General features: G+C 43.9%; 3 protein-coding genes and 1 long non-coding RNA gene across 10 annotated transcripts; 3 read left to right on the forward strand and 1 right to left on the reverse strand.

The window, feature by feature from the left end:
* The first annotated feature begins 868 nt into the window (after positions 1-868).
* LOC119652825 (COP9 signalosome complex subunit 2) lies at positions 869-20,701 on the forward strand. The gene is made up of 8 exons (XM_038057154.1): positions 869-1,018; positions 1,076-1,270; positions 1,331-1,456; positions 1,756-1,923; positions 2,039-2,352; positions 13,382-13,572; positions 20,060-20,201; positions 20,260-20,701. The coding sequence occupies exons 1-8, from the start codon at positions 965-967 to the stop codon at positions 20,402-20,404; spliced, it is 1,335 nt and encodes a 444-aa protein (XP_037913082.1). The 5' UTR covers positions 869-964; the 3' UTR covers positions 20,405-20,701.
* An 893-nt stretch (positions 20,702-21,594) lies between these two features.
* LOC119650968 (very long-chain-fatty-acid--CoA ligase bubblegum) lies at positions 21,595-103,567 on the forward strand. Of its 5 annotated transcripts, XM_038054224.1 has the most exons (10): positions 21,595-22,012; positions 29,639-29,854; positions 100,641-100,896; positions 100,981-101,326; positions 101,408-101,509; positions 101,572-101,972; positions 102,037-102,337; positions 102,407-102,697; positions 102,863-103,112; positions 103,186-103,567. In XM_038054224.1, exons 2-10 carry the CDS (start codon positions 29,689-29,691, stop codon positions 103,260-103,262), a joined length of 2,190 nt encoding a protein of 729 aa, XP_037910152.1. In that variant the 5' UTR covers positions 21,595-22,012; positions 29,639-29,688; the 3' UTR covers positions 103,263-103,567. The 5 variants fall into 5 exon arrangements, with proteins under 5 accessions (XP_037910152.1, XP_037910155.1, XP_037910154.1 ...); XM_038054227.1 differs by lacking the exons at positions 21,595-22,012; positions 29,639-29,854 and adding an exon at positions 52,360-52,492; XM_038054226.1 differs by lacking the exons at positions 21,595-22,012; positions 29,639-29,854 and adding an exon at positions 53,227-53,459.
* A 13,864-nt stretch (positions 103,568-117,431) lies between these two features.
* LOC119651695 (very long-chain-fatty-acid--CoA ligase bubblegum-like) lies at positions 117,432-131,984 on the reverse strand. 3 transcript variants are annotated; one of them, XM_038055407.1, is made up of 9 exons: positions 131,861-131,984; positions 120,005-120,266; positions 119,574-119,919; positions 119,395-119,496; positions 118,786-119,186; positions 118,345-118,645; positions 117,966-118,256; positions 117,658-117,907; positions 117,432-117,596 (listed from the first exon to the last, which is right to left on the reverse strand). In XM_038055407.1, the coding sequence occupies exons 2-9, from the start codon at positions 120,229-120,231 to the stop codon at positions 117,520-117,522; spliced, it is 1,995 nt and encodes a 664-aa protein (XP_037911335.1). In that variant the 5' UTR covers positions 120,232-120,266; positions 131,861-131,984; the 3' UTR covers positions 117,432-117,519. The 3 variants fall into 3 exon arrangements, with proteins under 3 accessions (XP_037911335.1, XP_037911333.1, XP_037911334.1); XM_038055405.1 differs by lacking the exon at positions 131,861-131,984 and adding an exon at positions 130,871-131,342; XM_038055406.1 differs by lacking the exon at positions 131,861-131,984 and adding an exon at positions 130,804-130,823.
* On the forward strand, positions 130,417-130,951 carry LOC119651696. Its single transcript, XR_005249479.1, has 3 exons — positions 130,417-130,493; positions 130,560-130,775; positions 130,829-130,951. It is a non-coding gene; the product is annotated as an uncharacterized LOC119651696 (long non-coding RNA).
* Positions 131,985-144,179: the final 12,195 nt, after the last annotated feature.

Raw genomic sequence — 144,179 nt, forward strand, 5'->3', positions numbered from 1 at the left:
TGAAAGTCACACGGAAGAGGCTCAGGTTGGTGTCATTGGCTCGTGACCACTGGGTGGAAAGTCTAGTTACTCGGACAGGTGTGATCTGCGTTAGCTCCTTGATTTCCGAAGCCACGTCTTCGGAAGTGAACTCATGGGGGGGGGGGGGGATTCCTCTGAGGATGAGGGTTGGGTTCCTCTCTTCTTTCAGCGTGAAGGAATGGCCTTCCAATTTGGTGATCTTAATTAAATGTATTAGTTTCCTATGGGTATTGGGACAAGTGAGGCAGACTTTGAGCCCGTCGGCCGGTAGTTTGGTAATTTCAAATGTGACATTTTTGTCTATGTTCTTGATTACAAGGTTCAGTGCCCTGGCAGTCAATCCATACAAAAAAATCAGGGGGAGAAAGCTTATTCTATTCTTATCTTTAACTGGAATGGCCGTGTCAGCGGATTCGAGGTTCCGGGATGTGCGTGCGTCGCATCAGGGCGATGCTCGTTGTCAGAGATGAGATGTTCGCTGGGGCCTCGTTGTCCGAGATACCCGAGTACTCTTTCTTGCCACATAAGCTTGGATAGAAATTAAATTCCATTCCAAAGGGCGGTTAATTCAAATTTGGTTTCAACTTCCGTTTGAAACTTGAAAACAAATAAATAGATTTGATATTACTATGGGGCTATGATGGCGTTCACCCAGGTCGAAGACAAGATATATCGTTCGAAATTAGGCATAACAAAAACCGTAAAAGATTCTTTATTTTTACTTTCAAACTTCAAAATTTTTTTCCTTCCAATAAGACCGGCAACTATTGAATAGCGAACGAAGCCATTTGACTCACCGCATTCAACCGCTTGTCAACGGGTTACAACGCATGCCGGTCTTCGCGGATTACTTCCAATTGACAGCTGTCACCGCGAGTGTTCTTACGATTTACATCAGCATCTGATTCTATTTTCGCTCGAAAGCACAACAAAGACTTGAGAAATGTCCGACAACGATGATGATTTCATGTGCGAAGATGATGAGGATTATGGATTGGTAACTCCACATTTAATTTATGCAGCAAATTGGCTACAAAGTGTCCAAATCTTGCAGGAATACTCCGAGGACAGCAACTCCGAGCCGGACGTCGACTTGGAGAATCAGTACTACAACAGCAAAGCCCTAAAGGAGGATGAACCCGTGGCCGCTTTGCAATCTTTCCAGAAGGTCCTTGATCTGGAGAATGGCGAGAAGGGCGAATGGGGCTTCAAGGCCTTGAAGCAGATGATCAAAATCAACTTCCGTTTGGTAAGAGGTTGGAAGGTGCCACCGGCCTGAGATGTCTCATCAGGAATTTTCCATTTACAGACAAACTACGAGGAAATGATGGTTCGCTACAAGCAGTTGCTGACCTATATCAAAAGTGCAGTTACTAGGAATCATTCGGAGAAATCTATTAATTCGATTTTGGATTATATTTCGACCTCGAAGAATGTAAGTAAGGTGGAAGGGTTATGTGGGGAGTAGTTTGGCGGAAATTCATTTTAAATGATGATTTGTTCGATAATTGCCTGTGATTTGATGTTACATTATTATCTTAAAGTCCTGAGACACGTACTATAGCCTCATGACCCGAGTTGCTCCAAGAATTAACCCGAAAAGACTTATTTTTGCAGTTCGGGGAATACTCCAAACGTAGCTTTACTTTCCGACCTGATTTTCTTGAAAACTCATTTAAAATTCCGTTTTATTCAACGAATTTCACTGAAAAAGTTGATTTGTTTCCTTTCCAGATGGAGCTCCTCCAAAACTTCTATGAAACAACTTTGGAAGCGCTCAAAGATGCCAAGAACGATCGCCTTTGGTTCAAGACAAATACAAAGCTCGGAAAATTGTACTTCGACCGCAATGATTTCGGTAAATTGCAGAAAATCCTGAAGCAACTGCATCAATCATGTCAGGTAAGCGGTTAATATCTAAAACTCCTCAAAAACCATTTCCCAAAAATGTCTTTCATCGGACATTTTCCCAATTTTTCTCTAACTCTTTTGACTTTCGTTTCTGTATTCCTTCCAGACCGATGATGGCGAAGATGATCTTAAAAAAGGAACGCAATTGCTCGAAATCTACGCGCTTGAAATTCAAATGTACACCGTCCAAAAGAACAACAAGAAGCTGAAGGCCCTTTACGAGCAGTCGTTGCACATCAAATCGGCCATTCCGCATCCTTTGATTATGGGCGTGATTCGCGAGTGCGGCGGCAAAATGCACTTGCGTGAGGGTGAATTCGAGAAGGCTCACACGGACTTCTTTGAGGCGTTCAAAAATTACGATGAGTCCGGATCGCCGAGGAGAACGACGTGCTTGAAGTATTTGGTGCTGGCTAATATGTAAGTTGGGAGTTTGTTGGAATAAGTTTTAGGTTTTGAAGGAATGAGATTGGAAGCGTGAGAACGTAAGTAAATTAATCCGAGTAAAACCCTGACCCTGGTACTCTGACTTGTAAGACGGAGGAACTCACAAGAGCCCTTTGGAAAAGGCGCATTGAAATCTGCGCTTTACAAGAAATCTGATCGTCTGGTGCTAAAAATTGCAACATAAAACGCGAATGTGTTAAAAATGGCTATAAAATTCTCTATTTTGGTAGCCCATGTACTCAATATGGTGGGTTTTCGCAATGTAATCAAAGAAGTTGAGCGACTTGATGTCCGGCTGATCACTTGACTTCTTCACCGCATACGTATCACAGATAGGTGCGCTTGATGTGCGAGAAAGTTGCCTTTCCGCAATTTCTCGATGCAAAGATCTGCAACGAGCCTGTTGTCATTGCAGTCGGCCTTAGTGGGCATCTCGGTGAAAAGACAAACGGCAACAGGTGCCATGGAGAAGGGTTTGGAGCACGTAATGAGGGCGACGAGAATATAATTGATTTTGTGGACACTCACGACCTTTCATATGACTTGCGGTTTCGTCCAGGACAAAGGCAACTCATTAGAGGCTGCCCTGGAAGCAGCGTGACGGAAGCGGTTACAACGTGGCATTTACTCCCTTTTATTAATTCAAAAACACGAGATGTGCATGAATAATAACGAGGACAAAAATGGTCTTGTAAAATTCAGGCCTAAGCCGGCCGAGGCTAAACTAGACTTTTGTTTGAGAATCATGAAATTCCTAAGTTCGCCATGCACGAAAATCATATACCTTTTGTAACTTGGGTGCTTGCCCAAAAATAACGGGTGAACCACAACTGTGGAAGTATATTGCTTTCCAATTAGTCCATCAAGTGGATGGCGGATTTAAGAATCTTTCGATTCTCAAACAAAAGTCTAGATTATCTTATCTTCCTACATTTTATAGCGGGAATAGTAAGACGCAATCGACTACATCCTCATAAGGCACCCGCAGTTTATCAGCGTCAATGGCTGATAGGGAGCGCCTATCAGACCACTACGCCTCAACATCGTTTGTTGGTTGCTGTCATCAATCAATCATCAATCAAGGCACTGATAAAAGGGGAGAAATGATCTTAAGCGATTATCAAAGAAGAAGAATCGTGGAACCGAGTTAAAAACACGATCCATAAAGCGATCTATGCAACCTTCGGGGTCAGCAAGACTGGTAACCGGTTCATCAATCGAATGATGATGTCCAAACAGAAACACTCCTATCACTAGTCTGTCGATGACAAAACGCTAGCCAATTGGAAAGTTTACAAGAATGCCAAGCAGAAACAAAAAAAGTCATTGTTGTTACGCGAGCGGTGCATAGCAAAGATTTTTACGATAAACTGGACACTTGCGATAACCGGAAAGCTCTGCAGCAACTTGTGAAAAGGATATCGAAAACTTCTGTTGCGATAATGATGAGAATAGTACTTTGCTTACCGATTGACGATCCGCGACGGATAAATACCAAGAATATTTCCGGCAGATTTCAACCGAAAAATTTATACATTCACCATTTCTACATGCACTAAAGACATTTGGAGCAATTTCACTTGTCAGCCCGAGTGAAGTCGAGGAAGCAATAAAACGAATGAATTTGGGGAAAGTAACAGGACTCGACGACATCGCATCTGAGCTCTGGAAAGCAAAGAATTGGAACCCAACACTGTATCTCAGTGGGTTCTTCAATCGGATTATTGAGGAAGGTAGAATACCTTCTGATTGGCAAGAAAGTACGACCGTTTCAATATGGACAAAAGGTAGCCCAGCAGAGTGTTCAAATTACCGCCCGATCCGGTTACTATCCCACCCGACAACAACTACTACCGGGAGAACTCGTGCGCTGAGCTAAACTGCTCGAAGGGTGGCGGGTATATCAAAACCGCTTCTTGTCTCTGTCGGTGTTCATCATGAAAGTGCCTTCTAACCACTCCTTTTTGCTCTTGTTATGGACACTGTCACACGGGATATTCAACGTCGAGCGTTACAGCTTTATGCAGATGATCTTTTCCTAGCGTCTTATAGCAAAGTCGATCTCGTGGAACTTTTTAATGATCCCCATGAAACAGACAATATCACTATCAACTTTTCGATAATCCACATGAAACAGACAATATTACTGTCAGTGACCTGCCCAGAACTGAGCGATTTAAATACCTCGGATCACTGCTAGCAACCGCTGTTATAAAATTGCTTCACACATTAGCACAATCTGGCTGAAGTGGCGTTCCACAACTGATGTTTTTTGTGACCGACGTATCAACGAGCGTCTCAAATCCAAATTTTACCGTTCTGAGTATTGGCCGACTATATAAGACAATGAACGGCGCCTCGTGGTAATGGAGACCGCGATTAGTTGCTTTGTATCAGTGGCGTAACACATTCGAAATGAGAATATCCGCGATCGTCATGGGATTGCACCGATCGTTGGAAAATTTCGAGAGGCTCAATCTATATTCATGTAATTCGTGCTAATAAGAGTTCATTTGCCAAGATTGGTCTGAACAAAGAAGTCGTTGGGTTGATACATTGGGTTGTAATTCAATATAAGCAAACTCCGTTTCTGAACTAGACAAAGACTGAGGAAGAAGTCAAATTACATGGCCACCGGAAACTTACAAAATGTGTGGTTTTCAAAAAAATAAAATAAAGGAACAAACGCACGCGTCTAAGTCGGGGTCTAGTCTAGTCTTCTAAACCCTAGAAAAGCAAAGAAAAATAATGGTAGTTTCCTTGTATTTGCAGATAGTCGTAAGTTTGACAATGTTTCATTAAATAATGGTAACTATAAACTGTTCATCAAGGATGATACATATCTGAAGAGACGAAAGAAAAACTTCACTGTGATTTCCGACAGTTCGAATTGAATCCTTCTTTGTTTAGGTTTGTCGTGTTTGGTAGTCGGACCGTCTGTCTGGATTGCAATATCGCTCGCGAATGTCTCATGTGGATCAGATATGCCATTGACCAAACGCAACATCTTCGCAATTAGTTTGAAATCGGCAGTGGTTTCGGGCGCTTGGAGAAGATAATTTCTTAATAATATTTGCTCGAAGTGTTCTGTCAAGGTTGGCCGCTCACGAAGCAAGTTAGCGTCCTCACCAGAAGAGCCCGATAACTTTGGTACATTTGTCGTTATATGGTTGTCATGAATCCCTACCTGGGGTATAGTGCGTCAACCAAAAGTGTGTACCTTCGTTGTCGGTGATTCGGCTTCCCCCAGGACTTCTCGACAAACATACACTTTTCCTCTACTGTTCGGCGTAATATATCTATAGGGTGACCCGTTCGTCGACTATTTTGGGATAGTCGATTCCATTGCATAACATACTCCACAACGGAGTTTTCGTCCTTTTTCAGTGTGTGGTCTATCCACTGCCACTGTTTTTTGGACAATATGTCCACGAGTATCTGGCCTTGGATTTTATATTATTTCAGAATAAAGTTTTTCGACGCTATGACGTAGATAAAAGTTCCTCAAAGATCAGAACTTCTAAGTAACGTTTACTCCATGTAAAGGTCTCAACTTGATTTTGATGTTGAAGCTCTTGCATTTTGGTTCTTTCATCAGCACGCTATCCAGATATATAAAATGCCACGATCTGTTAGACTGAGAAACTTGGTTTTGTTGGTGATTAATTTCAGTCCGACTCTACTTGCATCCTTTCTTAAATTCAGAGCGCCTTCCCGAGAATCTTAAGACTCCACATTGTTCCACAATTATCTGCAAAGTGCTGATGTAGCCAGCGCAGGGAGATCTAGAGTACTTCTGATCGATATACGAAATCCTCACTCAATGGCAAGCCCGAGAATCACGGAACCACGGTATAGTGTCTATCATGGTAAAAAGTTTAATATTTGGATTGACTAGAGAAGCAAATTACCGGAGAGCATTGTTGGTGGTTCTGCGTATCACATCGCAAAAGGATTTGCAAGTGATTGGAAATTGGTCGATGTTTCCATTAAGGAGTTATTCTAAGTTGCTTATCCATGATGATAGGCAACTTGAGTGGTGGAGAAAACTTCACGATGCTTCGATCCTTTTTCTTTTGTCTTTATTACGTCTAATGAGATAGCCTGAATATGATTTGTAACTTTTCTCGCTCGTTTGGTCCGGAAAGAGTTGAAACTTTTGTAAATCGGCTCGGCAGGAAAGTTTACCATTGGTTGGGGGCACCGATCCGAAGATTTAAATGCTGTTTAGTTCTACTTTCCTCAGATTTAGCCGTGAACCGCGCGTCAGTAGTGTCATAATTCTGTGACCTGGTTGACGGTAATTTCAACGATATCGTTGCCTGTGCTTGCGATAATTTTAGTGAAAACGATATCTGACATCATCATGGTCTTAGGTTGGCGTCGAACAGGCCAGCAGCTTGCACATTCCGCATGATGCCGGAAAAGTCCACAGTGCACTCGGCCGCCAGTCGAACTGAAAGCACCACAATATCTCAAATTCAATTTGAGATATTGTGGTGTGAGAGCATTTATAAAGTATGTTTACTAGCGATGAAGATGCGGTTAACTGCGGACTGTTCAAGCATAACTAACTGGGCGAACTGAACACCGATCTCGTGTATTGAGAGATGGGTCGAGCGCCAATATAGGGAATTGAACTACCACCTAACGCAGTTCCCTACGGGACACGATGGATATAGGAAGTACTTGCGTCGCACCGCTTCAGATTGGATGAGTCCCCAGACTGTCCTGAATGCGCCGCTACACCCGGAGCATGTTATGTTCCACTGTCCAAGATTCGTGAGTGAAAGAGGGAGGTGAAACGACGTTCTCAACGCAGTTATCGGACCCCATAATTTCGTGGAGGAGATGCTGAGGTCCGCAGCAAATTGGAGTGCGATAAACGCAACAGTAACTGCGATACAAGAACTGGAACGAGTCCGGAAAGCGCGACGGATGCGCAACTTAGTTGTGCTGATGTAAACCAGAGCCCTCCTCGCGAAGTTATACTTCACGGTGGTCCCGCGGGGATATGGACGGAGAAGTGGGGGCAGTTTTAGTGGGTGAAAATCCTATACAGTGTTGCAATCTGGCGCAGCAGCGTCTTTTTAAGATTTCCACCTCCACCCAGAAAAAATAGAATCTTTTACGGAGAATACTATTATGTCAGGAGTGCCGGAATACGTGCAATTCCATGATGAGATCGATCTATTGGAAACTGTGGAAGCAGAGGAGATCAGGAAAGCGCGGTTAGGGACGCCGAGAGAGTCGGTCCCTAGTCCTAGTTTGTATGTCGCGTCAACGCATATTCGCTAGTGAGAAGGAGGAGAATTGTCTTTTTGATCGGACTACAGACGTCTTGAACACTCCACTGGAACACTTTTATGTGGTCTGTGTGGGCACCAAAGTGAACTTTTCTCTGGTGCTACCACAAGTTTTCCATCACGTACCCCCAAGCGGTAGAAGAATCTCTTGCGAAAGAATCAAAGGCAAGTTTAGGTGGCTTGTTCGACTGTATTTAAAAGGAGATTCAATTTGTGCCAAGCCAAGTGGAATTGAAGACCAATGTTTGAAGATTCGTCCTTAATATAACTTACTTCGGGGCAGTCATCAATTAGCAGCACGTGCGGGTGACTTAGTTTACCTCAGGATTTCTGTATTATATCAACCAACTATCCTTTTTCCATGATATCAAAAATGTTCCACCGTGAGGTTACAAATTCACCCCAATTCAAAGTTTAGTAAAAGTTTGCAATTTTTCGATACTTATCAATAGTCGAATATTTACCATCATCATGCCCGTACCTGGAGCTACTGACTAGACACTATCTTCCCTTACATGAGACATGAGGCTTACGCTGTTTCTTTATCTTCCCTGTTTTCTATTATCTAAATTTTACCGTGTGTTGTTTGTATGATCAATGCGGTTGTGCAAATAAGGAAGGATCGATACTGATGTATTAAGCTCCACGTTACAAGTAAAAAATTACTGTAGATGTTTAAGTAGCCATTTAATTTCATTTAGTTGGGATAACAGGCATTTTACCAGGAGAGATGGCTAGAGTTATAGTTGGATAATTACGAATATTAATATTTTTTTGTCCCTCGAAAAACCTTCTTGGCAGCGCTACATACAGCCTGTTTTAAGTCCATGGTTTCCCTTTAAAAAAAACCTTTGGAATCCCATAATCGCGTATTAAGTGTTGATAATTAAAGACCCTTTAAGCGCTGTTAGCATTTTAAGTGACTATTGAACAAATCTCGGCAAATTTATTGTTTTTGATTTGAGAAAAAGCAGGTGAAAAACATTGAATGTCTGTTAAACATATTGTCAGCGATATAGGAGAAGAACAACAGAGGGGGAATGTGGGAATATTTTGATGGGTTCTGCGTCAAAAATGAAAGAAATCATCAGAAAGTTTAACGAACAGATAATAAAAACCTCAAATTGCGGATCAATGGCTGGCGCAGTATTCCATTTAAAGTAGAGTTTAGCTATTTTTTTGTAAACAGCGAAAATATGTCCTGAATAGTATAGAGACTAATTTTATAAAAAAGTTTGCTCATAGGTAAGTTTAATTTTAAGATTGATACATATAAATATATTGAATATTTTACAACTATTTGCATCGTGGAAAATATTACATTTTCCAAATTCATTCCATCTAAATAACTGCCAGTTTCCTGGTCTGGTTCAATTTGCAGCTTTTTTTTTAGTAGGTGACAGCGATAATCAGAGCTCATCAGTCAGCGATCGTGGAGGAAGTCACTCATAAAAGTGCCTTCAAAATTGGGTTTTAGTTTTTGGTGGTGCGATCTCATGTTTTGGTTGCTATTCTTAGCTCACATCTTTTGATTCGGGTGTATAGTTCTTATCACAGTAGGTTATATAGGTTTTGAAAGTCTAATTCAGAATGTTCCAAACTATTTCAGACGTTTCCAAATGAATTTCAGAATTTTCCATTTCAGACTCACTTTTTGCACTTCCAATTCTGATTTTTTTTCAATATTATATTTAGTGTGGTCCCTGAGTTTTTAGCCTAACATGGAAGGTGTTTCGTACGCAAAAACTGGGGCTCCACATTAGGCGCCAACTCTGTTGGAGTACCGCGTTGCATCACCGTGGCACCAACACGGTCACCAAAGCTGTTAACCAACCAAACTCCCCTAACAGGTTTGCCAGTCGTGAACATCGACTGCGCGAGATAATATAGGGAACCGGATGGTAAGTCCTTACCCAAATGTTACCAGTCCGGCGAGATGAGGACCAAGGTTCCTAATTCTCAAATATTATCTCCCTGTCAAGACACAGAGATTTTATCATATGCCTTGACTCGATAATAAAAAAATCTAAACCCACCCGGGGTAAACAACTACTATACGAGGCTAGACAATTAAATAATGAGATGGATTTCATAAACACCGTATATTTAAAAATTATTCTACAACTTTGCCAACCCCTTCAAAGTAGTCCCCTTGGGCAGCTATACAGCGATTCCTGCGCGTTTGCCACTATTCGTAACATTTCTGGAACGCTTCGGCTGGAATGTCCGCGAGTACCCACGTCACGGCCGCTTGGATGTCCGTAATTGACCACCGATTTTATTCTAGGGAACAAAAAAAGTCACAGGGTGACATATATCGATCAAGCAGCGTACGATCGTTTTCCACTTGTTCCAAACAACCTTCTGCGTCGGTGATTCAATGCTGCTTTTCCTCAAAAAGGTTTTTTGGAATCATCTTCGCGCACAACTTTTTCATCCCGAAATAGTCCCGAATTTGTCTGACTGCTTCACGTTTCATACCCAGTTCCGAGGCCAATATTCGAACTGCTAAACGCCGATCTTCATGGTTAGAGTGCGTACACACTGCGCATTCGCGTCAGTCCGCACCTCGACTGGTTTCCCGCTCCGCGCCTCGTTGCTCACGCTTTTACGCCCCTCCTTATGCCATGGAAACACCTGGGCACGACTAAGAGCACTATCACCATGCACTTTTACAATTTTAGCATACGCTTCCGAAGCTGTTTTGCCCAATCTGGCGCAAAATTTTATCGCGACGCGTTGCTCGTTTCTCCATTTTCGTGACGAGCACCACCAACATACGTCTACTCAACACGATACAGCAGGCGAACTAAACAAGCTAGAGCGATGGTGAATATATCAATGGAGAGGGGAAGGATGCCGGGGAAGAGGAAGGGAATTTGAAGGCTGCAGGTTTACCACAAGCGCGGTAATAAAATCAGTCTAATTACTTAATTGTCTAACCTCGTAATAGAGACATGAAATCTCGAGGTGGGTTGATCCCGAAGGAACTAAACTTCCAAACGACCCAATAAGGGTGGGAACGAAATTACAAAGAAACCTAATGCGCGCGGAATGAACGGGGAAGGACCAGCCTTGAGCCGATTCTGGCGCCTGCGCGGTATTTTCCTTAAGTTGGCATATCTTTCCTAATTGCAAAGAAATGAGCGCGATTTGTCAGCTTGTATGTTTACAGCAGGTGTCAGTGTCAGTCTACCTAAAAAGTGCTCTGCTAATTTTACTATGGATCAAAAAGTTGAACAAAGAGTTTGCCTCAAATTTTGTGTTACACACGAAATTTCTTGTGCTGATTCTTTGAAAATGTTGAACAAGGCCTTCGATGACTTATCTATGTCGAAAACGCAACCACACGAGTGGTACAATTCGTTCAAAGAACAATTGGTGGAAGATTTGCCTCGTTCCAAACGGCCTTCAACCTAGTGCTAGAAAATCGTCATTTTAGTCTTAGCGGGTTGGCACGCGGGTTGAGCATTGATAAAATGACCGTTCATGGAATTTTAACCAACGTTTTGGGTATGAGACGCGTCGCTATAAGACTAGTTCCAAAAGAGCTCAATTTTTTGTAAAAAGAGTACCGGAGAAAGGTCGCTGAAGACATGATTTCCCGTGGACCACCACTGTATTCACCTGATCTAGCTCCATGCGACTTTTTTCTCTTTCCCAAACTGAAATTGTCACTCCGTGGAATCCCATTGAACACATCAAACAGAATTCGCAGTGTGAATTAAAGACTATACCTTCTTCGCTTTACGCTAAGTGTGTGGAATATTGGGTTAGCTGTGATCACAACTATATTTTACACAATGTTGACTAGTTTGAAAGAAACCAAATAAGTTTCTATGAAGAAATTGAAATTTATGTGTTTTTCAATCAATACTTTTTATACAAAGTAGAGGGTACCGGAAAATGTTAAATAAAAAATATTAACTAATCAAAATTTATTGGATTACCATCAAAATAAACTCCATTTGAAATAACGCACATATGCCAAACTTTATTTCCAATCTTGGAAAAACTTGCTATATATAGTCACTTTCCGGAATGACTACCATAAATATTGCCCTTATAGACTTTGCTGGCTGCATCTTCTTCATCGATACGGATTAGGTGACCCGCCCAGATTTTATCCACAATCAGACGTTCTACACTATGAGCTTGGAGACGTTTCGAGCGAAACATTTTTTGTAAGCTGAAATACGGTCTGGATGCTGCAGTTGTTGAACTGTGTGCGGATTTCATCGTCATAACTATTATCGGTTGTGGTTTTCGACCCTAGATAGGAGAAATTTTCAACGGTCTCAAAGTTGCAGACTCCTATCTTTATTAGTCTCGTTTGACAATTTTTGGTTCTTTGGCGCTGACGTTGCGATTAAGTTCCACGTCTTGCCGTCATTGATGCGAAGACTGAGATCTGCTCGTTCTGGATGCAGATAGATCGCACATCTCGAGTTGTCCTTCCCATAATGTCAATATCGTCAGCGTAGGTCAGTAGTTGGGTGAATTTCAAGAGGATGGTGTTTCGTGTGTTAACATCTGCATCGCGAATCACTTTCTCAACATACCTCACAAGCTCTTGGTTAAACCGCGAAACAACTTCGTGCTTCAACATTTTTAATATTATTTGGTATTTGCTACCATACCTAGAATTCCGCTAGATCAAAAACAGATCCTCAAATACCAATATATGTATATTATTTTAGAGTATCAGAAATGGAAATTATATGGTCAAGAAATATCAACAGGATTAATTGAACAATACACTGGTTACGTTAGAATGATAGTCCCAGCTGTTATCCTGAATCAAAAAGGAAAAGTTGTATTGATATTTAAAATTCACATGATTCTTCTGTGGCGAAAGTTTCTCTGCCCGTACCGAACTGTTAGGCAAAATGCTTCCGATGGCATACAATTAGGAATAGATGGTATCCGTAGACATGGAATAGATGGTAGCCGTAGACACTACATGCAGTGAGAGATATTGACGGTGGAAGGCGGCCAGATCTGTCGCGCCTCTAAACATCGGAGGCCTGAAAATGCAATTCCTTATGAATTTTTCTCCCTCGATCGCGGTTCTTAGTCTACGAGTGATCCTTTATTTTCTTGTTATTCCAAGTTTCACATCGTTTTAAAGAATTTTTCGCGATTTTTCTCATTTTTGTAGTTTTTTAGATTTGGATGTGATTCGAACGCACCATGTATAAGACAAAGTATTGTCCATGACCCCCACCCACATTTCGAAGGCGGCTTGCACGGAGACGTGTTAGTGCATGTTAATAGGACATTTTAGTGAAGCTGCAATTGCTGACAGACTTGTACGATTAACTTTTGCTATTTTTTCTTTTGGGTTTTGGGATAGCCCTACCTTCATAGTTGGCCATAGTTAATCTGGATTCTCATTCTGGCCATCCTTAATATTAAGGTTTATAACGATCAGTTTTCCTTTCAATGGTCGGCTTGTCATTTTTGGGTAGGATAGTGCATGTTTAGCAAAAGTGTTCAGTTCCACCCTTTTAGTAATCGTACTTGTAGGTGCTGTGGGATCTTGGCCCCTTGAATTTTACTTTGTACCTTGATCTCCCGATAAAAAGGAACTCTTATATATTATACATACATTGATATACTCGTAATAGTAATTTTAAGTAGTGCACAAACTCAGGGTTTTTGTACACATTTCCTTCTTTTTCTTTCAATTACAGGCTAATGAAATCTGGTATTAATCCTTTCGATTCTCAAGAAGCTAAACCATACAAAAATGATCCTGAAATCTTAGCAATGACGAATTTAGTGGTATCTTATCAAAATAATGATATTAATGAATTCGAATCAATTCTAAGGCACAATAGAAACAATATTATGGCGGATCCTTTCATTCGTGAACATATTGAAGGTAGGACTGTGTTTGTGGAGTTGATTTTGTTTTGTATAAATTAGTAATTCTTATAATTAGTTAACTTATTTTCCTTTTGCCTGATTACTTGATAATTTTTTGATTGATTTAAAATAGGAGGTAGTTAGTTAGCCGGAATTTTAAGTGAAAGATTTGCATTTGAAGATATTTTCCTTTTTATTGGCTACGAGTATTTAGTAATGTATACAAAGACGTATTTCGGAGACCAATGTGTCCTCTTCTTCATTGTTTTATCTTCTGAAAATTTTCTTTATAGTTTGTTTTTTTTGTGGAAATTTTGGGAAGGACTAGGAGAAGAATAGAAGCATAGTTAAGGGATCATCCCGTGTGTCGGATCCGAGGAATCGATTTTTTTTGCATCAATTGTATCTAGATATAGTATAGAATATACTAAATTACAGTGTTGAACAGGTAATACGTCACATGTAAGATTTATATCGATCGCCGTAATACAGCGTGTATTTATCGGTCCGAATGACATTCGCATGACAAGGACTAGAATTGAAGCCAAGGCTGTACATGTGCTTCTTGAAGTAACCAGCGTTTTTCTTGAAACTGCATGTTGAAAACCTGGTGCCCCACCCAAAATCTACCCAAGGAAATTCTTTGAAATTTTCACGACTTATTCAGAACATATTTCTACGGTCCGCAAACTAGAATAATTGCGATTCGTTCAGTAGTTTTTAGTGAAGAGGATCGTGAAATTCTAAAGTGGCGACCGATCCAAGTTCGATAGAGACACCGAAAACATCCCGTAGTAGTGATTCTTTTTTTTTTTTTAGATAGATAGATAGCTTTATTAGTGTAAATCAATTCATGTTCAGATACAATCAATATTTAAGTGATACAGACTAAGTCTTTTCAACTATGGTAAGTTGTGCAGTATAAACAATCTTAATAAGTGCAATCGCTTCAATTCTCAAAATTCCCTAGGAAAATTTAAAAAAAAAACCTAGCTTGCAACTTACGACCTAAACTTATACCTATTACTAGCCTAAACTAACTCTAATAATGTATACCTTAGCAATAACAATTTTAGTGAAGACATTAACCGTACAGGAATTTTACTGATAAGTCGACAATAACATTAAACTGATCAGCTCTGGAATTACACTGTGCAAGTTTTACAATTAATTCGTTAGTAAGCTCCATTATTTCTTGAGGAGAAAATAAGTCTGTTTGTACATTGATGTTAGCATTGTTACAATTTGAGTTCAGATTATTTCTAACTACACTACTATATGAAGGCAAGGGTCTAGAAAATTGATTTGATCGATTATGAGGAGCTACAGCTGTAGATACTAACTGTGGAAAATTAGCTTGCGAGAGATTATAATCAGCACCTGGTTGTCGTTTATTCGGTTGCGAACGGTTAGAAATTCGATTTTTTAACGCAATGTATTCTTTTCGCTTAGGACAGTCATATTCGTCTGCCAAATGTTGTTGCTTACAATTCGCACACTGTACTCGATTCGATTCAGTTTCCTTAACCTCGCACTCTGAGACTAAGTGATCGCCACTGCAGATAGAGACAAAAATTAAATACGTGATACAATACGCCGACCCGTAGATCCTGCCGCACGTAATTTCAATTGCACGCAATCCTCCTGCAACCTTATTGATTGCAGATTGAAGCTGTGAAAGACCGAATGCTAGCAGCTTTTGCAGAGTCTGTTGAGTCGAAACTGAGACGTCTTTTCCAAGACAGATATCTGGAAGGGAAGAAGCCATCACACTATTTGCAAGGCATCCGTAATACCAGCGGAGAACAGGTGACGGATGCTATGTTACGGTCGTTGCTGTTGGAGCAGTTGCCCGAGATTATCCGAGTTGTACTGGCCATCTCAAATGAACCGCACATCGATAAGCTGGTCAAGATGGTGGATTTAATGATGGAAATGCAACAATCATCTGGCGTCGCATCAATTCAGAGGGCTTCTGAGGAAAATAGCGTACTAACGCAAATTTTCAACCGCGTTAATCCACTGTAAGTTGGAATGCGTACCCGATCCCGATCGCAATCTCGCAATAAACACCGTTCCAGGTCGAGAGATCGACGATTATGTTTTCTCCACCAACGTTTTGGGAAGCGAGTACGTAATTGCCGATCGCCATATCAGTGGAAAAGTGAAGTTAAACCAAGTTCGGGAAACTGAACGCATCGTCCCGAATTTCTGCGGTCGAGGACGACCTACACCGGCATCAAACTAGCCAACTATTAGCTTATGATCGGAGGAGTGGATTGCGATTCCTGGTGGATGCCAAAGGATAAAAATCAGCAGATGCCTGCATGATTTCACCTTTATCGACATCATCATTCCGTCTGACATGAAAAAAGTCATGACTCATGGTGACGAAAGGACCACCAATTGCTAAAAGCGCAAGGCGGTTAACACCTGAAAAGTTCCGCAAAGCGAAAGCCGAATTTAATTACATGCTTCAGGAGGGCATATGTCAATCCTCTAGTAGCCCATGGGCAAGTCGGAATGGAAGAAGACCGGACAATGGAGGCCATACGGAGACTAATGCCCCCTATTGCCGCGAACACTATTCCTGACAGATATCCTATCGTTCATTTAAGTGACTTTGCATACAAGCTGAGCGGATGTCGAATATTTTCAACAATTGATTTAACGAAGGCGTATCGTCAGATTCCCGTCGAGCCGGAGATTGTTCCAAAGACAGCAGTCATCATCCCGTTTGGACTCTTCGAGTTTAAGGTGATGCCAGGGCCAGGGGGCAAAAAATTCTTCGGAGGATTCTTTTCTCGAACGCGGCCAAGAGTCGAAATTTTTCTTGCTAAGAACCCAAATCTCCGAGGAATACATGAGGACTGGCAAGATCATAGTCTTGTGCAGTAAGAGCTTTCACTCTATGGTGAGATGTTTCAAGCGAAACAGTTTTTGTAAGCTGGAATAGACTCTGGTGGCGGCCAACAACCGTGCGCGGATGTCATTGTCGTAGCTGTTATCGGTTATGATTATCGACCCTAGATAGGAGAAATTATCAACCGTCTCAAAGTTGCAATCTCCTATCTTTATTCTTCCCGTTTGACCAGTGCCGTTTGATGTTGTTGGTTGGTTGGATTTCGGTGCTGACGTTGCCACCATATATTTCGTCTTGTCTTCTTGATGTGCCGCCCAAGATCTTGTGGCGCAGCGGGGTTAATAACATTCGAAATTTATTTCGAATGTTGTTAACTCGATTGACACTGGCCACCATCGGTGTTCTCTGTGGCGGAGCAGGCCGTGAAATGAAAAAATTATTGAATTAAAAAAATGAATTGAGTGACAATTGATTTTCGAATTAAGTATGAAAACGATTAAAAATTGTGAAGTTTTTTGTTAGCATTATATTTTAAATTATGAGATAAAATAAAGTTTTTTTACCTGCCCAAGGTCGCCCAACACCAGTCCGTTTTAAACGTGTACTTGTCTGTCCCCAAAACAAAGGACACATGAGAGATTGTGTGGTCTGAAGAGGCCGTCCGCGCGTTCGATAAATCCCGACAGCAACTGGCTGATGCTACACTCTTGGCATTTCCTCTACAAGATGCACCGTTGAGTTTCTTCTCCAGACAGTTAAACCCCGCTCAACGAAACTACAGCACGTACGATCGAGAACTGCTCGCCGCGTACTAGAGCATTAAGTACTTCCGCTTCTCCCTAGAACGCACACCGTTTACAGTGTTCACGGACCATAAACCTTTCACGTATGCTTTGTAACAAAAGCCCGACAAAGCGTCCCCTTCAGCCAGCCAGTTAACGTCAGACATACAGCACGTGTCCGGCAATGACAACATAGTTGCTGACACTTTGTCACGTGTCACCGAGGTTAACATCCCCGCCTCACTCGACTTCGCGGCTATCGCCAAGGCGCAGGAGGATGACGCAGTGCTTCTGAGCCTCAAATCCAACCCCAAATACAAATTTCGGCTCGAACCTCTCTCTCTGCTGCGAAGACTCGGAAAAGGGACCTCGGCCATACATTTCGGCCACCTTTCGCAAGGAAGTGTTCCACGTGGTTCAAGACTTAGGGCATCCAGGCATCAGAACAACAAATCGGGTATTCACCTAAAAATACAAGGTGTCTCAAAAGAAATTTTATATTTAGTGGATCGATTAAAAAAAAAGTAAGCCGTATATACTTTTTGGGGATTTATTTCTTAAAAATAATATCGTCTAAATGTAGACTCTCGTGTTCTCGGCACTCATTTAATCGAACAGTAAAATTACTTATGACGTCTCGGCAGGTGGACTCAGGGATAGCTGTCATTTCGTGACGGATATTTTCTTTCAAATGCGCCAGTGAAGTTGATTTATTGGCGTAAACTTTAGATTTAAGATAACCCCATAGGAAAAAGTCTATAGGAGTTAAATCTAGACTGCGTGGAGGCCAATTTATGTCACCTCTCCCGGAGATCAATTGCCTGAGAAAATTCCACGAACACGTGACAGAGACATATTGGACGTGTGTGAAGTTGTTCCGTCCTGTTGGAACCATGTTCTTTGGTTATAATCAGGAGAGTTTTGCAGTTCAGGTACCAAGAAGTTGTCTAACATCTCCACATAACGCTCTGAATTCACTGTAACTGCATGCCCCCTTTCGTCTTCAAAAAAGTAAGGGCCGATAATTCCTAGCGCCGATATCGCATCCCATACGGTCACTTTAGGCGAATGTAGGGGTTTCTGATGTTTGCGTTTCGGATTCGTTGCACTCCAGTAGCGGCAGTTCTGCTTATTTACGTGGCCATTAAGATGAAAATGGGCTTCATTCGAAAACAAAATGTTGATAAACGTTGAAAATCGCTCAATCACCTGATTTACGAAATTAAGCCTCTGACTGGAATCTTGGGGCTTTAATTCTTGCACCAATTGAATTTTGTAGAGGTGCAACTTTAGGTCTTTGTGCATAATGCGATGTAATGATGATCTATGCTCGCTTTAAATGTGCATAGATGCGCGCTTTCAAATTAAAAGGTTCGGGTCGTCACGAACAGACTGATTAACATTCTCCACGTTTTCTATCATTCTTGATGACCTAGGTCGCCCGGATTTTGATTTATCTAGCGTTGTACCAGTCACTTCAAACTTTTTAACCCAATGTAGAATGAGAGGAATGCTTGGTGCATCATTTAAGTGGCGGAAACCTCGAATACTGCAAAATTTTCTACGCGCTACAGTTGCCGAATCGTCGTTTTTTTGTAAAACTCTCGCACGCACAACGCGCGGTCTGCTCCCGAGAAACGCTCCATAGCGACTGAATTCCCAAGAGCCAGGCTACCGATTGACATAACCCCCCCCTTGGATACGTTGCGTTCACGCAGTAAGCTAAATAAATATAAAATTTCTTTTGAGACACCTTGTACTTCTGGCCCTCCATGAATAAGGACGTAAACTCCTCTTCGGTCAGAGAGTGCATCGCATGCCAGAAGTGTGAAGTCACTAGGCATGTAAAGAAAGAAGTGGGCTCATTCCCGGCACTACCAATCCCGATAGACATTCTGGTAAGTGAGACACGCTGCCTGTACGAGAAAAGGAAAATGAATCCTCCTAAGAAGGATGCAGAATACCGAAAGACGGCAAGGGGAGAGCCGCTGGAATAGTGGCAGCAACGGTAGGATGACTCGCAAAGGGGTCGCTGGACTCACATTTTGATTCCCCGTATTGAGGAGTGGATCCAGCGACGACACGGCGGGGTAAAGTATCATCTGACGCAATTCCTGTCAGGTCATGGTAGTTACAAGAAGTATCTGCACCAATTCAGGCTGGATGATTCTCCCTTTTGTCCTGAATGTGTTTGTACACCTGAGCATGTTATCTTCCACTGTCCACGATTTTTCTCAGAGAGGAAGAGTCTAAAAGACTCCCTGAAAACCAACCTAAGCCCGCAGAATATCGTCGGGGAAATGTTGAAGTCGGAGGGAAACTGGTGTACGGTGAACTCCGCAATCAAAAGTAACATATACAGGAGGAAATTGGAAAAGCGGAGCGCCCAAGGAGGACGCGAAGAACGGAGGGCTTAGTCACTTAAAGTGCAGTCCATCCCGCGAAGTAATGCTTTGGCGCCGTTCCGCGGGGAAGGAAGAAGGTGAAAGTGGGTGTGGTTTTAGTGGGTGAGAATCCCACACCCTGCTGCAACCTGGCGTGGCGAGTTTTACACAAAACCTTAAGAACCCAAATTGTAAAGAAAATTTTCAGAAGATAAAACATTGAAGAAGGGGACAGTTGGTCCCCGAAATACGTTGCCAATAAAAAGGAAAGTATCTTCAAAGGCAAATCTTTCACTTTTTAATTTTATTGAGACACTTGTCGGTTAGTTAGGTACATTTAGTAGGACTTTGGAATGGTCTCATTAGCAAGAGTGTGTGAAAAAGTAGTTTAATTTCGACTTCTGTTGTTGCTTTCTTTTGTTGTCCTTGCCAATTGCATCTAATTGAAATATTGTTGTGGTTTGTAACCTATAGATTTACTGCGTAACATCCGAACACAAGTTCTTATCAAATTAATTCGACCCTACACGCGCATCGCGATCCCCTTCATCTCGAACGAGCTGAACATCGAGCCAGCCGAAGTGGAAAGTCTGTTGGTTTCCTGTATTTTGGATAGGTGAGTTGTAAATTTCCCATAATTAAGTGAATAATTAATTAAATATCATCATTTCAAGTACGATACAAGGGCGAATCGACCAAGTGAATCAGGTACTTGAGCTGGATAAGGAGGCGCGCTGTGCAGCCCGTTACAACGCAATGGATAAATGGTCAAACCAAATCTACACCCTCCAATTGGCGGTTATTAATAAGATGGCATAGATGCGTGCAGTTTTTTTATTTGATTCCTACTTTTATCGCTTGCTGATCACGTAATTATAGCAAATTTGTCATTAATTGAAATGAGATTTTGTAAATTGGCTAATAACTTGGATCCTCCCTTTAAGTCAGCGCCAGTAATTATAGATTTGAGACCAGAAATCAGAATCAGAGTGAAGATACAATGAAAAGATGACATAATTAGTAGAGGCGAGCATGTGTAGGGACAAGAAGATATGTATGAGTTAAATTGAAGATAAATAATAATAAATGACAATGTATTGTCTCGTCTGAACGAAATCAAGTGCTTTTTTTTGTTGTTGGATCAAACTTTAATTGATACGATGTTGCGTAAGATTGATGTGTTGCGTGAGACGAACGCAAAGGCTCTTGTTGTTGAGATGATGTATCTTTTTGTGCCTTAAATTATAAACAGAAAGTAGCATCTAGATTGGGAAATCTATGTTCATTATTACTTTTATGTAATCGAATAGATACAATAATTACGCGCATTGATTGCGTGGGGAATCGGCCTTGAACGGGGAAAGGCCGTTTAGATTGTCTTGAAAGACTGCTTAGTTAGCTGGAAAACTAAGGGTAACTAAATCAGGCCAACTGTGACGCGTTTGTGACGAAGATATTTGTAGGAATTATAGGGGAAAGTTGCGCACTTATTTCTGTAAAAAAAAATCTAGTGGAATTTGATTTATATTTTGATCTCTGCACACGACTGCAGCGTAGTCTGATGTACTTTGATACCGGTCCACTGTTCGCACTCTAAAATACCGGTCGCAGTCGTTCGACTCCTCCACATAAACGACACCGACCAGCCGCAAAGTGCATACCGGCTAAAATAAAAACAGCGTTGGGAGCAATGAACACTGTCAACTCAAACCAAATCCATTCAGGTTTTCAAAAAAGAGCTGAAGTCAAAAAGAAAAGATACAATATCTTCTCCGATCCCACTTGACATTGAATCTGCATTGGGTGTTGAGAGGAGAAATTAAGACAATGAGCTTTCGCACGATCAGACCAGACCCATATAGTAGAGTATGGATAAAAATAGCATTTTATTGGTGCTTCGGCGCAATAGGGTAGACCTAGCTCAACTAGTGTCGTCATCGTTGGCGGAGGTATATCGAACGGCCAATGCCGAGGTCTCTTCAAATTGAATTGGTCAACTGTAAACCATGTCAAGCTGGGGGGCTTTCCCTGTGTTTACACTTGATCTAGTGCAGTGTTTCATGTGTTTTTAGTTTTTATCGGAACTTTTAAGATTTCGGACTGAATTGCACTAGCTCGATATCTAGTGGCGCTTAGACTTCTTTCTTGGTTTCTTTCGTGTAAAGGAACAGAGAAAAAAACGTTGAATATTACATAACCGGCCATCAAGTGGTTTTCTTAAAGACGTTCATTGAACGCGTCTGGAGAAAATCGTTACGTACATCTCGCTTTCGTCGTGGAAAGCGCGATTGTGGAGTATCTGGAGACCTGTTGGATATCATTAAAGTCGCCGCTGATTTTCACTAGTTTGTTTACTATCAGTCCGTGTGCGAGTCTAGTGGACACTATTTGTTACGTGATACTGCCTTCCTACACTATCTAGACAAGGTATTGAGCTTCTATGGATTTTACTGCAAATTTGATTAGTCCATTATGCATTCTCGCTTAAAATTCTGCCAATAAATTGATTCTAATTATGTAAATAATCATGCCATGCATTTGTGCATTTGATACCTTATTCAGTCGATGTGTGTTGGATGTGTGTCGTGTTGTACTATGACCCCCGGGTTCCTCTTGGCTGTATCTGAATCTAAAAAACCGGAAAGTTACAAAATCATGATGAGATGCGGTGCACGCAATGCTTCATGTGTGATGAGAAACCTCTAGTGTTATCTGTTTATCATCTGTGATAAATTTGTTGCTAATAGAACTGCTTGCAGTAGGAAATAGATACAAAGGTGAAGGTGCATTCATACGAGTCTGTGGCCCGTGCATATTGTTAATTCGGATTTATGCCTTTATTCTCATCCAGATTGCACTCACGTGGACGCTCTTCTGTGATTGAATTTATGATGGAATGTAGAGAATCATTCAAATGAGAGCTTACGTAAATCTATTGTGGGCGGGCAAGGTTGAATATTTTTAAATCCACACGCTTGAAGGGCTCTCATGTGTTTTTGTGTAAATATAGTTGGAACAAGATGAACTTTGCCTCGATTCTGCGGAACTATAGCCCAAATTAAGTGAAATTAGTGCATGAATTTGTGATATAATTTCATAATATATTAGTAAGAGTTACTTGTTACATGCAATTGTAACGGTTGCCCAATGTCAGAAAAAGTATGAACCCCATGACCGGCATTGAAACCAAACGATACGGTGTAATGGAACTGTAAGCCAGTTTGCTATAATTTCATTTTCTAGAGGAGAAAAGACTGCTTAATAGTCGGGGGCTTGATCACTATGGCGCTTTCAAAGGGCTACTAATACTAGTTTTCAGCTGAATCAGGTTTAGCTCCGCCCACTCGCTTTTGAGTGTAACTAGATCAATTTACTTTGCATGAGTAATTGGAATCGATTGTTATTCTCAAGCGGTCTGTAATACGTGCAATATCTCGACTGTATAGACGGCCGAGCGTAGACCTATGATATCAGAAGGCATTTTGAAAATGTACTGGAAAATTAAAATTTTCATAGCAATATCGGATGTGTATCAAAATTGCACTTGATACTGGTATATTTATGCATCTCAAAAATTGCTACTTTGTTGAAATGAATCATAAGGTTGAGCAATCAAAAATTATGTCCACTTTGAAGTTTTTCTCCTTTTGTAAGCGTCCTCCGGTGTTTCTCGAATTTGAGTCCGAGAGTAGTCCGTCAACATACGAGGGTTCCATTTTCCCGCGTATCTGTTCTTCATTTGGGCAATCTGTTGATGAAATCTTTCACCAGGCTCGTCTGAAAAGGCTCCATAATTTTCCTGGAGGTGGGAGTGGAGACGGTTGTTGTCAGCCAACAGAGCCTATTTCATCTTACAAAGACTGCTCCGCTCGAAACGTTTCACCGAAGGGTCAAAGCTCTTACTGTACAAGACTATGATCTTGCCAGTCCTCATTTATTGCTCAGAAACTTGGGTTCTTAGCAAGAAAAATTGCGAACTCTTGGCTACGTTCGAGAGAAGAATCTTCCGAAGAATTTTTGGCCCCCTACATGAGGATGGACGATTCCGTAGCCTACACAATGACGAAATCTATGAGCGATACCATGACCGTCCGGTTGTGGATAAAATCCGGCTCAATAGGTTACGGTGGCGGGTCACTTAATCCGTATGGATGAGGGTGATCCCACCCGGAAAGTCTATAAGGGCAATATCTATGGTAGAAAAAGAAGACGAGGCAGACCCTGCCTAAGATGGAGCGATGGCGTAGGTCAGGACGCCAGACAGCTTTTAGGGATATCGAATTGGTGGACCTCGGCGCAAAACCGGGATGTCTGGAGTTCCTTATTAAGGCAGGCCTAGACCGGGTACCGGTTGTTGCGCCGTTGATGATGATGGTAGTGGAGAAAATGAACTTTCAATGACATATTGCAACCTAAAGCCTTGTAAGATTTAAGTAACTCATCAATTCGTTGTTGATATAGACTTTTATTTTATTTTGAAGAAAAATGCGGCAAACAAATATAAAAGATTCTCAGGCTCTTTTCTTGACAAACTGTTGGAGAAAGCATGGTCATCAAAGAACTGTTTAATCTGAGGTCCCATAAATACGCCTTTTTTGATTTTGGCTTTATTTGGACGCGGAAATTTTTGCTTGAGGTATAAGAATCCTTTACCTTTCTTATTCAGATACTTAGCTAATTAAATCTTTGTCATCATCGTCTCGCGAAAAAATAGAAATTAAGGCGGAATTTCTTTTTCTAAAAAACATAATATTGACACCTTTCTGCAGGAGATTTTTCTACTGCAGTCGTGAACCAAGAAGCTCAGCTTTTACTTTAGGCATGTCTAAATCCAGGACTAAGTCGTCCAAGTCTTCTTGTGTGAAAAGCTTTGGTTCGTTCGAATCGTTAGGCGTGAAATCTTCATCTTAGCTGCTATGTGACACCTCCTCTTGCGGCCAAAGCATAGTCTATTTAGTTGTTGGGATTTTTGCGAAAATCCAGATATCCATAATCCAGTCCTCAGCATGAGAGGTGGGCTCACGCCAGACCATTGATACCGCGAATGATACCGTGCGTGATTCCCCACGTAACCACGAACTAAATTAGTGTAACAACTTTTGCAACATAATTTTGGGGCCCACGACTTTGTAACCGAAATAAAACTCATAAGCTTTCATAACCAACGTATTCAATGGTCTCCTCTGATTCTTAAAACTCAGCATGCGCATACTTTTTCGTGTTATATTAACGAGAAATGCGACATTTAAGAAACAGAGCTAGTCCTTGGATTCATTTCAACCCCTCCCCTTCTCCCTCTATGCTTTTTTAGAGGCAATACCACTTAAGAGTTTGTTTCAAATAATAACTTCATTTAAAAAAAAAATAAAACATTTTTATTTATACATCCATACTGTCGAAACCTGAGATTTTAAACAACTTCGACAAAAGTGCCGAAAGGTCGGGGACTTTCCTTACTGTTGCCGTTCATGAACTGGTAACAAACGGGTTAGCAACTTTCCCACTGACTTGGAAGCGTCACGCTAAAAATGGTGGTTCGCAATGTCTATGAAGGGGAGGTGCAGCCCATGGCACTTTCATCTAAAGTTTAGAGGAGGTGTGGCGCGGCAGGATCCTTGCATCATTTGAGATAATTAGACGTTTTTAAGGTTTTGTGTGGAACAAAACCTCACTAAAATCGGTTTAACGTCTATCTATCCGTCTGCCTATTTGCCTGTTTGTCTGTCTCCCTGTCCGCCTTCTTACTTTTCTTTAGCCTTTGTCCAGTTCACAAGTAGAGCCGGCTCGTCCTGATTGGTTTTGCCATTTGGCCCTATCAAATGCCTGATCTGGAGGCAATCTCGATGCTTTTAAATCCCCATCCAATGTATCAAGCCCTTGTTGTTTCGACCTGCCTTTTGGTCGTTCGACTTCGATGTTCAGACCAATCTTGGCAAGTGAATTCTCGTTAGTACGAACTACATGACCATACCATCGAAGACGCCTCTCTCGCAATTTTTCCACGATCGGTGCCATCCCATAACGATCGCGGATCGTCCTCATTTCGGATGTGATGAAAACGTGGCATGCCAAAAGTCCAATGCAACATCTTCGTCTCCATTACCGCAAGACGCGGTTGTTAGTCGGCCAAAACTAACAACCATAGAGAACGACAAGACAGACGACATTTCGACTTCAGTTACGCTGACAAGTGGACCTGATCCAAATGTCGACATGATTGTGGAGGCGGGGGATGAACAAATTTTTCAGTTGAAATCTGCTCGAAATATTCTCGTCATCTATCCACCGCAGCTCGACCGTCGGTAAGCAAAGTACCGTTCTTGTCATTAACGCAACAGAAGTGTTCGATATTTTGTGTGCGTTTGTTTCGGATTTTGGCAAGTCAACACAGATCTCTCTCACTTTCCCGAGTGTCCAGTTTATCGTAAAGGTTTTTGTAATGGGCCGCTCGATTTTTGTAATGGCGCCTCGGGTGTCATTCTTATAAATTGCCAATTGGCGAGGGTTTAGTCGTCGAGAAACATGTGATAGAGGCATTTCTGGCTGTTATGGTGTTGTCATCACATAGGTCGTTAACCAAGATCATCAGATAGGATGGTTGTTCCGGGCACCAAGCTACTCAAGAGTGTCAGCGCCATTGAGCTCTGGAAGTCAAAAAAGCACTTATTGAACGTTGTTAGCTGATAGACCCTCTTCAGAATTAGCCCAGTGTCCCACAAATCGCCGAGGGAGCAGCAGGCAGACTTGAGTCAATCGTTCGTACTTTCGTCAGCAAAGTTTAGATATACCATTTTACGATGTATACTTATCGAATCTACGTGAAGCTTGATGTATGATGGTACATTCCTCATAACTAGGAGGAGTTTAAATCTGAAACGTTCAGAATGCTCACTATCGTAACTCGATGAACGGTGTCGCCACTCGGGATTCGTCCATTGCTTTCGATAACCTTCGCTGTAAATGAAGACTTAGTCGTTACCGGCCGCACTTTCTTTGCTGCCACGTGGTTTAACAAGCTAGAATTGTCAGAGGACCGCTGCTGCTTCGATTTATTTCTAGTTGTCGATGCCCGGAACGATCAATTCTCCTCGATTTTGATGCAATACGAAGGTTGTGGTTTACTCGGTGTAGATAAATGCTTTCCCGTGGGTAAGACCTTGGGCTCAGCAGGTGGCGCCGAGTGCAGACCAGGATTTGAGGTGGTAAAAGAAGAAGGCCTGTTTCGCCTCCATTAGGGACTTTAAGCAAAGGATCGCTGGTGGTTGCCTTGCGCTAATGTTGTTAAATCCTTACGTTAGGTGATGTACCCAATGGATTGTGCTTCTTTTCAACTTTTCTTACACACCCTGTGGCCCTAATACTTGGAACCTCAACTCTAAACTCCATGCTGATAGCTTCTTTATTTTGGTGGGTTCTATGAACTTATAAGGTCAGTTTAGTTTCAGATTCATTTTACAATTTTGCAGACTAACAACATAAAAGCGCATCTCTTCAAGCGCTGCACAACATATTAGTGACTGAAATTGCAGTCGACTCATATTAGCGTGCAGCCGAAATGCAATCTCATATTTCTTATAAGATAGAATTTTTGAAGTTGCTGGAGATGTACAGAGCCTGAGAATGACAGCTTTTGGCGGTCCGGTATTGTTGATCACATTGCTTTTTATTTTGCTTGCGTGAAGTACGGCGTTCCCAGTGAAACGCCTTATTATTTCGTAAGGACTTGTATCTACCCTGGTCGGTTCTTTTCGAAATTCACGGAATGCAGACTAAACGGCCAAAAAATACTGTAGAATGCTTAACCTCTGGTAGGCGTATGAAATCCGTTGCCAGAATTATGGATGTTACCCAGATGCAAAGAGGTTCAGAGAACTTTGAAACAGAGCATAAGGCAAGCATGAAGATGCTTTTGAGAAGAGATTCTTTAATTTGAGTCGACCTCGAAGTTAAAGCTTATTCTTGTCAAAAAGTTTGGTCAGCAAACGGGTGATCCATGTTTACAGGGCGGAGGGTATGCTGAAAATGATGAGGAAGCAGTAATCTATCTGCTTGAAGTGCACTTCCCGAAATTACAGCTCTAGGTCGATAGTGATATATAGCCCTTTAAATAGAGATTAGACGTTGGTAATTAAAATAGTTCCGAATTAAATAGGAATTTACTGTCCATCTGGCACATTAGGACTACTACCATGATACCTTGACTCGAGTTCTCTCAAAAACTCGTCCAACGCTCTGTGTCTGTCATGTCTGTTCATTCTCTATAGACCTAAAATAATTAATTTATGAGCTGATATCTTTGCACATTACCACATAAAGCGTAGAAGCCGGTCGGGGCAAAAGTCATTCTATCTTCGTCACTCCACGTTTGTTCCAAAGAAGCTTTTTATCCAGAATAATTCCCAAATATTTCACCTCGTAGAGTTAAAACGTTATCCTTCTCCTCTTTGGAAGGCAAAGTTAAGAACCAATCGTCCATTGAAGCTAAACTTGGGAATATATTTGCAGAGTTTGAAGTCCACATAACAGTGAGTTGACGAACATACTCCACAGATACGGCGATAGCACACTTCCTTGGAGGCAGTCTTTGGTTACTTAGGTGTCAAATAGTGGTCAGCACAGCTAGTCGGGTATACCGCAAATGTGTCGCTCAAATGGTCTCTTCAGACGTTTGGGAAAGAATGATGCAGTGGCTTCCTCTGCTATCGGGCAGGAGATTTCCAGTTTACGCTATTCGATCCGTGTGGTTCTCTTTCCAAATACTCGCATTAGGCAAGTTATATCCACATGACTAGCTTCCCTTTCATCCGCTTCTCCCGGTAGGGGCGTAGGTGAAGGGTGTGACATGCGTGACCCTGTTTGTAGTCTCCCTTTTGTAGTTCCTGTAGGATAACTTAAATGTCTCCAAAATGCGTCCCTCGGGGGCGACTTGACTGGCCATAATCATCTTACTACTTGAAGATTCCATATTCCTTGATTGCATGCTAACATATGTTTTGACACCATCAGTGTAGTAGCAAGCATACTAACTTTGCCTTTAGGCTAATACTGCCCAAGTAATTTAGATGAAGTTATCGTTATTTTTCTGGGCGGATTTAGAGGTTGCAGCAGGATCAAGAGAGCTTATTGCTTTTCATGTTAGGAGGAGAGATAAAAGTACTGGCGGTCGGTGCTCCGGGAACCCATTTAAAGATAGACCTGCCTGTGATAACTAAAATCCGGATGTTTAAATGTAAGCTCCCTTTTGATCTACCATAATTAAAAATTTGGGCCTTGCAAGATCACTTGTTCCATTTTTAAGGTTTTGTGTAAACACAAAACCTTATTAAAATCGGTTTACTGTCTGTCTGTCAGTCTGTCCGTCCGTCTGTCTGTCTGTCTGTCCGTCACACGGATTTTTCTCGGAGGCGGTTACAGCGATTGACACCAAATTTGGTAGAAAGGTGGGAACTGTGGACGCACGCATACAGGGAGTTACATCTTTTTACGACGAATTTAAGGGGAGATCCCCATACATGCAAAAGGGGGTGTAATTTTTTTTTCATCAAATATAGTCATGTGGGGTATCAAATTAATGGTCTCGGTTAGTACTTTTCGAAGTCGTTCTTAGTTTTGATATTTGTTAGAAAGGTGGGGAGTGGCGGGGGGTTGAAAGTGATCATTCCTTTACGGGGGCCATTCTCAGAAAGTACCAAACCGAAAAATCTGAAAACAATCAGGAAACTGCCACTATATGGTGCCTGGGCTACGAAATACCTTCCACACTGATATCTGTACAAATAAAGTTAATAATAGTATATTACTATAATTTTTAATAATTGGCTTCAAAACCTCTCACATAATATATGGATATATTACATGCTCCGTACTAAGAAATACACAAAACCTTTCGTACCTGAAGCGTCCAGCTTCCGGTTGCCCGACTTGTTACTTTTACACCTATACCTATAAACTATACCTGTTTAAATTTCACTAATAACTAACTCAATATTATTTATCATATCAAATGAACACAAATGATAAAAATTCAACTAATCATTCTTTCTTTCTTTCTAGCTCTTCCATTTTACCTGTGATCATTTTAGTTCCAACCCGTATACGTCAAAATGTTTTTATCAAAATCAACGAAAAGCCTTTCGGCAATTTTAAATTGTAAAAATAAATATTCCGTCGCCCTAGCAAAATTATTTAATGATCTGACAAAAAATGAGGAGAAATCTTTTAAACAACGAACTTTCATGTTGGCTGTGAGTAGACGTAGTACTTTTCAAAGTAAGTTTTAGTAATTTAAGTGCTTTTCTAAATAAGCCATTTCGAACAACGAAAGATACTCCATTATTACCATACTATGCCCTACTGTATAATATTTTCCGCGTGGCAAAACACACAGAATTGCTTGACTTCAGGCGTTTATTCTTATGGTTTCTAAGCTTTTGGGTACAATTAATGCAAACAATAGTTGTCGGAGTATGCATGGAGCGAATTTAATTACTGATGAGTTTTGCTTACTCATTTTATTTTTGAAAATATAAACAAAATCACTTGATAAACAATAATTAATTGGGTACATGTATGATGTCGTGTCAAAAATAATTTCGGTCATTTACGATCAGTTACTATTCATTTTTTTTAAAATTATTATTTGTTGGTCATTATGTTATTATATAACATTAAAAAATAGATAATCTCTTAGTCAGAGCAGATTGAAAAATAAATTATCGGCAATCTTATTAAAAGATATCATTAAAGCTGGAATGTTTTGAGCTTATCTTACAACTGAGCTTATGCTTTTTTGGTCAACCAGATACCTTTTTTCTTATCACCTCTTACCAAAAAAATAGAAATAAAAAAAAGACTATTCTGTTATCAATTTTCCTACCAAGGTAACTACTGAAACTGAAAGTTTAATTGCTAAGTGAGATTCCCGCTATCGAAACGAAAAGTAAAATTATTTCCAGACTGCATGATTAACACTCTTGTGCGGAACGACAATTTCAGATAAGATATGGTATATTTCTTATCTATATACATTTTGATTTTGACTGGCGTGGCAAAGACGTTTGACGAGAAATATTTGATAATGAGGACCCCCCATGGATTCGTTGATAATATTTAATTTAAGAAAATATTTAAGAAATCTATTTTATTTCTGTCAATTTAAATTATTAAAATTTATTTTATTAATTGGTCAGCGGTTAATTGAGAGCACAAAATGACAACTGACCACTGAAGTAACCTGAAAACAATCACTTTTATTTTGGACTTCTGCAGGGGTAGGTCTTCCTTATTTGTGCTTATGCAGAGGGATCGAGAAAATATCGTTGAATTAAATTGTGAATATCGTAAACTCTTAGCATAACTACAAATCTCGGGTTGGTATTGATACATAGAACGGCAAAATTTCCCCCTCCTCTTTTGCCTTTGTCCCGTTCGGTACTGAGGTCGGTTTATCTTGACAACAGGTGCCACTTTTCTCGGCTATAGACTCAATCCGGGTGGAGCCGAGGTGCTCTTAAATAACCATCTACCGCTGCATGGTCTATGCGGTCCGTCTTTAGGTCGTCTCCCATCAACTTGGATATTCAGGCCAATCTTAGTAAGTTACCCTTAACGCAAATCACATGACCATATCCTCGAAGACGACTCTCTGATAATCTTTCCACGATAGGTGCAACCCCATTACGATGGCGGATGATGTTATTTTGGACGTGATTATAAGGTATCATGCTGCTCCAATATACAAATTTCGCTTCAATTAGCGTAAGGCAGCGTTCATTGTCTTTGGTAGTCGGCCAGCACTCAGAATCGTCGAGCGCGGCAGGACGATACTGGGCTAGATTTTACATTTGCGACGTTTGTTGATGTTTTGATAACATTGAACGCGACTTAAGGAACGTTACTTCATCCAAGTTGCGCCTTCGATGGCTATAATTCTACTTTGAATGTAAGAAGAATACAGTGGGTCGGCTGGAGGGCTCTTCCTTCATGACCACCTGCAGTGCATATCAGATGAGTTTATCTAGTGGAAGGTCAAACCCTTTTTCGAGATTTAGCAATGCGATGTAAAGAGGATGATGTATTTAAGGCGTTTCTCCATGGGCACAGTGTGTATCACGTCAGTAGTTCCGTAATTTCTGACGAACCCTGCTTAGATCACGGTAACTTGAACGATGTTGCGAATCAAGAAGAGTCAAGAATGTGTTCAGAAATCTGCATGGTATGGGATAACATTGGACTGTAATTGGAATGCAATTTAAACTTTATGCTGAACTGAACTTCTTTTTTTGAGTGCTCTTTTTTGACAATAAGATGTTGCTTTACCTTCTACAATGAGTGAATGATGGCTGGTTTTGATACTTTCAATCTGTGTAAGCATATCCTGGTCAGCTGCAGCTTCGCTAAATAGCCAGGGTGTTTTAGCTTGACGGGGCGTTCCTTGTGAAATTGGCTTTTGATGCTCTGTATATATCGATTTACTAAGGAACAGTTCAGGGCAATATGCCTAAAATTTTGATATTGCTAAGGCTGTACCTGTCCCTTGCTTTTGAGTTTGGCATTTTATGATGAAATTCGTACTGTTTAAAACCTTTCTTTAACTCAAGAGCGAGCTCAAACCTGGTTATGAAAAGTTACAACTGTGACTTGGATTGGGACTGATTGAATTTCCTCTTGAAGGATCTAGTCTTTTTTCGTCACAAAGTTTGTGGTTTAGCGCTCGTTCTGGTTTATCTTGTTAGGTCTTCGAGAATTCCTTTGTTCGTTGGGTTATTTTTAAAAAAAGAACGTTGCGAAAAAACGGCCGAGCTCTCCCGATGAGGTAGCAATTTCCAAAATGGTGGAAACACTGCGAATGGAAGAGACTTTCACGTTGCCGTACGAGGTAAGACCAGTCAAAGAATACTGCAATTTTTTACCTCGGATGTCGATGTCGAGTAGAGAAATGATAGAACCTGAGTCGATCAGAAGTTTGTCGGGGGTATTGCGGCCAGATACATGCAAGCAGTTTTTTGCAGAAATAGATGCGCCAGCCTCCGTTGCCTGAATTGCTGTTGTTAAAGGAGTAAGGTGATATCAAGTGGGGTTGGATGAAAACTTAGGGTAGCTTCTTTGTTCGACTACATCTCCTTTGTCTCGAATGTCCTCACTATTGCTTGTCGATGGCGGAGGCAGCGGTTTGGCTTTCTATAGGTTGTCTGGTCATAAATATCAGGTGGGCGATGCTGAGCCGAAGTGCTTCTAACTCCTTTGCGAAAGAGTGACGTCTTTTGGAGATACTCATGGATAGTGTTTTCCCGCGCGTACCGACTGCGGAGACGGGAGGTTCCGAGGAAACGAAATCATATGCGAGAATTGATTACTTTTTGAAAATATAGCTATAGTCTAGTCACGTTGGATGTAGCAGGTTACCCGTAGCGTGTCGTCACTAATAGCCGACCCTGCGAGCTCACACATCTGTCTTATAAGCTGCGAGGGCTTCCTATCGCCAAGTGGCAATTTGAGGAATCGGTGAGGACGTCGGATATTGCTGCCTTCAGCTGCGCATACCTGTTAATATCTGGCGAGTTTAGAAGAATGTCGACTACTTTCTGGACAATGTCGGGATCGAGGGGAAAAACGAGCAAATCCTATTCACTTTCCGCTGAACCTGGAATTCATCTTCCAGAAGGACGGAAGAGGACAATGCACTTCTTTGACGGCTCCAGGTTTTTTTTTCTTTCTTCTGTTCGGGAACTGTTCTCCGCCGTCGATGCATTGAGCCCTTCCTATACCTCCTAATAAGCTTTTTTTCAACACGAGCAATGCAGGTTCCGGGACATTGGATTTCCCGGAACTTTGCTTGTGTTTTTACACCAACAAATACCCTGGGCGCAGTTGACACTATCGTAAATTTAGTTGTAAACTTGGTAATGACAATCGGTGGGTCTTCCATACGCTAGATGAAACTTGACCCTCACAAGCCTTCTAGGTATTGGTGGATAGCGCAATTGTTGAACTGGGAAAGTATCATAAGTTTCGCCATTCGTCACAAAATTTAAATGATCGAGAAGAGGCATCCTCATCCCATTCATTATGTTCAAAATGTCAGATTCCCTATGAGGTCATCTTATCAAAAGAGTTTGGTTAAGAAGTATAGTGAAAGTGTTGGTGATGGCATTAACCAATTTTTCCTATATTGTCCGGAAAATATCGTCGTGATCCTTTATGAGTACGGCGGAAATGAGAGTTCGTTCTGCCTTTAGATTTTGAAGCGAGGCTTTCAGTCCTCTTTTTTCAAGGGTCGTCGTGGCATTGTTTCATTTTCGGAACTTGATAATGATGTCAACCCTTGCTATATTAGGACAATGGGGGCAGAATCTAGTCCGCTTAGAGCACCCCGCAATCAGTTATCTTTTAGAGGTCGATAAAGAAATTGATATCTAGTATCCGCAGCCTAGGTGTAATAAGAGCTGGGCAATCACAGAAGAGTATCTGAGGCCTTCACTCCCTTTCCGCAACTTTGAGATTCCTGGTCTGATGCCATTGTCCTCTTTAGGGTAGTGCGGAAAAAGCTCTTGCGATCAAGCTTTTTTCTGTAGGAGGGCTAGATTCTGCTTGACTTGGACTGGTGAGCCATCGCAGCCGCTGCATCGACTGGAAGTGTAAAAAACGGAGCCCCCTCGTTGGTTTTCTCATCCTCCTCTTCGTTCTTGTGAGCGGAAGCTCAGAGGAATGTGCATGTCGCCTAATTTGTTTAGTGTATCTTTGCACTGCCCCACTAGTTTAGAGGATCTTACCACCGAGTATAGAGCTTTAATGGCGCCTTGGTCGGCGGTCAGAATAACTTTATTACGCTTAGGGCTTGGACCATGCAACCTAGTATTTAGGTCAGAGGAGGAGGTGTTAATGTACTCCATTAAGGGCAGGACTTAAGAGCGTAGCACCTTCACATACAGATCTTATCGAGTTTGGTCCTATTGTATCTCTTGCTCAGCGTCGACAACCCTTTATTGTTTCTTTGTTTTCTTGCACCTAGTTGGTGGAGAAATTCATTTAATTAATTGTACGAGGGGTTGCTTTTTTCTCTTTATGTATGATTAGTCATTGCATTCATCATCTTGTCTCCAATTTCCTCATTCATCGTGACTTTATGTTATCCAAAATAAACGTCTCTAAAATATTCATTTCAAACGATGAAATTAATTTTGCCTTGAAATTTTTACCAAAAACTCATCAATTTTGATAAAGATAATTGACTTTCTTTTAATAGTTAATCTGACAATGCTATACACATGAACCAGCCAGCCTGCAATTAGATGCAGTTTGGTCAATGGATGGAAATTTCATTGTGCGTTGTGCGAAAAAGCAAATTGAAATTATTATTGCAAACCGTGGTAAATGTATTGTAACCGATAATGTAAAACGAAGAGAAATGAGATCCTTTCGTTCTGGTCTCAATGACCTTGCGCTCACTTGACCGCTGAAGGAAAAAAAGTTATTTTCGGGGCGTTTTGAAATTGAAGTTCAGTAGCAAAATGTACCGAAGAAAGGGAATTAGTTGCTTCGAAAACACTAGTATTTGCAAAAAAACTTTGCTAGCCATAGTTGATGGGCGTTTTGAGACCCATTCATACACCCAACTATTCTTCAGGGGTCTTCCAGATTTAATTTTTTTTTGGACAAGGGTAGTATTAAGGGACATCTTCAATTACAATGGCCAAAAGGTAGGATCACATCCCCACCTGAGCATTCAGATGCGGATGTGATGTGCTCCAAATTATCTCTTCTCGATCATGGTATATGGGTCATGAGCTCCCCGGCTCCACGATCCGCGGTTAACCCAGTATTTTTCTTATTTTCCGCTGCGTGTTGTTTGCATGGTTTCGTGCGATTTTCTCCTTTTTAAGGTTTTGTGTAAACACAAAACCTTATTAAAATCGGTTTACTGTCTGTCTGTCTGTCTGTCTGTCTGTCCGTCAGTCTGTCTGTCTTTTTTCTGTTTTTTTTTTTTGTTGAGGAGGTGGAAATCTTCAAAAAGACACTGGTCTGGACACACCAGCGTGTGGGATTTTTACCCACTAAAACCACCCCCGACTCCCTCCCTGCCCCGCGGAACCACCATAAGGTATTACATCACGGGGCGGAGTCAGCTCACTCTAGCTTTGTCACCTTTCTTCTATACGCGGCGCACGTCACCGCGTTTTTCTCCTCTCCTCTGCTTTTTGCAGTTTATTTTGGATAGATGCGATCATGGAGTTTACCGCATCCCAATTCTCTTGATGTGCTAGCATTTTCGGCATCAGATTTTCTGGTACCAGCACCTCCCCTAGAGTCTCCTCTAGGTTCTTCCTTTCTTCCACAAATCTCGGACAGTGGAAGAATACATGCTCTGGGTCCTCTGGGACTCCATCGCAATTTGGACAGTCGGGTGAGGTCTCCAATTTAAACCTGTGAAGGTATTGGAGATATCCTCCGTGCCCCGTGAGAAACTGGGTGAGATTATAATTAATCTCACCGTGTCGTCTCTCCAACCACTCCTTGATGGCAGGAATGAGCCTGTGCGTCCACCGGCCCTTTCCCGAGCGTTCCCACCGCTCTTGCCATCTATTTATGGATCTCTCCCTTTCAGTCTTCCTCGTCCGCGATGAGGAAGAGGTTGGCTTTGCATTGTATATGTTCGCCATCTCATCTGCCAAGATGTCAATCGGCATCATTCCAGAGATGACGAATGCTGCATCATCTGAGACAGTCCTGAAGGCAGAGCATACCCTCAGGGCTGTCCTCCTGTAGACTGAACTCAGTTTGGTAGCGTTCCCTGACATCCACAACGCCTCCCTCCAAACTGGGGTTGCATAGAGCATGATCGAGGTCACCACCCTGGCTATAAGCAACCTAGAGGTATGCCGTGGCCCTCCAATGTTCGGCATCATCCTTGCCAGGGCCATACTTGCAGTGGATGATTTGTCGCAAACATACCGCACATGCTGCTTATAGCTAAGCTTCCTGTCTATCACCACTCCCAAGTATTTGATGGTCGGCTTGGAAGTGACGATATGATTCCCGATTCTAATACAGGCGTAACCTCTCTTCCGGCGCTTAGTGATGAGGACCGCTTCCGTTTTTTCCTCCGCAAGTGTCAGACCAGAGCTCTTTAGCCAACTTTTAACAGCACCGATTGCCTCACTTGAGTATAACTCAGCATCTTCGAGATGCTTTGCGACAACAACCAGCGCTATGTCGTCAGCGTAACCCACCACTGTGGCTTCCCCCGGAAGGGGAAGATTAAATACATCGTTGTACATGATGTTCCACAGTAGTGGGCCCAATACGGAGCCCTGCGGGACACCCGCGGAAACAACGTACTCCTGGGGTCCGTCATCGGTGTCATACCAGAGCCTCCTTTCAGTTAAATGACTATCGACGATAGCAGCGAGATAGGCGGGAATACCAACCTTCGCTAAAGATTTCCGTATTAGATTCCAATTGGCCGAATTGAATGCATTTTTCACATCCAGGGTTACTACCACGTAATATTTGCTGGTACTACCCTTTCCGTGAATTGCATCTTCGGCCAAGCCAGTAACCAATTTGATGGCATCAATGGTTGATCTGGCTTTACGGAACCCATACTGCCGATCCGAAAGGCCGCCTTGGCTCTCAACAACCGGGAGTAATCTATTGTAGATTACCCGCTCTAGCATTTTCCCCACCGTGTCCAGGAGACATATGGGTCGATATGACGATGGTTCACCTGGAGGTTTACCTGGTTTAGGCAGAAGTACCAACTTCTGCCGCTTCCATGCCACTGGAAATATCCCCTCGGACATGCACGCTTCGAACAACTCAGCGAACATGTCCGGTCTGGATTTCACGGCAAGCTTAAGGGCCTTATTCGGTACTCCGTCCAGGCCCGGCGCTTTGTTGTCTCCTATTCTACCGCAGATATCCAACAGCTCGTCTCTGGTGATTGACGGAATTGCCGCCACATTCAGAGGTGGTTGGAATGTGTCGGTGCTCTCCTCTTGCTGGGGGAATAACCCCTAGATGATTTTTAGCAAGAGGGTGGGGCACGTGATCTGCGGAGATGAACGGCCTCTGAATCGTCCCATCACGATTCTGTAGGCATTCCCCCACGGGTTTATGTTCGCTTCTGAGCAGAGCTCCTTAAAGCACTCCCTCTTGCTTCGCTGGATGGCGAGCTTGAGGTTTTTGCGGGCTGCCTTATAGGCGCGCTCCTTTTGTCCCTGTTCGACTCTACCTACCGCCCTCTGAGCCGCTCTTCTGGCTCGGTGGCAGGCTGATCGAAGGCCGGTCAGTTCATCATTCCACCAGTAGTTTGGTCTTCTACTGGGGAATGAATACCTTCTAGGCATGGACGCGTCACACGCTTTGGCAATGCATTGAGCCAGATGGACGGCTCTTTCAGTAGAGGTGCCTGCTTTATCAGGCTGATCTAACCACACCTCTATGAAGGTCTCCTCATCCAAAGATTTTGCAGACCAGCCTGAAATCTTTCTCGGTTTCGGGCATGATAGCTCTTTGGCCTCTGTCTGTCTGTCTGTCTGTCCGTCACACGCATTTTTCTCGGAGACGGTTATAGCAATTGGCACCAAATTTGGTAGAAAGGTGGGAACTGTGAACGCTCACGCATACAGTGAATTACATCCTTTTATGTCGAATTTGAGGGGGGGTCCCCATACATGCAAAAGGGGGGTGTAAAATTTTTTTTCATCAAATATAGTCATGCGGGGTATTAAATTAAAGGTCTTGATTAGTACTTTTCAAAGCCGATCTTAGTTTTGACATTCGTTGGAAGGGTGGGGAGCGCGGGGGGTTGAAAGTGATCACTTCTTTAAGGGGGCCATTCTCAGAAACTACCAAACCGGAAAATCTGAAAAAAATCAGGAGGCTGCCACTATATGGTGCCTGGGCTTCGAAATACCTTCCATGCCGATATCTGTTTAAATAAAGTTAATAATAGTATATTACTGCAATTTTTTGTAATTGGTTAGAAACCCCCCTTAAGTTCATCCTAGTACCATGAAGTTTTGCAGTTATATGGGCTATAATATAGAGCATGATCTTACCAAGTTTGGTGGAAATCGCACTATTACTAACGAAGTTATAATACCTCAAATTTGTTGCTTCTTTGAAAATTGAAGACTATGCATGTCAATATCACCCGAAAGTAGATACTCTCACATAATATATGGATATATTACGTGCTACGTACTAAGAAATGCACAAAACCTTTCGTACCTGAAGCGTCCAGCTTCCGGTTTCCCGACTTGTTGTATTTTGAGTTTGTGTCTAACGCATTGGATGAAGGCAGCTTGGAAGGGAATGAAGTACCCAAAATAGCTGTATATTCCCACCCCTGGCTACAAGCGCGTATTGACGGGAAATTTCAGTGAAGTGGTGGTGGATCTACATGGTCGACTTTGCCACTAATTTTTAGGTTTCCGTAATAACTTTGGGATCTTTTTTTTTGGCTGGCGCTCTGGCCACTTTTTAGTTCATTAGTGCATTACAGGTAGACTTATCATTCACTGTGTGTTCAAACTAGTGTGTAGGTAGGTTGGCGATATGAAAATTATAATACTGTCTGGGTGACAGATTCTTGAAGCGAAATGTCGTTTTATGCGGCTGCAGTTAGCTTTTTCGAAATTTAACATGAACGGGAAAGGCACATCATGCCTCTGTTAGGGAGTTGTCAATCAATGATGATTGCATATTGGCTGCTGATACTATGGATTCGGCTGATGATCACCTTTCTTTCGTGGTTTTTGGGGTATGCAGCCGGGAGGTGGTTACCACCACACTTCATATAACTTTTGTCGATGTGCAGTTTGGTACTGTATGGTCGCTTTTTTGGCAGCTCTTGTATTAAAGGTTTTTGTTCATATTTTTAAAAGTATGTAATGAACTTTTATGAATAAGAGGATCAGATGATCATCCTAAGTGACCGACAACGACCTAGAGGGCAGAGCTATCCCAGAAACCTAAAAAAGTTGGCGAAATTGACCGTGAAGGTCCACCTGCAAAGATTGAAGCTCCATCAAAGTGCTCGGTCGACATGTTCTTGCACGCTCTGTGCCAGGCTCGGGAATATGGGGGAGTCCTTTCTGGGTAGGTCATAGATAAGTTGTCGGACCGATTCAACGGGAGTCGGGGAGACTAGTGTTGATGTGGCAAATGAGGTTTGCGGCTCCCTTCCGCGGGGGAATGAGTTCTCCAGTTTTTTGGCAACGAGTAGCCGGGGCATTGTGGCTTCACGATGCTGGGCGTTCCACAGCCATAGCAAAACCGACGTAACTCCTCCACGCAATCTTGCGATGGGTGTCCCAGAGCCCCACAATTCCAACAACCCCTGGCCTGTACTGCTTCGACGTCTGCTTCGTGCATGTCGGGGTGATTCGGGCTGTCCCGTTCGCAAGAAGGTTCGATTGCGTCCACTTCCGATAAATGACGCTTCGAAACCGAAAATTTACCCAGCTCACGTACGGCCAAGCGGTCTTGCTGGTTTTCAAATCTTTCTACCCATTCACGTAACTAGCGAATTGTAGTTATGTGAATGGAGAAAATTGCCCGCATGATATCGGGTCTCAGGCTGCGAAGCAGAGTTTCCACCAGTTCAGCCTCTTTAGGGGGTTGCTGGAGTCGGGACACCAAAAATTCCGCGAAAGGTTCGTGGTCTTTTTGAGTCCGGCTCCGTATCCGGTCCCAAAGATCAATGTCTGGCAAACGATTCCGGAATTGATCTCGGAGAGCGTCCCACAGATCCCGCCATTGAGCGTCGGGGTTACCTTGCCGATATTCCCAGTACCAGTCCGCCGCTTCTCCGGTAAACAGTGTGTAGGCGTATTCCAATAAAATAGAAAGGAACTTTTCTATTGGTAGTGATCCTCGGAGCCGTCAGATTTTAAGCTCCAAGACTTCAAGATATGAGATATTTTGATTGGAGACATCACACCGTGCATACGTCCCGATGAACTGGATGGGAGAATTAACGGAAGTAGTGGCGACGAAAGAGAAACAGGAGTTGTGGGTCGATCCATTCTCGGAGGAATCTTAAGCGTGGAAGAACGCGGGTCCTTGTTCACTACCTCCGTAACGAACATACTCAGACTCAACATCAATCTGGCTTCTAGATATGACATCGACGGCGATTCCGGTGTCACGTCATATGGTCCTCTAGCCTGAGCCGCCGTACTAGAAGTTCCCTGTTGGGTGTCGTCTGTCACTGGATAGGCGGAGTCTTCCAAGGTTGCCGAAGTCCAACGCTGCTTTTTACGCGCGCCCCCGGTTATGACTCGACGCCTGCCTCTCGTTCGTCTCCATTTGTAACAGGGTCACCGTCGTTCTCGGACATTTTAATTATTAATCACACCGAGAAAAAAAAACCACAAATTAATCAACCAGGAAATCACCAAGAGTAATGACCAAACAAGAAAAAGAAAGAAGAAAAAAAATGTACCTTGAGGATTCCTCCCTCTCTCTTCCTTCTTGATCCCGCGAAACCTTTAGAAGGGACATCCTCTGAAAAGAAATAGCCTGAGGATGTCAAGGAAGAGTGGGAACCTCAAGAGTCGCGCCTCAATCACGATCTGAGGCAGAAGAAGCGATGATCGGGATTGTGATGCCTTGTGGATCTTCCCTTTTGATCGAGGCACTCGGGTCCGGAGACTTATGGTTCCACGCGCGCGGGCGAGCCGGTTTTTTTTGTTTGTCCATTTTAGCTCGCGTTCTGGCTTTTGTTCGTTAGGCCGTCGCGAATTCCCCCGTTTATTGTCTTTTTGAAATCCGGTGCTGCCCTACGCATCGGAAAAGACACGTTAATTTTGTAATAATGACGTGTGAGGGATCAGAGCGCTCAAAGGACCCCCCCACATTCCCGAGCCTGGCTAGCACAGAGGCGTGATGAAGCATCAATCTTTGCGGGCGGACCTTCACGGTCAAAATTTTGCCAACTTTGTAGGTTTCTGGGACAGCTCTACCCTCTAGGTCGTTTTCGGCCACTTAGGATGATCGTCTGATCCTCCTATTCATAAAAGTTCATTACAAGTATAAGGATTAGGGTCCTTTAAATCAACTTAACGTTAACGAATTGATCCTCTAAGACAGCAGCACCAAAAGTTTTGAGCCGGATTTTAAGTTCAGCTCTTATGGTAATGAAGAACTCCATCGAAGATGCAGTATATGCCTTCTGAGTTTAAGGACTGTCAATACGTTTTTTAGGAATATGAGTTCAATCTAGGCTTCTAAGGATGGGGCTAGGTGTTTGCATCAGATGATGAGTCGTAAGTATAAACTATCATGTTGGCCAGAAGCTAGCTGGTGGTCGAGAATTCATCTTAATTTTTAAGGATAATTTAATGAGACAAGGGTACTGATCTTCTGACAAAGGGTAGATCGGGTATTATTGACGCCACGAGAAGGACGAACCATCACAAATCAAGGGTTTTTACCAATTACCTTGTTTTACGTTTTTGAAGGTTGCTTTAACCAAATGGTTGTGGTTCATTTAGGCTGCTTGTCGATGTAAATGAAGAGATAGTGTCTTCTGAAGCTTCTTCGTCAGAGCCCCTTTCTATATTATTGGATTGGATTGGATGACAATTTCAATTTTGCTTCATCCTATCTTTTGACCACCTAAATATGTATATAGGACACGCTTGAATCTATTTATTTTGTGCTTAGTGCCTGCAATAAATGAAATTCAGTATCAAAAAGATAAGGTGTAGGTGACCCCGGGAATAATTCGAAGCGCATTTTACCTTTTTTCTGAATGCTCCGTAAATTCTGTGTAACTACTATCTGACGATGTATGTGCGCAATTTTGTTGATAGCCATTATCAGAATGGTGCATTCAGTTCGCTTATTTTATTCTGCCATTAACGTTATGATTTAATGACGGAAAACACATGTGTGACACAACACAATACATAATTTTGCGGGAACAAACCAAGTACCGGCTAACTTCCACATGTGTGTTGTTAAATTGTAGTACATTCTCATTGCGGCTACTTACATACTCGTAGATGCAAATTTTACCCCATCCGCTGCTCTGGAAATCCTGAAAACATTGTAGATGCGCTGAAGGTTATACATAACTCTGCACCCACTTGTTTGAGGTTTCCTCCTGTGGAATTGGGTCCATGGAACTTGATTTATCGGGGAGGTCCTGGAAATGCTTCAATTTTTTCTGCGTTATCTATAGTTAAGCAATGATCTAAATTTGACTAAATTCTAATCGTGTGTATCTTCAATCGATTTGTAAAAAGTTAATGTAATGCATCGTGCTTGAAATTCAGTCCCCAAATTTTCCATGTCTTCCCTTCTTTTAATTAAAATTAATGCATAATCAGCTACTTTAAAGCAGAGGGTCAACATCAATTCTAATAATTCTGTTTGTTGTGACTCTCCCTGCTTTCCATTTACCTTCAATGTAGTCTTTAATTCTTCAAGTATTGTTTGTCGTTGGTTATGTATGACTCCAAGCCGATAAGAGGTAGGAATTGACGTGATAAAAAGTTAATACTAGCTAATGAGCTAATTGCCGTCAATTAATAGCTATTATTCATGCACGAATCACACTTGTAGTCAAGTGCTCTTCATGTTTTATTAACAACTAAATTCCTGAGTTGCCCAGGGGGAAAGTATGAGCAATAACCACTAGTTGTTATCTTTTTATCAGTGTTGATAACAATTGGACAGTGGACAGTGGACAGAGGACAGAGGACAGAGGACAGAGGACAGAGGACAGAGGACAGAGGACAGAGGACAGAGGACAGAGGACAGAGGACAGAGGACAGAGGATAGAGGACAGAGGACAGAGGACAGAGGACAGAGGACAGAGGACAGAGGACAGAGGACAGAGGACAGAGGACAGAGGACAGAGGACTGGATACTGGATCTATATCCAGTGCAAGGATCTCGATGAGGTAACAGCCAGAGAAGAGATCTGCACTGCCTTGAAGGAACAATTTAAGTTGGAGGAATTCAGTGAAGGATCTATCGTGAGTTTAAGAAAAGCGTATGGTGATACTCAAACGGTCACAATGCGACTGCCAGTGGAGTCAGCGCAGAAGTTGTTGGCCGTGGGGAAGGTTCGAATTGGATGGGTTGTTTGCCGGCTAGGGCAACATATCTCTTTAAACAGGCGCTTCAAATGCCTAATGTTTGGACACTTCGCGAAGGCATGCACTAACGGCATCGATCAGTCCGATCGATGTCGGAGGTGTGGGGAGAAAGGACATATTGACAAGGGGTGCAATAGAGACCCAAAATGCATTTTATGCGAAGGAAAGGAGGGACGGGATAACCGACATATTGCCGGAAGTAGTAAATGCCCGGAATTTAGAAAGGCGTTAACTGCTGTAAAAAAATGAGGTTAATACAAATAAACCTTAATCATTGCAGGGTCGCACAAGATTTGCTTGTGCAGACCAGTTACGAATCCGCGATGGAGGTTGCTATCATTAGTGAACCGTACAGAAATCTCTACGGTTTTGTATGGGTCACAGATTCGACTGATGGAGCGGCGATATGGGCGTGCGGTCGTCAAGCCATACAATTTAGCATGCGTCAGGCGGCTAGTGACTTTGTGGGGGCAAAAATAAGCGGTATATTTGTATACAGCTGCTACGCCCCACCGAGCCTCACACTTCCTGAGTTTGAAAAACTGTTAGACGATCTTGTTCACGACGCAAGGGGACGAGATTCAAAGGTGATAGCCGGTGACTTTAATGCGTGGGCTATCGAGTGGGGCAGTAAAGAGACTAACGCAAGGGGACGGTGCTTATTAGACGCATTCGCCCAGTTAGATGAAGTTCTGGCCAACGAAGGTGAGGTAAAAACTTATCAGAAAGGGGAACTGGTCCAATTGTAGATCTTACTTTTGTCAGCCCTACGCTGGCACGTAACATGCCCTGGCAAGTTAGCGAGGACTTCACGTACAGCGACCACCAGGCAATCACCTTCGAAGAAAGGACGGAGCCACAAGGCAGGATACCCGCACCTCGGAAGCTGAAATCCAAAAGAACACCAGGATGGTTTGCAAAAGCGATGGATGAGCAAACATTCATGGAAGTGTGGCTAAACCTGCCTAGCAAAGCAGGCACCTCCACGGATAGAGCTCTCCATGTTACACAAGGCATCTTTAAGGCACTCCACTCCACTAGAAGACCCAATTATTGGTGGAATAGTGAACTTGCCAGATTTCGATCGATTTGCCACAGGAACAGACGAACGGCTCAGAGGGCAATAGGTCGGATTGATCAAGGGCAAAAGGAGCATGCCTATAGGAAAGCTCGCAATAACCTCAAGCTCGCCATCCAGCGGAGTAAGGGGGAATGTTTTAAGGAACTCTGTTTGGAAGCGGACATAAATCCTGGAGTGGGGTAGCGCCTATAAAATCGTGACAGGGCGATTCAGAGGCCGATCATCTCCGCAGATCACGTGGCCTATACTCTTGTTGAAAATAATCCAGGGGTTATTTCCCGAACAAGCGCGGGGTACTAACACTTTCCACTGTCCCCTGAATGTGACGCCGATTCTAACTGTCACCAGGGACGACCTGCAGTCGAATAGGTGACAGCAAAGCCCCGGGTCTAATAGCGATGATGGACCCAAGGAGAACGTTGTCTCCGCGGGTGTCCCACAGGGCTCTGTACTGGGCCCACTACTGTGGAACATCATGTATAATGATGTGCTTAACTTTCCGGTTCCGGAGGAGGCCAAGGAGGTGGGTTATGCCGATGATATAGCACTGGTTGTGGTCGCAAAGCATATCGATGATGCTGAGTTGTACTCAAGCGAAGCAATCAGTGTTGTTAAGGCTTGGGTAGAGAGTGCTGGACTGGCACTTGCTGAGGAAAAGAAAGAAGCGGTCCTCATCACTAAGCGCTGCAAAGAAATTACGTCTGCATTAGAATCCGCGGCATACTTGTAGGCTGCTCATAGCCAGGGTGGTGAGTTCTATCATGCTGTATGCAGTCCCAGTTTGGGGAAACACGCTGCAGGTTTTAGGCAATGCATATAAACTGAGTACGGTTTACAGAAGAACAACCTTAAGGGTGTGTTCTGCCTTCAGGAACGTCTCAGACGATGCACCGTTCGTCATTTCGGGAATGATGCCGATTAATATGGGTAGGGCTGGAAGCTACTATCATTCCGGGGTCAAATTCTCTACATTTGATGACATTTTCCAAGTCATCTTCATTCTTTTGTTCCCGTAGGAGAATCATTTGATATTATTGAGGGTCGAGCATAAGTGTCCATTGGACTGCTCTCCTAAACAAAAATTTTGACGGATTTGCACGCTTACTATTTATATGCTTAGTGGAGGTGTGAACTATAGGGTCCTCGGTATGGATAGGTAAAAATAGGCAAAAGTGACTGCTTCATGGAACAGGTCACAATGAATGGTGATACCATTCTCAACACCGTAACTGCTATATGATGAACGAGTCAAATTTGAACAGCTTGACGTATTTGAGCCTGTCTACAAATTGGCGATTTTCTTGAAACACAAGAGGGTGTAGCATTCCCCATAGCGCTTTTGGTAGTGTTTGTTGTACGGTATGCCAAGGCTGGAGGCATTGCGACCTATTAGTCAGAATACTGTGGTCTTGTAAATATTCGCAGGCGTCTGGTTCTTAAGCTCCTGTGCCCGATTTTTTTCCGCTGGAAGACCAAATCTTTCTCATATTAGTATTCGCTGCATAATAGTAGCGCAAATAAACTCCGCTTCTCACTTGCAACCAGTGGAATGTAGATGGCGGAGAGACAAGGGTGGAAAACTTTCGATGCTTTTGGGGGCCTACTCAATTTTCTTTAAACTTGTGTGCCTGGGAGTTAAGAGCTGTGCGGAGTGTGTTTAGTTCGTCCTTGAACTGGCTCGCCAGCTGATTCAAAAACTTCAATTCCGGCTTGCGGTCACCCACCTTCTGGCAAGCTTCCCGTATGGGAAGCCTGGAAGACGCTGGGATAGATCTTCGGCATATTGTATACTCTTAATTGGTGTAAAAGTGGGTTTTAAGGATATTCGCTCACAAACAGGCTGGAACTGTATGGGATATTTGTTGAAGGTCAGATCAAACATGAGAAGTGTGGGAGTAAAAGGTTTTAGAAAAATGATTAGCAAGGGCTTTTGCTTTAATAGATTAGATACATTTTGGATTGAGTTCAGTTCTGGAAAGATGGCTCGGAAGGCGGTTTGATTTAGATCTCGGTCTTCACGCAAGAGTATTGAGTGAGAATTAATTTGTAAATTATCTCGGCCTTACGATCTTCTTCTATTGCAGGGATTACTTAGTGCCAGAAGAATTAGTGCGCTGGGTCCAACTGCTCTAACACAATCCGAAAATTAAAATTCGTAGCGTGGCGGGTGTATCAAAACCGCTTCGTATCTCTGTTGGTGTTCATCAAGGAAGCGGCCTCTCACCACTCCTCTTTGTTTTTGTTATAGACACCGTCACAATGAACAGCCAACGTGCAGCGCCCTTTACACTGCTTTATGCAGATGATGTTTTCCTAGTATCTGATTGCAAAAATTATCTCGAGCAACTTGTCCAGAAATGGAAGGATCGCCTCCTGCAACACGGTCTGAGATTGAATCTGAATAAAACTGAATTTTTGACGACCAATCCCCATGAAGAAGGCACAATCACTGTCAGCGGCAGTGATCTGCCCAGAGCGATTTAAATACCTTGGGTCAACGCTGGAGCCAACGGAGAACTTCGTTATGAAATTGCTTCAAGTATTTACGCAACCTGGATGAAGTAGAGTTCCACAACTGGTGTTCTTTGTTATCGACGTATTGACAAACGTTTCAAATCAAAAATTCCGTCCGTCGTCGCCCTCTATGGTTTGGAGTGTTGGCCAACTATGAAAGACAATGAACGGCGTCTTGCGGTAATGGAGACCAAGATATTGCGTCGGACTAGTGCCGTGACACGTTTTGATCACATTCGAAATGAGGATATCCGCGATCGATATGGAGTTGCACCGATCGTGAAAAAAGTGCGAGAGAGGCGTCTTCGATGATATGGCCAAGTAATTCGCGCTAACGGGAATCCACTTTCAACGATTGGTCTGAACCTCGAAGTCGATGGTAAGCGACCCAAAGGCCAGCCGAAACAACGGTGGCTTGATACGCTGGATGGGAATTTAAAAGCCTTGCGATTACATCCAAGTCAGGCATTTGATAGAACCAAATGGCACAACCGATCACGACGAGCCGGCTTGTGAACGAGCTGCTTGTGAACGGGACAAAGGCTGAAGAAAAGGAAGAAGGCGGGCATGCAGACAGACATGCAGGCGGACAGATAAATGCGGACTGATAAATGCGAAACGTAAAACGTCTAATTATTTTAAATTAAGGTATATTATACCTCACCTAAACTTTAGGTGAAGCTGCGCCTCCCTTTCACAGACATTGTGAACCTCCGCTTGTAGTGTGACGCTTTCAAGTCAGTGACAAAGTTGTTAAGCTCATTTGTAGTCAACAGTAAGGAAAGTTGCCGACCTATCGACACTTTCAGCTGCTCTGCTGCCTAACTGCATGCAGGTGATATTGTCGAAGTTGTTCTGAACACCAAGTTGTTCCAAAATTTCAGGCTTCGATAGCGTTGGCTGCAAATGCAGACCCAGCGGTTACTGGCAGCTTCCTCTGGATATATGAGTTACGATCCTCAGAGGACTGTATCTGCTCGGTTTACTCATAGCAATGACTCGAATGATCCCTCTCCCTTGGCCTTGGTTCAATCCGAGGAATGAAGTTTGCTCGGAAGCAATCTGCTCAAGCATAGCTTGCCCCAAGGCAATTATTTACGCATGGGTACCCACCGATTGGAGCCTAGGTAATCCGAATATTGCCCTGAAAATGGCAGCCAAGACAGCACCAGGTATGTTTGGCCAAGTTTTTGCGGCATGCCTTAGAGAAGCAGAATTCCCCGAGCAATGGAAGCTGCAAAAGCTGATACTTATTCAGAAGCCAGGTAAACCATTGGGTCACCCCTCTCATTTCGACCGACATGTTTGGTCAATACCACTTGAACGAGTATTTTACAACAGGCTGCTCACTGTTGGGGAAAAGGAAGGAGGTCTACTCGACAAACAATTCGGGTTTCGGGTTTCGATGTAAAAAAAGCATTCAACACTGCAAAGTGGACGAAAATCGTAGAGGCTCTAACCAAATTACAGGCTCCGAAGTACATTGTACGCATCGTTGTTGCATTTCTTCTTGGAAGAGGGTTTTACTGCGACTCTGACGATGGACTGAAATTACTCCCGATAATGTGCGGCGTAATACAGGGATCTCTCTTAGGTCCTTTCCTGTGATTAATTATGTACGATAAAGTATTGATGCTACGCCTTCCTAACAGTGTGACAACCATTGACTTTGTGGACGATATCGGGGTAACAGTAGTTGCAAAACGCTTAGACGAGATCGAACTCTACGCAATTTGTGGTTGAAAAGGTTCGCCCTATCACTTGCTGAACATAAAACGTAAATAGTGCTTATCAGCAAAAGAAGGAAGGACACATCTGTAAAAATTCAAGTTGGTGAACAAACAATTTACTCCGAACAGTAGCTTAAATACTTGGGAATAACGATTGACAAAAGGCTCAACTTTTAAAACACATTGAGTGCGCCGCAACTAAAGCATCTTCCATCGCTGTAACGATCTCGAGGATATTACCGAACATAGGTGGACCAAGATAATAAAACAGCGTGAGGAACGCACTGGCCCGTCGCGAATTAAATGGTGGCGATTTCGAGCGTGGCGATGACGAGTCGACCCCGCTTCTGAACGGGACAAAGGCTGAAGAAGGAAAAGAAGAAGAATGGCGTCTTGTGTTAATGGAAACGAAGATGTTGCCTTGAACTAGTGGCGTGACATGCTTTGATAATATCCGAAGTGAGGATATCCCCCATCAATATGGGGCTTTGCGAGAGGGGCATCTTCGATCATTTGATCATGTAATTCGTGCTAACGAGAATTCACTTGTCAAGATTGGTTTAAACATCAAAGTTGATAGTAAGCGACTAAAAAGCCGGCTGGGGATGTGAAAGCCTTGCGATTGTATCTAGAACAGGCTTTTGATAAAGCAAAATGGCGAAACCGATCACGACGTGCCGACCCCCCTAGGGACCGGAACAAAGAATGAAGAAAAAGAAGAAGACTTGAAGGATCTCATTTAGGACGGTGATTAGGTTGTGGATAAGAGTCTTGGCACGAATTCGACACCTGCTGTTTTGGTCCGCAGTTGTAATCAACGTATATGTTATTAACTCTACTGAGATTCCCTGACACTTCGATTCCAAACCTGGAACAAGGTAGATATCCTAAAAAGCTCGCATTGAGTGCCATTTTATAGATTAGAATATTATTTGCCTGGATCCCACGTTGGGCGCCCTTTTCATAAAGCTTGTTAGATAGTTTCCTAATGTTTCCGACTGTGTATCTAAGAATTCTATTATTCAACGCCCTCATCATAATAAATCAAAATGGTGTTACTACCTTCAATGTACCGTCTTGACTATAAAAAGGCTTGTCAAGACTTCCCTATTCAGAATTATATGAAGATACGTTCGAGTGTTATTATCTCGTTTTTTGTTTGTTTTGTGTAAACACAAAACCTTATTAAAATCGGTTTACTGTCTGTCTGTCTGTCGGTCCGTCACACGGATTTTTCTCGGAGACGGTTATAGTGGTTGACACCAAATTTGGTAGAAAGGTGGGAACTGTGAACGCTCACACATACAGTGAGTTACATTCTTTTACATTGAATTTAAGGGGGGTCCCCAGACATGCAAAAGGGGGGTGTCCATTTTTTTCTCATCAAATATAGTCATGTGGGGTATCAAATTAAAGGTCTCGGTTAGTACTTTTCGAAGCCGGTCTTCATTTTAACATTTGTTGTAAAGACGGTCTTAGTTTTGACATTTGTTGGACCCCACCTTTCCAACAAATGTGTGCGGGGGGTTGAAAGTGATCATTTCTTCAAGGATGCCATTCTTAAAAATTACCAAACCGAAAAATCTGAAAAAATCTGGAGATTGCCACCATATTGTGCCTAGGCTCCGAAATACCTTCCATGCCGATATCTGTTCAAATAAAGTTAATAATAGTATATTACTATAATTTTTTGTGATTGGCTGGAACCCCCATTAGGTTCATCCTAACACCACGATATCGAGTGCAGTAATGTAGGCTATAATGTAGAGCATGATCTTACGAAATTTGGTGGAAATCGCACTATTACTAACAAAGTTATAATACGTTAAAATTGTTGCTTCTTTGAAAATTGAAGACTATGAATGTCAATATTACCCGAAAGTGGATACTCTCACATAATACCATATATGGATATATTACATGCTACGTACTAACAAATACAGAAAACCTTTCATACCTGAAGCATCCAGCTTCCGGTTTCCCGACTTGTTTATTTTATTACGGGTACTCATTTGATTCCCACGAGTATGGGGGTTAGGAGGTCCGGCGTGCCATATCTCCCCGTAGCACGGTTAGGTTTAACTTACTCACTGAGGCGACCAAGTATCAGTGAGGCTCCGGTCGGCTCCCTGACTGCAAACTATTCAATGGGCACGGTTTGCCTGACACCCTGGATTGAGGGAGGTGGTTTTCGATTCCCCAGTCTAGATCCCTAGCGTTTTGTTCATAGTAGGGTCACCTCGTATACCTGAAAAGTCACACATCGCCCTAGAGGAGAGACAGCTCACCTTCAAAGAGGGATAGGTTGGTCTCAGGAAGCTATATTCCGCGTCAGTCTATCTTGCAGTGCATTGGTTGATCCCTCCCACATTCGTTGCTTGTCGCGTTATTTTGGTATACGTATTACTAGGTCTACTGAGATGTCTTGACAATTTTTTAAAGTAGAATAGTTTAATCCCACATTGGGCGCCGTTTTCATAATGCTTGTAAGATGGTCTTCTAATCTTTCTGACTGCGTATCTATAGATTCTATAATTCAAGGCACTTGTGTTTTATCTCAATTCTTCGTGGTAGATATCTGAATTTTGTTTAGCTTTTTGTCCGTGAATAATTGGGGTTGTAGCGTATTAATTCCTTCCTTGAGTGCACCCTCTTAACTATAAAAGGATTGTCATATCTATGCTATTCAGAATTACTCGTATGTAAAGATATTTTTGAGTGCCATTATCTCGTTTTTAGATTTAGTTGGACCAAGCCTATGTTACTGCAGTAAGTACCTCCTCTAAATTCCATATCTAAGGCTTTTTTCTGTGAGTGTCACATAGTCCACTGCGCTCTTTACTTGAGTTCTCAGTCAATAGGTAAACACACAACTCCACCTTCCCACTGGGAAATAAGATAATTGTACATTTTCTGCGACCTTATCAATTAAAACAGCGATATCTAGTGACGGTGTATATCACCTGGGAGAGACCGCGTGTACGAAACGTAATTGCATACATTTTATGGACTCGAGTGTTCATTCATTCATGCCCGTCGTGGTTCTTATTGATTTTGCAAGAGTCCCCACACGCTAGTCTACAGAGTTTCAGATATGGAATGGGTTAGATCGGAGACAACGTTGACTAGTCAAGATACCGGCTTTAGACGCTCTCTCTTACCTGAAGACCATTCGTTTATGGCCAGGTGAGTCAGGTTACCGTGTAAATTCATGTGTATGTATATTTGCATTCACGAACCATTCTCATGCGTGTATAGAAGAATCTGAGTAGATAAATTTACCTGAAAGGAATTGGCAGATGAGTTCGCGATCTTATGAGAACGGCAAAGGTGTAGACAATGATCTTGAAAAGAACTCGCGGATCCAGTTGGTGATTGTGGTCTCAAATAAATATAAGGCCGTGGTGAATGTGATGTCTGATTTCTTGGAAGGCAGCACGCGCGGTTGTACGTTCTAATAGTGAAGGTAATTAATTGCAGTTTGATACTATGAATTAGACGATTTGTCGCGCGATGCTTACTGAGTCAGTAATAGAGTGGAATTGAACGTGGCGGTGTGGGCTGATGTGGTCCCCTTACTAACTTTCCATTCAGATCACAGTGTTTAGCGTACTGTTCTCAAAAGCCGATTTCATTCTACATACGAGGCCGTGGTATTCCGTGGTAGTTTACATTCACCGAAATTCGCCTGAGACGAAAACCCTGACCTCGAGATTCATTCCGTTCTCAGCAATTACCCGGCAATCCACGTATTTGCAATTATTCAACATCACGCGACCCCTATATCCAAAAATCTAATCAGCAGAACATATGGAACCCCATTCGTTGTTCGCTAGTCCCACTGAGTGAATGTGAATTCCGAAGATTTGTCTGGAATGCTAAAAGATACTTTAATTTGCCTAAATTACCCCAATAAAACCCCGACAAAGTGTCTGGTGATACTGCATGTGCTCAGTGCCGCAAGTTTCCTGAACCCGGTCGTTTAATTTATGCACAAGTATCTTGTATCTGTTAAAATCAATCTGTGATGTATGTGATGAATCTTTAATTGCAATTTAAATAATAATCACTTACAAAATTTGTGATTTCTGAGTTGATTCGGAATAGGAAAAGTATCAAAAGCATTCGGGAAAAATCTATTTTTGTATCTTTCCATCTATTTTCATACAATTCCCTCAATTTATTCTGAAAATTGATTTTTCCCGAATGAAAGTGTGTTTACGAGTATACGAGAAGTGGGTCAACAGGTGGTCGAATTCGTCCAATTATTGAGAGCAGTCAATGAAGTGTTTAGTGAAAATCTCTAGATGTTTATGAGGTTGTAAGCCGAGGAGATTCCGATTTTACCAAGAAAATCTTTAATTGATGGACAATAACTAGGGGGTGGCGTGTGGTAGCGGAAATATTGAACAGACCCAATAGCTATTAGTTAGGTGAGTTTTCCATGGAATTAATTATGGAGTATGTTCTAATGATAGATTCTGTTTACAATAAGATAGTTTGGGAGCTCATTTTCATTCATAGCTTTGGTAAGTGGAAATGTGAATGCTATCACGTAGGCTATAAATATCCGATTTCGAATTGAATCTACTTAGTTGGAATTTAAAGTTAAGAAGGTATTGGCTGTGCGATATGGAGAGATTTGTTGCATTTCTCAGAAGACCTAGGGACATGTAGAATTAATTGGCTGTGATTATCTTTATGATTTAGTAGTAGTAGTAGTAGTTTTCCAAGTTTAGTTTAATGATTTTTTTTTTGGGGTAGGCTAAATGAATGCATTTACGCACACATTGTTGGACTCCCGGTTCGGTACGTCGTCGAACTATCAACTAAACGCCTCTCCAGAGAGTTAACTTGGAACCGTTTGTCAAATAACTTGGGGCTAGTCCCTGAACTCTCCCGCCTTGCGGAGTCTTCAAATCAGGGAGTTCCTTTCACCAACGGAAAGGGACAGGAGAAAGGGAACTGTCAGTTCAAGGAACTCCGTGCCATCCGGCTCCTCCATCGGTCGAGCTCTATCTTCTTACCAACGAAAAGAACCCGAACGTAATGGACAACACGGCCTCACCTGTCAGCACTCCTCAGCATTTCTTTGACAATGTTGTCTGGAGAGAGATCCTCTGTGTTTAAATAGAGCTGCTGACGAATCCCAATTCCATCTTCCACAAGAAAAAAAAGTGTGGTGGGCGTCGTCCACAACCCCATTGCAAAACACACAATCCAGAGATCGCGCCTTTTTAATCTTGTGCAGGTAAAACTGAAAACTTCCATGCCCACTTAAAAATTGGGTAAGGAAATAGTCAGTCTCACCATGCTTTCGATTCAGCCACGTCCCTAAATTGCCGATGAGCCGCGCAGTCCATCTACACCTCTAGTTTCATTTTGCCACGAGAGCTGCCACTCGTCTAGAGTGCGTTGTCGTTCTTCACGAGCAACCACCTCCTTTGGCCGATCTCACTTGCGCTTGTATATGGCCTGACGCTCCTTAGCAAGAAGGGCAATGGGGATCACTCCCGCAATCATCATCACAGCCGGTTCAGAGACAGTGCGGTACGCAGACGCCACCCGCAAAGATCCCCGTCTCTGGACTTGCGTGCGACGTTTACGATTTACCTCCTTGTTAAGAGCGTCAGCCCATACCTCTGCGCCGTAGAGCTGGACAGACTGCGTTGAATTCATCAGTAGACGCCTGCTAGACGTAGGACCCCCAATGTTTGCCATTAGCCTACTTAACCCCGAAACTCACGTGCAACCTTATTCGCTGCTGCTTGATTTGCTCAAAAAAGCTCATCTTTGAGTCAAGAGTCAACCCGAGGTACTTTACCGCTGGTTTTGACTCGATTATCGACTCACCGAATGATATGGGACCCAAGGTCGGAATTTTCTCTTCGGTTTTTTCCAGTGCAAGGTTGAAACCATGAGTAGTCATCCATCCGCTTACCCGTCGCATCAATATGCCGAGTGTGCTTTGCGTCTGTTCGACAGTGGGTCCAGCAACAATCGCCGCGACATCATCTGCATAGCGACCAGGGACGACTCTTCTGGCATGTCGAGTTTAAGTAGACCATCATAGTAGACCACAGGGAACGCTACCCCCTGTGCTACCCCCGACGTGACCTCCATCCTCCTTTGACCCTCTAGTGTTTCATAGAGCAGGGAGCAGTTCCTCAGATTGTCCCTCAATATCCGTAAGATATAGTTCGGCACGTGGAAAGTATTGTCTAGAAGTAGTGCCTAGAATGTTTTTCCATCTTACAGAATTAAAGGCGTTTCTGATGCATGACAGCATCAACTGTGTATCTCCCTATTCTAAAACCAGACTGCCGGGGAGATAAATTTGCGGCAGCGCCTATCGCTTCAGCGAATCTAATTCTGATGAGCTCTTCGAGCACTTTTCCAGCAATGTCAAGCATACACAGTGGGCGATACGAAGACGGCAACTCGGGGTCGCCTTTCTCTTTGTGGATTAGCGCAAGCCTCGCCACCTTCCAACGAACAGAGAAAGTGCCCTCTTTGAGGCAAGCATTGAATGCGCCGAGCAGTAGGTCTGGTCGGTGTTGGAATACCAGTTTGTATACCTTTGCTGGTTACCATCGGTTCCTGGGGCCTTCTTGCTTTTCATAGAGAGGACTGCCTGTTCTAACTCTTTTATAGAGAAAAGTGGACAGTCCTGTGCGCTCTGTGCGCAGGGAATAGTGCCCTTACAATGCGGTCCATCTACTCGGCCTTAAATGAACAGAGTTTCCGCAGAGCCCCGATTTTTCGGGTTACCAGTTTGTAATCGAGTCCCCATGACTTCCCATTCACCTCGTTGACTAGATCTTGCCAGCAGCGAGCTTTGCTCTTGTTTATTGCACTGCAGAATCTTCTTTTGGCTGATTTGTATTCCGTCACTATGGTACATTCCTCCTCCCGGTCGCTTAGACGTTGTGTTAAGCGGTGGAGCCTGTGACACTCCTTCCGGAGCTACGCGGTTTCCACTGTCCACCAATCCATAGAAGGTTTGTCCTCCTGGGCATTGAGGCTCCGCAGGCAGTTGTTATCAGGTTCATAACTGAATTTACGACAGTGTCAGCTGCGGCGCCACCGCCCCCAGGAGTACCCTCCACCTATTCTAAGAGTTTCGACAAACTTCTCGGTGTTCACTTTCGCGGCGTTCCGGTCGCTTGCCGAGAACTCTTCCAGAACTCGCCGCCCATCCACCAGCGACACCAGTAATTCCGAGGTGAACGTTACGTCTGGAATGCTTCCCTCGCAGCCCGGGCGCCAGAACGTTAGGGTGGATCCGGTGTTTAGAACTACCAGTCCTCCTCTCGCCGCCATTTCCAGAATTTGCTTCCCTCTGGAGTCTGTGTGAGGCATGCCCCATTCAAGTGCCCTAACATTGAAGTCACCCCCGACCAGGATTCGCCCATCTGTCCCTAAGATAGCGTCCTTCAAAGCATGAAGCCTCCGTCGAAAGTTCGGCATCGTCTCATTCGGCGTAAGATAGACACTAAAAAATGCAGACAAAACCGTCCCCTCGGGGTAAAAACCGTGCCGTCCCAAACCCAGATGTTGCCATGAAACTGGGTCTTTGTTTTGGTATTGCTCACTGATGAGTACTAAATCAGCTTCGGTCTTCGCAGCGAACTGCGCTAGCAACTCGTGAGGGGTTGCACTCCGGTACATATTGATTTTATGATAGAAGTGACTATAGTGGCTATAGTTCTAATATTGACCTTGAGTTTTGAACTCCCCCTAGCCTTTGCCTTTTTTTGCAAGTGGTGTTTTGATCGGCAGCATTTTTATCGTTTTTAAATCTGTATCTTTAAGAAAAAATCTCAATGGTGATTTCCCTTTTGTACTTTTCAACTAAGCCATAGATGTGGATTCTTCGAAAGACTATCTACGGGAACCGCTGACGCCTTTCGTTCGCGTATGAAAGATCCCCGTCTATATGCTCAACAACCATCCTTGCACCCTTAAACCGGTCCCCTCGTGGAATTGCAAATTGCTGTTATCCTTGTATCATCATCACTCTCTATCACTCACCTTTTCTTTTTAGTTATAAGGAGCGGTTTGTGAATGTTTGTTAAAAATGTCACTTCGTCCTGTCATTCGTTTTCGAAACGTTGGTCCTCCGCACCGTGAATATTGCTTGCTCTACGTTTTGTCCCCAATCTGGACAAGTTGGACATGTTGGCAAATCATTCGAAAGCCATCAACTATCCTCAGGGCACATATCCTGTATGACCGTGATACTCGTTTTCTGACTTCTTTGGCCCCTAGTGGTAGGTCAATGGGAGAATCCGTCGAGAACTTCCAGCAACATCGAGCACGTATGCAGACTGGTGTACTTCTCCATGGTTTGAACTAGACTGTGTGAGAGTCCCAGGACATCAAGGGAAGCCGTGAGGGATTTGGGTACAATACTTGCAGCTGATAATATTATGGGAACTACAACCACCAACCAACCACTCGACCCGCCAGATTTCTTTGATTTCTCGAGCCAGTGGCTCATAGTTCACTTTCTTCTCCATGTATGAGGTGGTCCAACGTCCCTAACGCCGAACCGCACATTCTGCACTGGCAGTTCTCCACCGGCTCTTTCATGATGCGCTTTTTATAAGCTCAGGTGCCGTCCTGAATGCCATACATGAATCACTCCGTCTCAGCAAAGTGCTCTCCAGTGCACAGCCATCCAATGAACAAATGCAAATCGACAAATGACTGCCAAAGACAATTCACGATTCACGGCGGAGTTTGGATGATGCATTCGGAATTTGGACATAGTTGTCCGTATTCGCCGCTGGACGTTTTCCAGATCGGTCTTCGTCCACGATAACATTCCGAATGCATCAGCCAGTGAAGGGATAGCGAATACATTCAATGTGCTTATTTTATTCTTCCCCGCGAGATGCAATTTCAGGAAGGAATTCGGACAGCAGAGCATTCTTCAGATCACCAACTCGAGCATGGGTTCTTTGCGGAATTCCTAGGTATTTATGGAAGTTTGTCACAGCTTCGATGTCCGGCATGCGGCTCGTGATTACCTTTGCGGATGGTTTGGTTTCGACATTTGTCTAATCCAAATTCCATCCAAATATCACGGACATGTCCACTATTCGTAACAGACTTTCAGTATCAGCATACTACTTGATGTCTTCTAAGTACATCAAGTGTATCAGCTCGCACTTAGCACGTAGGCCATACTTTTCTGCAAAACCATGTCCTCATCTCATTCAGTAGCCATTGAAGGGGGTTCAGTGTCATGCAAAACCAAAGGAGACGCAAAGAATCCCTCTGGAAAATGCCTCTCTGTATATGGATAGCCGCTGAGGTATTAGCACCCTCAGATGAACGCATTGATAAGATGGTATGCCACCCTTCCATTGCTGTCGCCAAAAACTTTCTTAGTTTCTAATCAGTGCGTGGCTTTCTTAAGACACGGTTTGATTTTGCGACAACAATCAGAACCCCGTTGAAACAAGCACAATGCTACCAGTCTATACTGAGTGCGTGGTTCAGTTTATTCATACTGGTGGATGCAAGATCTATCTAAGTCTCTACTGAACTTTGGAGTACGGTACTCTTGTTGAACCGCAACACCACGTTTGAGGCCAGAAAGTCTCTTGTTCGCTTGAACGTATCCACAGCTCACATAAAACTGGGGGTCAACCACAAACAACCGAGTTGAATTCACATGCACCAGGATTTTACTTGAAACATATGAATTCAGGGGATATCCCGATTCCCATGGTACCAGTATACTCCTGGTAAGGTTTCGTGACCCAAGCTCAGATTAGTTCCCCCTTTTGTTGATCATAGAATTCTAAGGGGCGCCTAAAGTGGAGGCTGGTAACTTGTCAATTTCAATTCTCCTTTTTGTTAACCTAAAGTTGTACATGTTCAAGATAAGGAAGCACTCTTGGTCCTGCCGAACTCACTTTCACAGTTCTGTTAAAACGCTTCCTATCTTTTTCAGAACTGGTTATTGGTTTTTTGTAGAAAATTGTTCCTTGTATTCCTTTTTGTGACCTTCAGACTTTCGATTCGGTTCTTCGCTTCCATTGAACTTTATGCGGAACAGTGACAATGAGAGGCGGGATGGTTATCGAATTCGCTAGAAACATGGAAGATATTTTCCTACTTTCCCTGTACAAGCTCGTGAACAATGTATGTACGACTTTCTATCATTATCATTAGGGTTCTAAGACCCATGTCCGATCTGTGTCTGCTTCCAATTAAAAGGCCTTAATGGTTCGACCTCGTGCCAAAGTCGTATAGTTTCTTCCTCGCTCCCATAAAGATATGACCAACTTTGACTCTTATCACAGGTATTACTTGTTCCATTACTTGTTCTTTCGGAACAAATGACTTGCCTACCGAAACCAGGTAAGTCTAATTTTTTCCGTGACTGGATAGTCATCGCATCACTCAGTGCTTCCAACTGTCTGGTGTTTTATTCTTTAAGAATGAAAGGGTCCTGATTCTGCTTCGACGAAACCGTAGGACAAGTTTCTTAAAAAAGTTGAACCCTGGGTTCCGTGGACCAAAAAATTGGAAAGAAGTTTGTCTTAAATTGTTCTGGTTCGACATCAAGTGCATACGGACTTAGGGCTCTCTAACCCTTGAACAAAAGATTTGGTTCGGTTGGGGTTAGGTTTGAAACGCGGGGTTTTCGTTCACACAAGGCAATCGCTTCCAGTCATGTTACTTACAGAGGCGAGGTGAGACAACTAATAACGGGTTGTCTCTGCCCTGAAGAAAGCCGTGAGTACTTAGCCTTGTGGTTGATTTTGTGACCTTTTCACTTTGCTCTTTTTTTGGGACAAGTTCTTCTTCAAGCCCATTGTCTCCCCTTATTTTTCTAAACGATACGAAATGTTCTGTGGATTACATTACCTCGTTACAGTATGGTCTCGTAATATCATTATTATCACAAAACTTATAGATAGTTTCCTGCTTTTTGAAAAGGTAAACTGCACAATGTATATGCCCTGTTTTGACGAATAAGCTTTGATGTGTCTAGAGGCATTTTTTCTCTTTAGCTTGTCCTTTTGGGAATCATGTTATACATTTTTAATAGCACCATTAGTTAGTCCCATTGACACTTTGATTGCTGGTGCTGGTAATTGATGGTTCTCTCTCTGAACTGGTCTACGTATTCACGAAACCACACGTTGGGTACTGAGCCCAAAAACAGGGTTTCGTGGACCAAAATTTTCTCCGCAGTTATTCTGGTTGGACATCATATGGGTGTCGAGTCAGGACCCTTCAAACTTGCTTTATTCATGCCTAGATATAAACTCAGAAGTTTTCGTCCTCAGTACGATTCATACTCATAAGGAGCGAGCATCGCTTTCGATCGCTCTGCTTCTAGGGCCGAGATAATGCTCCGTCTGACCGGTTATCTTTGCCCTTGAGGAAATCGTAAGCCTTTTACTAGTGGTTAACATTGTGGTCGGCATAAACCTGCCCTCCAAGGTGACCCCGACGACATCAAGAAAAGATGGATGGAATACTCTAAGAAGCTGCTCGACCCAGTGGAAGGGCCAGCGAGAAGTACAGCTTTGACGAACTCGGAAGTTATAAACAACACACCAGTCGAACCTCCTTCTTCTTCTTTTTCTTCAGCCTTTGTCCCGTTCACAAGCGGGGTCGGCTCGTCGTGATCGGCTTCGCAATTTGGCTCTATCGAATGCCTGATCTGGGTGCAATCTCGAGGCTTTCAAATCCCCATCCAGCGTATCAAGCCACCGTTGCTTAGGTCTGCCTTTTGGTCGTTTACCATCGACTTCGATGTTCAGACCAATCTTTTGCAAGTGAATTCTCGTTTGCACGAATTGCGTGACCATACCATCGAAGACGCCTCTCTCGCAACTTTTCCACGATCGGTGCAACCCCATAACGATCACGGATATCCTCATTTCGGATGTGATCTAAACGTGTGGCGCCACTAGTCCAACGTAGCATCTTCGTCTCCATTACCGCAAGACGCCGTTCATTGTCTTTTATGGTCGGCCAACATTGCGGTAAATTTTAGATTTGAGACGTTCGTTGATACGTCGATCACAAAGGACACCAGTTGTGGAACGCCACTTCATCCAGGTTGCGTTAATGCCTGAAGCAATTTCATAACGCAGTTCTCCATTGGCTGGTAGCGTTGACCCGAGGTATTTAAATCGCTCAGTTCTGGGCAGATCACTGCCGCTGACAGTTATTGTGCCTGTTTCATGGGGATCGGTCGTAAAAAATTCAGTTTTGTTTAAATTCAATCTGAGACCGTGTTGCATGAGGCGATCATTCCATTTTTGAACAAGTTGCTCGAGATCATTTTTGCTATCAGATGCTAGGAAAACATCATCTGCATAAAGCAGTGTGTAGGGCGCTGGACGTTGGATATCCCGTGTGACGGTGTCCATAACAAGGACAAAGAGGAGTGGTGAGAGGGCACTTCCTTGATGAACACCAACAGAGACACGAAGCGGTTTTGATACACCCGCCATACTTCGAACTTTACTTTTCGGATCGTGGTAGAGCAATTGAACCCAGCGCACGAGTTCTTCTGGCACGAAGTGTTGTCGTAAAGCATACCAGATGAGTTCGCGTGGTACACGGTCAAACGCTTTCTCTAGATCCAGAAAGGCAATGTAAAGAGGGCGATGCTTCTCACGGTGTTTCTCCATGAGTAACCGCGCAGCGTGTATTGCGTCAGTAGTTTCGCAGTTCTTGACAAATCCGGCTTGATTCACGGTTATTTCAACGATTTCGCGAATACGGTTGTCAAGAATGCGTTCAAAAATCTTCATGGTATGGGAAAGTAACCGGATCGGACGGTAATTTGAACATTCTGCTGGGCTACCTTTCTTTTTCCATATTGGAACAGTGGTACTTTCTTGCCAGTCAGATGGTGTTCTTCCTTCCTGAATAACCCGGTTAAAGAATTCACTGAGCCACAGTGTTGGGTCCCAGCTCTCCGCTTTCCAGAGCTCAGATGCGATGTCCTGTTGCTTTCCCCGATTTCATTTGTTTTATTGCTTCCTCGACTTCAGTTGCGCTGACTGGTGGAACTGCTCCAAATGTCGGCAATGATTGTGGAAGTGGAGGATGAGCAAATTCTTCAGTTGAAATCTGCTCGAAGTATTCTCGCCATCTATCCGTTGTGGCTCGACGGTTGGTAAGCAAAGTACCGTTCTTGTCATTAACACAACAGAAGTGTTCGATATCCTGTGTGCGTTCATCATCGATACAGATTTCTCTCGCCATCCCGAGTGTCCAGTTTATCGTAAAGATTTGTGAAATGGTTCGCTCGGGTGACAGCGACCGCTTTCTTTGCTTCCCGGTTGGCATTCTTATAAATTTGCCAATTAGCAGGCGTTTTATCGTCGAGAAATTTGTGGTAGAGGCGTTTCTTTTCACGGACCTTCATTTCAACATCATCATTCCAAAGCCAAGTATCTCGGTTGATGTACCGCTTACCCGGCTTGGTGACCCCGAGGGTTGCACAGGCCGCTTTGTAGATCGTGTCTTTCATTTGGTTCCATGACTCTTCCACACTCTTCCGATTGATTGGCAATCGTATGAGTGAGACCGTTTCCTCTTTCTTCTCACCAAATCGCCACCATTTAATGCGCGGCGGGCCAGTGCGTTCCTCACGCTGTTTTATCGGTGGCTTAATTCGCAGGACGGCAATCAACGGCCGATGTTGAGGTGCGGTGGTCTCATAGGGAACGACTTTGCAATCAGTGACAGTGGTAAAATGTTGGCGTCTTATGAGAATATAGTCGATTTGCGTTTTATTGTTCCCACTATAAAATGTGGGAAGATGAGACAATCGTTTGATGAACCATGTATTCATAAGTACAAGGTCAAGGATGTCCGCAAAATCGGTTATACGCTCGCCACCCTCATTGCGCGCTCCGAACCCCTTTCCCCCATGGCACCTGTTACCGTCTGCCTTTTCACCCACATGACCATTAAGGTCGCCGGCAATGATTATGTAATCGTCAGCAGGCACGTGACAAGTCTTTTCATCGAGAAGTTGCCAGAAGGCATCTTTCTCGGCATCAGGTCGGCCTATCTGTGGTGCATACGCGGTGAAGAAGTGAATAGTGCGATCAGCTGATGTAATGGTGACCTTCATCAGCCGATCATCAAATCGTTCGACTTCTTTAATGGCATCACGGAAACCCTCTGAGAAGGCAATGCCAACACCATATTGAGTGTGTGGGTTACCAAAATAGAGAAGTTTGTAGCCATTTTTACCGCGTTCCCGTTCAATGTCGCAGCTTTTGGAACCAGACCATCGGGTTTCTTGCAGAGCGCAGATGTCAATGCACCTTTTCCGAAGGGCTCTTGCGAGTTCCTCCGTCTTTCCAGTTAGGGTACCAACATTTAGCGTGCAGACACGTATTTGTTTTGTTCATTGTGTGCGGACTAACTTGCTTACGTCCTGACGCCGTCCATGCGTCAAGAACCCTTGCCCATTTCTCGACAGGACCGGGGCCCGTCCTGCCGCGTCGACTGAGGTGGACGCCCTAGCATTTCTCCGAGGCTTGTGACTCAATCCGATCATCATGTTTGTAACGACATTCTATGCATTTTCTTGGTCGACCTGTCGCGGGGCCTGTCACCAAGAGAGATCAGGTAGGATTTAGCATAGTAGAATAACTCCAACTATACTCTATTTATCTCTTTCCCTGATCTCAGCATTTTATTTTTGTTTTACTGAGGATAGTACAGAGTACGTTGCCTCAAACCCTCCTCCTTTACCTGGGCTTGGGACCAGCATACTATGTTAATAGCATGGCGGAGTTAGTCCTACGAATAATGAAAAGTAGTAATGGAAAAGTACACTCCGAATTTTCAGGACAGTAATACGACCTGTGCTACTGTACGGCTGTGAAGCGGGGATTCTAATGCGTTGGAGAAATCCATCGACATATTTGGACTGGTAATAGATGGAGCTGGTTGGCGAATTAGATACAACCATTAGTTGTACCAGCTCTAGGACGACCTAACAGCATCGGTGATGGTAAAACTACGAAAATTGTGGTGGGTTGGTCAGATAGAATTGATGGACGACAAACGAATATCTCACAGCGAAATCAAAGGTACACACGGAGGACGCCGCCCAGTGGGAAAGCCATGTAAACGCTGGGACGGCTGAGTTGAAGAGGCCAGTAAAAAGCTGCTTAAAGTTTTCAACTGGAGGGCACGATCGAAGGATCAAGATGGCTGGAGGAAGTCTATCCTGGAAAGCAAGGGTCGATTTGGCCTGTCGCGCCATTGAAGAAGGAGAAGAAAATGGGAACTTTGTCAATAATTGGTAGTTGCTTCCAAGTCCGAAATTCCGGTTTTAGAGTCAAAATAAGCGATCAAATTTTGAAAAAAAAGATTCATTGTTCAGTTTGTTGAGTTTGGAAAAAGGATCAGATAATTAAAAAAAAAATTGACAAATCTGATAAGGAGTAGTCAAAATTGGTACTGTAATGCCGATATTTTTATTATTTGATTAAATTCAGAGAATGAAATTCGTAATTTTCCTGTTAAAGAAAATAATTTGACAAAAAAATATCCGTCATGACATATGTCATAGTATAGCAGCTGGGAAGGTGGTAAGGTGGAAACAATTTTTCCGCATTATATTGCAGCTAATATAGGGGATTTGAGATCAGCCAACATACATATGTACATAGATCAACATAATTTTCACATTTCCTTTCTAAAACAGTATTTTTGTTTCTAAAGTGACTTAGACAACCAGTGGTAACAAACATGACTTAGACTATCTAAGCTGACTGAGAATACATCCTAGTTCGTAATGATGTATTTACTGGCGCCAAGGGACATTCTTCAAAAGATCTAATTCTAAAAATCATCTGTTACAATTTATCTCCAAATAGAAATGCAAGTAATCTGCTGTTCGTGTTCAAAGTCAGCTAGCTAGGGCCCCGCTGCACAATCAGTTGACACTCTGTCAAAGGCCATTTTCTCTGACCACGGCAAACCGATTTTGAATCAGCTCCTCACATGTGTTCATACGTGCGCTTTTATATTTTGAATCATCCTTATCTTGACATTGTCATACACTTCTAACACCATTTTCAACCTCGGAGAAAACTCGCCGAGATAATGGCAAAAACACTATTGATTACCAGCTGAGAAAAAACTTCAGCCAGTTGTGGAGGAACCTGAAACGCACCACTTTTTCCAGACACATATTCGAGATAGCTGGCCTTATCACTACCATCGAAGAGTGAAAACTGAACTCAGCTATTTTCAAAGATTTCTTGGGAAATAGAAAAATCAAAATAAATCAGTTCCAGTGGAGTGATTGCTTCCTTTTTGAACCCTGACTAGAAAAAAGTGCATCAGCTGCCTGGTGATAGCGGATGCTGCTCCTACTGATAATGGAGCCGTCTTTCCGTGGCATTTTTTTGAGTGCATCTGTATCAAGTTCATGATAAGGCTCTCGTTGCTACTGCTATCGTCGTAGGTCCCGGTTACGATGGATTGGTTCTCTCCCAATTTTTTGTGGAAAATAATTATTAAATTATGATAATATTGTGATCCGTTACATAACAAGCCGGCGTGATTACGAACTGGCTTATTCTAATCTCAGTTGCAAGAGCGCCTTTAGGCCGTTCGCACAGTACCGTCTTCAGGACCGTGTTTTGTGTTTTCTGTCCTTAGTTTGGAAAATATTTGTTTTAATTTAAAAAAAAAAGTTGTTTTTGAGGAAAAATTGCAATTGTGAGATTTTAAAAAAAATCTTTTTGTGGCATAAATTTGTTTGAAAATTTTGTTATTTATTGAAAGGTAAGTTTGTTTCTTAGTTTTACCGTAGTTAGGTGGAAACTTGAAATAATGAGATAAAAGTGCAACACGTGGAAAAGATGAATGACCAATTATTACAGTTATTTTTGAATGGAACGTCAATGCAGTCCACAGTTTACAAAAGGTTTAACCTCCACAGATTCCTCGAATGTTTTAGTTTTTTATAGACTATCTGAAATATGTGAAAAATATCTAAAATGTACTTAAAATGTTAGTGTCCACTATCACCACGGTTATTTTTATACTAATGTCCCAATGAGGTCAAAGGTGCCCAATATAGGGCAAGTTTCGTTACACCCTTCGGCCCAAAGGTCGCAAAGAGATTTTTTGAAATTCGGTTTTTCAAGATCCTTAGGAAAGTTGAAGTGTTCAGTAGTAAAAGCGGGATATATAGACCAACATAAGTACAAGCTTTTTCAGTTAATCTTTCACATATTTCTTGACCGTAATATTGTTTTTCCAACGGATTCGAAGGCGTAACAGTGTGGCTTTTTGGCTTAACCAGTGATGAAGTTGATGAAGTTGATCGATTTGGTAGTTTTCCAAGATTTACTTCTAAATTGCATATTTTTCGCAGAAGCTTCACTATTCGGAATGATAATAAACAAGTTTCCAAGTTTCCCTTTCCACCCTGTCAGCCAGTACCTATTAATTGCTTTTCTTTATCGCGCTACAGGCTTCTATTTTAGCTGAACTGTGCTTTGTTATTTCGGTGGATATCCCCTTTCATTGGTTTGAAGCGTGATGTGCTGGGCGGGGCTTATGAAGATCCTTCCGTAACTTAGCGATTTCCGCGGTCCATTATAAGGCTTGTTAAAGCTCGGAAGCCTCGCAAGTTGTCGTTATCAAGCTCATAGCTGAATTTAAAATAGTAACAACCTCCCGAAGCTCCACTTGTCCTAGAGGTTTCGACTGACTTCCCAACGTACGTACAAGTTCGCGACGTTCCACGCGCAGGAATAGCGCCGATGTAAGCCGAATCATCCATCACTTTGAATGTATTAATAAGCACTTGCCGGGAGATCTTCCAGAATCGCTTCTACCCTAACGGTTTCGACGCAGTAGTTTCGCCAGGCATGCATCCTTCGCAACCTGAGTGCTGTAATGCTTAGGTGGTGGTGCTCTCGCCGTCATTTCAAGGGTCAGTTTCTCCTGGCATGCCTCATTCACTGCGCTACCATTTCGTACTCTGAATCATGTGGGTCATCCAATTCCATCTTGAAAGCCGTACACCTTCCCAAGCCTGCAATTAGTGCAGCACTCTCACCAGGTGCGTCATAATTCCTGCAGAGAATGCAGCTTTACTTTCTACACTTTGCAAAAAACAAACCTTATTAATATTGTTTCAATGTCTGACTGTCTGTCTGTCTTGTTTTTATGGATGGAGGTGGAAATCTTACAAAGACATTACCGCGCCAAGTTGCAGCAGCGTGTGGGATTCTCACCCACTAAAACCACCCCCACTTTCTCCTTTTTCCTTCCCCGCGGGACCGCCGCAAAGCATTACTTCACGGGGTGGACTGCACTTTAAGCGACCAAGCCTTCCGTTCTTCGCATCCTCCTTGCGCGCTCCGCTCTTCTAAGTTCCTCTTGTATTCTTTTGATTGCGGAGTTCACCGCACACCAGTTTTCCTCCGACTTCAACATTTCCCCGACGATGTTCTTCGGGCTTAGGTTGGTTTTCAGAGAGTCTTTCAGAGAGTCTTCCAGATTCCTCCTTTCTGAGAGAAATCGTGGCCAGTGGAACATAACATCCTCCGGGTTTTCAGGTGTGCAACCACATTCAGGACACAAGGGAGAATCATCCAGCCTGAATTAGTGTGGTCCTGTAATCACCATGTCCTGACAGGAATTGCGTCAGATGGTAGTTAATCTCACCGTGTCGTCGCTGGATCCACTCTTCAATACGAGGATTCAAAGTGTGGGTCCAGCGACCCCTCTGCGAGTCGTCCCACCGTTTCTGCCACTTCTCCAGCGACTCTCGTCTTGCCGCCTTTCGGTATTCTGCATCCTTTTCAGGAGGATTCATTTTCCTTGTCTAGTATAGGCAGCGTGTCTCACTTGCCAGAATGTCTATCGGGATCATTCCCGCAATAACACACGCTGCCGCGGCTAATATTGTTCTGAAGGCGATGTACACCTTTAGCGCCACTAAGCGGTAAGCCATATTTACCCTCCTACGATTACTCCACACGCTGGTGCTTCCTCCCAAACTGGTGCCGCGTATAATAGTGTGGAGCGAACCACTCCGGCCACAAGTAATCTGCGACTGTATCTTGGGCCTCCAATGTTAGGCATCATCCGCGCTAATGATACACTGGTATTTGCCGCTTTCTCACAGGCATAGTCCAGATGTCCCTTGAAATTGATTTTAGCGTCAATCACCACCCCTAGGTATTTGATAACCGGTTTCGACGTGATGACGTGACCACCAAAACTAATATTAACCGTATTCCTCTTCCTACGATCGGTAATCAAGACCGTCTCCGTCTTTTGTTCCGCAAGGTCAAGCTGAACCATCTCCAGCCACGCTTTTATGGCGCTAATGGTTTCACAGCTAGATCATCGGCGAAACCAATTATCGTGGCCTCCTTTGGCACGGGAAGGCCAACGACCCTATTGTACATGACGTTCCACGGGAGAGGACCCGTCATTGAGCCCTGTGGTACTCCTGCGGTGACGGTGTACTGCTTGGATCCCTCGTCCGTGTCGTACCAAAGTGTCCTCTCCGAAAAGTAACTGTTGAGGAGCTTAGTCAAATAACTAGGGACACCCGTTTTAGCCAGTGAACTTTTTATCTACTTCCAGCTTGCGGAATTGAACGCATTTTTGATGTCCAACGTCACCACGGCGCAGCATTTTTTAGCTTCAAAACAACGTCCACTGCGTCGATCGTTGAGTGGGCTTGACGAACTCCAAATTGTCGCTCCGATAGTCCATCCTTATATTCGATGATAGGGAGCAGTCTATTGTAGATGACCCTTTCGAGCATCTTTCCTGCCGTGTCGATAAGGCAAATTGGTCGGTATGATGATGGGTGTCCTGGTGCTTATTCGGCTTTGGGAGAAAAACTAGTTTTTGCCTCTTTCACCAGTCGGGGAAACTCCTTCTATCATGCATGTTTCAAACACGGTGATAAAACAGTCGGGTGTGGTCTTAACAGCGAGTTTAAGGGCTCTATTGGGAACAGCATCCAGACCGGGTGCTTTGTTATCTCCAATTCTCCGGAAAATTTGCGTAAGTTCCTACTCAGTTACGCAGGTATGGTCCAATGCTTGTTTGTGTTGTTTGCGCTCCCCTTTATCCAGGGGGAAGAGCGCCATCACGATATCGAGCAGAAGATGCGGGCAGGTCAATTGTGTCTGTCTGTCTGTCTGTTACAGGAACTTTTCTCAGAAACGGCTATACCGATTGACACGAATTTGGGTGTGAAGATGGGCCCTGTGGGCCCCCACACATGCAGTGAGTGATATCCTCCTATGTTGAGATTTAGGGAGCCCCCATACATGTATTATAAAAGGGGGGTGTACAAATTTTTTCACCAAATATAGTCATGTGGGGTATCAAATGAAAGGTCTCGACTAGTACTTTTCGACGCCAGTCTTAGTTTTAAGATTTATCAGAAAGGCGGGGAGTGGGAGGGGTGGAAAGTGGTTATTTCTCTCAGAAACCACCCAACCGAAAAACCTGAAAAAATCACGCAGCTGCCTCTAGATGGTGCTCAGGCCTCAAAATACTCTCCATATTGATATCGGTTCAAATTAAGTTAATAATAGTATATTACCATATTTTTGGGAAAAGTGAGCAAAACCCCCCCTTAAGTTTATCTCAGAGTTGGTAGTAATATAAACTATAATATGAAGCATATTATCTCCAAGCTTGATCAAAATCATACTATCAGTAACAAAGTTACAGTAGCTCAAAGTTGTCTTTATCGTGTAAATTTACAACCCGAAGTACTAAATCTGACATGCTAAATGCATATTCTTAACGGGCTACAAATGGGATAGTTCTACACTCAAATATACTCACACAAGAAGCAAACAAAACCTTTCATACCTGAAGAGCCCAGCTTCCGGTTTCCCGACTTGTTCTGTAAGGCAGTCACCACAAAATCAGAGCATTGTCAGTAGTCCCTTCAACGCTTCACAAAACGTACCCTTGTTGGTTGTCTTCAAACACAATTCAACGAGAATTCCGCCAGGTTTGTTTTCCGTATGGAAACCATGTTCGCTCCATTGTCTTCAAGCTTGACCTCAAAAGTGATCTGCCAAGGACTTCCGCAAAAGTCTTGTCCTCTGGTATTTTAATGGGCAAAACAGGCGATCTAGTCTGGTTTGGTTTCTTCAGCTTTTCTTTTGTTGCTCCTCCATGAGTATCCGCCTTGATTTTAGGCCGGCGGTATTTTTCCCTGTGGCGATTGTTTCTTCCTGTGTTTTTTCGTCCTTTGAATATCCTGGAAAATAGCTGGACGAAGTGCCCTTCAAGGTGGGTCGTAATATTTTCACTTCTTCTTCTTATGCTCTGCAACAGACTATTTCCAGTCTATTTGAAACTCACAGTGCTCAAAGCGCTCAAAGTGCTTCAGGTTTTTGCGCATCTCCTATGCTATTCATGTACACTTCTAGAGATAAATGTGGTTCAATAGCTCTTCCAGTTTCACTGGCTCATTTTTTTCGCTTTTACTGGGTTTTCAGTCTTGACGAAAGATGCAGGCTGTGTGTACATCACAACTGCTACGCATTTTCAAATAAACCATTTCTATTCGGCTCTGGTAGGCAATCTCTTCTAAACTTCTTCCGGAAAGAGGACTCTTAAGTACTGGCAGTCCCATTGCTTTGGCAGACTTAGTTTGTACCTTCGCTGGGACTGTGGTGAGCTACGCATTTTCATATTTCACTCAAGGTACTCAAGTCTGCCTCCTCCCTTGCTGTCTTCTCCGTTTGGGATTTTTTATTCTCCATGGAATTTATACTAGCCTCTATGTTCAAAGGATCAGCCCGTAATATTTAGAAAGGCGTGTAACATTGAGGATGAGCACTTTATCCTAGTTGTCACAAACTGACTCTGGAAATCACGGGGAAGCCAGTAGTCACTTGAGGTCACCTGATATATCTATACCTATCGAATGAACACAATCCGACTAGGATCTGGAAGGGGTTTACTACTATTAATGCTACACGCCAAAACTACTACCTCGGCAGAATTGGATTTGCATCACCATATGAATGAAACACCTCGAAGACATCACTTTCAGTATCGTAAATGGCCCTAAGGGGATTTCATTAGTTCAAAAGTGTCTGAAGCGAACCTACTATATACCTTGGGAATCAGTTCTTCTTCTTTTTTTTCAGCCTTTTCTCTGTTCACATGCGGGGTCGGCTCATCGTGATCAGTTTCGCCATTTGGCTCTATCGAATGCCTGATATGGTGCAATCTTGAGGCTTTTAAATCCCCATCCAGCGTATTAAGCCACCGTTGTTTCGGCCTTTCTTTTGGTCGTTTACCATCGACTTCGATGTTCAGACCAATCTTGGCAAGTGAATTCTTGTTAGCACGAATTACATGACCATACCATCGAAGACGCCTCTCTCGCAACTTTTCCACAATCGGTGCAATCCCATAACGATCGCGGATATCCTCATTTCACTCACTCAATGAAACTCCTCCAATGAAACATCTTCGTCTCTATTACCGCAAGACGCCGTTCATCGTCTTTTATAGTCAGCCAACCCTCAGAACCATAGATAGCAACAGGACGGACGACATCGCGGTTAATTTTAGATTTGACACGTTCGGTGATACGTCGATCACAAAGAACACCAGTTGTCGAACCATACTTCAACCAAGTTGCATTAATGCGTGATCCATTGGCTGGTTGGCATTCTTATAAATTTGCCAATTGGTCAGCGTTTTATCGTCGAGAAATTTGTGGTAGAGGCGTTTCTTTTCACGGACCTTCATTTTAACATCGTCATTCCAAAGTCAAGTGTCTTGGTTGATGTACCGCTTACACGGCTGGGTTTGATCGCCTTTTTGCGAGGACTCGCCGCCTCAACAAAGCAGCGTCTCATGCTTTCGTTTTGCGTCCCATCACTTGCTCTCCTTTTTCTGTAGCCACACCACCGGGATTTTCGCCTCCCAATAGCATCTTTATGAATGTATCCTCTTCAAACTTTTTCATGGACCAGTCCTGGTTTCTAGCTCCGTGGGAACGCACATCGCCGCATGCTCATATTCGATCTGAAGGAAAATTGCTTGGTGGTCGCTGGGAGTATAATGCTCACTGACAACCCATGTCATTCTCCTCGCCAATGTGGTACTCACTTATGTCAGATCGACTATTGAACCCGACCCTGTTTCACGAAAAGTGGAAATATAATATTTCCCGTATTGGCAAACACCGAGTTTAGCTCCGCGAAAGCGTCGAGCAGGATACGGTCCCTGGTGTTCGTAGTGCGACTGCCTCAATCCACGGCCCACGCATTGAAATTATCCGCTATGATCTTGAGGTTTCGACTTCTTGCATCCGAGACCACGAATTCTGCAATCATCGCGCATAGCAACTATATATCATATGTAGATGCCAGCTATTTTTGCCCTGACGAATCCAACTGGGAACTCTATCACTTCTTGAAAGGTTTAATTTCCACACGCATATATTGCTGCCTTGCAAGTTACATGTGTAGTCCAGACACCACTCTTATTAATGCGGTAAGGCTCGCTGATTATGGCAGCTCCGATTCCCTTCACATAGACGGTTTGCGAGAGAAGGCCTTGCGCTGCCTCGCAATAGTTGAGGTTGATTTGCATCAACCTATTTACTTTACTTTTACTGCATTCAAGGCTCTCCTAAACACTGGGCATCTGCTGCTGTCTGCAACGTGCCGATCGTCGACGCCCTTTTCCTCCTTGCAAAGCATACATTTTGGCTTAGCCTTGCGCTCCCCTGATCTTCTCCCCCACATTTTCTGCAAGTTTTTGACCTGTCACAGTCGCCGGTCCATTTCGCCGCTATGTAGCAAAATTCCAGGCATCTAAAGCAGCGCTTGAGGGACACCTGCTCCCTGAATCGGCAAGCGGCCCAACCTATTTTTACTTTACCAGCCGTCAACAGTTTGGACGCTGCTTCAGCTGGTAAGCTTATAGTTGCCGTTTCCGTGCCTCCGTATGCCTTCCTCAGTCCTCTGATTGCGGAATCTTCTTAGCCAAGTGGTCCGACCTGCTTTTCTTAGGAGTCGTGTGTATCCTCCTTGGTTGCGATTTCATCAATGTCCTTACATTGTATAACAATCTCCTGCTTTCTGGTCCGCACTTGTGCTTCTTCTCCACCTTGGGGAGGAAATTTTTCAACCCTTTTGCCCAGAGACTTCTTCAGCTCCAGCATCAAATTTCCTTTTTGGGAGCATCTGATTTATCTGACGTTTTCCCAAGGTCGATGAGCTCTGGATCGGATTTGAACTTCCTGCGGATATCGGCGAAAGTTGTATGACTACCTTTTTTGGGGACGATAATTAATTCGGGTCGTAATCTCCTTTGATGTGTCGCACTTTTCTTTACGCCAACCTTGCTCCATGCTTCCTTGGTTCCTTTTTGGGGCTTTACCTCTCTTGGGTCGATTGGAGCCGGCGCTGCAGTTTCCTCGATTTTGGTAACTTTGCTTGCCTTCCCCTTTGCCGGTGAAAGACCTTTTTGTCTATGCGCGTTCTGCGAGGATCCGGAAGAATCGTTCGCGCCCTCTTTACTCATCTTTCCAAACTTACTGCCCTTTGGATTTTGAGGAGGTATCACTTGTGTTGCCTGGGTGACGCATGATTTCTTCGAGGACCATGTTTTTGATGACCTGGTGCATATTGTGTTTGCCCTTTATGAATTCGGACAACTCTACTATTTTTCCTCCGAGTAAGGCAAACGATGATTCGTCCGTATTTTAGCACTGCTCCTCTGCTTGGTTTTCCCACCGGGCACTTTCGTATTTCGTAGCCTTCCGGGAGCTTCCCCGATTTCCTTCTTTCATGAACTTTGATTTCGGCGGAGATTGCAGGATCGTCGAGCTTCTTCTAAATGGATGAAATACTAATTCCTGCGACATGTTCCGGCCAGGTGTAGTCACCCCCATTTTGGGCTAATGAATGACTAGTTTGTGGGTCATTTTTCCGTGTTTTTTGAACAGGCGTTCTTGGGAGCGATATACTCCTTTTAAATGCCTCTTTTTGCAGGCTAGTTGTAGTATTCGATGCAACGGTGGACAAGCAATCCACCACCGAGGCACTGCAGTCGAGGATTATCGACGGCCGGGAGCCTGCTTGCCCACTCCCAAAAGCCACTGGTACTGAGGTTCTGAGTCCCTGCATCGTAAATTTTTCTCTCCTTTCTTCTTTCATATTGGTTTCTTTTTCTGGGTGTCCTTGCCATAGTCATTTTTGTCCACGGATGGGTGTTTTTCGCCCACCTACCCGACCTGCGCATAAACATGCCATGCACGCACACCTCCAAATGTGTCCATGTGCATATTCCTACGCATCCGCCGAGCATTCCCTTATCCGAACCTAGGGGCGAGGAGGGGGGGGGGATCTGGAAACTGCGCATAGGTCTGTCTGTCCCTTTTTTAAGGAGGTGGAAATCTTCAAAAGACACTGTTCTGATCATGCCAGGTTGTGGGATTCTTACCAACTAACACCAACCTCGAGTCCCCTCTTCCCCATGGCACCACCTTTAGGTATTATACCACGGGGCGGAGTTAGCTTAATATAGCTAGGTCTCCTTCCATCTACCCTCGCCTTTCTTACTTCTTTTGCTTTTCGCAGTTTATCCTGGATTACTGCGAACATGGAATTGATCGCATTCCAGTCCTCCTGGCAACCTACCATTCTCCGGGCAAAAATTTCCGGTGATAGCATTTTACCTAGAATTTCCTCTTCGCTCCTCCTTTCTTCCACGACAACTAGGGCATTGGAAGAATACGTACCCTGAGTTCTCTGGGACCCCGCCGCAGTTTGGACAATTAGATGAGGTGTCCAATTTAAACCTGTACAGGTATTGACGGTATCCTCCATGGCCGGCGAGAAACTGGGTGAAATCATAATTGATCTCCCCACGCTTTCTCTCCAGCCACTCTCAAATGGAAGGGATCAACCTGTAAGTCCAACGACCCTTTTCTGACTGGTCCCATTGCTGTTGCCATCTGCTTATGAATCTCTCTCTTTCGGCTTTTTCACCTGCGATAAGGGAGAGATGGACTTGGTGTTATAAATGTTCATCATTTCGGATGCCAGGATGTCAATCGACATCATTCCCGAGATGACGAACGCTGCATCATCTGAGACGGTCCTGAAGGCAAAACACACCCCTAAGGATGTTCTCCTGTAAACCGTGTTCAGGTCTCAGGTCTGTCTGTATGTCAAACGCATTCTTCTCGGAAACGGTTGGAGAGATTGATACGAAATTGGTGGAAAGGTGGGAACTGTGAACGCACACGTTTACAGCGAACTACACCCTTCTACGTCGAATTTAAGGGGAGGTACATGCAAAAGGGGGGTGTAAAGTTTTTCTTCAGCAAATATAGTCATGTGGGATATCAAATGAAAGGTCTCAGTTAGTACTTTCCGAAGTCTGTTTTACTTTTGACATTTGTTGAAAAGGTAGGCAGTGCGGGGGGGGGGGGGGGGTCGACAGTGATCATTTCTTTCACGGACCCATTCTCAGAAGCTATTCAACCGAAAAATCTAAAAATAATCAAGAGACTGGCACTATAGGCTATAGGCTGCAGAATACCCTCCTTACCGATATCTGTTCAAATAAGTTCCAGCTTCCAGTTTCCCGACTTTAATTGCCAAGAAAATATCCCCAGCTTTTTGGCGGATAGACTGACCATCACTCCTTTTTCTAAAAAAAATCGAGTGGTGGATCAGGTTTTCAGTAGTCAGAATGGGGAAGAAAAGGAGAAGGTCCTGTATTCCATGTACGGTTTCTTCAGGGTGGCAAAGATTGAGCAGTAATTATTAATCCGGACCGTCCTCGTATCAAACTTTCTAATTTTTCCACTTTCAAGATGATTCACAGTTTCCGTTATTACGATTAATAGAACAATTTAATTTGTTCCAGTTATTCTACTATATTTTAAGATGATTTCCAAGTATCACTTCTAGATAAGCCTCGGAAAAAATACAATCCTAATCTTCCGTAGGGTCAAGTTCATTCATCACAAATCAGATGTGGGATGATAGGAAACATCTAATTTAACCGTGGGATCATATTTCTTACTTTAGTATTCTGCGTAGTACTTGAGAACTAATATCTCATGGTCCTTATTATCTTATCAGCAAATATTAATTGGAAATTATTTCCTTTTTATCTGGTATTTTCCCTTACCTAGTGTAATATTTGGATATCCATTTACGTATGTATGTACTCGTTATCCTTGACATGTGTGACTCTGGTAATGAATTACATATTGTACAAATCGATTCGCTGCGTGTTGATATTCAGGAATCTATATGTTTGCACGAGTGTATCTTTACGATTGTATTGATAGCAATTTAGTCATTGATTGCTTCCTAATGAATTATTGGTTGAGTCGTTCCAATTAATAAGTCGGGATGTTTTGTTGGCTAACTAAACGTGATAGGGGTTGGATGAGGTGTACTGATAGCGGGTGTCGATTTAGTATGTATTGCTTATCTTGATATGTTGGAATCAGTTTGATTTTGACTACTTGAATGGTTTATTAAGTTCTTAGATGTGTCATTTAAGGAGACATTGTTCGGGGAGGACCAGTAATTTAATCATTAAGATGATTGAGGGAGACAAAGTTAAGGAATCGTTTGTGGAGTTCCAGAGTTATCTTCGATACTTTCTATATTATGAATATAGATATCTAGAATTGGTAATAATTTTTCATGAGATGAATCTCCACTTACGACTCCATTCGGCTTTTTTATGATGATGCCAAAGCTCAGAGGATGTTCTTTGCTGTTATAAAGCAATAGCACAGCCTTGGCGAGGAGGAAGGAAGTTAAGGGTTGGAATAGGGAAGGAGTTGAGCATGAAGGAAGTGCTTAAGCATCTGTATGTTACTGTTAGACGGGAAGACATAAGATGGTAGTCTGCTCCACATTCGTATATTTCGAGATAAGAAGGATTCCCGGTATTTCACAGTGCGACTAGCACTGATCCTTAAGAGTATGGGGATGGGAGCGGTTACTTAGCAGGGTGTCGCATTTGGGAGAGGCTCTACAAGGGATATGACCTGATGTTTCCTAAGAGGAGTGATCGTTATAATAACGGTAGAGGAGAGAAAGACATCCAAAATTTCGTCTGGACTCAAGGGGCTCAACTGGTGATGTAATGATCACATCACCGGTGAGTTTAAAAACTCTTCGATGAACTTTATCAAGAGGAGGTGAGGAGGGGAATCATATAGTTTATTCGAAATGAGACAGCATTAGGTTTTAGGACACGATTTGCTTTGTCCCAAGCAATGATAGACAAAATGTCCTCATTCAATGACTCAAACATGCGCTCCCGGTTGACACGCAATGTACTACGACGAGGGTCACCCAACGAATCAAACAAATACGCGAATTCAAGGGTGCCGTCATCAGTAAAGCTGCGAATTGGACTGAAAGTGCTACTTAAGAGGTTATTAATGAAGATGAGAAAGAGGGTGGACAGACCAATACCTTGAGGTACCCCGGAATTGTGGGTATGAGGCTCTGATTCAACACCTTCCAATACAACTCCAATGGAACGGTCATTTAGGAAGCTTTCAATCCGCTTCACGAGCTTGTTATTAAGACCAAATGCGCGAAGTTTGGCTAGGAGGGCAGGGTGCCATACTCTGTCAAACGGCTTGGAAATACCAAGGGCAACAACTTTGGCCTTGCCGTGATCATGAAGACAATGATTCCATTTTTCCGTGAGAAGTGTCATCAAGTCACCGGTCGAGGGCATAGAACGAAATCCGTATTGGTTGTCATTGAAAAGGTGGTTTGAGTCAAGATAAGTCATTAATTTAGAGTTGATAAGTTTTTCAAAAACTTTTGACAGAATTGAAGTTAATGCTATTGGTCGGTAGTTAGAGGGATCACAAGCCTCTCCTTTCTTAGAACATGAACAATTTTCCAACCCGGTAGAAAGGTACCCTGAGCGCAAGACGGGTGAAATATAAGTTTAATAAGTATTCTCTCTTTAGAAAGTTTATTTACAATTCATGCCATTGCATACAAAAAAATATTTCCTTCTGTTGAGCGTTTATTCGTCATGAGAAGTCATAGGTTTTTGGACGGTCCTTAGCAGTCACTCGGAGTCAATGCCACAATGCTGGGTTACAAACGTATATTGGTATCTACATTTTTCCATTTCCATTTTTATTTGTTTCATCTTTCTTTCCTCAAGGTTTAGTTCATCTATCTTAATTATTACATATAATTGTACTATCTTCAAAAGTATACCATGAAAAGTGGGAAAGGCCGGAAAATTTTGAAGATGTATCATATTTCATAGATTCTCATTCAAAATATGTATGGTTTGTGCAAGAAGACTGTATACAGAAGGAGCAAATGGCAAAAGGTTGCGGAATGCCATTTTGTATCTTTGGGGTGGGGACGATCTAACTAATTGGCCTGTGACCTATTTAGTTCATGTATTGGTGTGTCGATGGCGCTTAGATAGTTTTCTTGTGTGTGTTGCATACCAGATCTTGTGTGCAGAATTTTTCTCCCGCAATGACCGTCACGGTCGATGATGCGCAATGATTTTTCTCTACTATAAAATTTCGAAGACGCAAACCGGTATATATAAAAAACATCCTTGTTACTATCATTGAATGGCAGATATCCCTCTACTTTTCTATAGATCGAGTGCGAATAGAATTTTAGGAGAAGTCAGGGAATTTCGAATCTTTAATTCAGTCCGAATTATATCAAAAATATAAATTAAATTGCAAAAGGTGATTTGGTTGGACACATACGACAAATTGGTCTGCTGGATTATAAAATTTTATAAATTTGGTGGAATTATTTATCCCAATAGTGCTAGACTTCAAATAGAATTTTTTACAAGTCGAAAACTGGAAGGTTAGCACTTTAGATACGAAAAATTTCGTGGATTTTTCATGTAACGATAGAGTTGTGTACTGAGTATGTCAGACTATTCATTTTAATGTGATACAAACATGTAGTAAATTGTGTGTAGTAAATTGGTATATGGTATTGTTATAATAATGGTAGAATTTTCACCAAATTTACCATTATAATGCTTCAGACTTCATTATTGCAAAGTTGTCTAATTCCTGTATGAACTTAATTAAGTTTACAATCGGTTAAAAAAAAAATAGTAAGAATACTATTATTAAGGAGAATGGTCGACAAATGGCCATGAGTCTTTTCAGAGTACAGACTTAATAATCTTCACCGACGGGTCAGTCATGGAGGGTGGATCGGGCGCAAGAGTATTCTCGGAGAAGCCGATTATAGAACTGGCCCGACCTCACGTAAAAATGACGACCAGATTCCGGCGGAAATATATGCCATTTCATTGGTAGCAGAAGAATGCCTGCGACAAAAGTGGAGGGGTCGCACCATTCGAATCTGTTCCGAGAGTCGGGCGGCATTATCAGCACTAAATAGGAACGACATATCAAGTCAGTTGGTGTGGAGTTGTCATCAGGTGCTGCTGAAACTTGGCCGACTGAACGAAACATTCCTGATGTGGGTGCCGGGGCACTCTAACATCGCTGGTAATGAGGAGGCTGACAAACTGGCTTACTGAGGGTCTGGACCCACAATGGTGGGGCCAGAACCAGCTCTTGGAATCCGACCATCTACTGTCAAGTCTACTCTGAAGGGTAAAATTGCAAGGATTCAAGCAGCCAAGTGGAGAAATTTAGACTCTTGCTGGCAAGCGAAAATCCTTGAGAAAGAGCCTAGGCCCACTGGAGCTGCATTTTTGTTGACCCTTAAGAAGTGGGACATGAAAACCCTAGTAGGGCTTTTAACGGGACACTGCTCCTTAAACTATCATATGGAAAGGAAAGGGGTAGTGGTTTCGGCTATGTGCAGCTAATGTGGGGAAGAGGAGGAGGAGACGGCTCTGCATTTTCTATGCAGCTGCCCGGCATCCTCAGATCTCAGACGTAGACATGTTGGTAAGGTTTTCTTCAATGAAGAATCTGCACACTAATAGGTATAATCGGTTCTGAGAAAAGTGCGTATGATCGACAGATATACAGACCGCACTAATGAGGTACTTTAAATGTTTCATGTTTGAGCACTTCGCGAAGACATGCGCCAGCGACGTGGATCGGCTCGATCGATGCAAAAAGTGTGGTGAGAAAAGCTATACTGTCAGAAAGTGAAATAGGGATCCAGAATGCCTATTCTACGAAGGAAAAGAGGTAGGGAATATTCGGCATATTAGTGAAAGTTGTAAATGCCTGGATTTCAGAAATTCGATGACTGCAATAAGAAAATGAGGTTTATTCAAATAAACCTCAATCATTCCAAGGTCGCTCAGGATTTAATCGAACAAACCACCTATCAATCTGAGATGGAAATTGCCATCATAAGTTAAACTGTGTGTGTGTTTGAGGTGGGGGAGCAGTCAGACCATAGTGGTCCATTGTACTCGATTCCCTCGTCTAACGGAATATCCCAGATTTGTTTATGTATCGCAGGTGATGCCACCCGGTGCAGTTGGAGTACATCAGCACCAAACATTTGATGCCTGATGTGTCCATAGGCGGGGCACTCACATAGAAATTGTGCCATGGATTCTGCTTTCTCATCTTGGAGAATTCCTATTCTGAACATATGCCCACCTAGTGAATTATGACCAGTCAGTATGCCCACAATACTTCCTTCTTTCGACTTCTCTGCAGAATAAGCTTTGCAGTATGTTTGTTTGTCTGAAGTCTAAAGTTGATTGACGGCGACTTCAAATTTTGGGCCCTTGAGTGAGAAGCAAAAATTCAGATTCATTTCTGGCCAACTAAGGTGATGTAGAAACCTTTCGGAAAGGAGTGTCTGGCTCGGTTGCAGACCAGACTTTTGCTAGCCATGCACTGCCGCTTGAAACCGAGAAAGATGTCAGGCTGGTCTCCAAAAACTTTAGACAGATTTTTATAACCATGTGTCTAGACCAACCTGCTAAAGTAGGTACCTCTACGGCAAGAGTGGCGTAATACCTCGCCAAAGGATGTGACGCATCCATTCCTAGGAAATGCACATTTCCCAGTAGAAAACCTAACTACTGGTGGAATAGTGAACTGGCTTGACTACGATCCCACTGGCACCGATCCAGATTAATGGCTCATAGGGCAGCAGACAGCATCAATTAGGGGTAAAAAGACCACCCTTATAAAAAGCCCACAAAAGGCTTGAGCTGGCTATCAATCAGAGTAAGAGGAAATGCTTTAAGGAGTTCTACTCGGAGGCGACGTAAGCCCGTAGAATGATTCGGAAACCGTTCATCTCTGCAGATCACTCGCCCTACCTTCTTGTTGAAAACCATCCGTGGGTTATTCCCTTAGGGAAAGAGGGGCGCTGGCAACTTCCGGCGATCCGTGATCTCCATTAGATACCAGTAAGGAGTTACTGGACATTAAAGTCCCTTGCCTGGACGCAGCATCGAATAAGGTCCTTAAACTCGCCAAGAAATCCAGGCTGGATATTTATGTTGAGGTGTTCCAAGCGAGCATCTCGGTGCGTATATTTTCTGCAACATGGAAGCAGCAGATGTTGGTAATGCTGCCTAAGCCTGGAAAATCTCCGCGTGCGTGGTAGTGACCCTGGCCGTGAGAAATACTTTCAATTCGGCCAACTGGAATCTTATGCGAGATCTATGGCGAAGATTGGTATTCTTGCTTCCTTCGATGGCGGATCTCAAAGGTACGTTGACTCCGCGAGGCTCTATACTGGTCCCCCTAGTGTTGGGTATTATGTATAATGAAGTAGTTAATTTTCCGAATTCGAAGACCATGGTCGGGGGTTACGCCGATGACATAGCACTTGTTGTAGTCGCAAGAGCTTTCGGCGGTGATGAATAATGATTATGTGGAGAAAAAACGGGGAGCAGTCCATAGCACTAAGCGCGTTGAAAGAAATTATCCCCACATTTAAATTTTGGATCATATCATCATTTCCAAGCCGGCCATCAAATATTTGGGAGTGATGATTGACTGGAAGCTCAGTTATGAGCAGTGCATGCAGTATGTATGCGACAAGGGATCCATGGCAAATGTTAAAATCGAAAAGCTGATGCGGGAGGAAGAGGGGGGGGGGCGGTGTTGAGCTCGACCGCTTTTCAGATGATGCAGTATTCGTCGTATCTTGGGCATGGTGGCGATTGACATTTTGGCAGATGAAATGACGAACATATACGATGTGAAGTCCATATCTCATTCATCGCAGACGAAGAACACTGTAACCAGATGAAAAGAGCGTTTGGAACGCTCAGAAAAGCTACACCCCCTTTTGTGACGTGTAGCTATGTTATTCGTTGCATGACGGAAAATTCACAGGTCCCACCTTGTTAAAAAAATTTCCTATAAAAAGGAGTAACCGTTTCTAAGATATAATGTGTGACGGACGGGCACCCAGACGGATATGCAGCAAGCCAGTGAACTGATATCAATAAGGTTATTTTCCAGAAAACCTTAACAAGTGGGGAAGGTTGGCAATGTAGGTATGTCGACACCGAAGTCCAGCTACCCTGACCTGCCTCTTAGATATATTATAAACGCTTGCACGGCTTTGAACTAGATAAGCTTGGCAATATATGAGGATCTTTTTGGAGATTTCAGTTCTTCACATATCATTGGCAAAAACCCCACGTGGTGATATCGCACCCAAATTGAAATGAAAAACAAAAAAGTAAATGAAAAAGCTTAAAATCTCTTGACGCGAATGTCACAATCGAAAAAGGACGATCCACAACGGATTTCATTCTTATCTAAGGGGGTCCCCTCCCTGTCTGGGCATATACTGTTATTTTAAATGAAGACGCCCTTCTGGTGTGATGTTCAATCTACAAGGAATTAGGATGAGTGGAGTCTACAGTTGAGTTACCACGATTGACATAAACTTTTGTACAATATTTTAGGATGAACCTGTACGACAGCTACCCTGAATAACTCGCCTGATAATACCGGTGAGCATTGGGGTGCCAAGTAAATGCTCTTTTCTCGGGTGCCTCGCAGGTTGCTAGCCATGACCCAAAGGGGCGACATAAGATCTGGCTAATTACGGAATCAAAGCTGGAGTTTCAGCATATCTGCTCGTTCTACTCATATGGGAAACCTGGGATGGTCTGTAAGATTCCAAAGAAGTGCACCCGTCTTGAGTGCGACCATTGGTATCTGCGGGTTCGCCGCCGTCGCGAATCCTTCTGCATTAACCAAAACTCTATGGAACATTTTGCGGAGCTTAGATTTTCGCTTCGCCATTTCTAAGAAGCTGATGGCTATTACCAGTTTGACATATGATAGCGCAAATTTCCACGAATTCGAGGTTTAAATCGGAGTCCGTCAATGTTGTATCTTGTCACAGATATTATGTAGGGTGACGTTCTTCGTACTACCTTGTTCAGAAGACGTAGAGGAGTTCAATGGACAATGGTTTGCTCTCTCACGGAGTCATGGACTTAGGTCGAATGGCTCTGGATTTGGAAAGAAAGGGGAATAGAATTGGACTGAAGATAAAAACCAAGAAAGCCAAGCTTTTTAGTCTGACGGGTCATCGGCGTCAAAGGCGTCGATCAATTTGTATACCTAGAAAGCGTGTTTTTTGCTGACGGTGGCATCAAAATCGAGTTGAGACTGTTCTGTGGTAGTGTTCCTTCTGTGTTGCTATATGGGAGTAGCACATGGAAGGTGTCCTCCAAGCTTTCGTCAACACTTGTTTGCGACTCATCATCGGAGTACGCCCCTCCGTTATTACTTGGAACAAAGAAGGAACAAGGAAAGGCGACAATTGTATTGCTGGCTACGCCATGCAGAGGAGCTTACATACTGCCGAGTGGAGCACCCTAAGAGCACTTGGCGCAGACATGTAGAGGAGTGCCGGAGTCTTGGGAAGTTCTGAAATGAGTTGAACCCCATTAAAGTGGACCCGGTATAATCGCGCGTAGATTTAACTGGCGCGCTATTACCCCCCCCCCCCCCCCCCCCGACGATTTCTGCACTTGCTTAATCCATTCTTTGGAATAGAATCTCCTGGATCTGGAAAGAAATTCCGTTGTTTAGGCTTTGTTTTTCTTGGTGGCGTTCCTGAAGTTTCTTGCTTGGCGTAGCATGGTAAAATTAACTGAGTTGCCCTGGATGTCAACCTATGCATCTTTGGCACTTAAGAAATATAATTTTCCGGGTTTTCGTTGACGGAGCGTTGCTCACCGCGAAATTTCACGAGATATACGGATATGTTTTCATCATATAATCTCTATTTAAGTGATGTAAAAATTCTCGGCGGGCACTTCTGAACGCGAAAAACTAGAAATCCACTCAAGCTATGCACGAAAGTAGGAACCCTCAAGAATCCTTATTTTCAATACATTCGTGAAATGTTTTTTTTTTAAAAAACGTATTTGATGGCATAACGCACCAAAAACGGCTCAAAAACATTCTGCTGCGATCTGTCCGGTGATTCATCGCTCATCGCGAAATAAAAAAAATACGCTCTCATTTGCTTCGACTCGGGTGACCACGTTCCATCTGAATCAAAGAAACTTATTCTCTTCTCGAACATTGATCAAAAGTAGCGCAAGCACTCAACAGTTTGATAGAATTACATATATAAATATTCTCTAATGCCTGTACTGGCTCGGTATGTAAATAACACTTAATTGCGCGTTAGCATGAAAATATACATAGCACTACAGTGCTAAATGTAAGAAAAGGAGACCAATGTTATTTTTTTGTTTAAAATAATGTAGTTATACAGTCATCATTTGATTTTAAACAACTCAATGCATACAATTCTTCTGAATTCATTTATCGTTTGTTGACTTCAACTTATCGTTTAAGTAATTGCAGAATTTGTTCCATAATTTCATGCAAACAAATAATTTGTTGTTCATTATAATTTTATATTGTATGGATTTGTTTCATTAACCAAATTATATTCGCTGGAGTAATCTATTGTGTTTTGTAATTTCAATCTAAAAATCAACATTGTCATTCGAATAAAAATAGTATGACATAAACCTACAGATAATTAAATTATAAACCAAACGATTAATCAAATATAACAATTTTTAGATTTTCTTATCTGTTATTGGGTTATAATTTTGCTATCTGGTTTTCATTGTGAGATTTTCGTGAATTGTGAATTGAAAGACAATTGCATTCTATTCTGGAAAAGTTCGAATTTTATGCTCAACACAAAAAGATTGTCAATTTTCCAAGTAGCGAATGTTCAGAATTGTGGGGAGCTTTTTATAACGTGACTTTTCCAAACGTAAAAGATTTTTTATTGGCTGTAAATATCTATACTTTGAGTACTACTTGCATCCCTCTCCTTGCAAGATGCTAAAGAAGGGAGCAAGTGGTACCCGAAATTCAGATATTTACAGTCAATAAAAAATCTTTTAGGTCTGGGAAAGTCGTGTCTTGTTCATTTGAATATTGGTTACACCTGAAGATTCTAAGATAATTCGGTGCAAAGATGAGCGCCTTTAGGGTGGTGGCATTGAAATTAGAGCAGCTTTTGGTCCAAATAATTTTGTTTCGCTTGTGTTGGGAAGGACTCAAAATGAAATAGAGCAAAAACTATCTGAGAAAAAAGATTTGTTTTACGTACTTTTCACCTCACCGACCTGGATCATACCATAAACCACTTTAAAATCTAAGCTCTCAACTCATTCCAACTAAGAACGCAATAAATTTTGATTGTGACCAGCTGGTGATCAACTGGTTACCGCGTGCGTGGCACAATCTTAGTGAACCCGCCTGTCATGTTTTGGTCACAACATTGCTTAACCTTGATTGATACCACTTTTCAAAAGAATGCTCGATTATTCCTGAATGTCATGAAATTCATCACGTACGTATGTTACCCATTTTTTTTGGATGTTCTTTCACTTTTCTTATCAATGAAGTTAGCCTCATCCGTGAAGAAGACTTCACCCCCAAAATTAGTGTCACAGTGAAGCTGCTAAAAATATTCGACTGGTTCATGGTGCGCTGTTTGGGAATAAAAAATTTGATGACTGCAAGCTTCGACGCTAATCGCTGCTGACTAATGATTAAAAAAAAATTAGCTTGATTTAGCAGATGTTTTTCCAATTTCTGATAATATTTTTGGCGATTTTTTGATTTTGATTCAGAGGGGTGGGTAAAAATTCTATGACAAATCTGCGCCGTAAGTATAATAGTAAGTCAGATTTAAATGTGAATCGTGTTCACAATTGAGAAACAATTTGTCCTAGTAAAAGCCCTAGTGTACTGGAGACAACTCGCTGAGGCTCTTGATACCCCTGCTTTCTTTGAGCACCATCAGTCGGTGGTTGGCCATTATATTACGCGGAATGTTTGTAGATTGAAGAATCAATCAAGAAGTTTACCACCGTGACAACTTTAAGGCTGTGGTACTTTCCGGGGCCCAAGGACATTTTGGCAATGCGGATTATACTCAGCAGGATAATAGGACTCAGCGGCGTTCCGGGAAGCAAAAGCATACGAGTGATGAGTGGATCACCTCAGAAACACAGAAAAGTGGGGAGAAAGGCAAGCTTCACAGGAAGTTTTGGAGGGAGCTTAAGCACATGTCAGCAATTTCAGGCGTCATTATCGCCTTTTGCCCCGCTTAGGGTGGATGACAACCATATGAATCACGTCTATGGAAAGACCGTCCTATTCACTGCATCTTGGTGGAATAGAGTAAAGTCTGTGCTCAATTCCAAAGGCTTGACCGTGCACTAAACGCCACAAAAGCGTGGAGAGAAATGTTGAACTTTGTGGACTAAAGAATGCGTCCTATATGTCATCTGTTGGATCTGGGACGAGTGTGGGTTTAGCTTTTTACTAGAAGATACCCAAAAAGTTGTTTTCAAAAAGCGCCATCAGGGGGGAGGGGGGAGCTATTTCACCAAGACAACACCTCAAGCGATAAGACCGGACTACCAACTAAACACCGCCACCGCCACTTCATTGCAGAATACACAATCAGGAGATCGCGCCTTCCCAATCCTGTGCAGATAAGACTGAAAACCTCCATGCTCACTTAGAAGTTGGGTAAGGAAGTAATGAATCTCACCGTGTGTTCGGTTCAATCGCGCAGTCCATCTGCCCCTTGGTTCATTTTGCCAAGAGAGTTGCCAGCTCTCTTAAGTTCTCGCCCTTACGGCGGTAGATAGCTTTACGCTCCTTGGCAAAGAGGGCAACGGAGATCACTCCCGCGATTGCAATCACAACCGGTTTGGAGACAGTGCCATAAGCAGACTCCACTCGCACAGCTCCCCGCCTCTCCACTTGAGCAAAACGCTTACGATAAACTTCCTTGTCAAGGGTATCAGTCGATGCCTCCGAGTCATAGAGCAGAACCGACTGCGTTGCTACCATAAGGAGAGGAGAGGAGGGAACTAGCCTGGAACTGTTTGACACATTACTCCGGGCAAGCTCTCCCGGCTTTGGGAGCCTTCAAGTCAAGGAATCCCTTTCACCAATTAGAGGGGAGGGAAGGAAGCGAGTTGTTAGTTCATGGAACCCCTTACCATCAGCCCATACCTCCGCGCCATAGAACGGAGTCGACTGCGTTGCTCCCATAAGGAAACGTCTCCTAGTAGATATAGGGTCTCCAACATTCGTCATTAGCCGACTCAAGGCCACGACTCTAGCTGCAGCCTTGTCCGCTGCTGCTTTGATTTGCTCGAAGAAGCTCATTTTTGAGTCGAGCATTAAACCAAGGTATTTAACCACTGGTTTTGACTCAATAGTCAACTCGCCGATCAGTATAGGACGCAGGGTCGGGATTCTCCTTCTGGTCAACTATTACTTTGGTTTTTTCCAGCACAAGACTGAAACCGTGAGCAGCCATCCAAGTCTGCTTTGCATCTGTTCAACAGTGTGTCTGGTAACAAATGCCGCAATGTCGTCTGCATAACCCACCAGGCGCGACTCTTCGGGCATATAGACTCTCAGCAGACTATCGTAGGAAGCATTCCAGAGGTGCGGCCCTAGGATGGGATCCCTGTGCTACTCCCGACGTGATTTCCATCCTCCTTTGGCCCTCTAGTGTCTCATAGAGCAAGAGATAGGTTGGCATGCGGAATGAGTTTTCTAATGCGCCTAGCATATCTGTCTGTCTTACGGAATTGGAGGCATTTTTGACATCAAGCGTTATAAGGAGCACTATCCGTCGAGATCGGCGGCTGTGTCCCTCGGCTCGATGAACCGCATCTACGACCTCCATAATAGCATTCACTGTGGATCTCCCCGAACTGCCTTGGGGATAAGTTGCTGGCAGCGCGGATCGCTTCAGGAAGTCTACTCCTGATGATCACCTCGAACACTTTCTCGGCCGTGTCAAGCATACAGAGCGGTCGGTATGCAGATGGAAGCAAAGGGTCTCCTTTACTCTTGCTGATCAGCGTAAGTCTGGCTACAACAGTGTCAGCTGCGACGCTACCACCCCCCGGAGTGTCCTCCAGCGCGGCTTTGCCTGCTCGAAGAGGTTCGATAAACTTCCCGATATTCACCCTCGCGACATTCCACAGGGAGGGGGAGCGTCGCGTTGGTGCTTACCGGCAAGTAGCGTCAACCACTTCGAACACGATGTACTGCTGATCATTTGCGAGAAGTCTTCTAGGACTCGCCACCCGTCCACCGATATTGCCAGAGATTCCAACACAAAAGTCATGTCAGGAATGCTGCCCTCACGAGTCTGGTTCCGATGCCATTTCCAGAATCCGTTTCTCTCTGGAGTCTGACTGAGGCATGCCCCATTCAAGGGCACTTTCATTAAAATCACCGTCTACCAGGATTCGTCCCTCCGCGCTCGAAACGGCGTCCTCCAGAGCATCAAGCCGGTGCCGAAAGTCCGACATTGTCTAATTCGGTGTCAGATAAAGGCTAAAAAACGTTATCCTTGAACACCGGATCCAGAAGAACCCGTTCTCTGAAGATTAGACACCGTCCTGAGCCCACAGTTTGTGTGACGCTCACACCAGATGCGCCACGATCTTTACAGAGAATGCAACTCTCACTTTCATTGCAGGTCTTCGCATGATGACCTACTTGGCCGCATCTCCGGCATGTGACGTGTGTCCATAGTCCAGACGCATGTAGCACTTGGTGGATGCTATCCGCATTCGCACCCATCCAATTTCAATTCTCCCGCTGCTAAGGAGAGAGGTGATACCTACCCAGGCATTGGTTACCATTGAACATTTACGCTTTATCGCCTCCTCAACTTCGACCTTTTCTGTGAGACAATCAAGATCCCGGATTTCTAGAGAGCACATGGGCTCTAGGCTGGAAACAAGAGCCTTTTCCCCTAATAACCCCTAGACCGCTTCGCAGAACAAAGTCTTGCTAATTGTCTTTGCGTCCAGTTCGACGAGGACTCCACACTCCTCGTTTTCCGTATGCAAGATACCTCTACTCCGTTGTCTTCGGGTTTCATCCTCTAGTAGATTTCACTAAGGTCTTCAGCAAATATCTTGCCTTCGGCTTAATGAGCAGATTCGATGGTCTAGTCCTTCTTCTTTTCCTCGTCTTTTCTGCTCCTGGCTTTTGGTTTGCAGTCACCTTGTCTTTTGAGGTGTCTCTGACGGCGTAGTCAGTTGTTTCCTTTTTTCCTTCTTTGCCTTTTTTTTGGTCCCTGGAAACTACTTCGAGAAAGTCCTCCTTCAGGCACGTCATCCTCTTTTCGCTTTTTGCCCAGTTCACTTTGTAGTGGGCTATCTGGTCCCAGCGGGGAGTGCGGCTGTCTCTGCTCTCCAATTGTCTTTCGCTGCTCTCCACATTCACTTATAGAAGAGATGCCTTCTAATAGTTCCTCCAGTTCCATCAGCCCGTTTTTGACGCCTTTGCTGGCCTTTCTCTGAAGGAACGTTGCCCGCATACGTTTCACCACTGCTGCGCATTTCCTGATGAGCCTTTCATCTTCGGCTCTAGCTAGGACCGTCGACTACACTTGCCCTCGGGTTGTGTCCGAATCCATCTGCTCAGGACTAGCGATTCTGACTGTGCTTTCTTTCGGAACGGGGGTACTACAAGGTATTGGAGTTGCCATCTCCGCACGGTCAGTCGTTCCCTGAGGCCTGACCTACGCTTAGCTGATCCCTGAATTCACGGACGAATCAGTCCTCGCTGGGGCAACGCGGTCTATTAACAGCGGCTCAATGCGCACTACCCGACCAGGGTCCCGAAGGGGCTGGCTCCTGATACACGTCACAACTACCACCTTGGCAGGGCTACGCTCACATCACCCCATCGACGTCGACAGAGAGTTGTCGACGGCTCCGGAGACTTCCAGGGTGTCTCGACGTGTACCGGTCATTCGCGGTTCGCTCTTCACCGAGAAGCTCTCGAGGTTGCTACCTAGGATATAGGTATACTGCCAGTTAGTGGGTCAGAACTACTCACTTGGGCACCTCGGGGACGTCAAACCCCGTATCGTTAAAGGTCGCTGGCGACCCCTGATGGCGATTTTCTTTTTAGGGCTCATACGCTAGTATTGCCCTGTAGTCTTGACTTGGGTCTCTGAGACTTGTTTGTTTCTTTGGAAGACAGCTCCGAGAAGGTTTTCCTGGCCAGAAAACCCCGCCTGCGGAGGTATATTGAAACAGAAAGATGCCGATTCAAAAATTTTTAATTAATTCGAAAATTGATGAATGATGTTTTATGAATCTGGCCGATTATACGCCGTGTAATATAGGGTTGTGGTTTTGTTGTCTATGCGTTCAATATTAAATTTGCAACGAGTTGGAGAGCGTAAGCTGATCACGAAAGTCCTTGTGGTTTCCCCACCAAGGGGCCAGGAGCTACTCTGTACTTTGTGTAAAACCAAACCGTCCATCAATTCTTAAATTGCTGGTTTATAATCTTAGAACACAAGAACCCATGAAGGCCTTCCCCCACTGGTAAATTTTCAACGCCATCGGCTCAACCGTTAGGATGTTAAACATAACTCCAGCCTCGAAAATTTATATTACATGTGTTGAAGGAATTTTCCTGCAGTCAATTCCAGAAGGAAAACGGCCACAGACGAGTCCCTCTTCGACATTGATGCGAAGGCAAATTTTTCCATCAAAAGGGAATCACAAGAGTCCATACTTAGAATCATCAAACGGGATGAGGGTGAGCAATTGCGGGGGCTGAATTGACCAAATACTTTCATACTTTCACAATTGTCGAAGCCCATGCTCTCCTTCTTCCCGACAAAGAGGAAGGGATGTCAAAGTTTCCAAATTTATGAAACTGAAAGAATTAGAACCCACAAAAAGAGAAAGGAAGGATTTTACCCAGTTTAGACAGGAGGGCGTTAAGCCTTGTATATCCTGACACTTCTCAGAGATAATCACTTGAGAAACTTAACTCCTAGGACGGCCACATGAATGTCAAAATTTGATGGCATAGTATGAAGGATAGGGCAGAAACTCTCTTTTATAAGATGGAGTACGAATGAGGCTAAGGACTATTGGCTCCGCGGCAAGAGGTGTGTAGATCAACACTTAAAAATTAAACCCAGTGGAGTGGGGTCGAGTTGGGAAATAGAGACGCCAAAATTAAGTTCAGAGAGATCTTCCACAGATTCACTATTCAAAAACCTAGCAAATGCTCAGCTCCGCATTGGGTGTCATTTGTAGTGACCGCAAAGTTGAGCTCTGACCTTAATGGAAGTCAATCCATATGCTAATACTTGCCCCGCCCCGATTTTGCAGCCGTACCTCTTTCTAATAAATATGGTTCCCATGAAGTTACAAACAAAAATTACAAGTACTAAGGACGCTGTCGTGGGTCTTGAAGGTCTCTCCCTCTGGTAAGGAAATAGAGAGAAAGAGATTAAAGAGAGCCTTTCTCTGTGCTAAGAACACAGAGGCCAACAGATAATTTCTCTCGGCTCCAAAAGACGTTCTTGATTATGTAGAATTAGTCGTTTGGCTTCGTACTCAATAATACAATAAAATACAAGATCACTGTCAAGCGTTCCTGCATCCAGACTGAAATGACCGATGTATTCTAGCCTATCAAGAAAATTCCGGGCCCAGAGGACCCCTCTCTTCAGGCATATCGAGGAAATCTGAGCGTCCTCTGAAAGCACTGAATGACTCTGCTTTCGCACTTGACAGAAATCAGTTCCGGGAAAATCTGTCAACCATCCCCAGCAACCCCTTTTAACTACAGCCCCTTGAATGACTACCAAATGTGCCTCTAGTCTGCCTATGACAGATTGCCACATACTGAGATCAAATGACAGCTTTTGTTAACGCAATAAAAAAATATGGCTTTGCCATTCAAAAAATGCCTACTTAAAGCTCTCTATAAGACGATATCCAACGTAGTATGTAATACCAAAAGACGCTTTTCCAATAGTAAAATTCCAACTATGTTTTCCACGCGTTCCTTATCTTTTGCCAGCCCCACATGTTTAAAATCGCGACACGATAATCATGCAAATATAGTGAGTCACATTTATCGCAAATTTTCCCTGAATCACTCCAGCTTTCACGCGAGTTTTGGGAACACGCCACAGTTGGCTTCTGATATTATAACGAATTAGATTGATAGAAAGTATCTATAAATTGTAGACACTCGAATTAAGCGTGATTGAATTTAAAGAATTGCAGTTTGCTCTTATCAAATTGTTAATGAGTTGGTGACCAATTGACCGTAGACAAATGGAAAATTATTGCAATTTTGTCTGCATTAAATTTTAAATCTGAGAAATTAAATTCTGTGATGAAAAGTGATGCGATCAGTTCCCAGTTCATGGTGAGTTCCCGAGTAAACAAGGAATATAAGTTTTCGGTCTGGTGGTTTTGATAATGTTAGTGATAAGAGAGGTTGTGCTTCTGTCCAGAATTGCTAATTTGTATTAATGAGTTCAGTTAGATATGGGGAGGATTGGAGGCGATTGATGGTGGGATTGGGGTTAGGAAAGTTCCATACAAATTTTGGAAGGCAAGTGACTCAGTTCCCATGGACTGATAATGGTTATATATAAACTAATCTTTTGGATAAATTCCTCAGCTTTCGGGTCTTTTCGGGTATGAGGCTATGTTGCTATCATTTTGCTCCCCAGGCCATATCTGTCTATCAGTAATTTGACGAAGGCAGCAAAGATTGAAAAATATTGCCTCCGAATTCAACCATCAATGTCCTTGCTGAAAGGTGGATCCTTACCTTAGGAACCAGATCTGACGTTTAACTAGAAGGAATGGATGACTTTTCATGGACTCAGAGTTTTTTTGGTGGCTCAGAATGAAGATTTTAATTAAATAAGGTGATTAAAGGCGGTGCCCTCATTAATTTCATGATAGGCCAGGTTTTTCTGCATAATTTTTCATCCCGTACCCGAAGGAATTTTATGTCAGTGCCAGTATTTCCTTCCCACGTCTTGGTACACATAATGTGTAGTGAGTTTTTTCAATCTCGGGTGGGAACTTCATGAAGGGTCCTCCTTATTCGACTCCAATGAAAGCTCGTTGAAGTCACCCCCTGTCATTTGTTGTCCTCCCCCCTTAAAATAGGGTTTTTTCGATATCATCGTGCTAAACTTTGAATGTTGAATTGCTTGATCGAGTCCTTAGGTATGGCGTTCGCCAATGATGAAAAACTCAGCACCCGAAAAAGTAACAACAACGGTTCTATTTAAGCGAAAAGGAATTTAACAAATTCAACGAATTGTAGGTTAGGTGTTAACCGGATGACTGCTTCAATTCCACTCGTCGATACGTCGATTGGTAAGAAACTCGTGGCAGCCTCAACGGGCCTCATTGTTGGGAACGAGGAATTCTCCTGGGAGTGACAGGGTAGTTCCGTAGAGCATCTCCGTGCATGAGAATCCAGGCCCTGCTTGCAGCTAGCACGAAGTCCCAATAGGACGGTGGGCAGGATTTCTGGCCCGGCAGGGTTTTGCGCGTTGCACAAGAATGCGGCCTTAAGTGTGCGATGCAAACGTTTGACAATTCCGTTTGACGCGGGGTGATAAGGCGCGGTCCTGGTCTATAGAGCATCCTCTGAAGTTGGCTAGCGACTTAAACAAGGCTAACTCAAATTCAGTACCCTGGTCCGTTGTAATCGTACGGCGCGTTCCGTAGTGTGTAACCCAGTTGTTATAGAAAGCGTTTGCCACGGATTCTGGAGTCTAGTCACCCATTGGAATCGCCTCAGACTACCTGGAGAACCGGTCGATTACTGTCAAGCAATATTTGAAACCTTATGAAACAGTCAATGGACCTACGATGTCTAGATAGACGTGCTGAAATCCCTCATCGGGTACCAGAAACATCTGGAGCGGGTTCGTTTGGCGGTGAGAGATCTTCGAGCGCTGGCATGGTATACAAGCGCGGACCCAAATACGAATGCTCCTTTTCATTCCAGTCCATAAGAACTTCTTTGCGATGGTTTTACACGTGGAACGGCCGTTTCAATGCGTCGGTAGACGGAAGACGTTGAATACTTTCCTGAGTAACCATGTGGGGACGAAGGGGTACAAATATCCAAGATACACCTCGCAAACGATCTCCCTGTCTGAACCGCAGCGTTTGCGTGTAAGCTTTAGAAATGTGGTGTCGTCACGGAGTAGATTCCGTACCTCCGTGTCCAGGGATTGCTCATGGGGTGATGAAGGCATGCATTTCGATGGTTTCGATACGGGAGAGTGCATCTGCTCCTTTGTTGCTTGAGCCAGTAATGAAACGAAAGTCTATTGTAAACTGAGATATGTAGTTGAGGTGTCCTCCATATAGCAGAAGCAACAGTCCAGGAGAAAAATAAGAACAGTCCAGTCCTTGCAAGACCTCGTCCATTAAACGTTGAAAGGTTTGCACGACATTACATAGACTGAAGGTGACCGCCGTTTTTGGCACACCGCTTTCGGCGACGGGTATTTGATTGAAGGCCTTCAACAAGTCAATTTTGGAAAACACACGTTTGCCAGCAAGGTTCATGGTGACATTGTAGATGTGTCGCATCCAATATTTGTCCGGGATGGGCACAGCATTGCCAAGAAGAGTTTTTCCTTGGCACGAGGTGTAGGGGGCTTACCCAGGGAATTTTTGAAGGTCGGCAGTAACCTTTGCTTATTATGAACTGGAACTCCGCTTTTGCAACTTTCAACTTTTCAGGGTTAAGCCTGCGAGGGCGATCTGATCCGGTGGGCCGATGGTCGTGTCGTTCTGAATTCTCGATATGTCGTTCGGTACGGAGACGCTGGCGACCTCTCCAGGTCATCTTGGTCGTTAGCGGCTACGATGGAGCGCAAGTGGGGCGGGAGGTGCTGCAACCACAGCGATTTCATCAGAGGCTCTGCAGGCGCCGCAGGAATTGCGACTGGCGCTCGTCGTCCAGCTTCAGATCGAAAAGAAGGTGACGCGGCCTCCCGTCTTCGGTGATGCCAAACACGGCGAGAAGCGCTTTCTTAAGCGCCTGGTATCTATCAGTCGGAGTCTTTAAAATATCCGCTACATCTAGGAGCACAGCCCTCTTTTTGCAATAAACTCTTTAAAGGCTGCGGGAAATGTCTCAGATTAACAGGTTGTCCACCAACCACCAGTGTCCGTGACCATGCATACCAAAACATACATATGTACTCTTTCAAGATGGTTGTATCTCGGCCTTAGTGGTCCATTGTACTCGATTCCCCCATCTAACGGAATATCCCGGATTCGTTTGCGTATCGCAGGATTTCCGTTAGTGGATGAGATGCTATCCGCTGCAGTTGGAGCACATCAGCACCAAAAATCTGATGTCTGATGCGTCCGTAAGCGGGACACTCACATAGAAAATGCTCCGGGGATTCCGCTTCCTCATTACAGGATTGACACGTATCATGTTGGATAATTCCTATTCTGAACATATGCCCACCTAGTGAATTATGTTTGGTTCTGACAGGAAGAGTTTGATCTGTCTAGCAGCATTAAGGCATCGCCACCAGTTATTGTGGGAAGCTTGTTCTCAGTTTTTGATAGCAGTGTCTACCTACTGCTACCGAGACCCCAATTGCAGGTTCCGGGCCGGGCATGGGGACTTTAATGGGGAAAATTCTTTATTACGCTCATTTCTTATAAATGTTCTCATAAATCCAGCTACGGGGGAAGGTGGAAGGGTCTCGTTGTTCCTTCCTTCTTCTGTTGGCGGTACTCCAATTTCTCGATCCTATGCCGTTCTTTCAGTATCTGCAAGTTAATTTCCGCCTGCCACAGGGCCTCCTCGCTATTGGCGTACTTCTGAACCAGAAAGAATACCTGCCGTTCCAACCGCCTTGTGTCTTAGTGTCCTTCTTTTGGTCGTCGCGGAACTGTTGTACATACCTTCGTTACTGGGGGCCGTACTTGATAACAGGCCCGGCATTTCCCAATTTTCACGGTCTAAATTCAGCTTTACCGTTTTTTAACTGGGTACATATGATAAGTAACTCGTGTGATCAAGCTCTAACCACCTCTTATGTCCCTTCTTCCCATGTTTCCCTATGTTCGTAGCTAACTTGGTTCACAACGAAGATTCTTAATAACATTCGCCTGTAACATCCACTGGGGAAAAAGTTCGGGGCTTCTAAGAATGACCTTGTTCGCTTTAAGGCCATGCTCTCTACTGTGAAGTCAATGATTGAAAAAGCGCATACAAGGTACTTATTGAGCGTCGAAACCGCCCTTGCCTGCGGTAACTTGAAACCCTTTCGGACTCACACTCGCAATTCTCATAATCCACAAAATCTCTCCCTTCTTCTATTAGTTTTGCTGATTCCACTGCCAACTCCCTACAACAACAAGTGCATACTTGGCTAAAGTTTTATTTTGAAATTGTTTTGTTTGTCGAAAGCTATTTTTGGTTACTTTCAGGAGGTGGAAATTTGAAAAAAACGCTGCCAGGTTGCAGCGATGTGTGGGATTCTCACCTACTAAAACCACCACCCCGCCCCCCCCCCCCGCCCCACTTTTTCCTTCTTCCTTCCCCGCGAAACCGCCGCAAAGCCGAACTACGCTTTAAGTTACCAAGCCTTCTATTCTTCGCGCCCTCCTTGCGACGATGCTCTGCGGACTTCTCCTGATTTGCAGAGAGTCTTGCAGGTTCCTCCACTTTGAGCAAATTCGTGGAGAGTAGAATATAACATGTCCTAGGTCAGGTCAGGTATGCAACCCACATCCAGGGCAAAAGAGAGAATCATCCCTCCTGAATCTTTAGCTGCCGGGCCCTGTCAGAAATTGTGTCAGGTGGTAGTTAATCCCGCTGCTTTGTCGTTGACTTCACTTAGATTGTGTGTCCAGCGACCCCTCTGTGAGTCATGTCAACGTTACTGCTACTTTTTTGGCGGTTCCCGCTACGCTTTCCGATATTTTGTACCCTTTTAAGTTAGATTCTTTCTGGGAAACGAAAACCACGGCTAGATCATCTGCGAAATTGATTATTGTGGCCTCTTCCGACACGACAAGGACAAGGACCTCATTCTAAATCACGTTCGACTAACACAGAGCCCTGTGGTACTCCTGCTATGACGGTGCACTGCTTAGGTCAATTGGCAAATAGGATACTATGACGGTGGATGTCCCGGTTGCTTGTTGGGCTTCCGTAGCAAAATTAGTTTATTCTGCTTCCACCGAGCGGGGAAAACTCCTTCAACCATGCACGCTTCAAATAAGCTAATAATGCAGTGGGGTCTGGTCTTAACAGCAGGTTTAAGGGATGCTCCCGCAAATTTCAGTTTCTCCTCAGGTACCGCAGGTTGTTTATATCTTCTGTGCTCCTCTTTATCTGGGAGGAAGAACGTCATCACTACATGAAGCAGAAGATTCGGGCAGGTCAGTGGTGATGTTCGTCCTTTCATTTTTTTGGATATCCTCCCTGTACGCTGTCCCCCAAGAGTCTTGGTCTACCTTCCCGCAAATTCCTTGAATCATTCTCGCCTGCTGGTGCGTACAGTCGGCTTAAGCCTACTTGAAAGGCTATATATTTCCCCTTTGAGTCGAAATCTGATCTTCTTCTAGATCGTTTTTCGAAAACATGCTGCTCCGCGATTTCTTTATTCTACCAATTTTTTGACCGTCTATTTGCAAGGACTCCCCGCCTTGGTAGAGCAGTGTCGCATGCTCTCATTATGTGTTTAATCATCTCCTTCACCTTTTCTAAAGCCTCTCTGTGGGCTCTATTAATGCATCCTTTTCAAACTTTTTCACGGACCAGTTTCACAGGAACTCACTTCGCTGCAAGGCCCATATTCGATCTGGAGAAAAATTGTCTGGTGGTCGCTATGAGTATAGTGCTCACTGACAAACTAGACCATTCTTCTCTCCAATGTGGTGCTCACATATGTCAAATCGATTATTGAGCCCGAGCCTGTCCCATGAAAAGTGTAAATCTAGTTTCGCGAAAGCCTCGAGCAAAATACGGTCCCGCGTGTTAGTAGTTTGATTTCCCCACTCCACAGTCCATGGGTTGGAATCACCCGCCATGATTTTGGGTTTCCACTTCTTGGTATCCCTGCCCAGCATACCCTACGTTTCCTCAAATTCGGCTTTCGTTGTGCTTGGTGGAGCATAGCAACTATATATGCAGATGACTTCTAGATAGACTTCTGGAAACTCCATCACTTCTTGGATGGCTTAATTTCTAAACGTCCATATTGTCGTCTTGCAGTTATATCTGTAGTCCAGCTACAACTCTTATTGTTGCGATAAGGCTCGGTGATTATGGCCATTTCAATTCATTTCTCATAGATGGTCTCTGCGAGTAGGTGTTGCGCTGCCTCGCGGTAGTTGCGCTTGATTTGTATCAGCTTCATTTCTTCTAATTACTGGGCATCTGCTGTTACTAACAATGTGCCGACAGTGGATACCCCTTTTCCCTTCTAAAACATACATTCAGGGTAAGCCTTGCACTCCATAAGCATGTGATCTTTTTCCCCACATTTTCTTTGCACCTTTTTGACTTGTCAGTGGTGCTTTTAAAGCAGCGCTTGAGAGCAATCTAAAAGAGCCTTAGAGTGACACCTGCTATTTGAGTTGGCAAACGATCCAACCTATTTTTGCTTTACCAGCCGCCAGCAGTTTGAACGCTGCTTCAGCTGGTAAGCATATAGTTTCCGTTTGGGTATCTCCATTTGCCTTCCTCAATCGTCTGATTGTGGAATCTTGCAAACCGAGTGGTCCAAACTGTGTTTATAAGGCCTCGCGAATAGTCCCTTTGGTTGCGACTTTATCAGTATCTTTGCATTGTATCCCAATGTCCCGTTTGTTGGCCCGTACTTGCGCCTCTACCAATGAGGAATGCCAAGAATATTTTCAGCCGTTTTGACCGAAGAATTCAGCTCTACCATCAAATCTCCTTTTTGGGGACGTCTGATTCAGCTGACGCTTTCTCAGAGGTCCATCAACTCCGGATCGAATTTGATTTGATTTCGGCATCCGCCTATACTCTCAGGAAGGGAGATAGTCCTGGTTGGGTCTGACAGTCCCAGAAGAGAGAAAGCTTTCCTCCAGCCTGGTTATTCGCGCTTCGACTTCATGCTAAAATTTAGTTCTGGATGTGGTTGACAAACAGAGTGGGAGGAGAGGAGAATTAGTGGGCATCCATTGGCATATACGTTGTAGCAGTTGAGTTGAGATCGACTGATACATTCCTCTTAAGATGGAAGGGAATCGGGAGCGGAGTTACCCTATTTCCGCGAAGGACACTTTTGGGACTGCGGACAATTTTCCACTTAAAGTGAAGTTCGGACAAATGTGAATTCAGACCATCCTGACCGCACGCAATATCTTTCATAGATGTATAGACGATGAGCTCATTGGATGATTTTGAAGAGGTCCTGGTTGTGAGTGGGCTTAGGAATATCCGCTGTAAATACCAGAAAAAAAGGATTAGGAAAGCCGTGCGGGGTTCCAGGAGGATTATGAAGCCTTAGATTGGGGATGTCACCCAATTAGGAAGTAAAGATTAGCTTACCAAGGGACAGGTGGAAGTCAGCCTACAGACCAGTCTGTATGGCCGTGCAGAGTCGAAAGCAAGATATCGATGTTAAGACATTGCGTTACTAAGGACTTGCAACGGTTTTCTGGTGCATTGGAAGTCAATTGGTAGTATGCATATGAAATTACAATATATCAGCGAACGGGCTAGTATTCAGGGATATATTGATTAGGGGGAGGAGGAGGTTACATAATGAAAAAGGGCGACTGTTCTATTGGAGGTTGTGCCATAGTGCCAAATCCTCTGACTCAGGATAGCTAATGGACAGATCTTCCAACAAGCGCTTGCCAAAAAACACTTGATAGGAGGGTGAAGGTTTTTCAAGATGTCCTGAAGTGAGCTGAAACCAAGGACAATGAGACCAAGTGGTGGTTGAGGTTCCATGCCTCACACAGGGGTTGTTAGCAAGCATAGATTGTAGGTTTGACTTGTACCTTTTTCAGCAATCTTTAATGTCTATCCTTCTCCTCAAAACTTCCCTTAGTAAGGTTTGTCTAGGCTGCTGAAATGGAAATAGGAAATTTTGGGTGCCCACCAAGCAAGCAATTTCGGGTTCATTAATTAGTCTTCAGATTTCAGGGGAACAGCCATTTTCATCCAATTAAAATTCCATAAAATATTCTCCAACAGTCCAACCCATTTTAACCCCCACTTTTGCTTCAATTTCCAGTTGATTTCTGTAAAACCTATAGTACAATGACTGACCACCGAAAATCGATTGGACCCAATCGGATAAAGCCCGCCGATGACTATCATACAGTTGACCGCTTAGGAGTTGTTAAGCTACGAGTTGCAAACGAGGGTCCTGGAGCGGATGAACCTATCTCAATTCCAGGCTTATTCAAGCGTGCCGTTCGTGAGTTCGGTGATGTGGAAGCCTTAAAATTCAAGGATGACAAAAACGAGTGGCAAGCTATCACCTACAAGTGAGTTAATTTCATTTCGAAACTAATCCTTGGTCCTTGCTCCTTGTTCAAGTGTAAATTTCAATTTTATCTTTCAATTTATAGGGAATACGAGAGACGTGTCCATCACGTGGCCAAAGCCTTCATAAAATTGGGATTGGAGCCTCACAATGCAGTTGGAGTGTTGGCATTCAATTGTCCTGAATGGTTCCTATCACAATTGGGCGCCGTGCATGCTGGAGGCGTAATCGCCGGTATTTATACCACTAATGGTCCTGATGCCGTGCTTCATGTCCTGGAAAGTTCACATGCAAATATTATTGTGGTTGACGATGCCAAGCAAATGGAGAAAATTCGACAGATCCGACATAAATTGCCGAATTTGAAGGCAGCGATACAGATTCAGGAGCCCTACGAACCATATGTACAGAAAAGCGATGGTTATTATCGGGTGAGTGATGCGAGGAATTAACCGAATGGAATTAAACATATACGCTGGAGTCATGGGCTCATGCTTGAACTATATTTACAGTGGTCGGACATTGAACATATGAACGTGGACGGTTTGGATCAGGAGCTGAAAAATCGCCTGGAAAATATCGTAATCAATGAGTGCTGCTGTTTGGTGTACACAGTGAGTTACCCTTGCTCCGGGAAATATTCAGACCATTTAGATTAATGTATTATACTCAACAGTCCGGAACAGTTGGAAACCCTAAGGGTGTCATGATAAATCACGACAATCTCACCTGGGATGCCCGTGCCCTTGCTAAAGTCATACCAAATGTAACTCCAGGAAATGAATCAATCATTTCGTATTTGCCACTGAGTCATGTGGCAGCTCAAATTCTCGACATTTTCCTGTCAATGGTGCTCGGAGCTACAGTACATTTTGCCGACAAGGATGCTCTGAAGGGAAGTCTAGTAAGAACCATGCAGGAAGCTCAACCGACTCGATTCATGGGTGTGCCACGTGTTTTTGAAAAGATCCAGGAACGACTCATGTCCATTTCGGCTCAGACGACGGGAGTGAAGAAGATGCTGTCGAATTGGGCCAAGGACGTTGCCTTACAACATCATATGAACTCGCTGGAGGGGTGAGTCTTGCTGTAGTCATTCTATTTCCATTGGCTTATCCTGTCTTGTTCGACTTGTTTCCAGGAAAAACTCAGAAAGCTGCCAGTACAAAATTGCGAAATACCTTGTTATGTCCAAGATTCGAAGTGCATTGGGATTGAATCGTTGTTGGACATTTTGCAGTGCAGCCGCGCCCATCTCATCTGATACCAAAAAATACTTCCTTAGTTTAGATTTGAAGATTTGCGATGCATTTGGTATGTCTGAGACAGCCGGTTGTCATTGCATTTGTCCCAATGATATACCATCGCTGGACACTATTGGTAAGACCTTGCCTGGAGCTGAAACCAAAGTTTTAAATCCTGACGAACGAGGTCATGGCGAGGTAGGTTTCCCTGGCTACATTTGGTAAAAATCGATTCGGTTTGAACCATATCCTTTTTAATTTCAACAGCTTTGCATCCGTGGCAGACACGTTTTCATGGGTTACATAAATGATCCCGAGAAGACAGAGGAGGCTTTGGACAACGATGGCTGGTTACATACTGGCGATGTTGGGTACATTGACGAGAAAGGGTTCATTTATATAACCGGAAGAATCAAGGAGTTGATTATTACAGCTGGTGGGGAGAATATACCACCCGTACACATTGAGTACCTAGTTAAAACCGAATTGCCAAATATCAGTAACGCGTTTTTGATCGGTGATAAGAAGAAATTCCTAACAATGTTTGTAACTCTTAAGGTAAGTCCCCCATTGTTGGATAGAGGCTTTTCGGAATTTGGTAAAGGAGTCACCTGATTATCCTTGTTCGACGAGCCTATCCATCAAAATTTCCGGAATAGCTCCCTACAAAAAAAGGTCCTTCAAGATGAATCTATACATTTATATCTTCCTTCCTTTCCCTAGACTGAAATGGATGCCGAAACTGGTGCCCCAACAGACAATCTTAGCAAGGAGTCAATATCATGGATGGAGTCCTTGGGGGTCTCCCACAAAACCGTAAAAGATGTGTTGAATGCCGGGCCTTGTCCAAAAGTTTTGAAGGCCATTCAGGAAGGAATCGATGCTGCCAACAAGCATGCCATCTCCAATGCCCAACGCATCCAAAAATTCTTAATTCTACCCCAAGATTTCTCCGTACCTACAGGTGAACTAGGTGAGTTCCCACGAAGATTCAAACCCCCTCCTCCCCCAAACTAATCGTATCTTAATTTGTCTCCCCAAAACAGGACCAACTATGAAAGTCAAACGGAATGTTGTCGTGAAAAAATATAGCGATCTAATTGACAAATTCTATGCTGAGTAGGGGATGAATAGCTTTAAATCTGATTTGTTATAATACGTAGCATCCTGACATCATATCACAGCCACTCGCACCCAACATTGATCATATTCTTTTGTTGTATCCGTACCTACGTATGTGTAATTACTTTAATTTTATTTGTAAGTTGAAAAGTGTGGGCTTCAGTTTATCACCAATAAAAGGGTATCACATTCATACACTGCGGGAAATGTCCACTAGACTTTGTGTAATCACAGGGAAGAAAATTTTAGATATTTTCTGAAAGAGGTTTCCTTAAGAGAAAAGTAAACTTTACGTCTAAATATTTACTTAAACCTTTTTGTTAATTTTTTTTTTCGTTGTTTGTAATCACAATTTACTTAGTAAATTGAAGAAAAAAAATATAATACAAATTATAGTTTTGTACTTTCATCTTTAGATAGTTTTATTTCAAAGTACATCCATCCCCTCTTGGGATATTTTCAGCCGGGTGTGTAGACAGGCCAAGAGTTGAAAGTAGGCTCATCCAACTGACGAGGATCGGTTTCCTTGTTGGTCATGTGTTAGGGGCAAGTGGATCCGATGGGGGGATGACCTGAAGGAACAGCCCGGGGATCGTCTCCCTTACACCGGACAAGGTGCCTTCAGAACCCCAAGCGAAAGTGGAACAGCAAATGGCCAGAGCTCGGTGGCCAATGGAAAGCTTAGAAGATCTGTAATGTGCGGATTCCGAACACCTCTCTCTGGTGGCTGCACTAGCCAGGGTGGACATTCTTTCGGACACTCTTTGAACCAAAAAATGGATTCTAATTTATCAAAAAACAAAAGAAGAGGTGGTGATGCCAGGCGCATCATCCAGCCAGGAGACAGTACAGTCGGTACCAGCCATAGACCGCTGTATTGAAACCAACTACAGGGACCTCCGGGAGCGAGGGTTGGGTGCGGCGAGTACCAGCCATAGTTCTCCTAACCCCAAAACCGTCGAAACCGTGAGTCTCCTCAAAACTAAGGGCGGACAAGAATGTCGGCCATCGAAAACGAGCACAGAAGCGGAGGTCCACTGTAGTCCTGCTCAAGACCCAGTATAAAGAAGCCATAAATATTCTGAGCGAGATGGCGAGGAATAAGGGGGTAGGTATTCTCAACGAATGGGATGAAAAGTACCTCGCTAAATATCAGGCGATTGTCGAAGAATACAACTTCAAACGGCTAGTAAACGAGCAGACAGGGGAGCCTATCGCCTTCAAACGAAGTCGACCTAAACAGCAACACAAGCGGACCACGGTGCGCAAGAGCTGGGACGTCAAACAACCTATGCAAACAGGTAACCAACAAGAGCCGATCAACGAGGCACGAACTGCGAAATCCTTTAGCGACGTGGCTAAGAGTCCCTTACGTGTGGCATCGGTGGATGATAATTCTGCTAGCGGCGAACTAACTTCGGAGGTGTGGAGTAGTGTTGAGGTCAGGTTATCGGAGGCGGTCATCGAGTTTCTTCTGGACGGCAAAGCGGAACAAGAGGGGTTTCATTCCTTACTCCGATTCTTCGCAGGTGGTCCGCGGGTTCCGTGTTACAGAGTGCGTTCCAAAAGTAATGTATTATAATTGAATTTTCCACGCCACTCTTATTGGTCGGAGTGAGATCAAACCACTTGGAATAGGTAGGGGGAATCTAACCTTTGCCGTGGAACCGGAAAGCTGCGGAAGCGACAGGATGTCAGTTATTGTAAACCGACCATATCACGCCATTTTTCCGTTAACAGAGGTTGACACTAACTGCCCATCGAGCAATGTTATGCGATAAAGCAAAACTGGAAACAATATGACTCGTGTTGAACAATTGTTGGACTCTGTCCGTCGATTGAGTATCAAAATGGTTGCCAATGGATTGAGCTTTTGCATTGTTACTGAAGAGTTAGTGGGGCGGAAAGTGTGTGCCAAATTCGTACTAACTGGTGTTGTCAGACGACCAAAAGAGATCTAATCAGCCTTCTAGGACTCGTATCGGTCATAGCAGAGTTGCTGGAAAAAATGTGTCATAGTGCAAATTTGTCCAATAAACTACATTAAAAAAAATATTGTATTACTTTTGGAACGCACCCTGTGTAGCATGCGAGGATCAATGCTCGAGGGTCTTTCACGGTTTGTTCGCCGCTGAAATCAACGACCTCAGGGAGAGCTTCAAGTCGTTCCATGCGACTAGGAGACTAGCATCTGGATGGATGGTTATCAACGAGGAGGCACTTCAGGCGAACAGCGAACCTTTCCCGCCCTGCCTGAATGGGGAGTGTCTGGAGGCGGATTCTTAAGTGCGGTTCGGAGCCAGGCACGCTAAGGTGAAATGATTGCAGTTGACGGAGTCAACGAGCTGCTGGAAAAGATGAAGATCGACGGTCCGATTTAGACCTAGAGCCTGCACGCTTTTCTGTGTTCGGACCCGAGTTTCAGCAACCTAATCGTGATGAGCAGGCGGGAGCGGAGACCGCGTATATTTCCTCGGTTTACATGGCTAACGACTACGATTCCAATGCGAGGCATACGCTTTGCGGCAGTTCGAAATCAACGAAAAAGGTAAGGTATTCTTTGAGCAAAGGCAGTACACCAACCTTCTATTTTCCAAGCTCGGAGAAGTGTGACGCTTGGGAGGAGGTTTTTAATATCACACTACTAACCAACAATGAGATTCTAATGGTGAAGAGCTGGAAGGTGTCAGACCAGATATCCTTCTCAGATCACACAGACTTCTGGGCGGAATTGTCTGGTCAAAGCTTGGAGCTGCTGGTTCGGACGTTCGCAGCTTTTCGGGATCAGATGGCATAATGCCAGTCATGCTACAGAAGCAGAAGCCGCCCCCTTGCCGAAATTTATCCGAGCTATATCTCTCTTGGGGGGGGGGGGGGGGTGCGGTACACACTCATGGTTTTCATACCGAAAATGGGCACGTGCGGCCATGAACGCGGCCATGTTCAAGACTCTAGAGTGTGCCTTGGACATCCACTCCAGTAGAGAACGCCTTCCTTTAAGTGTCAGCACACCTACCCCAAATGCAAACTCACAGAAATCGCTCTCCATGTGGTAATTATCGCGATTGAGGGGCTACTATAGTACCAACATTATAGATTTGACAGTGTATTCCAAGGAGCGACATCTTCCTGGTTGGTGGGGCAATGCGGCACGCTCAACGTCACCCTCTTCTGAGTTCCCAGTCATAGGAACATATAGGGGAATGAGCAGGCTGACGGATTGGCCAGGCAGAGCCCTGCTCTTGGTAGTCTCTCGCTGGGCACAGTCTGTAAGGTTGGAATCTACTTGCACTATTTAGCATCCCTAGACCCCAAATGGCGAAGCCTAACCACCTGCACCAAGTCAAGGAGGATTTGGCCCGCCTATAACAAAACCCTATTGCAAGAGTGTACTGTGCAGTACGCGTGCAAATACATACGAGATTTTGGCACTGGCCTTAAGGAGTCTACGCTTCCAAACTCTACATATCATATCATTCGCATTGCCGAGCCTGCTTAGAGTGGGGAGAAACTCACGATTGCCCAGATTTAGCCAAAATCAGGCTAAGGGCACTAGGTAAACATTTTTTTGAGATCTCTAGCTGCAGTCCGAGAGAACTGTTTTCTTTCGTGAATGCTACAGGCTAGGCCTAAAGATCTGAGCAGGCTGGACTCTGCCTCTTTTCTCTTACCACAGCAATCATCATCAAACTATTGCTATCGCATGGCAATGTCTCTCCTATAGTGTCCAAAAGACAGACAAGGCGACATGAAGAGGGCACGTCCGGTGGTTTTTGGAGCTTCGGTGGTAGAACCAGCTTCTGCCTCTTCCGCTGAGCACCAAGCATGACCCAAATGTGCTTATCATCCACTTGGGCTTGGTCTTAGCAGTCAACTTGAAGGTTTTGTTGAAAATTCCGTGTGATTCTGGCGCCACATTATTTCCAATGCGTAAGCAGCGCTCTCGTGTTCCTTCTGGGTAACGACAGGAATAAGGGAGACTTTTCGTTGAGGTTGAAATTATTTTGAAAAAGCGCCGCAGGCACGTTGTTTGGGTGTCTGTATATTTTGTTTATTACAACCTTCTAGGTGGCGCTCCGCGGGTTTGTGTTTATCTTAAAGCACAATTGATGGGCTTTTCAGAGGTATCCTTCACCCAATTAGTACTGGCGACAATGTGCTGTCAAGCCTGTTATGTTTGGTTGGCCCATTTGTTCGAACTTCATGGTGGTTGTGATTACACCTCGCATCCACTGGTCAAATGTTGAGCCTGCAATCAGCCTACATTAGTACCGTTATGTTAGTTACAGTGGGGCTCTGATTCTAGCCCTCCAGTTAACCCATGTCCAAAGAGGGTTTTGGGATCAACCTTACACGGCAGACACGCACACTCTACCGCCCAAACCTTCATCTTCCTTTAGTGCAACACAAATAACCCGCGATGCATTCTGCATTTTTGTCCATTTTGTTGACCTAGAGGTCGTAGAAATTTTCAATTCTCTTCTCTCTCTTCTCTTTTCGTCGGTAAATTTTCCACGATTCCTCGCATCACCAGTATGGCAACGTGAAATTTCTGGCATTATTGCATTCTGGACCGCTCCCCTTTCGATCAAGATATCGTCTGCGGCAATTCGACGATTTTGCATTTTTGACCATTCTGTCGATCTGAGCGTAGGGGTTCGGCCGATTCTTCGGCAATACGCTTTCCGCGATTTCTCGCGTCCCCGGTATAGTACCGCGAAAGTTCTTGCATTACCGTAATCTGGTATGCCTCCCCTTTCGGTCGAGGCGCGCCGCATTCCTTTTCGATCAAGGCACCGCCAGGGTCAATCAGACGATTTTGCATTTTTGGCCATTTTGTCGATTCAGGGGTAATGAAATTTTCAATTTTCTTGGATTTGGCAGCCTCTCTGGCGGTTCATTTTCCGTGGTTTCTTGCGTTGCTGCCATCGTATCGTGAAAATGTTTGCATTTGCGGAGTCTGAACCGCCTCCTCTATATAGCAAGGCCTCGCCCGCTGCAATCCGAGGAGTTTGCATTTTTGGCCATTTTGTCGACCCAAGGGTCGTGGAAATTTTCAATTTGCTCAAATTTTCGCTAGCTTCTTCGGCGACGCGATTTCTTACGTCCCCGGCGTCGCAGCATTAAACTTCTTGCATTTCTGGATTTTGAGCCGTCTCCTCTTTCGATCAAGTCAGTTAGTTTAGCTTAGTGTCCCCGGGTCCCCGAGCTTCCAGCACTCAAGCGTTTGTCAGGTCCATTGTACTATCGCCGTAAATCGCTTATTCAATGGCCCCGGCTGCGGTGCTTGTAGCCTTTTGAAAATCTGAGAACATCCTCCAGAGGCAAAGAGTGAACAGTTTCTTTGTTAAAGAAAATTTTGCCAAGGGGTCTTCGTCTGAGGAGGCCGGGTAACTGCGTTTGAAGTGCAGGATCGTCTCGTCCTCTTCCTAACGCGTATAGTCGAAACCAGCACCGCAATTTCAATTTCCACTTCTTAAGGGACAGTGAAAATGCCACTCTAGCGGTCCCAAGTTTCCTCAGAAGGATTTCCGTCTGCCGGCAATAGTTCAAGTTTCACCTCTCGGCTACGTGAATCCTTGCAATTTCATCCTTCTGAGAAGACATGACAGTGGATGGGTGGATGCTAAAAGCTGGTTGTATTTATGGAACGAGTTAAATGCCAATTTTACTTTGCATGGCAGATTCCAGTATGTTAGTTGAGGGCTGTATGCACCTGTCGACCCCAAGATGTGATGTTGGATACTGCCTGGGAAGTGGACTTCAAGTAGATGGTTTGTCGCTTCTTCATCGCTTTCTATGTATTTCTCGCTCTGTAAACATAGATAACCCAGCTTCTGGCTGCGTTCTTTGAGAAGGATCTGCTTCAGCTTTGAGGTTGCCTCAATATATTTAGTCTCTTCGCAAAGGCCTCCCCGTGATGATGCTTTAGCCGATATTATGCTTGTTTAGAGATTTCTGTATCTCTTTGTACTGATTCCAGTGGTTGAATCAGACTTCAGGGCACGGTTGAGGTGCACCCTTGTCTTCCTCCTCCGTTTTGCCAAATCCGAGTTTTGCCAAGGTGTTTTCCCATTCTTTGGTATTTTGAATGGACAGTTTTCTTCGAAAGTTTCTTTTATGCCAGTTATGATCGTCTGGGGCCACAATAACAAGGGATGCCACCATGATGTCGATGACATGTCCACTAGACTTTGTGTAATCACAGGGAAGAAAATTTTAGATATTTTCTGAAAGAGGTTTCCTTAAGAGAAAAGTAAACTTTACGTCTAAATATTTACTTAAACCTTTTTGTTATTTTTTTTTTCGTTGTTTGTAATCACAATTTACTTAGTAAATTGAGGAAAAAAAATATAATACAAATTATAGTTTTGTACTTTCATCTTTAGATAGTTTTATTTCAAAATACATCCATCCCCTCTTGGGATATTTTCAGGCGGGTGTGAAGACAGGCCAAGAGTTGAAAGTAGGCTCATTTACCAGACGAGGATCGGTTTTCCTGTTGGTGATGTGTTAGGGGCAAGTGGGTCTGATGGAGGGATGACCTGAAGAAACAGCCCGGGGATCGTCCCCCTTACACTGGACAAGGGGCTTTCAGGACCTCGAGCCAAGATGGAACAGCAAATGGCAAGAGCTTGGTGGCCAAGCTTGATCTTTAGCGTGCGGATTTAGAACGCCTCTCTCTAGTGGCTGGGCCGACCCCAACCCGGCAACCCCCGGCCCAAGTCGACCTGAACAGCAACACAAGCGGACCACGGTGCGCAAGAGCTGCGACGTCAAACAACATATACAAACAGATAATCAAAAACGGCCGGTCAACGAGGCACGGACTGCCAAATCCTTTAGCGACATGGCTAAGGGCCCCTTACGTGTGGCCCTGGTGGATGATAATTCTGCTAGCGGCGAACCCGCTTCGGAGGTGTGGAGTAGTGTTGAGGTCAGGTTATCGGAGGCGGTCATCGAGTTTTTTCTGGACGGTAAAGCGGAACAAGAGGGGTTTCATTCCTTGCTCCAATTCTTCGCAGGTGGTCCGCGGGTTCCATGTTACAGTGTGCGTTCCAAAAGTAATGTAACTGAATCTCCCGCGCCACTCCTATTGGTCGGAGTGAGATGAAACCGCTTGGAATAGGTAGGAGGAATCTAACCTTTGCCGCGGAAACGACAGGATGTTAGTTATTGTAAACCGACCATATCACGCCATTTTTCCGTGATATGGTTGGCCCGTCAACAGAAGTTTATACTAACGGACCATCGAGGAACGTTAGTGTTAAGTTCTTCAGGAGACTAACAAAATTGTTCGTGAGGCATACGGGGAATCTGCACTGTCTTACTCATAAGTTTCCAGGTGGTTAAAGGTCTTGAAAGAGGACCGGGAAGAGTTTCATGATGAACGACGCTCTGGGTGACCGTTAACTAGCAAAACCAAAAGAAAATATGACTCGTGTTGAACAATTGTTGGACTCTGCCCGTCGATTAAGTATCAAGATGGTTGCCAATGAACTGGCAACCAATGAACCTGTGCTTCAATACAGCCCAGAAATAAAACAACAAAGTTCCGAGGCCAGTCTCCCCCGCAAAAAAAAATCAAGAATGAGCAAATCAAAAGAGAAAACAACACTGATTGTCTTTTTCGGCAGTACTGGAGGGGTTCATAAGGAATTTGGTCCTGAAGGACACACAGTTAACGCCACTTACTACGTGGATGTGCTGGAAAGACAACGGAAAGGGGTGGTCAGGTTGAGAAAAGACATCTCCGCTACCTGGAAACTCTATTACGATAACGCCTCTTGGCATAACGCATTTCTAGTCGCTGGCGCATCTCCCCTATAGTCCTAACGTCGCCGCAGCAGACTTTTTTTTTGCTCCCTCGGATTAAGGCAGCCCTAAAAAGGGTACGATTTTCGTCTATAGAGAAGAGACATGGCCATGGCAAAATCGCAGGAAAACATGTGTAGAGGCCCAAGGGCAGTGCTTTGAAGAATTTTGAGTAATCGTACAAATCTGTTCAATAAACTACTTAAAAAAAAATAATTGTATTAGTTTTGGACCACCCCACCCCGTGAAAGTATCCTGTTCCACAAAAGCGGAGGACGACCTGGATCCAGTCGACACCGTCAACGAGATGTTGGAGAAAATGAAAATCGGCGGTCCGACGGGAACTAGCAAACCCTCTACGTAAGCAGATCATGTTGAGGATAGCGCAGGTAAATCTATAACATTCGAAGTACACCTAAGCTAATCTGCTGGTCTTCCTCCTAAAGAAAGAAATCGACGTCGCACTAATAGAAGAGCCGTGGATCGGAGCTGCCCGAACTATAAAACGGATCCCAAGCAAATATTATAATTTATTCCACAGCTCAAAAGACATTGATTGGGGCAGATCTAGAGCATTCATCCTCGCCAGGAAGAGACTGTACACTTTTCTGTGTTTGGACCTGAGTTTCAGTGACGTAGCCAAGATCAAAGTGATCCAGCCTTAGGAAGCTGACTAGGTTTTCAACATCTGTCATTGGCACAAAAATTGGTACCTATACAAGGACTGCATAATGAGGTCCAAGTCGGCCTATAAGACTGCCAACAGGCGATCCTGGTCGTAGACCCTTGTCATAACATGGAAAAGACCAGCGAATCTACCAGACTTAATAAGATTCTCTTTAAGGAATATAGGAGCCCATCCTTTCTCGAAAAGTCAGAAGGCTCTTGGATGAAATCTTCTGTTAAAACCATGGAGGCCCAGACGGACTTCCCCGTCAGCGAAGAGAATTATCAAATCGGCAATTAAGGAGAAAATCATCACCATTGTGGCTGTACAGTCCAGATGTCGGGCACTGGTCGCCTGGATCATTGTCTTCAATTATCTCAGTCACGTGGCCGCGTCCTCCAATTTTGGAAGCCCAGTAGTTGCTCAGCTCTCCCATCGTGCTCTCGGTCTTTTTCATAGTCTTGCTCCATCGACACTTCGTCCGTTCATAACCTTTTTTGGCATGCGTTCGACGCTCATTCCTTGGACATGCACTGCTCACTGAAGGCGTTGTAATAGGATAAAGTCGGTTGGACTATAAACACTCCGCATATAAATCTCTTCAGACATGCTGCAGTAAGAAAGGGTTGTGACATGGTTCGCCGAAATTTATCGGAGCTATATCTCTCTGGGATGCGTACCACACTCTTGGAGACGCATGGTTTTCATATCGAAAGAGGCTATGAATCCGGGAAGGAAGGACGACCAATCAGCCTCACCTCTTTCGTGTTGAAGACCCTAAAGCGCGTCCTGGACATCCATTCAAGGACGATTTTGGAGTGCACGTCTTCCTTTAGATGTTAGCACGTCTAACTCAAAGGAAAATCCACGGAAATGGCTCTCTGCGAGGTAATTAGCACGGTTGAGTGTTCATTACAGTACAACCAGTACACTCCAGCTGCTTTCCTGGATATAGAAAGAGCACTCAACAACGCTGGCATCAACACCATCAAGGTTGCCTTGCCCAGTAGAGGATTGGAGGGGTATCTTACGCACTGGATAACATTTACGCTAAGAATTAGGATAATTCAGCCTGAGCTGGGAGGTAATCGTTTGACCAGAGCTGTGAGAAGAGGTAAGCCCCAGGGTGGTGCCATCTTTTCGGTACTTTGGTTGATACTCATTGACGAAATTCTAAATATATTTGACAGGAGCGAGGTGGAGGTGGTGGCGTATGCTGACGACTTAGTGATATTGGTGACAGGGAGCGCTGGTAGAAATGTGCTTGTAGGCTGCAAAATGTGGATTCGGCACAAATCCAACATCCAACCCCCCCCCCAAACGGCTCCTCGCACGGTTAAATGAAGAAAGATTGGTTCTTTCATCGAAGCATAAGTATAAGTCAAGTATCTGGGTGTAACCCCGGACCCGAAGGTAAATTGGAGACTGAACATAGAACTGATGGCAAAAAAGGCCTGTATAGCCTTCTATGGATGCAAGATCTTGCAAAGAAATGGGGTCTCGGTCGAAGATGGTTCTCTGGATGTACGTACACAGCCGTGGTAACTCCCTTTCTAACCCCCTCCTATTCTAGCCCAGATTTTCTTAATTCAAACTCGGTTGGAGGAAATAAAAACATTTTCGGCATTAAACGTCACCAAAGTGCGACAATACCAATAGGAAGCAACCTATTATAGGTCTCAGCTCTTTGAGAGTTGGGTTTGAAATTTCGTCCGAATCTTGAGTCTCGTTATTCTCAATAAGTCCACAGATCTCTCATAGTTCTTCCTCGGTGACCTCGAGGACGTCCTGTCGCGTTATTCGTCGAGGTCGATTTTCCTTCTGTTGCAGAAGAAGAATTGTAATTATTTTGAACAAGAGTCGCGGCAGGTCCTATGAGGTAAGTTTTGCTCAAGTGTCTTATTAATTACAATCACGTAGGAAGTGCCCCAAGCATTCGTGTTTTTCTCAAGACACAACTGCTTATAGCAATTTCGTTTGCTTCCGCGTATGAACTTGCTCCGCCATCGCGTCATGTCCTGGCTTCCCCTTGCCCTTTGACAAAGTCTTCCGCTTATTAACTAGATGATCTTAGCTTTACTATTTCCTGATTTCACTGGTAGTTTGGTTTCCCACTGTGCTTTAAATGCTATTGTGGAGTTGCAGCGTCATACTGAAGGTTGACAGAATTAACTCACCCTTTTCAGCCCCTTGCTTTTCGGGTCTCCTTTTGGGACCATCAGGAATTTTCTTCGTCAATAGTTCTACTGGATCAGCTAGTTCTTCTAGTTTTCCATTTCCACTACACCTGCGACTGTCGTTTCCTTCATTTCTAATGTCGAGAAAAATGGTTCGGTGTTCACCGGTGTACCCACCGTTCACTCATTAGCGTCAACAAGGTACTGAGGTATGCATGGTTCACGATCGAACTTCATCTTCTACCGTATTTAACATTCAATGTTCAGTTCTGCAAATGTTTCAAGTAGGACTTGGCTCCTGGAGTTCGTCACTTGGCTTTGCTAACCCAAGGCCAACCAATAACAGGCAATTGCCTTAGGTCCGGGTCTGTAGCGACCATCTAAACAAACTTACTAGTATCTTCTTATATTGTGCTGTGAAGGAGCGAAACAGCTGTAGACACAGAGGCTGTTAATTTCCATTATTTACTTCATTGCTTGTTTGGCACGTGCTCATATAGGGGCTTTTTCAAAGGTATCCTTCACCTACATAGTACTGCCGTAATTTCAGTGTGGCCTCATGCACTTTCTCTGCGATTGCCCAGCTCTGGCTCGAGTCAGGCTGCGGACACTGGGTAAACCATTCTTTGGGGACCTCAGTGAGATTTCTAGCTGCAGGGTCGGAGAGCTGCTTTCCTTCGTGAATGCTACGGGCTGCCTCTGAAGATTGATGAGGCGGCTCTTTCCTCCAAATTTTGTATACTTCTTTGCTCTATCGTACTACTGACTTGAGGAGGGCAATCAGACCCGAGTTTGCAAGGAGCTCATTTGAAGTGGCTCTTTTCATGAAGGAGATCATTTGGTACTATGTCACCTAAGTGGTTCTCCGAGAATTTATGCCTCAGGAGAATTCCCGGAAGACATTCTCTCGAGGTTGTAATTTTCGGTTGGCCCCTTTGAGATTCATGGGGGTTGTGATTAGGCCTCGCATCCCCTGGTTTGAGCCTGCATTCAGCATAATTAGTATTGCTGTGTTACACACGGCGCGCGGGAATCTGATTGTAGTAATCCAGTTACCCCGTATCCGAAGAGGGTTGTGGGATCTTGTCTACTTGACAAGCGCACTCATGCTAAACCTCCAAGACCTTCATCCTCCTTTAGTGCTATACAAATAACCTGTAATGTAATTTGCATTTTTGTGCATTTTGTTGACCCCACGGTCCTGGAAATTTTCAATTTTCTTTGAACTCTTCGCCGGTACATTTTCCCCCATTTCTGGCGTTCCGGCAGCGTGAAAATTCTTCCCTTTCTAGATTATGCTCCGCCTCTCCTTCCGACCAAGGTGGCAGATGTTGCATTTTTGGGCATTTCGTCCACCTGGGGGGTCGTGGAAATTTTCAATTTTATAGAATTTCGACGATTGTGAAAATTTTCTATTTTCTTTGATCTCTGCATTTCTCTCTCTCTTCTCCGGAATTGCTAGCGTCCTCGACATCGTAGCGTGAAAATTCTTGCGTTTCTGGAATCTAGTCCGCTTCCCCTTTTGATCAAGGCATCGCTCCGACAATCCGACGATTTTACATTTTTGGTGATTTTGTCGACCCAGGAGTTGTGGAAACTTTCAATTTCCTGGGATTTCAGTAAGCCGGTTCATTTTTCATGAGTTCCGTAATCTGGTCCGGCAGCAATTTCGTTCATCAGCGGCAATTTGACAATTTTGCATTTTTGTCGACCCTGGAGTTGTGGAATTTTCCAATTTTTCCAGCGACGCGATTTCTTACATCTCCGGCGTCGCAGCACTAAAGTTCTTGAATTTCCGGACTCTGAGCCGCCTCCTCTTTCAATCAAGTTAGTTAGTTTAATTGCTGCTCCGTGCACTCAGGCTTTTGTCAGGCCCATTGTACTATCCCCGTAAATCGCCTATTCAATGGCTTTCTGTCTGCGGTGTTCGTAGGCTTTTGCGAATCTGAGAACATTGTACTGAGACAGAGCGTGAGCAGATTCTTTGTTGAGGAAAACTTTATCGTGGTGTTTTCGTCCGAGGAGGACCGGGGACCAGGGAACTGCATTTGAAGTGTAGGGCCGCCTCCTCCTCTTCCTCACATTGGTTGCATATAGCCAGAACCACCATCCCAATTTTTTCTGCATGGTAGTTTAAGCCGAGGTTCTTCGAAGCAGACTTGACAGTGGTTGGTCGGATGCCAAAAGCTGGTCCTTGCCTCACCATTGTGGATCTAGACTCTTGGCGAGCCAGCCTATCAGCTTTCTCATAACCAGTGATGCGTATAGCTGCCCCAACTGACGTTCCTAGTGAACATATTTTATACAGTCTTCCTAGCCTTCACCGTGAGTTCAGTGCAGAGGCACTAACTGTGGATTTCGTGCAGAGTTGCATTCAAGAGGTCACATACTGTGTCCGCAAACTTCCCGCTAATTATTACGGCTAGGTCGTCCGCAAAAGCTTACGAAGACCTTTTTGTCAACCAGGAGCCATAGAAAGGTATCCATTACTAAGGACCTCAAGAGAGTTAGCCTTTTCGCAAAACCATCCCCATGATGATTGTTAACCGATGTTATGCTCTTGTTTAAAGGTTTCTTTGCCTCTTTTTACCAATTCCAGACAGGGGCTGAGTCAGACTTCAGGGCACAATTGAGGAGCACCCCTGTAGTTCTCCACTGCTTTGCCAAATCCGAGTTCCACCAAGGTGTTTTCCCATTCTTTGGTATTTTGAGCGGACAGTATTTTTCGAAAGCTTCTTTTATGACAGTTATGATCGTCTGGGCTGTTTTCTGGATTTAATACACCTTCCTGTCATCGTTCGTAGTTCTATTTTATACGTCGCCCAATCTGTCTTGCATGGATTTTGAAGTGGAATGGTTGGAGGTGGATCCATGGCCATTACAAAATCAATGCGTCTGTGATCCGAGAGTGAGATATCGTTTGATATTCCCCGTTCTCTAACACGAGCCACAATGGAAGGGGATACCAGCATGATGTCGATGACCTCTGACCTGATCATGTGGAAAAAAGTGGGTTCACTACCCAAATTAAGGATCTGCAAATTGGTTCCAACAGTCTTATTTCTCTTCTGTTGATGTTGGAACTTCCCCAGCATGTAGTGGGCGTTGACATCGCATCCTGCTATTACTCCTATGCCCCTACTTTTGGCATATTGGACAGCTTTGATGAATGAGAACATCTTCTGCGTCATAGGGGAAATCTGCAAAGGATTCAATCAAGATATCGGCCACGCCGATCCGATGATTTTGCATATTTTACCATTTGGTCGAACTTGGAGTTGTGAAAACTCTCAATTTTCTTGGATTTCGGCCACCTTCTGCTGTTAGAGGACTGGCCGGCCCTATTTTAGTGACAAAGAGATTGGGTACTGCTCAGTGCGTTTGGGGAATGATCGCATCTAACCTACCCAGGATTACCTTGAGCTCCAAAAGCGTTGAAGGCGTGGAGAAGTTTTGAAACAGTTGCACAGAGATTGGTGCTCAGTCATCCGGGTTAGTTCGTTAATTTTTAAAAATTTCTTAACAAACATTCACAATTTATTTCCTATCTCTTAGCCTAATAAACAAATTAAAAACCCAAAAATTCTGTACTTTCAGTCCTAATCGTTATATAAGCTGTCAATAACCTGGGCATATTTTTTAGCAACGTCCCGACGTTTAACTTTCATTGTTGGTCCTAAAAAAATTGTAAATTTTAGTAGATTCAGTTTACCCTTAGGCACCCCAAAGTAACTCACCCAACTCTCCAGTTGCTATTGAGAAATCGCTTGGTAAAATGGCGAATTTTTGTATTTTCTGGGCATTGGAAATAGCATTTTTGTTATATCTATCGATTGCTGCCTTAATTTCATCCGAGACTTTCGGACATGGGCCGGCTGCGATAATTTCGCTCAATTTCTTATATGGCAGGTCAAGCTGGGCGACCCATTTGAGAGTGTCAGGACTCAGTTCGTCAAGGGGTTCGCCTGATTCCATGTCGACCTCAGTCTTTGGAAGGGTTAATTTTTTTAGTACTTATTTTGGGGTTGTATATCTCACGGAATACCTTAAGTGTCACTAGGACTGTTAAATATTTCCTCCTGTCTCCTACCAGGAAGCAGTTGCTTAGAACAGGCAATTCGCTCTTTAATAAGTTTTCAATGCGGACGGGTGGAATGTTCTCGCCTCCAGCAGTGATTATAAGCTCCTTCAGTCTGCCTGTTAAGTACACACACCTCTCCTCGCTCATATAACCCAAATCTCCAGTGTGCATCCATCCTTCATTGTCCAGAGTCTCATTAGTTTTCTCCTCATCTCCAACGTAGCCCATGAATACATGACGACCACGGTAGCATACCTAAATGCAAAAAACACAAATCCTTGTTCAGTCTCCTAATATCGTTTGCTCAAGAAATTTATGACCTGATAAGTAATAATAATCTTACCTCGCCCTGGCCCATCTCGTCTGGGTTGAAAATGTTCGTCTCGGTACCATCTAAGGGTTTTCCAACGGTTTCCAAGTCGGGCTCCTGGGTTGAGCACATGCAATGTCCTCCGACATTTTCTGAGAGACCATACATTTCGAGTATGTAAATGTCCAATGAAAGGAAGAACTTTTTAGTTTCCACGGAAATTGGAGCTGCGCCACACATAACATACTTGCAACGATCCAAGCCCAGAGCTCGTTTGATTTTATTAAGGACCAGAGCCTTGGCCATGCGATATTGAATTCCTTGGTAGTCATTCCTAGGATACGGTTGAGGTGAGAATTTCAATTAAAGTTTTTTTTTCTACTTTCCCAAGGATCTCAGGAATTGGCTTGATGCGCGCATAAATGCAATTTTTAGCATGATAACGTCCTGGATGAATTTATATTGGATACTCACCCCTTCATTACTCCTTGCCAGTAGTCCCAGGTAGAAGATCTCGCCCAACTTAGCAGAGATTTTTTTATGAATCCTGTTTGTGCTTCGATTGACGACATTTTTTCCTGAATTTTTTCAAAGACCCGCGGCACCCCGCCAAATATAGTCGGTCGTATATCCAAAAGAGTCTTTCCTAGGGATCCTTTCAAAGCATTCCTATCGGCAAAATAGACGGTGTTTCCCAAAGCCAGACTGAAGTATATATCAGCATTCATGGCAGCCACATGACTCAGTGGCAAATACGAGACAATTGTCTCTTCGCCGGGAGTTAATCCCGCCATACCCTTCATTGTGATATGGGCGTCCCACACGATGTTATCGTGTGATAACATAACACCCTTTGGCATGCCTGTTGTTCCGGACTGAGATGATTGGATGGTAAAAAGAATTTGGTTAAGGAGATAAAGGTTGACTGCGGGGATTAAAAGTGCGATTTATAGAGGTAGAGGAAGGCGGATGGCTTGAGGCTTTTTCTAATGGAATCCTCTTGATTGAAATCCTTAACATGGATTAAATTATTCAGCCCCCCCCCTCCTCTTCTCAAAAGTTGGTATAATGGCATGAACTTACGGTGTATATGATGGAGCAGCACTCATTGACAGCGATATCATTCATTCGCCTCTGAAGCTCCGTCTCCTGATCCTGTACCTTCATCTCTTTGATTGCCGACCACTATAAGGACAAAAATGCATAAAAACAGCCTCCAATCATTCAATCCACAGGACCTATCACCCTCGTCCCGAACCTACCCTATAGTACCCATTCTGCTCCAGTAAGTCCTCGTCGAATGGTCCATTAAGTTGTATAGCAGCCTTCAGTAATGGCAATTTATGCTTGATTTCTCGAATCTTTGCCATTTGTTTTGCATTATCCACAACAACGATATTAGCCTCCGAATTTTCGAGTACATGATGGACAGCATCCGATGAATTCGTTGTATAAATTCCAACCGAGATTCCATTTGCATGAATCGCTCCCATGCTAGCATAGAACCATTCCGGACAATTGAATGCGAGAATTCCAACTGAGTGACGTGGCTGCAAACCGAGTTTTATGAAGACTTTGGCAACATGCAAGGATATGTCCTGATATTCCCTGGATACAAATAGAAGGGATTCAAAACGATTATGTATGATGACGTAAAAATGAGAATATCCTGCATACCAGATTTCATACTCACTCATATGATACATAGTTCCATAATCCTTCTGAATCCTGACTGGCTAGAGCTGCACGATTCCTGTATTTGATTACGGAGTTTTGAAAGATGCCAGGGATGGATATTGGCGGTTCGGCGGCGGGTCCTTCGGTTCCTATGCGGAGTTTCACCGGTTCTAGGAGACTCGTAGTTTTGTAGACATTGGAGTCCTTAATCCGTACAGGAATTTCAATTGTACTTGCTTCCATTTTATGTAAATATTATTAAACGATGACGAGTACCACTGAAAAAACGTTGAGAATGTCCTTCGTTAAATATGGAGTGAATGCCTTACTTTCCCTGGAGGGATATTGCTTCCTAGAAATTCCGTGACATATCTACTGTACGAAAAAATCACGATTTGGGACCAAGTAACAGGAAGGGATATGAAGTATGTAAATTTTTATTGACAAATTAGTCCTGAGGATTAACACTGTGTCGACTCGGTATGCCAGCTTGATTGGAAACGGGAAAGGGAGAAAGAAGTACTGGGAATGATGCTTGTTTCTTAACACCTCTGGTTCACTGTCATCCATAAACAAGGGAACAATTGCCAGATATTTTCCCATAAAGACAACTTGGGAGGACCCTTTGATCATGCATAAGCTGATGAATTGCTGGTGCACTTGTTTTATAAGGACCAGAAAACACTGAGGACATTTTACTGAAGTGGAAACGTTCGATCAATTTTTTGTTAGAGACTGTGGCCTCAGAAATTGGATCCAAGTGTATGCGAGCAAATATTTTAACTTATTCTACAGCACAGGAGGGTGATCAGGACAAAAACCTAGAGCACGTGTCCTCACGAGGAAGAGTCTGCAAGCTTTTCTGTATCCGGACCTGAGTTCCAGCTACCTAGTCGTGGTCAAACTAGAGCAGGCGGGGGCAAAGGACGTATATATTCTCTTGGCTTACATGGCTCACGACTAATCAGCTCCGCCTGAAGGACTACATCATTTGACGACCACAATAGCAACAAAGGAGGCCAACCTATTGGAAGGCTGCGAAGCCAATGCAAAACATACGCTTTGGGGCGGCTCGGAATTCAACGAGAGAGGGAGCCATTCTTTGATTTTATTATTACTTCAAACCTATTGATGTGTGACAGTGGCAGTACACCCTCCATTTCCTCAGCTCGGAGAACTGTGAACTGTGGTTGGGGCGAGGTCCTTGATATTACCCTGATAGCAGACAATGGAATTCTTGGGGTGGAGAACTGGAGAGTGTCTGACCAGAGATCCTTCTTAGATCACAGTTGGCTACTTTTTAGTCGGGATCTCGCCGCATAGGTCTCCAAACCCTTCAGAGACCCCAGGAGCATCAACTGGAGAAAGTTTGGTCAAGTAATTAAGAACAAACTCTCCAGTGCGCAAATTGACAAGATTAGCACAAAAGACGAACTGGAGTCAAAGATCGGGGCTCTGGGAAAAGCATTTGATACCGCCTTTAAAGTCTCGTGCCCTATTAGGTACATCAGCGGTGGAATGAAGACCTGCCCAACCTCAGGAAGCTGACCAGGGAAATCTTCAACATCTGCTACAGGTATAAATATTGGCAGCCGTACAAGGACTGCCTGAAGAAGTACAAGTCCGTCATCAAGACTGCTAAGAGGCGGCCTTGATTGAACTATTGTCAGAACATCGAAAGCAGCAGCAAATCCGCGAGGCTCACCAAGATTCTGTCCAAGGAACATAAAAGTCCATCCTTTCTTAAAAAGTTGGAAGGCTAAGGATAAGATTGGCTCGGCTCCAAACAGCTTCTCCGCGTATAAATCTCCGGGCCTAGATGGCATAATTCCAGTCATGTTGCAGAAGCAGCAGGAAAGGGTTGTGCCGTAGCTTGTTGAGATTTACCGGAGCCGTATCTCATTAGGGAACGTACCACAGTCCTGGAGATACGCACGAGTGATTTTCATATCGAAAAAGAGCAGGTGCGGGCATGAGTCCCGAAAGAAGTTTCGATCAATCAGCCTCATCTTCATTGTACTGGAGACCCTAGAGCGGGTCCTGGACATCCACTTAAAAACGATTCTGGAGAGAACGCCTTTCTCTAAGTCCTAGCATGCCTACCTCTACGGAAAATCCATAGAAGCCGCTCTCCACGAGGTAATTGGCACGGTTGAGCGGCCACTGCAGTACAAGCAGTATACCCCAGCTGCCTTTTTGAATATAGAATGAGTTTTCAACAACGTTAGTACTAACGCCATCAAGGAAGTCTTGACCAGTATTGGATTGCAGGGGACGAATTTTGGACAGCAGCGGGTTAAAGGCGATGGCGTATGCCGACAACTTGGTGATATTACTGTCAGGGATGTTTCCGTCCATTATGAGCGCCATTATGGAAGGAGCGTTGCCAAAATTTTCGACTGTGGGCCGTAAAATGCGGGCTCAGCATAAACCCAACCAAAACGGAACTGATGCTGTTCACCACCAAGACAAGAGTACCTGAATTCGCCTACCATGGCTAAATGACCAAAGATTGGATCTTTTCTCCAATGTAAATTATCTGAGCGTAATTCTGGATCCAATACTAAATTGTAGATTGAACGTAGAACTGAGGGTTAAGAAGGCCAGTATAACCTTCCATGCCAGCAAGAGAATCTTGGCAAAGAAACGGATTGTCTGATTGAGGATGGTTCTCTGGATGTACATTGCGGTGGCGCGTCCAACCCAAACGTACAGCTCAATTATATGGTGGCATTCAAAGGACCAAGTGCACAGGTTCTATTGGGACTCTGCAGTCCTGCTCGGCAGAAGTTCCCAATGTACTTCTGCATCTCCTCCCCCTAGATCTCCATAGTAAATACGTTGTAGCGTGCAGTGCCGAGTCCGGTTGCTGGGCAGCGAAGCCCAACGGCCACAGTAACATCCTAGACGAAGTACCTCGGTGTTTCCCCACGGAGTATGCTACATGCAAGCTGAACTTCGCGTGAAAATCTGCTGTGGATTTTCCAACCAGGGCCAAATGGAAGACCGGCGGCGGGTTGCGAGGTTATGACACAGTATCCTTTACCGAATAAACATAGTGTATTCGAGTCATAGTGTATTCGAGTCGTATGGGCTTCCAGGTTTCGCCAGTGTATTCCAAGCGAAAGTACTGGTGATACTGGAAGTCTGTCGATAGCTGGAGGGTGATCCTGGCCTCGAGGGTAACATAGCCATTCTGACCGACAGCCCAGTGGCCATCAAGGCCTTGTACTCAGCGACGATATCCTTGAAGCTGCTGGAGCAGTGTAGAGACGCGTTGAACAGTCTAGGTAGCACGTTCAAGGTAACCCCCTTTGGATTCCCGTACATAGGAATATAGAAGGGAATGTGTATGCTGACGGATTGACCAGGCGGGGCTTTGCTCTTGGCAGCCCATCGGCGGGTAAAATCGGTGTCTCGCTGGCTGCTGTCAAGGGCGGAGTCTACTCGCACTATTTTGCAGGTATCAGATGGCGAAGGCTTACAAGCTGTGGCAAGTTCAGGAGGATGTGGCCGCTGTCAAGGGCGGAGTCTACACGCACTACTTAGCAGGCCTCAGATGGCGAAGGCTTACCAACTGTGCCAAGTTAAGGAGGATATAGCCAGCCGGTGAGAGCTCCTGTGCCAGACGCGCATAAATGCATTCAAGATTACGGCAGTCTGCACAGGGCCCTGGCCCATAGGGTAGTTCGGGTGTAACCACGGGTCAGAAAACTTAGATTTAGATGTTGCAAAGAGTTCTTTGCGTTTCCCAAAGAAGCATGTGGCCTCAGAAGGCGTGTGCTCATCTAACAGCCAACCCAGCGCGTCACCTACCACATTGTTTCGTGCAAGGTCATCTATCAGCTATTTCAGGGAAGGCTCCGTAATGTGGAGCGAAATGAATAATTGAAAGGGTCTTCCACATGAAGCTTCGATCCAACGTTGAAAATGGAGACGGCCTGTTTGCAAAATGGATAGATTTTGGCATGTCTACGTTTGTGCATGCTGTCGATCTAGGAAGAGGCGTAGTTAATTCTGGCAAGTGCTGTGCCGTATTAGCATTGCATGTAAAAAATGAGCTCGTATTTTGACTTCCTCTCGAACAAAATCTTGTTGTCGTGGTTGACCCTGTATTAGTTTACTAGTACACTAAGGGTGTCCAAAATACATGAAGATGGAAGCAACGGATTATAACTCTCCAGTTGGTAAGAAGTCACAGATTTCGAATCAACCCATTACTTTGAATTCGAGTTGTGGCCGAGGCATGCATTTTGGAGGCCTCACCAGCCCACCGGCATTTAGGTCAAGGACCAAACAGGCCAAGTAACGCAGGCTAGCCAGCCAGCGCAGGCCTTCCAGGAAATAATGAAGTAACTGGAGGGGAGATTCATCATCATCATCATTTATCCTTCACACATTGCCACACTAGCATGAACGAATACTGCGCACACCGCTTTTGGATGCAAGAGGACAACGGCAGCAGCAAGTAATTTTAGAGCATGGGCTGTTAAATTGGTTAGTCGGAGAACCCTCTGGACGTGTTCTGTTGGATGCATTCGGGTAACTAAACAGGGCACTAGCGAATTTCCGGAACCCATACACTTTTAAAGAAAGTGGGCTGGTTTCAGTGCACGTGACATACGTGAGCTTTGCTTTTAATTTGAAAGGTAGTGGTAGGATTGATGGCAACAAGGCCCCAGGTATAAATGGCGTCCCTTACAGAGCTTTGCAGCTGGCACTGTAGACTAGGCTCGACCATTTCGTTAACCTGGATATTCAAGAATTATCTCTGAGAGAGAAGTCTCTGCTGCAGGACAGATGAGTCCATTATCACAGCCAGGGTACCACAGGGCTCAGTACTGATTCCCCAGCTGTGGAATGTTATTTATTATGGAGTGCTTGTACTTCCCGTTCGAGAGGATACGATTTTCATCTTTGTCGATAAGATGGCTGTAGTGATTCCAAAAAAGCGCCCAGATGGTGGAGGGGGGCTACGCGATGGAGATCGTGAGATCAGTAGAGATCTGTTTCACCCTGGCGGACGGGAAAATGGATGCGGAACCATACAAAGAAAAACACGGCGATTGCATTCAGATACGAGTAAGATGAGGCAGTATTGCTGGCACTAGATATAACTCACGTCAACATTCCACGGAAAGAAATGAGATCATTGTATCCCACAAGACAGAACACAGGAATGCGGCAAGATCAGGCGGCATAGGATGAGTTGTCGCAGCAACGGTGGACGCACAGGCTCATTCACAATATTAGGGTATGGCTTCAGCGGAATCAAAGAGGGACCCACTACTGCACCAATCAATCCTGCAAGGGATACGATGGTTTCTAAAGGCAGTATCTGCACCACTTTGATGGTTCAGTAATCAGTGGCACACAGTAGGATGTACAGCATGTGATTTTTCATGGCCTAAAGTTCAAGAGAAAGAAAAGGAACCTGAATTAAGTACTGGAAAGTAGCGTGGAGTCAGCCAAAAAATGATACCTGCTTTTATCAGTTTTTAAAATATAAGCGAAAGGCTATGCACTCTGCTCTTGGAGGCAAATTTCGAAATATAAGCCTTAACATAACATTAACGTTCAGGCAGTAGAACGGACCCTAGAAGCATGTCCCAGATATGATATCAAAATCAAACTTGGGGATTTTTACAGTCAAGTAGGGACGGAGCCTGTATTCAGGGGATACGTTGGCTTCTTCTTCAATGAAAACGGACTGCGGATTATTCAATTAGCAGTGTCACATGGAATGGTCGTTGGTAGTACCTAGTTTGCGCGGAAACGTGGGCCTTTCTACACGGGACCACTTTCAATCAAATTAACATATAGGGGTCGCAATATAAACTCGGATCACTACCTCGTTGGCATGTTTCGCCGGCCTCGTATATCAATGCCACCTAGAATCCCCTCTGATAATCAGGTGAGAGTTAACACTGGAGCCGTACCCAGAACGTTATCGTTGATATGGCTACAAACATATTTGGCCTCAGTTGCAAAAAAAAGTCGGAATGAATGCAAGCTAGCAAAGGAACGGAAGAATGCAGCAGTAATGTTGCATTCTCAAAGAATGCGTGTACGCCTATCACGAACCTATCACGAACTCCGTCGAGCAGAGAAATGACGTGAAAAGGAAGCCTGGGAAAACCAACAAGTCTGTGAACTCGAAAAGCACAGGGAGCAGGCGCGCAAAGTTTTACAAAAAGTCGGCAGGATGAAGCCTTATACACGTCGATGCACATCTTGCCGAGATAAAGTGGGAAATCCGATTTCCGACAGAACGAGTATTTTGATGAGTTACTCAATCCCGCCAACTGAAGACGACGGAGAAATGCTGCCACTACCACGCATAGAAGAAACAGTTCGTGCAATCCACCGGCTTAAAAACCATAAGTCCCCAGGAGCCGATGGAATCACAGTCGAATTGGTAAAATATAGAGGCGAACAACTACACGAAGCGGACCATCAACTGATGTTTAAGGTATAAGACATTCTCCTCAATCTTGCTAGGCCGGATAGCCCTATGCGCCTAGAACATCATTGGCCCATACCAAAGAGGCTTCGTCGACTTTAAAGCCAGCTATAACAGCATAGCCAGGATAAAACTGGAAGAATTCGGTATCCCAATGAAAGTGATAAGACTGACCCTGATCAACGTGCGAGGCCAGATAAAAGCAACAGGATAGCTTTTCAGACCATTCAAGAAACCATTTAAGAAAAGGGGATGCCCTATCATGCGTCCTCTTTAACCTGACCCTGGAGAAATTGATTCGCGATGCCGATGTAAATGCGGGAGGTACCATCCTTTTCAAATCTACCCAACTACAGAGTCAAACAGAGTCTATTTCAGCTTACGAAAACTGTTCAGCTCGAAACGTCTCACCATAGGGTCAAAGCTTTTACTGTACAAGACAATAACGCCAATGACGGTAGAGACCTCATATCTGTCCGAGTTTCGTTGGAGTCCGTGGGACCAACTCGAGAGGCAGTCATGCATCGAGCTACTTCCCAAGAGAAGACACCCAAATTACGCTGGAACTAGACGATAGACTGGTGAAGGGCTATGAGAGGAGGGTGGTACCACTTCTCCTCGGCCGTCATGAAAATTCACATCTTGAGATCTCTGGAATTTATCATTCACAATAAGCTAGAAATATTTAGTGTAGGGAATACGCCAGGCAAGAGGTGATAGACAAAACGCTAGGGAATACTCTTATGAATGGGTTGGTTAAGACCTGGAGGGTCTCGGACGAACCCTCTGTGTCGATTCGATATTGACGGCAACTGTGAATTGGAAAAAAACGTGAGGATCCTAGAAGAGTATACTCAGACTTCCATATAAGTTGAGCAATAACAGGACTTATCTATAAGTAGGGGGTAATATCAGGAGTGAACTTAGGAGATCATAATAGAGTCGCCACTGACGTATATGAGGCTAGCTTCCATTAAGCGATGTAACCAGGTGGAACGGGAACCTATCCAGAATGAGAATGGAGGTTCGAAAAATGTTCTACCGGGCGAAACAAACCGGCGACTAGCCAAGGTAATAAATTGCACTAATGATCTTCAGTAACACGATAAGGGGCGCAAAGCAAAGTAGTTTCTGGATATTCTGTGAAAGGATTGAACAAACAACAGAAGCATAGAGGCTATACATAGTGCCACATTCCTTACCTGTTTGAAGAAGGAAGATGAAACATTTGCCGATAATAAGGAGGACAGGATACATTTGTTTCTCAAAATTCATTTGCCGGAATCCTATCCCATGCCAGAAGAAGAAAGGATTGTTCCAGGTATCTTAATAACAGATAAAAGAAAGAAAGAAAACTGGAAACTAGCAAAATAAGTATGCTCAGAAGCAAGAGTAAGGTAGTTAGTGAGAACATTTAAACCAACGAAATCACCCAAATTGGATGGCATTTTGCTAGCACTACTTCAGAGGAGCCCAGAAATCATATAAGGATGCCTCCTAACTAGAGCTCTATTCCCATTCTCTAAAGTGTTAACATACAAGGAGTTTATTAGGGCAATATTAACATATGGTTCTCAGTGTGAGCAACTATATCTCTTACAGTGGTTGCTACACTCAATAGCATAGACAAAACTTTAAATATTTTAAAAACGTTCTTCCTTATGGACCTTCGGGGGTAAACTCTTGCGAGATAGATAGAAAATCGGTCACCTCACTCAAATCACTTGATGCGGAACTTCTACATCTGAGATAGTTAAGCTGACCCCCGAAAGTTCTATGTCCTAGAGAGGAGGTATGCTTTCCTAACTTTAGACCCTTTTTTAACGTTAGCTATCTTCTACTAGCTGAGTGGTGACGGTAACTTCATACCAACGTTGTGTCAATTCATCGGTAATTTTAGATATGTTTCAACCCTAGTATGACACGAAACCAACCAACTAACAACATCAAACTGCACTGGTCAAACGGGAAGAATAAAGATAGGAGAATACAACTTTAAGACAGTTGACAATTTCTCCTATCTAGGGTCGAAAATCACAACCGATAACAGCTACGATGATGAAATCCGCGCACGGTTGTTGGCAGCCAACAGAGCCTATTTCAGCTTACAAAAACTGTTTCACTCGAAACGTCTCACCAAAGGGTCAAAGCTCTTACTGTCCTAATGTATTCCTCGGAGACTTGGGTTCTTAGCAAGAAGAATTGCGAACTCCGAAGAATTTTTGGCCTTCTACATGATGATGGACGTTTCCGTAGCCTACATAACGACGAAATCGATGAGTGATAAAATGACCGTCAGGTTGTGGATAAAATCCGGCTCAATAGGTTACGGTACGGTAGAAAAAGAAGACGAGGCAGACCCTGCCTGAGATGGAGCGATGGCGTAGGTCAGGACGCCAGACAGCTTTTAGGGATATCGAATTGGTGGACCTCGATGCAAAACCGGGATGTCTGCAGTTCCTTATTGAAGCAGGCCTAGACCGGATACTGGTTGTTGTGCCGTTGATGATGATGATGATGATATTTCATTCGAAAGAGGAGACGGCGCAGATTGGAGAAACCCAAGAATTTTCAAGCTATGATGTCGGGTGGCGTCTGCCTACCGCACTGTCTCTGAACCGGCTGTGATGGTGAGCTCGGGAGTGATCCCCGTTCTCCTTTTTGCTAAGGAGCGCCATATACAAGCGCAAGGGGGAAGAGTCAAGGGAGGTGGTTGGTCATAAAGTCCTGCAACGCACCCTAAATGAGTGGCAACTCTCTTGGCAAAATGAAACAAGAGGCAGATGGGCTGCGCCGCTCATTGGCAACTTAGCATGGTGAGACTGACCATTTTCATACTCAGTTCTTAAGTGGAGGTCACCATCACACTTTTTTTCAAGTGGAAGGTGGGATTGGATTCGTTAGCAGCCCTAATTAAGCGCAGTGGAGGCCTCTCCAGACAATATTGTTGAGGAGTTGCTGAGGAGCGGTGACAGGTGGACCCGTGTTTTATATTATGTTCAGGTCCTTCTCATTGCAAAGAAGATAGAACTCGACCGGTGGAGGAGCCGCATGGCAGGGAGTTCCTTGAACTGATAGCTCCCTTCCTCCTCTTCCCTCCCGTGGTGAAAGGAATTCCCTGATTTGAGAGCTCCGCAAGGTGGAAGAGTTCGGACACAAGCCCGAAATAATATGAAAAATTTTTCCAGGCTAGCTCTCTGACGATGGGAAGGTGTTTAGTTGGTAGTCCAACGACGTACCGTTGTGGAAGTCCAACACTCTGTGCGTAAATGCATTCACCTACCCCACCAAAAGAAACATTAGGGTATGGTTTGAACGAAGACAAAGAGAGATCAACAACAATCAGTTCCTCGCAGGACATAGTATCCGCATTGTTTGATGATTCGCTGAATTGTCCATGGTTCGGGATAGAGAAAAGGGACCTGAATTAATGACTGGGAAGGATCGTGAGCCGGGAGAGTATAGTTGCAGAGATACTGAGGCCGAAGGAGAACTGGCTTAGATTTTTCTTCCCAATTATAAAAATACAGAACGAGGTGGTGAAGAGGGTAAGAAAGAGGATAGCTTAAAGGACGAGAAGCCTAAAGACCAATCCACTCCGCGAAGTAATACTAGTAATGGACTAGCAGGGCAGGAGCCGGAAAAATAGAGGACGTTCCAGGTGGGCCAATTGACCCTAGAAGGCTCCACATCTTAAGAATGTTTTATTTATTTGGAAAGCGGTCCTTTCGGATTTATGTATCTGAAAATGCTGCATTAGCCTTCTACTTGCTTTCCCTCGCGAGACAATTTTTGGAGTACTTGCTTTTGAGGAGTCATTTTTGGAATCATTCACTCCCGACTATCAGTTGTACTTTGATGCAGCTCGAATTTTTTTAGTTTTTGTTGTTCATAAATACAAAGATTATTCGTCAAGTCAATTTTAAGCCGATAACATTATCATTAACTTTAATGGTCGCATTGAACTTTGATATTTTTTTTCTGTAACTGCGGTTGCCGACAACTGAGTTTTTGGGTGGCGTCTCTGAGGGGGTGGTTTTTGGTAAAGTTCTTAGCAGATTCTTTGCTCTATCTCTCAACTTCAACTTACTTCTTTCATCAAATCTAGACGGGTTCAAGTTTGTTTACTAACATTTCAAGACTTCAATGCAAAACTTGCTTCCAATCTTTTGTGTGATTAAATGCATGTAGTTATTGTGAAGATTAGATACGGTCGTTCTTGGAGGCGATATTCCACAAATGTTTGAGTAGTGACGAGGAATTTTCCACGAGCTTTTATTAGAACAGTCGTTTTGGGGTATTTTATGGAGTGAATGACCCTCAGGTTAGTAGAGAAACAAATTAAAAATTACTCCCATCTACAGGCAGCCGTTACAGGGAACAGTAAACTCAACTATTGAATATCTGAAGCAAACTTACCGGGTATCGAGCTAACCGCGAAAACTACTATAAATTTCAACGCACGTCAACAAGATAACAATAAAACGTACAAAAACTGAACGAGTAAAGTTTGATAACAATTTAAAAACTAATCAAAAGAGCTGGGAGCGCCTTCAACTATCTGAACGCTACTACAAATCCACTTCACTAACTTCACTGCCACACTCAGCAAAAACGCTCGGTACGAGTATGGATTTATCACAAATTTATGCTAAACAGAGGTGGAAATAAATTGAGCTACCAATTTCGCGAAGAATCTAACAAGCACTCGAAGTATCTTGATATAAACTTCATTTGAGGACGAGCAATAACCGCGAGCACAAGACAATCTTGCGTTCAAAAGGCCATTTGCAATATCACTGGCGCTCGATAAGGAGCCCGAAAATCAGCATTCACAACGGCAAATAGGAAAATGTAGTTATTATCAGTAAAATTAATGTATTACACTTTCCGACTGACCGAATGGTGGCTGAACTCATACCCTCTTATCTTGCATCTTACTGTTGCCCATTAGCAAAGATGCGTATCATTAGCTTGGCATGTTTACTCGGTCATTGCAGATAAACGACAAAATGTTGTTCATCAACGAATCGTTTATATTTTCAAAATACAGGAATTGGAAAAATGGAAAAATAGCAAAATGTATCTAGATTTTGCGACAATATTTTCCTGTGATTACCCCACATTCAGATTGTTAAATATTTGAGTATCTGGCGAGCAGCAGTTAAAACAATCAGTGGTGCATCAAGTTGCATAAGATGAGTTCTTCGTAGTAGAAAGGTTGCGCAAACTTAAGAAGTGACCAGACGAGTAACAAAACAGAGATGAGCCACATTTCATCTTTTCAGAAGAGTCCACGGGGCCGAAAAAAAAACCCAGAAGTGACTAAGTTTAACCATATCAGGTTTTAGAGTATCTGACCAAGTCGGACTTCGCACTGAGTGCTAATAGGCTGAATCTGAACTTTACCTAGAATCGCAAGTGATAAGTATGATGAGTTCACTGAGTCTTTATTGAATGTTTAACAACGAGAGAACCGTTCTATCTATCTTAGTATCCACGAACTGCCGAATTCCCGGGCTTGATGGCCAAACTCTCGGCTACCACTGAGTTCTGTGGCATGATCTATGTATGCCTTGAGTACTTTTCACAAATACAAAACAAATTATTCGGAAAAATATAACATTGCCAAAAGTACAAGATACTATCTGGAGACAATTTTACGATCCACTAATCCAGATAATGTGGTCATAACGAGATAGTTTCGTGGCGGAAAGTAGTGATTTCTGTACGGAATCGGTTGACCATATCAAGTGTATTGAAATGTCGCAGTTGGCATTGCCGAAAAAATTTAGTTTTAAATTGACATTTTTTTTTTAATTTAGAAATAATATAAGACGCGGTTCAGTGATCTCGTCTTAGAATTTAATGGTCATTCATTTAATGTGATGCTTATGTAACTGACCCAGGTACATCTTCTTCGTTAGCCATTATTGTTTCGGAATTGCTCACTTATTCCGTCTGGATGGAGTTTGGCACTGTCGCCTGTCATAAGGTTAATCTGGGTGACTAGCCCAGCACCTAGGAAAAGTCAGATAAATTCGCCATAAATTCTCTCAAGCGGAGTATGAGTACTGAATTTATGGGACTTCTTTACTTTCTCCAGATCTGCTAAAACGATTCTAAAACCGATACTTTTTTCTGAAAGTGAAAAATAACTCCGCCGTACTCAGTCCCAAGTCCGGTTGTGAAAGGAGGAGGGATGGATAGCTTCAGTCTGAATGGCTGTACGTCACCGCAGCGTCTCATTGGGAAGGTGATTACTCACTGAGGAAGCTATCGCCAAACTTGGCAGTTTGGTATAAAATGCAAATCCATCGAATGAGAAGAAGGGGAAATTTGAGGTCCGGTTCAGATAACCAACAAGAGTCGTTTGACTTGGTGACTGGGTTGGCCTCACGGAATGGACAGGACGGCGTCGAAACCGCTAATTACGGGCCGGTTTGACATCTAGGCGCCACAATGGCCAGAATCATTACTCTACCTGCTGCAGCTGTTTCGCCACTTACTGTGGCGACCACCTCAGCAGGTTCGCATAGTGGACCGAAAAGATGAACCACTTTATCATCCTCTTCTACTGTGGCGGAGCGATATCGGGCTCGTTGGAAGAGGGCATAACCTGCCACGAGGCCCATTTGGAAGAGCGAAGCTACTTCGCGCGGACTAATCGTTATCGTGTGAAATAGGTCTTGCCGGCTTAATTAATGTACCACCCCTTGTGGAGGCGGAATTTACCCGCAGCACAATCACACTTGGCCTTACAGTGTACGACTCTCTTAGTGGCTGCAATTATCTGGTAGACGTAGGCGCAGAAGTCCGGGTCTTTCCCGTCAGACCCAACAAATTATTTCCCCAGCAGTTAAAATCAGCGGCAGCAAACTCAACCCCCACCACAACGTGCTTGGCCTGCGTAGGACCTTTTCGTGGCGCTTCATTTTGGCTGACAGCAGTGTCCCTATATTAGGCCTAGACTTCCTGTGTTACTATGGGCTGCTGCTAGGTATGCAGCATACGTTCCTGATAGACTCCACAAGCTCTCTTCGGTGGTCGACCTGCTCTAATAACAACAGATTTCCTTCCCACCCTTTCTTCTTTTGCGGGGATTTTAACCTGCCCATGCTCCACTGGCCTAATCATCCTAGCCTTCCAATTCCTTCCAACAACCTCTCCCATTCTTCCCTTCCACTTTCTTCCTTTATGAACACTTGCTCTGCCTGAATTTCAATATCACCAAAAACTCATTGGGCCGCACTCCCGACCTCTCCCTTTTCAGCCTCCCCGAGCGCTATCTCTCTTTATTTCCTTGCACATCCCCGTATGTCAAAACTAACGCTCATCATCCCCCATTACCGCGGAGCCCCTTCGTTCAAAATCCAAAACTAAGCGTAACTCCACCAAGTTCAACTTCCGCAAAGCCAATTTTGACGGTTTGAAATCAGCTTTAGCGTCTTTCAACTGAGTACATATATTAAGCAACCCATCATGTGATCAAGCTCTAGACACCTTTTACAATATCCTGTCCGATCTCCTCTCCTGTTATGTCCCTTCTTCCCCTCCCCCCCCCTGTCCTTCGTTCGTACCCAACTTGGTTCACAAAGGAAATTCTTATTAAATTCTTATTAACATTCGCCTGAAACATACACTACGGAAGAAGTTCCGGGCTTCTAAGAATGACGTCGACCTTGTTCAATTTAAGACTATACGCTCTACTGTGAAGCCAATGATCAGAAAAGCGCGTGAAAGGTACTTATTGGGCGTCGAAGTCGCCCTTGCCCGCGGTAACTTAAAATCATTTTGGTCTCACGCTCGCCATTCCCGCAATCCCACTCAATCTCTCCCTTCTTCTATCAGTTTCGCTGAGTCTACTGCCAACTCCCCACAACAATCCTGTGACTTACTCTGGACCTACTTCTCTTCAGTATTTTGTCCCTCGAGCCCTCCATCCTATACACCTCTCATAACTGCAGACTGCTCCGACTCTCAGGCCATTCCTCTCCTTACACCTTCCTTGGTTGAGCTCCTTATTGGTAATCTTGACCCCAATGTCGGACCTGGCCCCGATGCGCTTCCTAACCTCTTCTTCCTTAACTGTAGAAAATACATTTCCCTCCCCCTGAGTATAATCTACAACAAAAGTCAAGATGAATGCTACTTTCCCCGTCTCTCGAAAGAGGCCCTTATCTTGCGTATCCTCAAGAGCGGGGACCCTTCTCTTGCTGTGAGCTATCGCCCCATTTCTCTTCTCTCCTCTCCTCTTGCTCCAAAATCCTCGAAAGATACGTCAACGACTGGCTGACCCCGCACTTCGGTCACCTCATTGTCAAAGAGCAGAATGGTTTCGTGAAACTTATATCTACGGCTTCAAACCTTCTGGTCTTTACCAACTTTGTTGCTAAATGTTTGAATTCGCGACAGGAGGTATATACTATTTATTCCGATTTCTCCAAAGCCTTTGATACCGTTGAACATAACATTCTCCCCTCTAAACTTTCATTACTAGACCTCCCTCCCTCAGGCATCTCCTGGCTGTCCTCCTATCCTACAAAGTTTCTTTTCATGGTTACTAATCTCGTTCCTTCTCTCCTTCCTCTGGTGTTCCTCAAGGCACTATGCTTGGCCCGCTACTCTTCCTGCTTTTTATTAATGACCTCGCCTCCATCTTCACCTGCCCGTATTTGCTTTACGCAGACGACCTTAAATTGTTTGCCTCTGTTTCGTCTCCGTTGGAAGAGAGCACTTACAGTCCAACCTTGATAATTTAGTCCGTTTGTGTTCGATTAACAAGCTAACACTGGATGTCAACAAATGTCACTGAATGTGCTATTCGCTTAAAGCCTCCCCCCCCCCCCAACATCCTTTTCCTATTCTCTCAGTGGACAACCCCTTTCACTACTGACCTCCTGCAACGACCTGGGTGTAATATTCAACGACAAAGTTCGTTTCAATTCCCACTTCGTTGACATCATCAATAGAGCTTCCAAAGTGACTTTACCTCAATCCAGCCCTCCTTAACTCTCTTTAATTCCCTTGTCAGAGATATCCTTGAATATTGCTGTGTGGGCTGGTTCCTCCCCCCCTTCCCCATCCGTGACTGCCGCGCTCTTGAAGTTGTACAACGTAAATTCACCCGGGCCCTCTTTTACAAAAAGAACCTTCCACGGGTTGATTATCCGTCATGACTCCTCACCCTCAATTTACACCCCCCCCCCTACAGCAACGCCGTATCTTCCTTCATATGTGTACTCTTTTTAAACTCTGCAATTATCTGATGGACTGCTCCGCCAGCTCGGATATTACTTTCCGGAAAGAGTTTGAATAGTTAGTTAAATAGGGTACGTGCAGACCTTCCAACGGCAGTTTATCATGTTCACTCCATTTGGTCCCCAAGTTCAATGGCGACCTTGTAGAGATTATAAAGGCCTGAATGCTCAGACGATTCCAAAGCCAATACTACGCGCATTATTTGGTAGACGGTCGTATTTTTTCAGTCTTGGATTTCGTCAAGGCCTATAATCAAATTCCTGTAGCTCTCGAAGATATTCCAAAAACAGTAATTTGCAGATACGGACTCTTTGAGTTCACATGGATGACTTTTGACCTGTACAATGGAACCCAGAGATGCATCCACTCTGTTCTACGAAACTTGGACTTCTGTTTTGTCTACTTGGATGACGTTTTGGTCGCTTCTTCTACTGAATTTGAGCATTTGGCACATACCGAGTGTATTTTTTAACGCTCCCTTGAAAACGTGAACGAATCCAAATTTCTGCAACAGAAGGTGAAATTTCTAGGCCATTCTTTACCCCTGACGGCATTCAGCCCGACCCAGTTAAGATGCGAGTGATCGCGAGCTTTCCATTGCCAAAGACGGTTAAAGACTTTAGAAGGTTCTTGGGTATGGAAACTTCTACTGTTGTTTCCTGCCCAAAGCCGCTCACCACCGGGTATTACTTAACGCCTTCTTGTCTGATCCTAAGACCAAAGATTCGCGATTGGTTGTAACACTCCAAGCGTTTGAAACCGCGAAGCAACAGCTAGTAGACGTTACACTTTTGGCATTCCCGCAAAAAGATGCAGTTTTAGCCGTGTTCGTCGATGTCTCAGACACAGCAGTAGGCGCTGCTCTTCACTAAAGGGTGACTGAAAGCTAGCACCCGTGAGTTTCGTCACAAAACAGTTGAATCCCGCTCAACGCAATTATAGCGCCTATGATCGTGATGATCGTGAATTATTAGCCGCGTAGATGAATATTAAGCACTTCCGATATTCACTTGAAGACAGGCCGTTCACCTTGTCCACGGAACATAAGCCTCTGGCCTTTCCCTTATAGCAAAAGCCCGACAAAGCGTCCCCTCGCCAACTTCGGCACTTAGACTACATCAGCCAGTCCCTTTGGTCCGGATCTCCGAAATCAACATCCCAGCCGCAGTCGACTTTTCGACAATTGCTGTAGCCCAGAAGGATGACCCAGTTCTTCAGACCCTGCAATTGGACTCGAAATACAAGTCCAAGGAGTTTCCCATCTTCAGCTCATTATCTATCATATATTCCGGCCGCTTCTCGTAAAGAAGTGTTTCGCACGGTTACAAGCATTGCCTTACGATCATTGATCGGTTTACGCGGTGGCCTAAAGCAATACCTCTGGAGAACACAACAGACAGTCATGTGCTGAGGCCCTCTGTTGAGAGTGGATTTCGCGCTCTGGTGCTCCCGCCTTAATCACAGACCAGGGAGTGGAAGTCGAAAGCTCATGGGATTGAAACGTGAGCGCGCGTTTGTAATACAATGTGATACTAGAACATTGCACCTGTATGATGAGGGTAGCCATTATGGGGACCTGGTCCTCCACCATCTGGTCACATGCAGCCGGTGGTCCACACCCCTGGGAACTTGAAGTTTGTACCCATCTTCTGGTGAGGGCTAACGCCTTCCGGAAGCCATTACATCCACCATAAGATACCCGAGCGTGGGGAGCACTCTTTCAGCCAGTGGGAAGCCCAGGAGGATCTCCTTGGATAGGCTGAAGCCTTTCTTCCACGAAGCAGACGGCAATGGAAGGAAGCAAGAGCGCTGCGTTTGTTTTGACGTCCGCCTGTTGACCGTAACCGTGTAGCTAAAGGTTTTAGCTGGGAGCGGAGGGCTGTGGCGGAGCGATACCGGGCCCATTGGAAGAGGGCACAATCTGCCACGAGACGGGATTACTTCACGCGAAGCGGATATTGCTAGGCTGATTCAAATCAGCATTGACAATGCTGACAGACGGGTGAAAAATAAATGCAGAGGGTTTACAGGAACTATGGCATTCCCAGACATACAAAGACAGAAAATTATTGTCGTATGCAGTCCATTATGACGGTGTGACAAAAGTCACTCCAGACGTGTTCAGAATACAATGTACGCGAGAAACCAGCGGAGCTTTTTTAGATCACTCAAGGAATGCCAACAGAACGTCCAGATTGGTAATGATGCATTCGGTGAAGGAAGTAAAAGAATATTATGGTGAACTGGGGGTTACCCGCCCAATGTGCTGAGTGGATCACGGTCATGAGACTACGCCTGGAATGAATTTTGCGGATATTACCGAAGAGGAGGTGCGACGAGCCATAAACAGCTCGAAGAACTTAAGTGGTACTGGTCTGGATCGGGTGCAGGATTTCTGGTATAAAAAATTGACCATTAGCCATTAGTCGGGTGGACGAATTTTCACTGTTCCTCACTGCGGGAAATACCTCGCAGACGCAAGACCGATTATTTGCTTACCAACCCTCTACAGATTCATAACGCCCATTATTAGAGGAAGGGTCAATACGTACCTCGAGACTAACAACATTTTGTCCTAGGAGCAGGAGGGCTGCCGAAGGGGTTGTAAAAAGCGACTCATTGTCGACTCGTTAGTTATAGGACAAGTAACAAAAGACCAAAGAAATCTCTTTACTTGCTATATTGATTATGCCAAGGCTTTCGCCATCATTCCGCATATCTGGCTAATCGATGTCTTCGTCTGTAACGCATTAATCCGAAACTAATAAAGTTTTTGGCGCCAGTCACGGAAGGGAGGGATACCATCTTATTAGTGCTCTCATCTGAGACCTTTATCTTTTGAGTAGATAGGATCGTCCGAGTATAAATGCTTAGCACTTGGTGCTAGTATCAGGTAAAATCCAGCATCTACCGAGATTTTGACAACTCTGAAATATCTACTCCATCGTAGCCGATCCCAACTCTGGTAATGAAAGATAGTGCTGTGAATAGCTTCGGTCTGAAGTCGGTGTATGTAGGCGTCCACGGACGCTCCTGGGAATCTAATTAGGGCTCTGTTACGCTGCTTTGATATCATAAACTCATAAGATGGTGACTGCTTTGCGATGGGCACGGGGTCTAGAATCCAACCAGTTCAGATTTTCAGTGCCAGCAAGTAGCATTTACGAAGGATTGATCCTAATCAACAACTAACGATCTTTTTGAGGCTCCCCGCAGGCACGCTCTAGCTAGCGCTTGACAATTGCAAAGGAAATGCTTAAGAGATTCACGGCATGGTTCCTTGTAGGTCAGTGCTTTGTGGAAACCGGTCGTAATCTTCTACGCATTTGTACGAATCTGGCTCAGAAGCTCTCTTGATCGGGCTTTGTTTTGGGAGGGCTAATTTCACCTTGACTTGGTACAGGTGGTGATACTTAGCCGTTTGAGGTTAGCGTGTGAAATAGTACGAGTAGATTCCACTCGTGACAGTAGCCAGTGGGACATTGACTGTGCCCACCGAGGAATTGCCAAGAACAGGATCCCGCCTGGCTAGTCCGCCAGTCCGCTCACTCCCCTCTACGTTCCTACAACCGGGAGCCCAGAGGAGGCGATTTTGAGTCTGCCGCCTAGTTTGTTCAGCGCATCTGTGCACTACCATAACACGGATGCGGAAGGGGGACCAGACTACACAGCAATCTTCAAGGATGTTTCTGACAAGGGAATTGAAGCGTGTTAAGGAGGCAGGATTGAGGTAAAGTCGGAGGAGGAACGTAAGATAAAATCAGACATTTTGGAAGCTCTATTGATGATGTCAACGAAGTGGGAATTGGAACGAAGTTTGTCGTCGAATATTACACCCAGGTCTTGGAAGGAGGTTAGTAATGAAAGGGGTTGTCGACTGAGAGAATAGGAAAAGGATGTTGGGGAGAGTTTCATTCGAATAGCGCATACAGTGGCATTTGTTGACATTCAGTGTTAGCTTGTTGGCCGGACACCAACGGACTAAATTATCGAGGTTGGACTATAAGAGAGCACAGTCCAACGGAGACGAAACAGAGGAAAACAATTTAAGGTTGTGCCCGTAAAGCAAATACGGGCAGGTGAGGATGGGGGCGAGGTCATTGAAGAAAAAACAGGATGAGTAGGGGGCCAAGTATAGAACCTTGGGGAACACCGGAGGTAGGAGAGAAGGAATCAGATGAGTAACCATGAAAAGAAACTTTGCAGGAACGATATGCGAGATAGGAGGAAAACCAGGACATGACTGAGGGAGTTAAGTCTAGTAATAAAAGTTTCGAGAGGTGAATGTTATGGTCAATGGTATCAAAGGTTTTGAAGAAATCGGTATAACCGGTACCTCCTGTCGTGAATCCAAGCATTTAGCAACAAAGTTGGTAAAGACAAGAAGATTTGAAGCCGTTGATCTATGTTTCACGAAACCATTCTGCTCTTTGACAATGAGGTGACCGAAGCGCGCGGTCAACCAGTCGACGTATCTTTCGAGGATTTTGGAGCAAGAGGAGAGAAGAGAAATGGGGCGGTAGTTCACAGCAAGACAAGGGTCTTGCTCTTGATGATAGGGATGATAAGGGCCTCTTTCCAGAGACGGGGAAAGTAGCATTCATCTTGACTTTTGTTGTAGATTATACTCAGGGGGAGGGAAATGCATTTTCTGCAGTTAAGGGGGAAGAAATTAGGAAGGGCATCGGGGCCAGGTCTGATATTGGGGTCAAGATTACCAATGAGGAACTCAACCAAGGAAGGCGTAAGGAGAGGAATGGCTAGAGATTCGGAGAAGTCTACTGTTATGAGAGGTGTATAGGGTGGAAGGCTCGAGGGAGAAAACAGGGAAGAGAAGTAGGTGCAGAGAAGGTGGCAGGATTGTTGCGGGGAGTTGGTAGTGGAGTCAGCAAAACTGATAGAAGAAGGGGGAGATTGAGTTGGATTCCGAGAATTGGAGCGTGAGACCAAAAGGATTTTAAGTGACCGCGGGCAAGGGCGGCTTGGACGCTTAATAAGTACCTTTTACGCGCTTTTCTGATCATTGAATTCACAGTAATGCGTATAGCCTTAAAGTGAGTAAGGTGGGCGTCATTCTTAGGAGCCGAAACTTCCTTTCCCGTGTGTGTTTCAAGCGAATGTTAATAAGAATTTCCGTTGCGAATCAAGCTGGGTACGGACGTAGGCAGGGAAGGGAAGAAGGGACATAACAGGAGAGGAGATCGGAAAGGATATTGCGAAAGGTGTTTAAAGCTTGATCACACGATGGGATGCTTAATATATTTACCCAGTTGAAAGACACTAAAGCTGAGTTCAGACTGTCAAAATTGGCTTTACGGAAGTTGAACTTAATGGATTTACGTTTGGTTTTGGGTTTTGAACGAGGAGCTCTGCTTCAAATTCAACCGCGGGGTAGTGAGCGTTAGTTTTGACATTCGGGGATGTGCAAGGAAATAAAGAGAGGTGCGCTCAGGGAGGTTAGAAAGGAAGAGATCGAGAGTGCGACCCAAGGAGTTTTTGGTGGTATTGAAATTGAGGGTAGAACAAGTGTTCATAAAGGAAATAAGTGAAAGGGAAGAATGGGAGAGGTTGTTGGAAGGAATTTGGATGCTAGAATGATTAGGCCAGTGGAGCATGGGGAGGTTGAAATCTCCGCAAAAGAAGAAAGGGAGGGAAGGGAATTTGACGGTAAGGAGTTCGGACAAACTGTTAAACAATTCTTTACACAGGTAAGAAGGGCTAGCACAGGGGACATTTACACAAGATAAAATGAACGGGAGGAAGTTGGGCGGGGAGACACGAAGAGCAACACAATCAAAAGGAAAGCAAGAGGAGGACAAGACGAGTTCGGCGGGGAGTGTATCTTTTATTGCAATTAGGACCCCACCACCGGTGGACTTACGAGATGCATCCCGGTCCCTGTCACAGCGAAACGTGGAGTACCCTTCGGTGAGCTCGGAGTTTAATATGGCAGGTCTAGGAGATACAGATGGGATGGTGTTGTTGAGCCAGCGTGGATAAATTGAAGGCCCCAAGCTTGGTTATTAAACCCTTAATGTTCTGATAAAACAGACGGACAGTGAACGTGGATCCAGTTATATAGCTCGCCGAGGCAGGGAAGTTGCCCTAAAATTTACCCGCGAATTGGGGCGCTTGTATGGCCTGATGAATACACCTTCAGGCCAGAAAGAAGCGTTGCCGAGGACGTCAACTTCGTGTGGATAAGTAACCTTGAAAGATGCAATCACCCGGTCGGTGGTGTTGTTGTCTTTCGTGAGTTTAATGAAGGACAGAGGAGAAAGTAAACCAGCTTTGCTCTTTATATACTCCAGAACATCGTCCGTAGAAATTGTGAACGCTAGCCTGGAGATAAAGAGCTGTATAGGAGGGGACGCCACCTTTAGCTTGGAGCCACTGGTATGGATGGATGAAGTGCCAGGATATATGGCAGCGGCGAGAAGTGGAGCTTCGTTGGCGACAGGAACGCTGTCAAAAAGGGGGGCGGCTTTGTTCCGATTTGTGACTTGCTGAGGTGGCTGCGGATATTGTCCCGTTGAAGGCGTGATGGAGTGAGGCAGGATCGTAACTCATCGCATGGGGGCCGCTGGATCAGGGGTGTAGAGCCAGTGGAAGCAGCGCTGATGTATGAAGGCATTGCAGACGAATTCAACATAGATTGAGAGGCCCGGTGTACAGACTCCTGAGATGATGTTGAGGCTATACTGTTATGCACAGTAGGAAGCACCTTTTCGGAAGTCACAGTCTTGTCTAACGAATTCCTGAGCTGCCGGGAACACGTAGATGATGACGTCGATCGCTGCATTTTTGACGCTGCACCAGTGTTGCGGTTCACGTTTTTGGCGGAACTTAGTGATGGTGCTGAATCGGTGAGCTTGGTATGGTCATCTTTGGTAGAAGGAGAAGTAGAGACAGCTGAAGATACAGTAGATATAGTAGGAGCCGCCGCGCCGGTACCAAATTATTTCAATTTAGCTTTGTATATCTGATGGTTTCCAAAGGCCGTATCTGTTGAATAAACGAATATCACCAATTACGTTGCCGATTTGAAAGGGTCGAAAATTGGATTTTTTAAACTAAAATATACTTGTTGTTCCATCCCCATTTCGAGATATATGTATTCACCCTCAACTCTACACTACCGCACAGTAAAGTTCGTTCAGGCTCATAGACGATAGAATTTACGGTATATCGGTGTGTTGCGTTGCCATGAAAATTTATATGGTCGCTACTAGAGTGGAACTCATTTTGTGGTAAGAAAGCTCCGAAAAGCTGGGTTGGACTGAGAATCCTCTCTAGTATAGAGGATGATGTTCTCTTAAAATAAGTGCTGGCTCGGCTGTCTCTTCGAGAAGAGAAAGATTTCTCTTTATTCAAAGTATGGTAGGTATGGGCCACGATTTCATTCATAAAGTTCAGAACCCTTGCAAAGTCCCTTCAGTATGAAATTTAAATTCTATGGGCTAGGTTCCTTCAACGAAGGACCGAACGGTCCTTGGCCTTTCGTTTCCACCTTCTTCATATTCACGTATTTTCCATAAATCCTTTCCATTTTCATGAGAGACAAGGAGAAAACGGCTTGAGTTTTTGCTCAGTAACTCATTCCGTATGATTCAGTGCCTGTTTTTGTTGGGATCGCTTGCTGGCTTCTTCCTCGTCGAAATTCATTTTGGCATATTTCGTGCCATAAAGTGATTATCCATTAATTACCTGTAATTATTCATTATGGGTATTTGGCTTAGTACATTTGAAATTGAGTGAAAAAAGAATAATTTTGTGTTTTTTTTCCACTGAGAGTAAAAAGGAAGCGTCCACAGTTGAAAAAAGGAAGTCAACAGAAGATGGGACGGATTTAGGGGAAATTAAGGGCGAATGAATTCCAGTTAATTTCATTATGTGATTTTTCATTTGGCGAAAAATTACTTAATAAAGTTGTTTGTATTCAATAAAATTGAGGTAATGTCCTAATTTGTATTCAATTGTTCTTTTTTCTCTTTGTCAAATGAATATTCGATTGGTTAGGCGAATGGGACGGATACGATATGATTAGGCTCAGCTTGTGTATGATTTTAGTAGTTTTTTATTACTTCTGGTCTGAAGGGTCCTTTCTTCCATTCGTTTGCATAATGATATCCACAGTGAATCATGGCAAACTCTAATAAGGTAGTTTACTATCGAGAGTAGCTCTCACGGTTTCACTTAAAATAAAAGATGTTTTAGGAATAAATTCTTGAGACTCCCCTGGCAGTATAGGGTCCTGTTTCTTTGTTAATTTATTCTCACCATTAATATCACAGAGTTTTGCTTAAATTCTGGGTAAGGTTCAAAGGAATTTTCATTTTGTGAAGTGTTTCCTCCTACACTCCTTGAAATGATGTAAGGGAATGTTGCGCGTGGTCGTGAGTAGCGAATGATAAAGGTAAACGTCTAAATTTAAATGGGGATATGTTTTCTGAAAACACTTCGGAAA

The sequence above is a fragment of the Hermetia illucens genome, chromosome 3 (genome assembly GCF_905115235.1).
Source record: "Hermetia illucens chromosome 3, iHerIll2.2.curated.20191125, whole genome shotgun sequence".
In the NCBI taxonomy this organism is placed as follows: domain Eukaryota; kingdom Metazoa; phylum Arthropoda; class Insecta; order Diptera; family Stratiomyidae; genus Hermetia; species Hermetia illucens.

Bases quoted from the DNA above. Each gene is read 5' to 3' on its own strand.
- LOC119652825 (XM_038057154.1), top strand. From the start codon at position 965: ATGTCCGACAACGATGATGATTTCATGTGCGAAGATGATGAGGATTAT. The intron at 1,019-1,075 runs GTAACTCCACAT...CAAATCTTGCAG, and splicing joins ATGATGAGGATTATGGATTG to GAATACTCCGAGGACAGCAA. The intron at 2,353-13,381 runs GTAAGTTGGGAG...TTTCAATTACAG, and splicing joins TATTTGGTGCTGGCTAATAT to GCTAATGAAATCTGGTATTA.
- LOC119650968 (XM_038054224.1), top strand. From the start codon at position 29,689: ATGTTTTTATCAAAATCAACGAAAAGCCTTTCGGCAATTTTAAATTGT. The intron at 100,897-100,980 runs GTGAGTTAATTT...TTCAATTTATAG, and splicing joins TGGCAAGCTATCACCTACAA to GGAATACGAGAGACGTGTCC. The intron at 103,113-103,185 runs GTGAGTTCCCAC...TCCCCAAAACAG, and splicing joins CGTACCTACAGGTGAACTAG to GACCAACTATGAAAGTCAAA.
- LOC119651695 (XM_038055407.1), bottom strand. From the start codon at position 120,231: ATGGAAGCAAGTACAATTGAAATTCCTGTACGGATTAAGGACTCCAAT. The intron at 118,646-118,785 runs GTGAGTATCCAA...ACCGTATCCTAG, and splicing joins TGGCAAGGAGTAATGAAGGG to GAATGACTACCAAGGAATTC. The intron at 117,908-117,965 runs GTATTCCGTGAG...ACCCTTCCAAAG, and splicing joins CAGTCCTAGTGACACTTAAG to ACTGAGGTCGACATGGAATC.